At 36.9% G+C, this 144,179-nt stretch overlaps 3 protein-coding genes and 1 pseudogene across 5 annotated transcripts; 2 read left to right on the forward strand and 2 right to left on the reverse strand.

The window, feature by feature from the left end:
• Window positions 1-3,250: 3,250 nt before the first annotated feature.
• On the forward strand, window positions 3,251-66,508 carry LOC114265111 (serine/threonine-protein kinase TOR). 2 transcript variants are annotated; one of them, XM_028205853.2, is made up of 57 exons: window positions 3,251-3,573; window positions 4,574-4,912; window positions 5,101-5,175; window positions 5,686-5,858; window positions 6,937-7,035; window positions 10,711-10,870; window positions 10,953-11,096; window positions 11,283-11,452; window positions 11,559-11,763; window positions 11,840-12,025; window positions 14,171-14,323; window positions 17,252-17,373; window positions 17,515-17,614; window positions 17,692-17,787; window positions 18,510-18,640; window positions 21,796-21,898; window positions 21,980-22,162; window positions 22,227-22,319; window positions 22,430-22,465; window positions 23,344-23,442; window positions 23,543-23,641; window positions 23,765-23,927; window positions 24,029-24,153; window positions 24,485-24,537; window positions 28,489-28,612; window positions 28,718-28,903; window positions 30,937-31,089; window positions 31,157-31,309; window positions 32,372-32,443; window positions 32,532-32,666; window positions 33,023-33,084; window positions 33,232-33,329; window positions 48,021-48,130; window positions 48,212-48,385; window positions 48,475-48,540; window positions 50,659-50,727; window positions 50,817-50,927; window positions 51,347-51,487; window positions 51,579-51,707; window positions 51,858-52,017; window positions 52,125-52,339; window positions 53,241-53,447; window positions 56,382-56,495; window positions 56,572-56,775; window positions 57,195-57,275; window positions 61,074-61,148; window positions 61,230-61,296; window positions 61,383-61,543; window positions 62,628-62,801; window positions 62,886-63,014; window positions 63,102-63,185; window positions 63,787-63,848; window positions 63,930-64,002; window positions 64,104-64,238; window positions 64,587-64,760; window positions 64,892-65,157; window positions 66,034-66,508. In XM_028205853.2, exons 1-57 carry the CDS (start codon window positions 3,454-3,456, stop codon window positions 66,233-66,235), a joined length of 7,593 nt encoding a protein of 2,530 aa, XP_028061654.2. In that variant the 5' UTR covers window positions 3,251-3,453; the 3' UTR covers window positions 66,236-66,508. The 2 variants fall into 2 exon arrangements, with proteins under 2 accessions (XP_028061654.2, XP_028061655.2); XM_028205854.2 differs by having other exon boundaries at window positions 66,048-66,508.
• Window positions 66,509-73,149: 6,641 nt separating this feature from the next.
• On the forward strand, window positions 73,150-76,476 carry LOC114265109 (high mobility group B protein 13). The gene is given in 10 exon segments (XM_028205850.2): window positions 73,150-74,037; window positions 74,428-74,556; window positions 74,659-74,930; window positions 75,019-75,124; window positions 75,209-75,274; window positions 75,356-75,479; window positions 75,482-75,504; window positions 75,590-75,675; window positions 75,914-75,998; window positions 76,081-76,476. Coding segments are annotated over 10 exon segments (1,476 nt in total). The 5' UTR covers window positions 73,150-73,575; the 3' UTR covers window positions 76,204-76,476.
• A 14,332-nt stretch (window positions 76,477-90,808) lies between these two features.
• LOC114265108 (tubulin alpha chain-like) lies at window positions 90,809-98,513 on the reverse strand (annotated as a pseudogene). Its single transcript, XR_014347257.1, has 5 exons — window positions 96,783-98,513; window positions 95,232-96,703; window positions 92,471-92,705; window positions 91,981-92,351; window positions 90,809-91,696 (listed from the first exon to the last, which is right to left on the reverse strand). The product of XR_014347257.1 is annotated as a tubulin alpha chain-like (transcript).
• Window positions 98,514-98,941: 428 nt separating this feature from the next.
• On the reverse strand, window positions 98,942-100,782 carry LOC145804800 (F-box protein SKIP22-like). The gene has a single exon (XM_082899964.1). It carries the CDS (start codon window positions 100,680-100,682, stop codon window positions 99,183-99,185), a length of 1,500 nt encoding a protein of 499 aa, XP_082756090.1. The 5' UTR covers window positions 100,683-100,782; the 3' UTR covers window positions 98,942-99,182.
• Between the last annotated feature and the right edge of the window lie 43,397 nt (window positions 100,783-144,179).

A 144,179-nucleotide genomic window follows, 5' to 3' on the forward strand; every position in this document is an offset into this window, starting at 1 on the left:
ACCATGCATTTGGACCATCATTCTTGCATATTTTGGCTCAACTCAAATGAATTTTTAGTCATGTTTTGCCATCTTTAAGCTCTATTTGGTGTTGTTTTGATCATATATGCAATGCTTTGTATAGCTACCATGCATTCTAGCTTGTTAGCTTTAAGTGTCCAAGTCATTAGCATACATTACTTGGACCATTTTCATGATTTGGCATCATTCCATATGTGATTTCAGTCCATGTAGTGTAGCCATACACTTGCATTTGTCATCTTTTCCATGCATTGGGAGGTTGATGTTTTGTGCCTTAAGGTTGGGTCATTGTGCATGCCTCCATGATTAGGTCTTTGGGATGCCATCTAAGTGGGTTTTTAGGCCTATTTTGACATGCCATATCTCTGTTTTTCATTGGTCAAGTCATGCCATATTTGGTTTTGATAGGTGTACTACAATCGTTCTTATTGGCCTTGTATGCGTCATGTTTTGTGCTCACCATTCTAACATGTTCTGGCCTCATTCCATGCACGTTCTAACCTTGTTTTGGTCTGCCTTGGGACTATTTTTTAGTCACCTTGGCCCTTTGAGGCTTGCTTGTTATGGGCATGGTACAAGCTCCTTGGCTAGCCTTAAGCCTTGAGCTTTCTTGCATGTCATACTCGCTTTGATTCGTTGATTTGGCATCACTCCTCACATCATTTCAGAGCATGTAGTATTGTCATACATCCATGCTTGTCACTCTTTAGGTGTGCTTAAGAGTTGCATCTTTATGCTTTAGTTCTTGGGCCAATTGGCATGCATGTTTGCCATGCCTTTTTCATGCTTCATTTCCATCATTTCTTGGCATTTTGGCCACTGATTTTGGGCATGGTTGAAGTCTGTCCGTCTTTAGTTTAAGTCCATTTGCCATGTTGTTCAAAGTTGCTACTTTACATCATGCTTGTATGTTTGTCCATCTTTGCATGTTCGTAGGATTATGGTTGCATTTTGCATGCTTGTTAGCTTGCATTTTATCACATGCTTGTTTAGGTCGCATTGCATTTGGCATGCTTGTTACCTTAGCCTTGTGTACATGTTTGAGTCATATTGCATTTGGCATCTCAAACCAAACATGAGGAATGAGGGACGTTTTGTATTTGAAGTGACGAAACGTGCCTCAATCCTTAGTCGTCGGCATTCTTGATCCAACATGATAGAGTGCAAGGCATTAATTTGTTTTGGCATTCATTCTGTATTGATGGTTGCACACTTGGCTCCTTTGGCCATCATGCATCGAAATGCGTGATTGGTGGCCCGAGGGTCGATAACTATATACCTTTTTAGCCTTAAACATGATAAGGGGTGTAGTTGCAAACATTATCTTGTAAATGCATTGCCATGCTCTATTTGTCCTCTGTTGCAGCAAAGGAGCAGTCCACAGGAAGGAATAGCCGATCGACTATATTCAGTGCCGATCGACTAACAGTGTTTGGCCGATAGCCTTAGATTTGGTTGATGACCATTATCCACTGGTCGATGGCCACCCCTCTTGGCCGATGACCTCTCAGAGTGTCCATGAGGTGGTTCAGAAACATCACAGAAGTTGGCACAGTTTTCAGAGGTATATAATAGTGCAAACAGAGGCAACATGAGGCATGGCAATAGATTTTCGAGAGAAGCCAACCGAGCGCACATGCATCCCTCATCACGAGGCCATTTCAGTGCTTTTGATAGCTTATAATAGTTATTTGTTTCAGTTAAGGTTTTGTAATAATTAATTAGTTAGGGTAGTTAATTAATTAGTTGATTTGTATTATTTATTCGGACCCTCCGTTGAGAGGGCGGATTTTGTAATAAGTGTGCGTGAGTGTGTAAATGTCTTCCAACCTCACGTCTTTCTCCCTTTTACTTACCTGCTTTCAGTGGTTAGTTCTAGATCATATTTCAATTTAGCATCCTTATGCTATGCATGTTTGCATCATTCATCTGTATTGCATGCACCGGGCTCGGCGCATCATACTAATTGTATTGCATTTCAGTTCCTACTTGAATACATGATTATCAAGTTGCATCTCATATGACATCTTAGAATAGCTGAGCCTATTTCTAGTTGCATTAGCCATCTTAACATAAGTTAGGATCATGCATTGATTTCTAACTAGCTATTATTTTGACTCGGAGTACACTGTAAGTGTTTACGCTTTAGCATCTCGCATGTGTGTGAGTGTTAACATGACAGCATGCTTGCCATGAGGCTAATTGTTTATGTGATATAACTGCTTGAATGCCTGTGGGTGGAGGTTGGATTACTTGAATTGGAACGATTCATTGAAATCCATATTTTAGCCTACTTGCGAGTAGCAAATTTCGAACCATTTCCAAACAAACGGATATGCGATGCTTTGTTCCAAATTAGGCAATCTAGTATATTCTTGTGTGTTGTGCGCATCACATAGTTATTCTAACTAATTAATCAAAATAAGAACGCATGTGTTTTAAAAAATAAGATATCATGCTTAGTACAGGCCGATCTTTGATCGGGTGAGCGGGGGTGCTCATTACATGACCTTCCCCTCTCGTACCCAAGTTCCCGAGCCGAGACAACTTTGGTGATGATGGACATGTGGCCTTAGGCAACGAGTCAGGGTTTCCTAAATTTTTCCAAAAATAAAACATTTAGGTGGCAACTCTGTATCTGGCAAAGCAGTCCATGTTTTACACTTCTTTATAAAAAAATCAGTTTTTCAAAACGATTTGACGGATTTTGATTATTTGGTAATTTATCGGTCTTGCATTGCACTTTGCAAGATTAAATTCAGAACCGTGACATTGAGTTCGAACTGTAGCAGCCCAATGAACAAAACGGAATTTTCCCGATACGTCCGGGGGCGTGTTGGCTTAAGAAAATAGTGAGTAAATTATGTCAATTTTTTTATTTTACCAAGTGCACTTATTTATTTTAATATTTGTTTTAAAATTTTCTAATATTGAAATAATTTATTTATTTATTTTATATATAAATAATTTTATCTATCATACTATCATTAAAATAAATATATTTTTATTTAATTTATTCATTAATAATTTATTTATTAACCATTACCAATAATCTCGTATAAGGTAATTTATTTATTAATAATTTAATATTAACCGTTATCTTACTAATAAAGTAGGTAATTTATTTATTAATAATTTAATATTAACCGTTATCTTACTAATAAAGTAATTTATTTATTAATAATTTATTCATTAACCGTTATAATCTCATATAACGTAATCTGCCAACATGGTTAAAAAAATCCCAAAAAAAAAAAAAAAAAAGCCTACACAGACACAAGTAGAGAGAGAGAGACGGTGCCCCAGTGAGGTTTCTGCACCGAACTCCTGGTTACCGATCAACCTTCATCTATATCTATATACACTCACAGCTTTCAATAGCTCTGGAGCAATCGATGTGTGCGAGATTGGGCTAGGGTTTTGAGGGGTGACATGGCGAGCACATCGCAATCGATTCGTTTCAGCGGCCCGGGAACCGGTTCCGGCGCCGGAAACCTAGATGCGCTTAACCGGGTCCTCGCTGACCTATGCACCAGAACCAACTATCCCAAGGTTAGTATTGTTTTCCCCATTCTACTTTCGATTGCTGAGACGAAAAACAGCAAATGGAAATTATTGACCTCCGGAATCTTGTGAAACTTTCCTATTGTAATTGCTGAGTTGAGTTTTACGCTTTGTTTGGTTAAAAAGTTTAAATTCGGTTGGTTATATGTGTAGTTTTAGTAATTTCATTGGCAGTTGGGAATGAATTTCAATAGAATTGGGTGTTTGTTTTGATTATGCTGGAAGCTTAGTTATGGTCACCAAGTAGAATTTTGACAAAAGGTAATACCCGTTTTCTCATAAGCTAGAGTTTGATTTATTCTGGAAGCTTAGTTATGCTCACAAAGTAGAATTTAAATGAAAGATAAATACCCATTTTCTCATAAGTTGAGGGAAAGGTGAATTGACTGTTGTGCTTGCTAAGGTGGCAATTCAAATGCCTTTCAGTTCATTGAATTGAAGTCCAATCGGAAATATGACCTCTAGGAATTTTACCACATTCCATAAGCTGTAGTTAACCAAGTAAAACAAAAAAAAACCCCCAAAAAACTCAGTTGATATCCATAATAATGCATGCGGTTTTTCTCATTCACCGTTATTTGCAGATGACTAACTGTACCCCTTTTATGTAGATTTCAAATAGTTATGTTTTTATTCTTCCGTGCACATTTGACAAATAACCGAGATCATGACATACCAAGGACAATCTTAATTATTATGTTTGGATTTTTTTTTTTTTTGGGTTGCCAACTTTGTTATCTCGTCTGTCATCTTCAACTCTGCTCATGTATAAAATGACTTAAAATGTAATCGGCTGAGTTCCTCAAAGTATATTATTTTTCGTTTTTGATTTCGGGCGTCGTTATTGGGTGAATGTTGGTGGGGTGGGGGCCATATATGAAGGTGGAATTGGATGGTTCCATTCAAATCCTTTGAAACTGCTTGTTTGTTTGTACTTTTGGTTTGTTCCACACTTATGTAATTTGTTGTATTGCTGTCTGAATTGTAGGATGGTGCTGCATTAGCTTTAAAGAAACATGTGGACGAAGAAGCCCGAGATCTTAGTGGAGAAGCATTTTTTCGTTTTATGGATCAGTTATATGATCGTATTACCAGTCTGTTAGAGAGTAATGATGTTGCTGAAAATTTGGGAGCATTAAGGGCAATTGATGAGTTGACAGATCTGTCACTTGGTGAGAATTCCTCCAAGGTTTCAAGGTTCTCTAATTACATGCGAAGTGTGTTTGAGGTGAAGCGTGATCGTGACATTTTAATCCTTGCTAGTCAAGTTCTTGGCCATCTAGCCAGGTTTGGTGGGGCAATGACAGCAGATGAAGTGGAATGGCAGGTGTGTATTTTTTCCCCTTGAACTCTTTGTATCTTTTCCTTTTAATATTTAACGATTTTTTTCATGTTGCTGATCCAAAATATGATAAAAAAGAAAAAAAAAAAAAGTGCAGGTGTGTTGCATTATTCCTTCATTAATTGCATGGTAGTCTGGGATCTATGAGGATCTAATTTCTGCTGGTTTCCTAGGTGAAAAATGCACTGGAGTGGCTTCATGGTGAAAGAGTTGAGTATCGTCGTTTTGCTGCTGTCTTGATCTTGAAAGTAAGTGTAATGTTTTTGCTGTTATAGACAGTTATTTGCTTAGTATTTATCAAAGTTTAGAGGATTTACTTAAACAAACATAATAATAAATTGGTGAAATTGATTTAGTTTTTAGTTTGCTCATTCTTGTGTTAAATCCTGCTTCCATATCACGATGGTTGACTTATTTATACAGAGCAATGACCGTTCTTGACTTTCTTTGTTCCTTAATCAGCATTTGTTACTTTTAGCCTAATGCAAAACATACTCTCTTTTTTTATCTATTTGTTTGTCTATCCTGCCACCTTATTTCAACTAGAAGTTTGCATCGTAAGTAATTTTTGGTTGCTTCTTTTTTATTGCACAGTTTGTGTTTGAGACTTTTAAAGGCAGAATATTTGCTTAGACTCCCAACCCAAACTATATCAGTTTCATTTTCGATGTTAGTTGTCTTTAAGAAATATTCTTCATTCAGATTTTGATGAATCCCTTTTTACTGAGGATACTCTTCTATTTTTCGCTTTGTTGCAGGAAATGGCTGAAAATGCTTCAACTGTCTTCAATGTACATGTACCTGAATTTGTGGATGCTATATGGGTTGCATTGAGGGATCCAACACTAGCTGTTCGAGAGCAGGCTGTAGAGGCATTGCGTGCTTGCCTGCGTGTCATTGAGAAGCGTGAAACGCGTTGGCGTGTGCAATGGTTAGTTTGGATGCAAACCTTTTAAATTTAGTTGGTAAAAAATGATGAGAAAAATTGTCCGGTTGTAAGAATACTAGGGTGTCTTCCTAGGCCTTATTGATTAGGCAGGTTGTGGTCTTTTGTTGTTGAGTTCAGATGGTTTTTAATTTTAGTTTGTTATTTAACACTAATGCGGTGGCGAAGGTTTTAATTATTTATTGGATCCTTGGTTATTATGAATAAGGTAATTATTGGGCCTTGGTTCTAAATTGCCTTTGTTTGGTTTGCCCTGTATATAAAAATCAAATGAATATCAATATGATTTTTCAGTACTCTTCTAGTAATGCCCTTGCTATTGGATTTGTTATGGTATTTAGATATCTGTTTGTGATGAAATCAAATCTAGGAAACAAATTTCGTTAGAGAGAGTAATGTTCAAATTGGGACAAAGAGCACTAAGCTTAGAAAATATAATTTTAACATATCATAAAATTGACTACTACAGGCCCTAACCTCTTATTTATAGGCTAAAGGCCGACTAAGCTGCCCAAAACACAATAACCATTCTAAATCCTATTACATCAATTAGGGTCTGATACCAAATTGATGTTGCATGTAAGAGGGGAAGGAGAGAGGAAAGAAAGCACACAGAAGCCACAACCTTAAACACTCTCAATTTTATTAATCAACTTTGAATAATATAATGCAAAGCCTATTTATAGGCTATTAACCCTAATTAAAATACTAAACTAAATTATAACAATATTAGGAAATATAATCAAAAAATCCTAACAAAAAATTATATAAATTTTAAATAAATATTAATAATAATAAAAAATACTCATCACGTTTATTAGACCCTAAAGTCTTCATTTTACATGCAATGGACCCTTGGGCTGCACCTTAGGCTTCCAAAGCAGATGGTTATTATCGAACCAATTAAGGGCTGCCCATCAATTAGTTTTACCATTGTTTTTTAAAGTGGATCTACATAATTTTTCCCTAGCAGTTAAAAGTTTGTAATGCTTGTTGGGCATAGTTTTATTTTATTTAGTTAATTCATCTGGACCTTTTGCTTTTTCTCTTGTGCTTTTGACAGGTACTACCGTATGTTTGAGGCTACACAAGATGGGTTAGGTAGAAATGCCCCTATTCACAGCATACATGGTTCTCTACTTGCAGTTGGCGAGCTCTTGAGGTTGGTTGAGTTGTTGATTATTTTAATGTATAATGGTTTTACTGCTTGATTTTTCCTTAAATTCTTTCTTGCAAATATTTCAGATTACTTATATGTCTTATGCTATGTTACATGGACTCAGGTATGGGTGTCGGGTGTGGGTATGTATCTAAAGACTCATCAAACCATAAATTTAAGGTTACTCGGACTTAGCAAAAAAATGTCATATTTTTAATCAAAGTATGTGAGATAAAAAGGTGTTGTATGCAACTTACAGTGTCAAAAAGGTATTTATAGAAATTATACAACAATATGTATAATAATAGTGTTATATACAATTATATAAGAAGTATCCGTTGAAAAGTATCCGACACATATCCCATACCCTTGTCTGAGTGTCGGGTGTCCGACATGGGTATTTGATTTATTTTGAAGAGTCCGTGTAACATAGGTCTTATGAACCCCTTCCATGATTATTCCATTCATTGGTATTACTTCAAGTTAAACAGCTACGGGCCTACAATGCTTGCACATTTTATTTGAACATTTGTGACAGTTAGCACAAAGCTGAGTGAGATTCTTTTTGTAGTTGCTTTTAATGATTCTCCCTTGTAGGTTTTAAACTTGGTCTTGTACACAGAATGGATCTTTGTACTAAAGTTTGGATCATAACAAGCATGGGACCCAGAAGTTTGACTTAGGTTTAAGCTCTTGTTGGCTAGATGTGGAAACATTTTATGGAAGCTATAGAATTGTGTTACTGACATATGACCAAGATTAAGTTACCTGTTACTAGTTGCCTGTGGTGACAGATTTATCCTTGGTGAGAGTAAGGGGACCTGTGGATTTAATTAGCAAAGAGGGGGAGTCTACTAGAGGAGGAGACAAATAGGGCTAGGGGAAGTTGTAGGAGGAGAGGTGTTAGGGAGCTAAAAGGTTAATTATAAGTGACTTCAAAAGAAAGAAAGGGGCGGTGTTGTTTTTCAATGAAGATTTTAAGTTGGAATGTGAGGGGTTTGTGGTATTGGAAAAAAAGAGGGTAATAAAAGATTTCTTGTGAGTACATCAATCGGATATTTTCATGCTTCAAGAATCAAAAGTTAAGGAGTGTGATAGGTTGCTCATTAAGAGTATTTGGGGATCTAGGTTTAGGAGATGAGTGTCTCTTCCGTGTTGTTTTTTAATGAAGATTTTAAGTTGGAATGTGAGGGCTTTGTGGTACAGGAAAAAAAGAGGGGTAATAAAAGATTTCTTGTGAGTATATCAATCGGATATTTTCATGCTTCAAGAATCAAAAGTTAAGGAGTGTAATAGGTTGCTCATTAAGAGTATTTGGGGATCTAGGTTTAGGAGATGAGTGTCTCTTCCGTCTTGTGGCAGGTGCCCGGGGGGGGGGGGGGGCGGGACGGGGGTGAATTTTGATTATATGGGATGAGAGGGTATTTTAGAATGCAAGACAATTTTGGGGAAGTTTTCATTATCCATTAGGTTTAGGAACCTTCATAATGAGCGGTGGTTGATTGGAGTTTGTGTCCCAAATAGATCTGGTAGGAGGGAGGATTGATGGGAGGAATTAGCGAGTCTCTTTGGGATGTGTTCTCCAAATTGGTGTGTTAAGGAGTTGGGGGGGGGGGATTTTAATGTTGTTCGGTTAATGCCAGAAAAACTTAATGGGTTTGGAACAGACAAAGGCATGAGGAACTTTGATTCCTTTATTAGAGATTATTGTGTAGTTGATTTTAATATGTTTAACGCTAGATTCAAGTGGTCAAACCTTTAGGAAAATCGGGTATGTCTTAGATTGAATCTTTTTTTGTTCTCTCTAGGTTTGGGAGGAGATTTTCCCAAATGTGAGATGAGGCACTTCCAAGATTAGTTTCTGGTCATTGTCCAATTGTTAGCAAGAGTTTCCCTTTCAAGTGGGGTCCATCACCTTTTAGGTTTGAGAATATGTGGTTGGAGCATTATTTCTTTAGAGAAAGTTTCAGAGTGTGGTGGAGTAACTATCTTTGCCAAGGATGGGAGGGCTTTGTTTATGAAGAAATTGAAGCTGATTAAAGAGAAAGTGAAGGAGTGGAATGGGGTGCTTTTTGGCTACTTGAAGGAGGAAAAAAGTGAAATCATTCAAATGGTTAGCGGGTTTAGCTCTTACATTCTTTAGGGGAGTTCACATGCTAGTCCTTCAATAAAATCATTGATAATTCGAATTTGCCTTCTTTCCCCCTTCACAAAAATTTTGGAAATCTTTTGTGCCGCTTGAGGTGTGATTTTTATGTGGTTGTTAGCTCACGGAGGCATCTTGACGAATGCTATCTTTCAAAAGAGGAGACCTAAGCGCTCTCTTTGTCTTCAATGGTGTGTTGTGTGTAAGAAAGGTGAGGAGTCTTTGAATTGACTTTCCTTACATTGCCCTGTGGCGTTGAGATTATGGCATTGACTTTTCCGGTTGGTGGATTTATTGTGGGTGGCTGCGATTGGAAGTATTCATTCGCTTTTTATTGACTTTCGGGGATTTGATGGCCGGAAAAGAACAAAAGCATTGTGGCTCTGTGTGGTTTATGCAATATTTTGGATTATTTGGACGGAAAGGAACGCTAGGATTTTTGAAGATAAATATGGGAATGTGGGATAAAAATTTGCAGCTTGTCATCCTTTTCGGCCTTGGTGTCCCCTCCATGTAAAGGGGTTCCACTTTTTTTGATATCAAAAGATTGGAAGGCTGTGTGTGATTCATAGATCTTCTTTTCTGTTTTGTGGTTGATTCCAGATTATATTGTTTGTTATGTTTAATGTTAGAGGACCTCTTGTACTCTCTCTTTTTATTTTAATAAAATCCCTTTGTTGCTGAGCCAAGGGAAAAAAAAAAAAAAAAGAAGAAGAAAAGAAAGTAGTTTTGATAGATCTGTATAAGTAGCTAGTTCAAGGGGAGTTTTATTTTGACCTACCTTTTCTTGGTGTAGGTCCGCATGGAGTTGAGCTTGTTTTTGTTTAAATATTGGGTGTTTAGCATTTGACTCTAGGTCTTTATTCCTTGTCATGGTCAATTTTCCTTTGTTGTTCGTTTCCCCACTTTCCTAGAAATTTATGTGGTGCTTCCTGCTTGTTGGATGTCTAGTCATTTTATATGAAGCCCGTTTATTCAGGATTTATCTTCTCCATTTTAATATATTTTTAGTAGAGCAGTTACTTTTGAACGGATGAAATTAGTTTTTTTCATTTATTTTCTTCTTTCGAATATTTATTCAAAAAGTCCACCCATTGCTCCTATTGTTACTTTGTTCTTGTAAATACTAAAGAATAATAGGTATTAGTTACGGAGTTCCATCCTTCCATGTATAGTACTTGTATGGCAATGACTTTATTGACCTGCCATTGTGCCTTTACTTCTCTATCATATAGTTCCCTCTCTCGTCTGCTGTATTCTCAACCTGTTGAGGAAAGGCATCATGAGAAGTACCATGTGTTTCTGACGTAAAGTTACTGTGTGCTTCTTGGGTTTATGTTAGTGAAATTGTTTCATTTGATTGTACCAACAACAATAGTTCTACACACATAGGCACCTTTGTAAAATAGTTGATTTGAATATTCTAGTATATTGTGCATCTTTAAGTGTTTGGACCTTCCTGTCACTTGCTGTTCAGTGACTTCTGTTGATTTATAATTCGTATTGAGGATAATTGAGTTCCACATTGGCAGGAATACGGGTGAGTTCATGATGTCGAGGTACAGGGAAGTTGCAGAAATTGTTCTCAGATACCTAGAGCATAGGGATCGGCTTGTTCGCCTCAGCATAACTTCACTGTTACCTCGCATTGCTCATTTCTTGCGTGATCGTTTTGTTACAAACTATCTAGCGGTTTGTGAGCTTTGCTTTTGGTTTTACAATGCTATTGGCTGCTCCCATCTTATGCTAATGAAAAATGGTTTTTCTTGTACAGATATGCATGGATCATTTTTTCGCAGTTCTTAAAACACCTGCCGAACGTGCCAGTGGATTTGTTGCTCTTGGCGAGATGGCTGGTGCTTTGGATGGTGAACTTGTCCACTACTTGCCGACAATAACATCTCACTTGCGCGATGCGGTATGTTGTTTTTGCCATTAGTTAGCACTGGTCTTCTTGCCAAAATTGTGATCTCCTTCCTGAATCATCATGGTGCACTTTTTTTGTTTTGTTTTGTTTGTGTGTGTGTTTTATATATTTATTTCTATGCATTCATTTGCTAGGAAATAAAATTTCTGACAAATTGGCATGTTTTCTATTTTGTAGATTGCGCCTCGTAGAGGGAAACCCTCACTTGAGGCTTTGTCGTGTGTTGGAAGCATAGCAAAAGCCATGGGGTCTGCTATGGAACCTCATGTTCGTGGTCTTTTGGATGCTATGTTTTCTGCTGGTCTTTCCACTACTCTAGTAGAAGCTCTTGAGAAAATAACCGTCAGGTGGACTGAAATATTTAGAAACACTTCTGTTAGGCATTTCTGGAGGATTTTTATTTATTTATTATTATTACTTTTTGTTTCCCTATGATAATGGTGGATATTTCAGTACCCCTTCTTTGCTGCCTACTATTCAAGATCAGTTGCTGGATTGCATTTTGGGAGTTCTTTCAAAATCTTATGCCCAGGCAAGGCCACCTGTTGTTGCCCAGAATCGAGGAAATGTGACGAATACCCTTCAGCAAGTAGCAGAACTTAGTGGTTCTTCTCTAGTGCAACTTTCTTTGCAAACTCTTGCATGTTTTAATTTCAAGGTTTGTTTGCTTGTCCTTTGTAATATGCTGGCTGTTTTTTATAGTCATTATATTGTGAAGCTATTATTTGTTCTAGGGACACGATCTTCTTGAGTCTGCGAGGGATATTGTTGTAGTATATTTGGAAGATGAGGACGGAGCTATAAGAAAGGATGCTGCCTTGTGTTGCTGCGTATTGGTGGCAAATTCCTTCTCTGGCATGGCTTGTGCACGATTTAGGTCCAGTCGCACTGGGGGAAAGCGACAACGTCTTGTTGAAGAGGTGTGATTTTAAGTTATCTATTCTTTTGTAATAAAATTGCTGACAATTTTAGTTTCCTTTGGGTGGTGTTGGCTTTCTCTGAGTTACTAAAATGATGTTTTTAATAATATAAAAAACATTAATAATGTGGGGTGGAAACGATTTTTCAAATAGACATACTTTGGCTTACAATTATTTGTTGGCCCATAAACAACCTCTAGAACTGGGGTAAGGCTGCGTACATTTTGTCCTCCCTAGACCCCACTTTAGCGGGAGCCTCATGCACGAGGTTGCCTTTTGTTTATTAATTGAGTATTGCTGCTTTGAATGGACTAATCAAAGGAAGATGAAATGATATTTCTATTAAACATACTTCTGTTGTTGGTTGAAAGTTCTCATGCCAATTATGTGATGTTGGGATCACAATTTGACTGAGTGATGGTGTCTTTATGCTGTTTTCTTCCTACGGTGTTGGGCTTATTGGCCTTCTGATAGTGGAGAACTATATTAGCTAAGTTTACAGCTTGTGGTTCAATATGTTTTTGGAAGTGCTTACTAGCTCCTTTATTATTTGCTAGTGCAAATGACACAATGGTCAACTTCTCATCTGAGGTCATATGATTGAATTGTGGCTTGATGTTTCGTTTAGACGGCAAATTTTGGTTGGCCAAAACTGGGAATGGTTTTACAACCTCGTGGGAGCTGTGTGATTATATGAATTCTAAGAATCACTTGGAGATACCTAGAATAGTGATAAGGTTTTTATTTAGTGCATAATATCTCAAACTACGTATCCTCTCTTGAATCCTTGGTAAATGTTTGGGTATTGACTTAAGTGTAGATTGCTGGCAATAACAAAACATGTCATCAATTAATGATTCTTGCTTGCTACGAGTACCGTTCTGATGCTTCTTTGCTCAATGGAATTCCTTTTGGAAACCTTGATTACCAATCGTTCTCTATGCTTAGTTCATTAGCATTTGATAGCATTAATCTTGATTTGCCTTTGTTCTCTTTCACAACCCATACTACCATTAACTAATATATTCGTTCAAAATGCTCAACTCAATCATGCCTTGTCCCTACTATTTGAGGTTGGCTATGAATCCTATTTTGTCGTTCCCCTCAATTAATGGTTTTAAATAACGTCTTTCTTTATTATACCAACCCGTGTTAATTTTGGTCTCTCGTCTCTCAACATTACCCACAAAGTAGACAATGTTGCTCTTCCTAATTGTTGCAATTATTTGGGCTGGTTATTTGGCTTCGTTTTGGGCATTTGTGTCCCCTCCTTTTAAAGGAGTTCCTTTTTTCTTGATCTCTAGGGATTGGGCTGCTGTTTGCCATCTCTAGTGCTAGGAGTTTTGGGATTTTGTTTTGATTTTTCTTTTCTTCTTTGTATGAGGACTTCTTGTCCTCCTTCATTTTTATGGTTTTTTAATAAACTTTTTGTTGATGCTCAAAAAAAACAAAAAAAAAATTTATTGTTTTTGTAGCTCATAATCAAACCATCTTAATTGATTTTCCATCATTTTATCTTCAATGGATGCTATATCTACTCACGAATTCATTCATTCCTAATTTTTGTCTTCCTAGTTTTGCCACACCACATCTACCTCAACATTCTCATCTTGGCTATAGGCATTTTTGATTTGCCAACATTTTGATAATAAAGTGTGGTTAATTTCATAGGTGTCTTCTAGAATTGTCCTTTTAGTTTTATGGGTTTGTGTCAATCACACGAGACACCAAGCACCCCTGCACTTAGTCCATCTTGCCTTAAATATGAGTAATATTATCACAATCTCTCCATCGTTATGTATAATCAAGTGTTTCTCTGCCTTCAATGCCAACTACCCCTCTTTCGTCATCTTTTACTAAAGTCACATTCTCTATGTTCGTATTTTGGAATCTTTTTGATTAAGCTCATCCATGATCTGTATGACCGTCATGTTTTTGTTGTTGGCTAAATATGTGTTTATTTATTGAAATATCTGACACGTGTGTTTTTCTATATTTTATGTTACTTCCTTATTTGATGGCTTGTAAGGCTCATATGAATGTGTTCTTGAAACTCAGTTAGAAAATGATGTTGTGGTTCCAACTGAATTAATATGTGCAAACTACACTATGAAAAGATTGTTCATTGTTAGTTCTATTCCGCAGATTGTGGAAAAGCTTCTTATTACAGCTGTGGCAGATGCTGATGTTACTGTTCGGCATTCTATATTTTCCTCTCTGCATGAAAATGGAGGATTTGATGATTTCTTGGCACAGGCTGATAGTTTGAGTGCTATTTTTGCTGCATTAAATGATGAGGTATGATTTCACTTAAATTTTAAGTTTTAGGTAATCGGTAAGGCTGATGAGATATGGATCTTATTTTCTTTCATGTCTTTTTTGTTAGGTTTGTGTTTATGGAGTTTAGTAGTCTTCAGATTTGTCTTAGTAGCCAGTTCCAAATTCTGTACTCTTTTCTTGTTATATGAGGTTGGTCTGTGTAATATTTGTGTGTTCACTAGCCACTTCCAAATTCCATACTCTATTGTTGTAATATGAGGTTGGTTTGTGTAATATTTCTGTCTTCTTACAATTTAATGAAGAATAATGTACTTTTGAGTAGATGTAATGCCTAAGGCAATCTAGGAGTGATTCCTACGATATTTTCCCTTTTCTTGCCCTCCACTCCCTAGTCTTTTGCTTTTTAGGTCTTTAAATTTGGATGGCAAGCCTTGTTAACCTCCTTATTTTCATGATATTGTTATGATGGCAAAAGTTTCTCTTTTCTGGCCTAATTAAATTGCCAAATCCTCACCCTGTTTATAGACCGTTGCAAGTCCAAAAAATCCATCCTTCACTGACATGAAATTTCCCTAGTCATTCACTCTCCTTCCCATTTATTTTTTTTCAAAATTTTTCTGGTAGTGAAATTTTTGGCTAAATTATACTTGTGCATAAGACCTATGGTTGTATTTGTTTGCTTAAAATCTTGCTTGGAGAAAACTAGGGGTCACTAGTTTATTGGTTAAAAATCAGTCCAATAGCCTTGAGGTTGTGGTTCGAATTCGAGGGAAACCACTTTGTACATAATGTTCAAATGTTACGTAGGCCACCCTTCCAAGACCCCCATTAACAGGGACTAATCTGAGTATACTTTTATAATCTTCTTTGGAGAACCATTTAACCGTTTTAAATAGTTAAGTTCTATGCAGTTAAGTAGTAGGAGATCAGAAACTCTTCTATTATTTGTACAAAAGCTTGCCTATCCCAGAGGTTTTAACTGCTTTTAGTTCCCTTAGTATGTAAGGGAATGTGCTTTTTATAAACATAGGTGGGAAAGACGGAAATATATCAGCATTGTGGGAAAGTGCATGCTCTAAGGTAGTTTAGAAAAAAACAAGAACTCTCAGATTTTTCTTTATTTGAAGTGTGAAATAGTAAAATGGAAAAAGTGTAAATTTACATCTTGGTATTGATATGGGAACCATCAAGTATCTCTTAAACAGATAATGCTGTTTTAGCTTGTCCCCTCTGTAGAGAAGAGCATTTCAAGTCTAATAATAACATCTAAAAATTATTTGTAGTCTCTTTTATAGAGGAGGTGCGTCTGCATCCGATCCCAACTCTTTTTGGAGACTCCAAGATGTGTTGTGCACTTTTTGGATGGTTGCTAGTCATGTGTAGGACATTTCGTGGTATGTTTTAATCCAAAGTATGTTTCATAATTATAGATGGTTGGGCAACACCTCTCAGGCATGTGACAAACACTCAATAGTCGATGCAACCATTGGAAATGGAATGAGTACATCCCAAGGGTCTAACCAATTTTTTGTATAGAAAGGAAAGAAAAATTAACATTGTAAACATGGAAGCAACATGTGAAACATGCAATGAAGAATGTATTATATAGGTAAAGCAATTGAATTGGCAAGTAAAAAGTATATTCATGGAGGGGAGTAGTCCAGTGTTATCAAAAGCACATCAAGGCATGCACCTGGGTGCACTTTAGTAGGGACGAAGCCGGAAAATTTATTTTAGGGGCCCAAGTTAAGTGTAGAAAAATAGATAAAGTTAGCATTTTGAAAATAATAATTTCTTACATAAATGTTATGAAAAAAATTAGCAAAAGAAAATACATTTATATAAGCGATTTCTTAATGTTTATCTAAATTGTTTCATACAATTTTTGAACTATATAATGAGGATGTTAGTGTGTATTTTATTAGACTGTTATTTTATTGGTTAATATAATTTATAATAAATAAAAAAATATTCTTCTTTTTATTTTTATAACAAAAAATAATAAATGATGTTTACATATCAAATCAATATAATTGATGGTATTCGTAATATGTCAAATAGTTGGATATCATGTCATAAATATTGTAAAACTACTCATGAAATAAAAGATTAATGAAAGAATTTTTAAAAACTTAAGAGGGTCAGGTCATACTAAACTTATTCATAAATTTAAGGGCTAATAGAAGAATTCTACAAAAGTTAGGGGGGCATGGCCCCCTTTAGCCCCCCATTGCCTTTGTCCCTGCACTTGAGGTGCCTCATCGCCCTTGAGCCGAGCCGACTTTAATGATATAGATTAGGTTACGTACCATTTTTTTGTTTTACTCTTTTCCCTTCGCTCAGTAACAATGGTCAAACAGTATTTTGCAGTCTAAGTGTTTATTGTTAATGGCTAATTTGTTTAAATATTTAATTATTTAGTTAGTTAATTTTTTTAATTGCTTAACTTTTTTTATTGTTAATTTGATTTTTTGATGTGGTTCAAGTTATTAAATACAACATGTAATGTGTTGGTAATAATCTTATGTAAAAATACACGTCCTCAGTTAGTACTTAGTATATATGGTAGATAAATTGTTCAATAAAATTTCCCAACTCAAAAAAAAAAAAAAAAAAAAAAAAAAAACACTATGCAATATCTATAAGATGTACCTCTCTTTGATAAAACCTGTGCTTCGCCTCTGCCTTGCTCCTAGGTCCTAGGAGATCTTGGCGCTTCAGTGCGCCTCTTTTCTTAAATAACACTGGATTAGTCTATGAATTAAATTGTCGAGTTTTTGTTAGGTTTTTTTATTTATAAAAATGCAATTTGAAGTTTATGGGAGCTATATTTGTTCTTTTGTAATGTATTTGTCAGATTGGTTTTTACACTTTGCAAGAACCTTTGACATATTCCTTTTTACGACTCTGCTCGCCCTTTCCATATTTTGTTCTTTGTTGTTATAGGATTTTGAAGTACGGGAATATGCAATTTCTGTCACTGGGAGGTTATCTGAAAAGAATCCAGCATATGTTCTTCCTGCACTTCGTCGCCATCTTATTCAGTTGTTGACATATCTAAAGCAAAGGTAGAGTCAGAGTGTTTTTAGTAACTGATATTCATTCACAATTTTAAGTTACTAATTATTGCTGATATTGTATTGGTGGGTAACTTTTTCTTTCATACACATCTAAAAGGTTTGAAATATGCTACCATGATATGTTAGCAGTGTAGATAGCAAGTGTAGAGAAGAAAGTGCGAAATTGCTGGGTTGCTTAATTCGCAGCTGCGAACGGTTAATACTTCCATATATTGCTCCAATACACAAGGTTCATGTTATATTCTTTAAAATATTTGTCTAGTTTATTTACTTGCTCCATGCTCATCAAGTTCATATCTTATCCAGGCACTTGTGGCAAAACTCTGTGAGGGAACTGGGGTGAATGCTAATCATGGAATTATAAGTGGAGTTCTTGTGACTGTTGGGGATCTTGCTAGAGTGGTGGGTAAACTTCTCTTTGTAATGCAATATTTATTTTTGAAAATATTGTGTGGAGTTGTTAGGATATGCTTAGTGTATTATGCTTTATAGATGTTGTTTGCTAGAGAAGACATTTAACTAGTCGAATGGCAAATTACCCTTGAGCTGGGAAATGATGGTTCTTCCAACTTTGATTCCTCAACAAAGTGTTTCTGTGGTGCTCAAAATGTATTCAACAATTTTTTATTTTTTCTTCGAAGTGTGCCAAAGAGAAACTAAAGTTCTAATATTATTTTTCAATTTTTGTTTTGTATAATAAAGAAAAGGGTAAATTACTTCTCTTAAGGTTTGAGAATAATACAGTAAGCTCCACAAGTTTGACATAAATACACCATGCTCCCTTAAGGTTTAAATTCTTATAACACTTTGCTCTCTTACCATCACTCATCTGTTTTATAAATTTACACTAAAACGTATACTTTACCTTTGATTAGGCCTGTGTGTGCACCGACATTAGTCTTGCTTGCTTTACCGTTAGTAAAAGGGAGTTCACATAATTATGCTAACGTCATGTGGCTTATTGTATTTTTCCAAACCTCAAGGGGTCAGTGTAATTTACCCTAACGAAACATGTTTGGTGCTTTGATGATGTTTGTACTTTGGACGAATTTTTGTATTATTTTGCACACAACTAACAATAGGTTGCTTCTTCTTTTCCCCAAACTTATTCCTGCCTGGTTCAGGGTGGTTTTGCAATGAGACAATACATTCCCGAACTTATGCCGTTAATTGTTGAGGCCTTGTTGGATGGAGCTGCTGCCACCAAACGTGAGGTGGCTGTTGCCACTCTTGGTCAAGTTGTGCAGAGTACAGGGTATGCCATGTTTTTCTTCTTTTGTGTTTTCATTTGTTAAGTCTTTTTGTGATTTTATTTTGTTCACTCTTGTCTGGGTCAGTTCTAGATATGGGTGGTGATAATATCACTAGTTCAGCACCACCACTACTATTACTACTACTAAGTTATTTATTTTTTCTAAGTTACTAAATTCTGTTTGTTAGTTATTGAGGGTATGCAAGAAATTATGATGGCTCATTCTACAAGTTATTATAGAATGAGAAAATTGTTATATAGATTTCTATGGAGTGTGGTTCTTTATGGCAATCTGTCACTAAGAGGAAGTAACGGGGTTGAAGGTAATTATTGGGATTCTTATGTAGTTAACTGGGGAAATTTGCAATCTCCCCAGAAGTCAGGGTCTTTCTTTTTTGTCTCGGTTTCCTTGTTATTTGTGGCTAATGGGGAAATGAGCAAGTTTTGGGAGGATGTATAGAAGGGAGAAATCTCATTTGATCTTTTGTTTCCTTGTTTGTATCGTCTCTCTTGCTCTCATTACTCTTTTGTTGCTCCTTATGGCTTCTCCTTATTTACCTATGAATTCTTGAAATTTTAATTTATTTAGAAACCTTAACAATTGGAAAGCTATTGAATTATCTTCTTTATTGTCTATTCTTGAGGATGTTCGTTTGACGCCCAATGTTATTGATAAAAGATTGTGGGCTATTATTTCTTTTGTAGGATTATTAACAATCCTAATGCATCACTTTTTGTTTCTCAAAAGATGATTTGGAATGCAATTGTGCCTCTTAAAATTAAAATATTTGTATGGTTTATGGCTCATAAGAAACTCATTAATGTTACGTTTCAGAAAAGGGGATATCATTGTCATTTACTTCCATAGTGGTGTATTATGGGTAGGAGAGATGAGGAGAGCATAGGTAATTTGTTTTAGCGTTGTCCTATGGCTATGGCTATGTCTGTATAGCATAGACTACTGTAGCTCGTGGATATTGATTGAGTAGCACCATATACCTGTAATCAAATGATTTTGATTGATTATAGAGGTTTTGGTTTGAGGAAGAAAGCACAAGCACTTTGGGATGTGGTTTTTTTTTTTTTTTTTTTGGGTGTGTATGTAATTTGGTTGGAAAGAAATGTTAGGATTTTTTAGGATAAATCTGAAGATTTAGAAGAACTATGGGATAAATTTTTTTAGCGTCTTCTTTTTGGGCTTCAATATCATCTCCTTTTACTGGGATCCATTTGTTTTTTATTTATAGAGGTTGGCGAACTATGTGTGGTATGTTATTTTTTATTTTTGTTTTCTGTGGATTTCTTGTACTCCGTTGTGTCCTTTTTACTTATTCTATCCTTTAATAAAATTGTAGTGTCATTATCAAAATCATAGAATGAGAAATGTACATTTTGATATTACTTGTAATTAACTTTACTTTTCCAAGTTATGCTATAAAAAAAATATATTGCTTAGAACACCTTATCATTACTACCACAAGGTCTTTTGAAGTTTTTTTTTCTCTCGCTCCTGCCAACCATTTCATACAATTGTTCTTCAATCTGGATGACACAAACACTTAATTGAATACAAAAATTTTAAACCTTTTAGATAGAGAATGTGTGTTGAACCATTATGAATTTAATGGAAGCATCTTTGTCTTGCTAACAATCAGTACAAATTCTTTTGCTCATTTCATCAAAAAGTAAACCCATGAAACACAGAAACATTTTATGCATAGTTTCATGTCCTTCAGTCATCAAACCATAACAAACTTGTTAACCAATTCCTTCATCACATGCTTTAAGGTCAGGAACAGGTTGCTTGATTGGTTCATGCTAACAGTGAATCTAAGAAACTTTCCAAGCTGCATAATAAAACCATGAAATATTTCTAAATTATTCTCCAAAAATCAAAGGCAAGTTATTTCATGGTTTATTATGTAGTTTGGAAAGTATCTTCTGGATGTATCACTTGACTACTGAGAAAAACTTTATTTTCCAATTGGTAAATTGGAAGGAGGCCATGTAATTTGGAGGCCAAGATACAAACAAATCCACGTTGCTAGTTCTGTGTGGTTTGATATGAAAATTGATATTACTATTGTTACATTTCTTAGTAATGAGAGACCAACTATTTAATTAACTCCTTTCAGATCTACAGAAAATAAGTTTGTCAACAAGATCGATGTCTCTAATGCAATAAGCTGTGATAATCTCTATGTTCTGCATGGGTTTCAAGTATTAAAAACTTTCAGGGTTTAGTTGTATGTTCTGTTTATGATGTTGATGAAATTCTCTGTCTATTAGATGAATCATGGAAGTATAGTTGTGTTGATGGGGGCTCTTGCAATAGTGTATTGGTGTGTGCCATTGTGCACACTGATACTGCTGATATGGATCTTGTCAATATGTTGTCAGTAGGTGATAATGGAACGGAATTTTCATTCCTTAAGCTTTTGTATGAAATGATCATTCCCTTATAATGGTGAATGATGATTTCATTTGCTATGCATTTCCTATCATTTTATTTAGTGAACCAAACGTTGCAATGAGTATTTTGATGGAATAATCAGTCCATTCCTCTTAATTCTAATGAACCAATTAAAACATTAGTATAGAACCAGTGGAGGTGAGTTATTATTCCTATGTTTCCTTTGTCCAGAGGGCTGATTGGCCATTTATGACTCAAAGCCCGGCGTGGAAAGGCCATGCGGTGGAGAGGATATGGGATAGTGGATTATATTCCTATAGTTCTGGCATGAGTGATATCTTCAATATCCATCCCTCTATACCCTCTCACTCACCTATACTTATTTATAAAGGTGAAATCAAACTCGTGGGTTTAATGGGAGTTGGATCTTTTGATGATATTCCTGGTCTGGTTGTTAACAAGCCCTTGAGGGAAATATTTGGGGATATTTTTGCAAGGAGTTTGGCTGAAATCAAATTGATGGAGTTTTTTAGTAGTTGGATGCTGTTGATCTTTGTTCTTCAAGTGACGAAAATGTTACTTGTTCTTGGATTGTAAGACAAGTGTTATACTTCTTGCAAGCTTAAATTAAGGAAAGGAAATGGGATTTGGTGAACTAAAATTTATTGAAATGGTTGCTTTGGTTAATGTACGAATATTTTTAGTAATATGCATGTTAAAGTTTGTGGATGAATAATGTTGACAGGTACGTTATAACTCCATATAATGAATACCCACTATTGCTTGGTTTACTGTTGAAATTGCTGAATGGTGAGCTAGCATGGTCCACCAGACGAGAAGTTTTAAAGGTATGTGTGCACCAGCTAGACTACTTAAGTTATCTTTGAGATTTTACCTCGTATGCTGAAATTGTGCTGGGTGTCCCCCAGGTTCTCGGCATTATGGGTGCCTTGGATCCTCATTTACATAAGCGCAATCAGCAAAGGTTGTCAGGGTCACATGGTGAAGTTACCCATGCAGCCAGTGATTCAGGTCAACACATCCAGTCTATGGATGAATTGCCTATGGACCTCTGGCCATCTTTTGCAACATCAGAAGATTATTTTTCCACGGTAAAACTTAAACCTTAAATATGACATTTTCTATCTTGCTAAATCTTATATATTTTTACTTCAGGTTGCTATCAATTCTCTCGTGCGGATTCTTAGGGATGCTTCACTATCTAGTTACCACCAAAAAGTGGTTGGATCTCTCATGTTCATATTCAAGGTTTGTCTACTGACATGGAATATTTGTTTGTTTCTCCAAAATTTTTTTTTCCCTATTATTTATTTTGAATCCTAACATTATCTTTATTGATTTGTTTTTTGCGAGATTAGTCGATGGGTCTTGGCTGTGTCCCATACTTGCCAAAGGTTAGTTTACTCTTCCTGTTAAATTTGGATTCATACAAATCTGGATTTGTTGAACCCTAGGTAATTAACCAGAAGGAATTAGGTATCATGTGAAACTGTGGTACCCCTTTTGGGCATATCATGGCACTTCCCTCCTGTTGGTTTCTGAGAATTTTCATCATATGGAAAGTACATCATTTGACCCTTTGGAAATTGTGGCATTTTTGGTTGTTAGGGAAAGAGGAGAATCTTGTGAGCCCCCCCTAGTGAAAGTCTGAATGATGTTACATAAAAATATTTTATGTTGTAAATGGTTGCATCCTCTTGATTCCTTTTTTGAATAAACTTTTTCTTTAAAAAGAAATAAAAAATAATAATAATAATAAAGAAAAAAAGGTGATGTATCATTCGTCATAATTGATGTGTTGATTCTCAAAGTATTAAAAGGATGTGTAATTTTCTTTTTGGGGGTACGTAAGAAGATTCTATTACCAAAAAGGTGAGTTATTTCAATGAGCTCAGAATACATACCCTAAATTGCACTATCAAAGGCATGACCTGGCCTACACAAGAAATGAACATCCTCGCCTAACCCGCGAGGCTAGGAAATCCAAAATTGAAAAAGCACAGTTTGCCTCACACCATCCTTTTAACCCTAGCCTACTTTAAATTTTTTATCTTTCAATTCAAGAATTCATCTTCTTATCAACATGATCTCCATTTGATAAATAGCTAGCCTGATGCTTAGGCACATCTTGTCTCTTGTTGTCAAGAGTCAAGAACTTCAATATATAAGCATTCAATATGAATTGATAAATTCTGTGCTGACGTAATTTTTTAAATGGGTTGGATTTGGGTTGAACAAATTCTGGTTCTACCCAACCTTTTTTTATCTGTAGGTTTTGCCTGATCTTTTTCATACTATCAGTACATGTGACGATGGTCTGAAGGAATATATAACGTGGAAGCTTGGAACCCTGGTATCTATTGTGCGTCAGGTAAATTGTGATATTATGGAATTGCATGTTCTTTTCCGCATTGTATGATTGTTGTGATTATTTTGGGGAGCATTTATGGAATCTTGGTGGGCATTTGCAGCATATTAGGAAATATCTGCCAGAGTTACTCTCTCTGATAGCTGAATTATGGTCATCCTTTAGTTTGCCAGCTGCTAACCGTCCCGTGCATGGTTCCGCCGTAAGTTTGGCTTCTTTTGGGGAATTTTACCTGCATTTCATATTACAAATTGAATACCTTGCTCGCTCTTTCATTTCTGTATATGCAATTAGTGGTGCTATATTTTTTGGATTTTGTTCTTAGATTTTGCATCTACTGGAACAATTATGCTTGGCCCTCAATGACGAATTCAGAAAGCATCTTCCTGTTATTCTTCCGTGTTGTATTCAAGTCCTCAGCGATGCTGAACGCTTTAATGACTACACTTATGTCCTTGATATTCTCCACACAGTGGAAGTGTTTGGTGGTTAGTATTCGTTTTTATGATATTATGTGCAAGGCGTTATTTTACCGCTTAAGGACCAATCCACCTTCTGGAAACCCTTTTTGCATGAATTAATATTGTAGGGACACTGGATGAACATATGCATCTACTACTTCCTGCACTCATACGATTATTTAATGTGGATGCTTCTGTGGATATAAGACGCGCCGCTATCAAGACTCTTACAAGATTGATCCCTCGTGTGCAGGTAGGCAACTGAGCTATTCACTTTATAAGCTGGTGATATATGTGAATGTTGAATATAGCTCTTTTTCTTTTTCTTTTTTCCTTTCTTTTTTTTTTTAATTATTTAGAATTCTGGAATTTTGTGCGAGAATGTTTGGAGCAGCTTCTCCTTACTACTTATTATGGAAAAATGACTTAAATAAGTGAAAAAATAGCTGTTATTGGAAAGCGGAGGGAAGATGCTTTTTGATTAAGTGTTTAATTTATTTATTTTAACTTGCAACAATCTGCCGCGAATAGGGCTATTGCACTTACTATTTTTCCTCTGCCTCTTTGTCTTCTTCTTTCATCAGGTTATTGGTCACATATCAGCCCTTGTGCGTCACTTGAAGCTAGTCTTGGATGGGTCTGTTTCCTATTTCCTCAATTTCAAGTATTTACAATAATGCAATCATAAATATTTTTCTTAATGTGCATTTGTCTATACTTGATCAGTATGGTATTCTTGTTAACCTTTCGCTTTATATCCACGTGTATAGACATACATGCACCTTTTTCAAATTTCTTGGTAGTGATGTTGAAGTAAATATTTTCAAGGACATAGTTGCAACGTTGTACTCTGTTGTTGAACTCCTTTGCAATAAGAAATTCTTATTGGTGTGTGCGCTATATTTTTTTACATGTATTTGGGTTGGGGTATGGAGTATGGAGTATGGAGTTTACTAGTAATTCGATGTGTTTGGTTTTCCTATTGTGTGTGGACTAGGATTTCCAAGGTTTGCATATAAATAGAAAATTTGTGGGAATTCTAGGTGCGAGTGAGACTGAGAGAGTTTGTAGTGATGTTAGGGGAGATGGAAAAATACCAATGGGCGAGAAAGTGGGTGTGGCTTCGGGGCATGGGGACGGTGGGAGTAAGAAGGGATGCATGGGATTGGTTCAGGGCTCCAGTATTGTTAATGGGTTTGTGCCTTCGGGACTCAAGGACACCTGGAGTAAGATGGGAAGCAGGGGATTGCTTTAGGACTTTGTATGGTGTCGAGTTTCTGCGTATTTTTGAACTATTGATTTTAATATCTACAATTTATAGTTAATTTTTTTTTTCTTTTTCTCCTGGGTGTATTTGTGTTCACGTTCTTGTGATGTAAAAGCCCAACAAATGGCATCAAAGCACATGTAGTAAAATATATGATCTTGTTCGTACGGATCAAGATTTTTTTATTCACACATGAAAGCAGAAAAAATTACCATTGAAGGTGGCAGCATTTGGATTGATTTGCCGCAAGAACCAATGTGGTGAGTGTTACTTGCACTGACCAGTTATATCTTCTTTATTTTTGTTCATGCATATTTGAGGAAAGTAAAGAAGTGAAGCAATCTGGTGCAAAAACTTTTTTTCTTCTTTGTATACATACAAAGCACGAGACAAAAAGGAAGAAACCAAAGGCATAGCATGACAGGTTTCTTGGATCTTGGTTATGGAGTGATTTGGTGTTACAGGAGTATGTCTTTGCTCAGATAGGCAAGATATAATTTCTTTTTGTTAGGTCGGCGTATGTACATAGCAAAAATCTAAAGGCTAAGAAAAATCTTTATGAAGGGGGAAATGATTTTTAGCATAATAATCATATAGTCAACAATCAATGGAGGCCGTTGGAAGATGACAAAGGTCATTGGATGTCATAGACATGGGAGATAACCACCTTGTATAGTTGAGTTTTCAAAACTTGTTTTCTAATATTTTCAAAAAAAATGAAACTAATTCGGTTAAAAAAAAAATGAATTAAAAAAAACTCATCGTTTTCATATAGTTCTCTTTTTTGGGGGAAAAAAAAATAATTTTTGGTATTTAGTTTCATCAAATTAGTTTTTATTTTTTGGAAAGAAAAAAAAGAAGAAAACAAATTCTGATAACTCAATCGAACTAAGTAAACATTTCTAGTTTCTTCTTCCCGGTTCTTAATATTTTTGTTAGATCTAATAGTTGTCTGAAGGTAGTTTATTTTCCTTGTCTTCTCTTCATCTTGTGTATTCATTTAATTTTTAATTTTTTCTAAAATTGAGTTATGAAGCTGACCTCAACATGTCCCCATGTGTCCATAAACACTTTTTCACGTGTCTGATCGTACTTTTGTTTGTGCCTGACACTAATATGTAGGTCTGGGAGAGGTGTTTGTGCTTCCTAATGAGCTCTCAATTCACAAGATGACACTTACACACGTCTACGACACTCCATTAAAAATTCCATTGGAGTTTTAATCTGTTAGCCATTGAAGAATAGGGAATATTGACAAAGGGTTCTTTGTCTCAAAATTCGAATAATATGCATTACTTGATGAGAGTGAGTTTACCCTCCTACAATAAATATCATCTCTTCCACCTAGTCAACTTCCTTCCAAGACATTCCATATAACCGTTCCGGACTGGGAAGTAGGAAGGGTCCTGACTTTGAAACTTAGATCCGCCCCAAACCCTGGATGCTAGGCACTATGCACTTCTCTACTTGAATCAGTTATTGCCAGTGTTGCTTCCATTTGTGATTTGCCTGTACCCAAAGTTTTAAAGGACTTTATTGAGGCTTGCCTCGATGCTCGCCTTCAGGCGAGACTAAGGCAAGACGCCTCAAGGCTTTGATTTGTAGGCTTCGCTCCCTAAAGGTTTGCGCAGAGTCTTGAGACATGTCCCTTAGGTGCGCCTTGCACACTTGAACTTAGTCTAATAGATGGTTTAAACATAAAAAAGTAAAAAATAAAAATAATAAAAAAAACTCAATTTGCAATTATATTTTATAGGAAAATTTAAGGCTATGTTTGGTTATGTGTTTTAAACACATTTCCACCCACTGATTTAAGTGTGGTGTTTGTTTTGAGCTTTCAAACTATAATTCCACACTCACTTTTGAAAACTCCTTTTAGGCGGGAAAATTTGGCTACCCCGGTCGTCCTCCCCCCGGACGTTCGGCCGGTTGACTGGAGCAGTGCAAATTTTTTTTTTTTTGGCAATTGGCACCTGTTATTTTTTATATATTAAATAAAAAATATTTTTTGAATTTTTTAAAATTTTTTTATGAGTTTTGAATAGAATTTTGGGTTGTGTTTGGTTGGGAGTTGTAATTTTGAATCAAATATCATATGTCACATCAATTATTCAAAACTCAATTCAAAATTCTTTTCAAAACTCATAACCAAACAAATTTTCCACACTCAAATCATAATTCCAAAACTCACAAACTCAAAACACAACTATATTCTCAAATCATAATTCCAAAACTCTATCAAACACCACCTAAGTAAATGATGAAACAAGAAAAAAACACAAAGTTAATGCTTAGTGAGAAGCTCAATCACTAAAGTTGAAAATACCAATTTCACTTTCAATTAAGTAAAGCTTCCTTCTCTGCTATGAAAAAAAATATTTAAACTTTTATATTTAATTTTGATTTATTTATTTATTGTTTTAAAATATTTAAACTATTTACTAAATATAAAAATTTGAAATTTTAAATGCTTAAGTCTCAACGCTGTAAGGCTTATGCCTCGCCTCATGAGAGGTAAAACGTCTTACGTTACACATTTACCTTTAAAAACTTTGCCTGTACCATTAGTTACAGTTAGATATTGATGTCAGTGTCTCATCATAATGTTTGGTCTAGTATGGCTGTGAATATGATTATAAACTTGAGTTTCTCTTGTTATTTAAACCATTTTTTGAAAAACGGATTATAAGTAGTCTCCAATTTTTTGATTTGTTATGTTAATTTATTCTTTTAGTTGTCTGTTAGAACTTCTTTCCCCTTGTTTGCTGCTTCTTGTTAGGAAATTGACCCTTCCTAACCTAGATTGGTGAGACACGAAATAACAAACAAAGAAGAAAAACAAATCAAACAAATCACACACAAGAATTTACGTGGTTCACTCCAGAATAGGGCTACGTCCACGGCTGCTGCTTTTTTTCACTATGATCAGAAAAATACAACTCTCTTTTTAACCTAAAAGAGGCGACCTTCATCTATTTGTAAGTATAGAATTAAGGTTACACAGAAGCAAAATGGGAATTACAAAAGTACCCCAAAAATTTTGCCGGGGGGAGGGGGTAGACCCCCTCTGGACCCCCCCCTTGGGGGAGCCCCCCTCAAACCCAGTGTTTGGGTCCACCGACCCAACACTTCTAAAGTTATGGGTTAGAAGATGTGAAGATTCCCCCCCCCCCCCCCAATTTCCATCCTCTCCGTACAATAATATATCCATCTCTCTCATTTTCAATCACACACACTCAGACACTTTCTAGATTCACATTATTCATACATGGTTGTATGCATATGTTTTTGTTGGTTCAACCATACAATTTTAACTTGCAGGAAAAGTGATGGGCTCCGGAAAGATGCCGTTGATGCACTTTGTTGTCTAGCTCATGCTCTTGGGGAAGACTTCACTATTTTTATTCCATCAATTCACAAACTTCTGTTGAAACATCGCTTGCGTGTCCGTTTTTCTTCCTGATAATTTTCTTATTCGTTATGATCTTCCATTTGATGAATTTCCTCATGCATATAAACATTCTGAGTGTAACAATAATTTCATTTTCAGCACAAGGAATTTGAGGAAATTGAAGGGCGTTTGCAGAGGCGAGAACCTCTAATCCTGGGGTGCCCTGCTGCTGAAAGATTTAATCGACATCTTGCTGTTGAAGTTATTAGTGACCCTCTAAATGATGTGGAGAATGACCCTTATGATGATGGGATTGGTGTGCACAGACAACATAAAATCCATAAGGTAATTTTCATTTTTGATTTGGGTCGCAATGCTTTTTTTTGTTTCCTAGTAACTTGTTTCCTTGTATGCACCGTGGTTGTTAGCTTAATTAAGTAGGCCAATATTATTTTTCCTCCAGTTTCCCTTGGTTCTTACTATGGTGCTTAATCTGTTGTCTAGTGTTTTTGTCATAGATGACATCTTGAAAATAATGATATAGGTCAGTGGGATGGATTTGTTTTGAATCATAAGTAGTGCGGATTGGGAAAAATGGAAATGATTAAAGGGGTAAGAGAAGCATGAAGATGAGATGGAAGAAGGTGAAGACTTGAATGAAGTGACCATTTTTATTAGGTCTTTCCATCACAAGAGGATAAGGTATAGAAGAAAGGAAGGACGGAAGAAAAAGGAACATTGTGAAGTTCTTTCTAATGTGATTGAGATCTTCTTTTTGAAACTATGGTAATTGCTGAAATTCAAAGCAAGTTAAAAAAGGAAACCTGTAAGATCATATTTCTTGTCATTTGCAATAAGCTTTAATTACGTTTGTGTTGGATGGCTAGAGGGGATGTTCCAAGACAAATTGTCCTAGGACTAAGATATCATATCCCGGACTATTGTACACGGTAATTTGGCTTTATGTGGTGTATAATTAGCAAATAAGAATACACCTTGAGTGTCTATGTTGTTTCTCATCTATTTCACCTAACATAATGTTGTCATCTGCAAACAAGTGGGGCACAATCATTCTCTCTCTACCCTCCTTGCCCACTTGGAGCCCTAATAGCTTGCCTCCATGAATTGGCTGGTTAATCAACCAAGTGCCCCCATCAGAATGATGAAAAGAAAAGTGGAAAGGGGGAAAGGGGGGTTGCTTTGTCCTCAAGTAGGCGAAAAACCATAAAGGAAAACAATTCATCATAATCGAGAGCTATGAAACACTGACACTTCAAAACAAGTGCCCTATTTGTGCCAGACACACAGACACTTCGGGGACACACCATTATTTTATTAATTTATTTTCAGGGTACACTTCGGGATCATACTAGGGACATGCCAAGTTGTTTTTTCCCTCGTTTTATTTAGTGTTTTTAATGAACGTTGAATGTTTATTTTTTTATTTTTATACATTTAAATACTTAATAGATCATCCATAAAAAAAGATATAAACTGTACGTGTTAATTTAAAAGTGCTTTTTTTAAATACAAAAATAGAATTAAAGTTAGTTTTTGTTAATATTGATTGTTTGTGGATGTAATATTAATCTAGATAGCAAATAAAATTATATAAAAATATATTTTATCGTCGTGTCCCCGCCGTGTCCGTGTCCGTGTCCTCGTCCTCATTTTTTTGAAATCGCCGTGTCCCCATCCATATCCGTATCCGTGCTTCTTAGATCAATAGTTAAACTTTGGACATGCAGAATTGAATCCAAGGTTTTCACTTCTCGCCAAAAACTATCCTCTTCAGCAAGTACAGCAAGAAATTCTTACTGACATGATGACCATATGACTTCTGTGTGTCCAACTTATAGATTACCCCAGTAACACCACTGCGAACACGAGAGTTGAGCATGCCGTTTGCCACAAAAACTGCATCCAAGAATTGCCTACCTCCTAGCACCCACAAAGGCATTCAGCCAATTTATCCAATGCCTACCTTCTGTATTCTTCAATTACAATTTACAAGCATTACTTCTCAGTCAAGAAACACATAATTTTTTTTGTTCATACTAGGGAATTGCTTCAGAACCATGTTCAGGGGTTATGGTACAAGATTTGAAGGGTATTCCAATCTTGCCCATCTAGAGAGGCCTCTATCCATGGTGCTGTCATTTGGTGTTGTGGGAACATACACAATGCTGTAAGTGAGCTTGTCATGCTAAATGTGCACCTTACGAGCAACCATACTTGATTACATGGGTGTTGAGTTAGAGTCTTTAATGTGGCTTCAATTATGAATTATTTTGTGTAGCTTTTCTACTTGTCAAAGAAGATTATTATTATTACTACTACTATAATTTATTTTATTAATATCTACATGTTTCATGCAGGTCAATGATGTTAGACTTCGCTCTGCTGGGGAAGCTTCTCAGCGCAGTACAAAAGAAGATTGGGCAGAATGGATGAGGCATTTTAGCATTGAACTTCTGAAGGAATCACCTTCTCCAGCTTTACGAACCTGTGCTAGGCTTGCACAGTTGCAGGTGTGATTGTTGTTCTTTTTAACCTTTTCTTAACTGGATTAGGGATTCTGATTTTTTGCTCTTGCAGCCTTTTGTTGGGCGGGAACTGTTTGCAGCTGGATTTGTCAGCTGTTGGTCACAACTGTCTGAGACTATTCAAAAACAGCTAGTTCGGAGTTTAGAGATGGCATTTTCTTCTCCAAATATTCCTCCTGAAATTCTTGCGACACTTCTTAACTTGGTATGGTTTGCCCTTTCTCTTCATTATCCTTTTAATTCCATGTTTGTGTGTGTTGCATGTCTCTTTTATAAGACTGATGGTTTCTACTAATGATATTAACGATAGGGCTAACAATGGGATTTCTATTAGTTGAATGCATGCCTTCCCAAAATATTTTGTTGGGTGCACTTGTTTTAATAATCTTTTTTTTAAAAAAAAAAAAGAGTAAGATAAATACAAGATTTACATTGTTGTTAATGATAAGCAATATAAGTATTGAAATTAAAGTAAGTGTTGAGATGGAATTAATATATGAAAGTTGAAAGCTTTTTGCATAAGGAAAATGTTTGAGACCTCAAAAAATGCTCACTCAATTTGGCCCACAATGATGTGGTATCATATGTGTCAACTTTTGATTTGTCACAGTCTCAAGTACATGTGCCCAACTCCCTTACCACATCATTGTGGGTCTAAAATTTGGGGTTCTCTTTGCATGATGCTTGCAAACTGTCATTGTGAAACCTGATAAAAGATCTTTACTTCGATGAGCAAGCTAAATATTCTGGTTGCAATCATCCCAGCTGATTGGGAGGATACCCCTCTTTGATGTTATACTTCACTCCTTTCACCCATCCTATTGATTTTAATGCAATAGTCACTATGGAGATGTGCTCTGATGCAGTTTAGATTGTGTAGAAGGTAAAAGTGTTTCAGTATAATTCAACTTAATTTCTATAAATACAACTTCCAAATGTCCCTTGGGTGTTACATTCTGATTCTGTGAAATGTTGCATTGATTTTCTGTAATTCTTTTATAGGTCATCTTAATTTCTATTAATGGAAGCTCCATAAATCCTTGGGGTGTTGCATTCTGATTCCATGAATCGTACATGCTGATTTCCATCACACTTTTTGCAATCAGCAGAAATTGAATTCTTAGTTTACCTAGCTAAAGTATGTAATATCCCAATGAGAAACAAAATTGCAACATTATTGTGCAGCAATTTGTCTTTATTTATGAGGCTGCTATTATTTTTATGGATTCAACTCATTGTTACCTATGAATACATAATTATCTTTCAGGCGGAGTTCATGGAACATGATGAAAAACCTCTTCCTATAGACATCCGTCTACTTGGGGCTCTTGCAGATAAAGTATGCTGCTTGCTTCTGAAACCTTAAAAACTATCTTGGTTCATCTTGTGCATTCATGGTGTCCTTACTTTTCTACTCTTCATTTCAGTGTCGAGCATTTGCAAAGGCTTTGCATTATAAGGAGATGGAATTTGAAGGTGCACGCTCAAAAAAGATGGACGCAAATCCTGTTGCTGTCGTAGAAGCGCTCATACATATAAACAGTCAATTATATCAGCATGAGGTGTTTATTTGTCTCTCTTGAAAGATTAATTTTGCTGAGCTTGTAATATATGTTACTTACTCCATCCCATTTCAGGTGGCATGGTAGACCATGCACACAAGTTGAAAAAAGCATCTTGAATAAAAGATTTACAAAAATATCTTTTGTTCTGTTTGAATAACCTGTTTTGGAATTTGAAGCAGGGTAATTTGCGAGTGATGATTAAACTTTTGAATTTTTTAACTTCTGCCCATAACGGGACTATCAAAAAAGGATGGACTTGTAAACTTGGACGGATGGAGTTTTTATGACGCTTCTTTTTGTTCCTTGTAATATTTTCAAATATCTCAGTTAATTGATGTATGTTTGTTTTTTAGGCTGCAGTTGGAATATTGACCTATGCCCAGCAGCATTTGGATGTTCAGCTGAAGGAGTCATGGTATTATTGATCATTTAATTACTCCAGTTATTTATTTTAGCTACTCACAAATAAGTCGGTGAGAAATTCCCTAGATTGCTCCCATCATGATTGTCTTAGTTATAATGTTGTCTATTAGAATGCTCACATTAGCTCACACTATTCAAGGTATGAGAAATTGCAGCGGTGGGATGACGCTCTCAAAGCATATACTGCCAAAGCTTCACAATCATTGAGTCCACATCTTGTTTTGGATGCTACACTAGGTCTGTATTAAATGATGGCATTCATCATTCTGTTGTTGTTATCATTAGCATTTAATCGATTTACTTTGCAAATGAGTTTAGTTTAAACCATTTATTCATTGTAATGCATTGAGAAGTTCCTTTATAATACATGTGAAGCTTTGAATATAAACCATTTTCAAAGGCTTTGCATGACCGACATCGTTAATTATTATTATTATTATTATTATCATTTTAGGCACTTCTATATCTTGTAGACATTTTCTGATGTCATATCTCTAGATGAAAAGAACACATTTATGCTAAAAGTATGTGAACTGAAAGTTGAATGCTGTAGCACAATAATGTCAAATGGCATTGTCCCTTGGATCTTTCTTTGCGGTGGAGAGTTTTTTATGTGGTAGAGGTTGATTGGGTTATTCCTAAAAGTTTAGATAAGACAAAAGGTTAGGGAATGAGTTAGACTTTATTTCTTTTTATATTGATAATACTGAGTATAATATAAGGAAACACAATCACACAATCACTTATTTCCTATTCTACCTTAATTCCTATTTTAATATAATTCTTATTCTAACGCTCCTCCTCAAGCTGGTGTGAAGATATCTCTCATGTCAAGCTTGTTGAGAATGCCATGAAATGATTTGCTCCCTAGTCCCTTGGTGAGAACATCGGCTAGTTGGTCTCCAGTCTTCACAAATGGAATACATATGATACCACTAGTGAGTTTTTCCTTGATGAAGTGCCTATCAATCTCCACATGCTTAGTTCTATCATGTTGAACTGGATTATGAGCTATGTTGATTGCGGCTTTGTTGTCACAGTATAGTCGCATGGAGTCATTCAGATGGATTCCCAAGTCTCCCAACAATAGTTTTTTCCGTAGTAACTCACAGACACTTTAAGCCATAGCCCTGAATTCTGCCTCAACATTAGATCTATCAACCACACATTCTGTTTCTTACTTCGCCATGTGACTAGTTTGCCACCAACAAATGTGCAATATCCGAAAGTTGATTGTTTATCAGTGACGGATCCAGCCCAATCTGCATCAGTAAGTGCCTCCACATTGAGAGAGCCATGTTTTGAGAAATAGAGACTCTTTCCAGGAGAAGATTTCAGGTATCTCAAGATTTTCATAACGGCCTTTAAGTGGGAAGTTCTCGGAGCATGCATAAATTGACTCACCACATTCATGACAATGTCTGGACGTGAGTGGGATAAGTATATGAGCTTTTCCACTAGTCTCTGATATCTCCTCCTGTCCACAGGATCTCCCTCTTGATCTTCAATCAGTTTCTGACCCGGTTCTAGAGGTGTATCACATGGTCTACCTCCAAGCATTCCAGTTTCCTTTAACAAGTCAAGTACATACTTCCTCTGGCATATGAAGATGCCAGCCTTGGACCGAGCTACTTCAATGCCCAAAAAATACTTCAAATAACCTAAGTTTTTGATTTCAAACTCCTTGGCTAAGTATTCTTTCAAACGGGGAATCTCCTCAACATCATCTCCAGTCAAAACAACATCATCAATATAGACAATAAGAGCTGTGCTCTTACCATGTGAGGAGTATTTCACAAACAAGGTGTGATCAACATGACTTTGCTCGAACCCATATTTCAACATAATTTGAGCAAACCTTTCGAACCAAGCCTTAGGAGACTGCTTTAGCCCATAAAGTGACTTTCGGAGTTTGAAGTGGCCAATCCAAATTTGCAGCAAGAGAGAGTAAGATTCTTACAGAATTCTTCTTAGCAACCAGTGCGAATGTCTCCTAGTAATCCACCCCATAAGTCTGAGTGAAGCTCTTAGCAACCAGTCTTGCTTTGTACCGTTCTATGGACCCATCTGCTTTGTGTTTTACCGTGTACACCCACTTACACCCAATTGGATTTTTTTCTCAAGGTAACTCCACTGACTCCCAAGTACCACTCTTGCTGAGAGCTCTTATCTCTTCTATCATGGCATGCTTCCATTTAGGAATAGAGAGAGCATATTGAAAATTGGTAGGTAGACTCACAGAAGACACTTTGGACAGAAAAATTTTATATGATGTAAACAATAAATTGTAAACAATAAATTGATGTATATTATTGTTTGATGAATTGATTCCATTTCTGTCTATTACAAATGGTTCCTTATATAGATGTAGGTGTAGTGGATGGTGTGTAGTGGATGGTGATAGTGGTGTAGTGGGTTAGGTTTAGTGGAGTAGGTGAGGTGGTAGTGGTGTAGTGGGTTAGGTTTAGTGGAGTAGGTGAGGTGGTAGTGGTGGTAGGTGATGGTAAATTCTAACAGCCCCCCGCAAACTCAAGGAGGATAGAAACTAACCAACTTGAGTTTGAAGAGAGGAACAAAACAAGAAAATACATAAAAAAAGGATAGGAGACACTGTATGGTCGTGTCAGACCGTTGGTGAAGACACTGTATGGTGGTGTCATAACGTTGTAGAGGACACTGTATGGTGGTGTCATAACGTTGTAGATGACACTGTATGGGGGTGTCATACCGATGTAGAAGACAGTTTATGGGGTCATGTCGGACCGTTGTAGAAGACAGTTTATGGGGTCATGTCGGACCGTTGTAGCAGACAATGTTGTGACAGTTGTTGTGACAGTTTACGGAGTCTTGCTGGACCCTTGTAGAAACTAACCGGAATCAATGTCGGGACAGTTTACAGAGTCTTGTCGGACCCTTGTAGAAACTAACCGGAATCTATGTCGGGACAGTTTACAGAGTCTTGTCGGACCTATAAAAGAGCTAACCGGAATCAATGTCGGGACAGTTTACAGAGTCTTGTCGGACCCTTAAAAAGTCGCACCCTCAAAAGGTGTGCCCAATTTTTCAAAAGGCGTGCCATCAAAAGGCGTGCCCACTGCATCAAAAGACGAGCCATCAAAAGGTGTGCCGGACATGATGGCGAGGCACGTGAGTGCCTTGGTTGGCGTGCCCGTTTGTCGTCTGGCGGCAAGTGGCGCGCGATACGCGTGGCTGCCTCGGCTATTTAACCAAGACGAAGGCTGAGGCTGAGGCATACCATTCTGAAACCTCTGAAACCAACCCTTCTCTGAAAAACTCTGCCTCTTCGGAGAGAGAAACTGTGGAACACTTTGTAGCCCAGAAAAATGGCTTCGTCTTCCCGCGGGCTGCTCACCCTCTTTCCCGACCTCAACGAGTCAACGAGAGAGAGAACTGGTGCGGTGGCACTGGAAACTCAACCAAGCGCCCCGGAGTTTGCTCCGTTGAACTTTCCGATGCGGTCTGTGGAGCAAAGAATGGCAGTGCAGTCGGATGTGGAGGCCAATCAGTATACTTTGAAGGCATGTGTGGAAATGATGACGGCGGTCACAAACTTGTCGAACCGGCTGCAGAGTAGGACAAATGAGGTGCAGCATTTAAACGCCCAACTGGCTCTGCTCCAACGCATGTATAAGGATGCGCGAGCAGAGATAAGTGTGCTGAAAGCAGAAAATAAGGAGCTGAAGCGGAAGGCCACCGTGATGTTCCGATTTGGAGGGCCACCATATGCTGTAGTGGAGGAGCAGGGAGGAGGCAACTTGCTTGGTGGTCTAGGAAGCACGGAGGCAACACCGGCAAGGGCCGTCCAAGACGGAGGCAAGAAGAAGAGACCGGCTGCAGAGTAGAGAAGAAAAAAAAACTCGCCTGTGGATGTGGTTGTTTGGGTTTTTTTGTTTGGTTTTTTTCTTTTTTTATTTTATTTTTTTATTTTTTGTTTTGTTTTGTTTTGTTTTGTTTTGTTTTTTTTTTTTTTTTGTTGCGGTTGTGATGTAAAATTGGGATCAGGATTGAGCCCGGCATGAAAAAAAATGACAAGTTTGTGGAATGAAAACCGAGTTGGTGGTGAAGTGATTTTTTTGTTTTTTTTTTTTTGTTTTTGTTTTTTTTTTTGTGTGGTGAAAGGCAAAAATTGATTAAAAATAAATAAAGAAGTGGGAATAGGTTTAAAAGTGGACACTGCCAGTGGAAAACATAAGTGTATGGACTATTTGGTAGAAGAATACTAATAATAAAAAATAAAAAAGTGAGACCACTTGGGTAGGTTTTTTTTTTTTTTTTTTTTTTTAAACGTGATTGATTGAAAGCTGTGTGTGGCTGTCTGTCATGCATGTGTCAATGGTGTGGGTGTGGGTCTTTTTATTCTTTAAAAAGATATATGGCAGTGGAGTAACGTGGGTGCTTTGAGTAAAATATTATAAAAAACCATATATATATATATATATATTAAAATAAAAGAAAGTGCTTGAAGTGGAGCAGTGTGTGTGCTTGCAAGTTCCAACTTCTGCAATGCTTTGTAAGGCATACACTGGCTTGATTTGAAAGACAGAATGCAGTGGATGTAAATATTAAAAATAAAAAGAAAGGAAGAGAGAGGGTTTAAAGTGAGAGGATGTAGTGGTGTAGTCTATCTATCATCAGCAAGAGGAATAGCAAGAACACCATAAGAGAAGCTTCAAGCATGTGCCTGGCGAGGAAGAGGACTCCGGCGACGGTTTTGACGACGAGAGGGCCTGTGCCTTGCTTGAGGCGGTCCAACGCCATGATGACGAGCTTCCTGAGAGAGTCGATTGGACGGCTCTGGATCTAGGTGAGGTTGCCCTGTATCTTATGGAGGCAACAGCGGAACAACACCACCAGTAACAGCAGCAGTCTCCGATGGTGGCTTCCGATGGAATCAAATCGATCTCGCGAATACTAGTAGTAGACTGATACTTGGAACTACTACTACTTCTACTACTACTCTCTCCAACATGAAACTCCACTTCAACTTCCTTGCTCACCACCGAATCTGCAAACGAGTAATCTTCTTCTGGAAAATCAACTCCAGTGCTATCAGTTCTCGGAGTAGATCGAACCGATTCGACTAACGATTCGGCTTCAACAGGTCCAGTATGTGAAATCAGGATATTACGAAACTCGTCCTCGAGCCTAGCCATGGCGATCTGCATCGCACCATTGACCTTGTTCTGATCATCGGTCACGGTCACCGATTCCATCGATCGTTGAATCTCATCAACGGCTTGCAAGTATCGATCGATCTCTTGACGATCGGAATCGAAGATCATACGCTCTCTGGCTTCCTCCGACGCCGTGGAGTCCCACCGGAGGATGATTTTCTCGGCTGATTCGATTGCTCCGGCGGTGTTTTCCGGCGGCTCCATAGTCGGAAATTGGTTCGATGACTGTTGCTGGTGGTAATACATCTGCTGCTTAATCATCCATGACTGTTGTTGTTGTTGGTATTGAAGGTGGTTCTGCTGGTGTGGCTGAACTACGCTCGTTGCTGGTTGCATCATCGTGAAAACCCTAGCTTAGATGAGAGAGAGAAGGTATGTATAGAAAAACTCCAACGGGCAGCGAAGGCAAGGTTGCCGGCCGGCTGCCCGCCGGGGGAAAACAATATATAGGTCTAAATCTTATAGCTCTGATACCATGTAAACAATAAATTGATGTATATTATTGTTTGATGAATTGATTCCATTTCTGTCTATTACAAATGGTTCCTTATATAGATGTAGGTGCAGTGGATGGTGTGTAATGGATGGTGATAGTGGTGTAGTGGGTTAGGTTTAGTGGAGTAGGTGAGGTGGTAGTGGTGTAGTGGGTTAGGTTTAGTGGAGTAGGTGAGGTGGTAGTGGTGGTAGGTGATGGTAAATTCTAACATATGACGAAGACAAATTAGAATAAGAGATATGATTTGTAATAGGATACTGAGTACATAGCTTAACCCCCTTCCTATTAGCAATGGGAACATCAAGATTTGAAAAATCAGGAATAGGAGCACTAGAATCAGAATTACGTAGACTCTTAGGAGAAGGGGTTGACTCTGGACACTCATCCGGAGAAGAAGTTGTTGGCAGTAGAGGAAGGAAAGTAGTCTCTTGCATCCAGGTGACTTGCTGTCTGTCCTTGTCTCGGATATAAACTTTGCCTGTTTCTTTTTCTTTAACAACTGCTGGCTCACCATCCTCTATCTGTTCAACCACAGGCGGAAGTGGAACAAGAATCTCTTCACACCAAGGCTTCCCCTGAATGGATGATTGTGAGACTGAGGAGGTCGGAAAGTAAGGCTGAGACTCAAAGAAAGTGACATCCATGAAGAAACCATTTGCGAGTGGGAGGATGATAACACTTATAACCCTTTTTGGTGGCAGAATAACCCAGAAAAACACACTTAAGGGACCTAGGATCTAATTTACCACGAGTGGGTGAATGATTGTGGACAAAGTAAACACAGCCAAATGTCTTAGGAGAAATGGAGAACGCAGAAGAGGTAGACCTGAACAAAACTTGAAGAGGTGTTTGTTTTTGCAGGACTTGGGTAGGAAGACGATTAATCAAATAAGCGGCAGTGAGAACCGCTTCTCCCCAATAGGATCGAGGAACCCGCATCTCAAAGGATAGACAGCGGGCGACATCAAGGAGATAGCGATTTTTGCGTTCGGCAATACCATTATGCTGAGAGGTATTGGTGCAAGAAGTCGGTGAATAATGCCATGAGTGTGGCAAAGTAAGTGGCAATACTAGTGTCAATATATTTTCCCCCATTATCAGAACATAGAATTTGTACTACCGCCCCAAACTGAGTACAAATCATTTTATGGAAGTTTTGAAACAGAAAAAACACCTCACTTTTATCTTTCATCAGATAGACCCAAGTAGCCCTAGAACAATCATCTATGAAGGTGACAAACCATTTGTTACGAGTTAAAGACACAAAACGGGAGGGACCCCATACAACAGAATGGATCAAAGAAAAAGGAACTGAACTTTTATTAAGTGAAGGAGCAAAAGAGACTCTGTGTTGTTTTTCAAGTTGACAAGACTCACATTGAAAATCGGACACATTATTTTTCTCAAAAACAAAAGGAATAAATGCTTAAGTAATAAAAAGGAGGGGTGTCCTAAGCGACGGTGCCACAGTCAAATGTCTTCCTTGGTGGATGGTAACTGAATAGATGAATGAGCCAGCATGCCTGTTTGATTCAGAATGTAGAGCCCATGTTCCTCTCTACCATTGTAATCCTCTTCCCCGTGATAAGATCCTGAAAAAGACAATGATCAGGAAAAAACGTCACGCTACAATTTAAGTCAGGGGTAATATGACTCAAAGATAAAAGATTAACATTGAAATTGGGAACATGGAGGACAGAAGACAAAGGAAGGGAAGATGTGGCATAAGCAATACGCACTTTTTCCTAACTTGGGGTGGGGTTATACTCTGAAAATAAATTAGAGGAGCCAGACATATGGTCGGAAGCACCATAATCAATAATCCATGGTACATACGTATGAGATAGCAATGCACATGGGGATGAAGCCAAGTTGCCTGAATTGTCAAAGGAAGAAGAGAGTGCACTTGTAGTAGAAGGGGAGGCTCGATGGTCTAGCAAGTAGCGAAGAGCAATCTCAAAATCCGAGGTAGATAACCCCAAAACATTAGCAGCCGATGAGACAACTGGAGATGAAGGTGGTGGCTCAACAGTGTCGGAAAGATGAGCCCGTGCATTGGCCCCTCGGCCTCTCGACTGACCAGACTGACCCCCGCAAGTATCAGGACTGTTTCCTCGGCCACCAAAAGGGGTGCCATGCAGCTTCTAACAAGTTTCTCTGGTGTGGCGAGATTTACAATAATAGTCACAACAAAACTGATTCTTCTCAGAGGAGGGACGAGAACCATGAGGCACACCATCTCGAGGAGGGGAAACCAAGGCAGAACAATCACTAGTGACAGGAGGAAGCATAGCAGAGCGACGACTTTCCTCATTTTGTACAAAAGCAAAGGCTTCCTGGAGAGAGGGAAGAACATCCATGCCAAGGACTCGGCTCCGAACAGGATCATACTCTATATTCAGGCCTTCCAAGAACTTGAAGACCCGCTCTTGCGCTACAAATGTCCAGTAACAAGCAGAATCGGTGGGACATACAGGCTTGTAATCCTGAAAGTGATCAAGGTGCTTTCATCCATTGCTAAGGAAGATAAAATACTAGAGGATAGTCATCTCACCTTGCATCGACCTCTCAATGGAGCGACGTAACTCGAAAGCTTGTGAGAAGTTCCCTTTCCTAGAATAAGTTGTAGCTACGGCCTCCCAAATATCTTGGGCAGTGTCCATAGACAAGTAGCCCTCTCCAATCTTCGGAACCATAGAATGGATCAACCAACCCATAATTAGAGAATTGATGATCTCCCACTAGTCATAATGAGGGTCAGTAATACTGGTTGCCTGAACCCTCCCATCCACATATCCCGTCTTCCCTTAGCTCTTCAAAAAAATAGTCAGACACTGCGACCACGCGAGGAAATTCTGACCAATAAATAGAGATGTGATTTTTAAGGCCAGGGTTGAGGTTATCAGTCATAAGAGAAGGGATAATCGAACTCATGCCCTGAGATGGCTGAGAGGTAGTAGACTCACTAGTCAAATCTGTCATGGAGACTCTACTCACTAGTCCTCAATCACCTATGAAGCACGGGTACTCCAAAAATAGTGCCGTACGAGTACTGGGTACTTACCGGGTGTGGGTACGGGTACCGGTACGGCAAAAGAAGGTCCAGTACGTTTGGTTCATTCGGGTACGACATGGGTACGGCACAGGTACGCTATGGGTACGCCGTGGGTACGCCAGGGCCTCTTTTTTTTTTTTTTTTTTCTGCCCTTGCAGATCAGTAATTTTGATATTTCTCTGCTGTTCTGTCTGTCTGTATAAATTGTATAAACATATTAGCAAATGATTTTGATGTTTTTAAAAAGCAATTTGAACCAAAAAAAATAACAAGGCCTATAAAGGGTAGTTCTGTGTATGACTATGCATTATACTTTTGCTTCAGATCCTCTTAGAATTTCTTTATAAAATCTTTAATCATGACAAACTTTGAAGTTTATGCACAAAATATTAAAAATTGATACTGTATTAGTTGATTAGTAGTGGTTGGGAATGATGCAATTTTATGTATTATGCAAATTGCAATTGACAACCTGCCCCAATTGAGAATTTTTTTCCTTTTACTGTTGGCAATTAACTTTAAATCTTTCTTTAGTTTCCTGTTATTTCTTTGGTCGCACCCTATAAAAATAGCAAATTGATGAGCAAAAAGAAAGATTTTAAAAATAAATTATGATCACAAATTCACAGTGCATAACATGTCAAAGTGAGAGATTTCACAAATATTATTTTTAACGCTTAATGGTTTTAAATTATAGGAAAATGAGTAGTTCTTTTTTTAGTTTTGATATTTAATTTTAATTTGTAGGTTGGATCCTTTAATCATAATTATATTTCAAAAAAAAAAAAAAAATATCGACGTACCGCAGTTGTACCCGTATCGTACTTTTTTTTAGTTTTGCCGAATCGGCGTACCCGCACTCGTACCCGTACCATACTCGTACCCGCACCCGTGCTTCCTTGTCAATCACAAAGCCAATCACAAATCCGAGAGATGACAGTGGAGGAATCAGGACAAAAAGAACTATAAAAACATAAAGAATTTAAAAAGCTAGATTTTTTAAAATTTTATTTATTTATTTATTTATTTTTCTTCTGGTTGTGTTTTAAAAAAAATTAAAAGAGAAGGAAAGGGTGTTGACTTACCCAACCCAGACAGACAATCCAACCAAGACAGACAAAGACGAAGGCAGACGAAAACTCAGAGATGCCGATCGGAGTCACGTATACCAAAGACGCTGTCGACAAGGACCATGAAGGCCAAGGGGCTGCCGACAAGCCCCTAGACAGTTAGAGAAGCTGCCGATTAAGCCTAATAAGCTGTTGGGGAGCCCAGGTGAACTGTCAAAGGTTTGGGCAAGGCTGGCGGAGGTGCGGTTTGGGTTGTCAGAGGGTTGATGGTGGCTATCTGAGGGTCTACAGTGGCTGTCGGGTCTCCTGGACTCAAGACAGGACTGCCGATAGAGGTAAGGAGGGATGAGCTAGGGTTGTGGCTCTGATACCATGAAAGTTTAGAGAAGACAAAAGGTTAGGGAATGAGTTAGACTCTATTCCCTTTTATATTGATAATATTGAGTATAATATAAGGAAACACAATCACACAATCACTTATTTCCTATTCTACCTTAATTCCTATTCTAATATAATTCCTATTCTAACAATTCCATCCTCTTCTGATCATTTGCTTTGCATTGACTTCAAAGGTTTTGGATCAAATGGCAAGGTATGGGCTTTTTGGAGATGTATGGTTTGTGCAGTTCTTTGGGTTTTATGGCTAGAAGGAATGCTAGAATTTTGTAGGGCAAAGAAGATCTTGAAAGTATTTGGGAAGGGATTTGTTTTTTGGCCTCTTTTTGGGTGTCATGAGAAAGAATGGCACTAAACTCCAATGTGTTGTAATCTCACACAATGGAGCTGCCACTTAAACCTGTTGGAATATCTTCCAAGTGCATCCTATGAATGAACAACCATTCAACGAAAGGACCATACTGGAATCACCCAATTAACTAGAAAAAAATTGAAGAGCAACCTTCTTTAGCTCTTTGCAAGCTGTCAATAAAGAAAATTTTCCCACTTGGTGTCATATGTGCAAGTAAGTGGCGGTCCTAGATAGATGTGGCTGTTGGTTTTGATGTTTTTTGGAGTTTGTTGGGTTTTTCCTGAAATGGTGGCAGCTGTGTTGAAGAGTTGGAGTGGGGATTTGTTAATATATTTTATGTTAGTGTATATTAATGTATGCTTACTTTATGCTTACTTTAGTGCTAGTGCTGTTAGCCTTTCGGCTGTATGTAATAATAGTGTTTCGGCCACTCTCAGTCCCTCTCCTATATAAGGAGCCCCTCACCATTTGTAATATACACCATTCAATACATCAATATATACATAATTTATTCTCTCCCTTTCTCTATACAGTTATTCTAACATGGTATCAGAGCTAGGTTAAGAACCTAGTAATTCTACTTCACCGGCGGGCGGCAGTCTCGCCTTGGCCGCCCGCCGGACCTCTACACATACCTTGACTCCGCTGCCACTAAACCCAATTCAACATTCACCTTCAAGATCAGAGCATCATCACCATCATCCATCGTGGTCACCTCCACCAACACACATGGGCTAAGACCAAGGCCTCTCTCTCTCTGTCTTTTCTGCAGAAAGGGCCGACCCGTCGGAATCTCGCATTTTCGAAGCCGTGCAAGTCGTTCACTCTATTCAATGGCTGATGAAGCCACTACCTCCTTCTGGTTTGCCACCCATTGCTTAGCAACCAAACCAGCCTTCAATATCTCTGTTACCAGAAATGCATTCTTGGGTTGATCCGAGTGCATCGGCCAGGCCGCTATCGGCACTCCCGGGGTGTTGCTCTCCAGGCATGAATTCCATCTACAGTGACTCATGAACCAGCCTGTCGATGGTGCTTTTAGCTCTCTTGACATCGCCTGCGAAATCTCCTTACTGACATCTCTCTCCTGGGGCTTCTGAAACAAGCGTTTAGGCTCAAAAGAATGTGAGACAGAACACTGGAGTTCCATGAGATGACACTGCTGAAGAGGTATGTGCTACGGTTGTTCATATCATTAAGGTACATTACAGCCAATGTCGTAGACAGGAACAATGGTCGGATTGTTGCAACTTCATCAACAGTTGAACATGCTGTCAAGAGCACACTGGAGTGTGGTCGGACTTGCAATGCCAAGTCAGCAGCGGTTGTGGGAGAGGTGTTGGCAACGCGGCTAAAGGTGGAGGGTCTTGAGCAGGGACAGGGAAGAGGGATCCACGTCGATGTTAACAAAGAGATCGAGAAGAAAGGTTTCAAGAACCGTACTAAGATCTTTGCCATCGTGAATGCCCTCAAGAGCAATGGTGTCAAACTCATTCTTGATGATGACGACGACAATAGTACTCCACGGCGGCCAAGTTACTGATGAAGCCGTTCGTTTAATTTCATTTGATGCGTGTAATCACTCTCTCTATGTGCCTGAGACTATCCAAAGAACACGTGGTGTCCACCTCAACAAACTCCACTCATTCCCTTCGTCAAACAAGTGGTCTAAGAAAAAGTGCGATCAAGAACCTGCCGACACCAACAGGAAGCATGGGAGCCTCACCATATCTCTAGCAACTTTTTACTTATTTTATAATAATAATAATAATTATTATTATTTTCTCTCCTCTTTTTTGGCAGTTTGAAAACATACTTTTCACTCTCTCTCTCTCTCCACTCAAGGACACCCACCATTTTGTCAACTTTCCAACCTATCTTCCTTCACCTTTTGCACCCCACTCACCGACTCCCTCACCACCAAAAAAAAAAAAAGAATACCTTTATTTATTTATCTTATCTTTCTTGTGTTCCATTTTTCACAAAAAAAAAAAAAAAAAAACTCTTGCTGATTCACATTACCCCCACTTTCCTTTTATTTATTTTATTTTATCTTCCTTTTTTTCGTAATCAAAAAAAAAAAAAAAAAAAAAAAAAAAAAATCCATTCACAACCAACTCGGTTTTCATTCCACAAACTTGTCATTTTTTTCATGCCGGGATCAACCCCGATCACAATTTTACACCACAACCAAAAAAAAAAAAAAAAAAAAAAAATACAAAACAAACAAACAAACAAAAAAAATCTCATCCCAAACACCGGCCTTACTTTTTTGCCTCTTCCACTATTCTCTTCTTCTTACTTTTCTCTTGGGTGTCCCGTGACAGCCCGGTCTCAGTACTTCCTAATCCACTGAACACGTTCACTCCCCCCTGCTCCTCCACTGCAGCATATGGCGGACCTCCAAATCGGAACATCACGGTGGCCTTCCGCTTCAGCTCCTTGTTTTCCGCCTTTAGTACACATATTTCTGCTCGCGCATCCTTATACATTCGCTGGAGCAGAGCCAGTTGGGCGTTTAACTGCTGCACCTCATTTGTCCTACTCTGAAGCCGGTGCGACAAGTTTGTGACTGCAGTCATGGTCTCCACACATGACTTCAATGTATACTGATTGGCCTCAATATCCGATTGCGCTGCCATTATTTGCTCCACAGACCGTATAGGAAAGGTCAACGGAGCAAAACCAGGGGCGCTTGGTTGCGGTTCAAGGGCCACCGCACCGGTTATCTCTCTTATGGACTCGTTGAGGTCGGGAAAGAGAGTGAGCAGACCACGGGAAGAAGAGGCCATGTTCTGGGTAGCTGAACGGGAAGAAGAGGCCATGTTATGGGTTGCTAAGTGTTTCAGATGTTACAGAGTGTTTCAGGGTTTGCAGCTCTTAGAGAAAAGCTCTCAGAGAACGAAGAGGTTTCAACTGGTTTGTTCTGCTTCCAAGCCTCAGGCTTCGCTTTGGTTTATATAGACAATGCCGAAGCGGTCGACACGACACTCTGTCGGTCACGTGCATCGCCGCGTGTCCGGCACCCCTTTTGATGGCTCGCCGCTCGACGATTTCTGTTGGGCACGCCTTTTGATGGCACGCCTTTTGATAGATTGGGCACGACTTTTGAGGATGCGATATATATATCTATATATATATATATCTCTCTTTTGGGCTCCCACGGTCTGACACGACCGCACAGTGTCTGCTACATCGGTCCGGCATGACCCCATAAACTGTCCCGACATTGATTCCGGTTAGCTTTTACAACGGTCCGGCATGACCCCATAAACTATCCCGACATTGATTCCGGTTAGCTTTTACAACGGTCCGGCATGACCCCATAAACTGTCCCGACATTGATTCCGGTTAACTTCTACATCAGTCGGGCATGACCTCGTAAACTGTCCAGACATTATCTGCTACAACGGTCCGACACGACCATACAGTGTCTTCTCCAACGGTGTGACACGACCATACCGTGTCTTCAACAACGATTTGACACAACCATACAGTGTCTCCTATCCTATTTTATTTTATTTATCAGTTTATTTTCCTGTTTGTTACTCTCTCCAAACTCAAGTTGGTTTATGTTTCTCCTCCTTGAGTTTGAGGGGGGCTGTTAATATATTTTATGTTAGTGTATATTAATGTATGCTTACTTTATGCTTACTTTAGTGCTAGTGCTGTTAGCCTTTCGGCTGTATGTAATAATAGTGTTTCGGCCACTCTCAGTCCCTCTCCTATATAAGGAGCCCCTCATCATTTGTAATATACACCATTCAATACATCAATATATACATAATTTATTCTCTCCCTTTCTCTATACAGTTATTCTAACAGGATTCATGTTAAATCAAAATACGAAGGGCTGGAATGGTGCTCCTCTCTGTTTGATGTTATGTACATGGGGACAAAGGAATAGGCAATCCTTTGAAGAGAAGGAGGATTTTTTTGTTCTAGTGTAGTAGGCTTTGAATTTTTTGTTTTCTGGGGTGAAAGGAAGGGTGGATCTCACCTTGCTATTTTGGATTTTGTGAATAGTCAAGAGTACAACTGTAGAGGCCTTTGCTTTGTATATTCTAGTGTACACCCTTGATGCCTAATACAATTCAAGGATCCCCCCATCCTCTCTTTTCTAGAATATGAATGGTTATGATGGCCCTAAAGCAACAGATGTGAAAGCATACATTTGTGTTTTATCGTATTTTATGTTCTAACAGATTTTGCAGTATGCTTTTTTGCATATGACCATCTAGGGGAGCGGAAAATGGAAATTTTGTGATTTCAATTATTTTTGGAATTTTATTATTATATTTCTTATGTTAATTCTAATACTGTCTTGCATTTCATGTTTTTTCTTGTCATGTTTTTTTCATCAGGACGGATACGATGCCTGGCTGCATTGGCTCGTTGGGAAGAGCTTAATAACCTGTGCAAAGAATTTTGGACCTCAGCTGAGCCAGCTGCTCAACTGGAAATGGCTCCACTGGTTTGTTTTTACATTAGATTTGAGTGGCTGTTAAATATATTCTTACTGGTTTTACTAAAGTATCTTATGCGTTTGTACCAGGCTGCTAGTGCTGCATGGAACATGGGAGAATGGGATCAGATGGCAGAGTATGTATCTCGACTGGATGATGGTGATGAAACCAAACTACGGGTTTTGGGCAACACTAGTGCTACTGGTGATGGAAGTAGTAATGGTGCATTTTTTAGGGCTGTTTTATTAGTTCGTAAGGGGAAGGTGCTCTATTTGATCTTAGTTTGACTATTGTTGTTATTGATCTTAGTTTGGTCTATTTATTACTTATCAGTCTGGTATAATGTCTTCAGTATGGTGAAGCACGTAAATTTGTTGAGAGAGCAAGGGAATGTTTAGCTACTGAGCTTGCTGCTTTGGTTAGTTTCTTATTCCTTCTCATATGTTTGCATTCTGTCTTTCTATTATTCTTAAGTAGACCTTTTTTGTATAAGTTTCTTGGTTGTTGAACATTTTATCCTTGTAAAAATATTAATTTCTGGTCATTGACCTCAGAATTGATTGATTGCATTGAAAAGTAAAAATGATGATATCTAGGTTTTTGAGTGATGTATGTAGCTAATGGATGTATTAGATCATGGGGTCCCATTATTTGTTTTGATTCTAAAGTAGAAAGATAGGTAATTTTATCCTTTTTAAGGCATATCAAGATTACGACAATGGTTTTTACTATTTTTTTTAACCAAACATACAAGGTATCGGCTTAATTGGATACATTCAAACCATTATTCAAGATTGTTCTACTCTTTCTCTGTGAGCATTATTGAGAATTTAATAAAACATGATTAAATTGATATGCTGACATCATCAATGTAGATGACTTTAGATGCACATTTCAGTGGTGTTTGATAAAATTGAAACTGAATACTAAAAATTAAGTACTGAAAGCTTAAAGCTGAATTTTTTAAACTGAAAAGTTCTTTGATAAAAATTTAAGTGTTGAATTAAAACAAGTTATAATATTAAATTTGAAAATTATTATTTTTAAATTTTATATTGTGATAGTGAGTTGATGATGGTGGTGATGGAGGCAACAATGGTGCCTATAACGCTAATGACAATGGTGGTATCAATCGTCAAAATATGGCCTAACATTGCTGTCCACACAAAGAAAGTGACTTTGGACAGACAACCCACCACCCAAACATTCTTCCATGGAAATGTCACCCCAGCCCCACCCGTAAGCCCATGGTAAAAAGAAGATACAGAAAATACCCCTTTGGACTTCTGGCACTCCCACCTAAGAGTATCCTCACCCACCCCTCCAAACTTAAGCCCATACAAAAAGCCCAGCAAATCCAACAACTGACCTACCTCCCAATCTTGCACTTCCCGACGCAACTCAACTTGCCACCATTTTTTTTATTATTTATAGTTGTTAATCGATGGCTCCTGATATATTTTCCTATGCTGACATTTTGGGATTATTTTTGTGCCATTGAAATGCACAGCAAACAGTAGTGCACAAAGAATGTTTTTAAAGCCCTTAGGTTAGAATGGGAAATTTAAGTTGTCTATTTGTTTGGTTATACTGACAATTTGATAGTTGAGGGGGGCAAAGTGTAACTTAAAGTGCCCCAAATCTGAGACAACTGTGGTTTTTGCAATATACCCCTTACAATGTGAGTGTGTAAAATGAGAGGGGTACTTGTAAAACTTTGTTGACATAGGAGTGAGAGATTTTCCTGGACTCCTGCCATTGATTTGACATTTGAAAAAGGGACATTGATATTGGCTGAGATTGAGACCTCAGAATGTAGACTTGTTCATGATTAATATTGATCTCGTTTTGGCTGTCATTTATAAGTTTTTTCAAATTGTAAGAATTTCGGTTAAGTTTCAGAAAATGTACATTAGCAATGACTTGGAATCAGATCTCAAACATGGAAGAATGAATCTTCTGCTATAACTCACATGCACTATGCTGGAGGTTTTCTCTACATCAGCTATTGAAGCATCAAGCAAATATTTACTAGTTTAGTGCATGGTGCTAGTGTAATTTTAAATTTTAGTTATGGGTAAAGTTTTGTAAGTGAAACTAATATTGAACATGATATTTTAAAACTTTTTCTTGATAGCCTTTGAATACTAAGTAGTTCGTGTTATAGTGTTTTGTACCTATTACCCCAATATAAGCTGAAATGGTATTAGGATGTATTACAGGAAGGACAGGAGATCCTTCACCGAGACAAAGCATGCTAATTTTGAGAACAGGGCGCCCCCCCGCGGGGGGGGGGGGGGGGGGGGGGGGGCTGTTTAAATTTGTGGAAGACCTAAATGATGTATGCTCTAAAATTTTGTAGAAGGCTGGGTGCAAATTTGTGGCAGTATGCTTGTTGAACTGTTTGTTTTAATCTGAGTATCTGCTTATCCCACCTGTGCTTCTTGTTTAGTTTGCTGAGAAATCGGGGCAATGTAGAGAATTCAATTGTGCAATAATATATGATGTGTCAATCTTTAGTATTTTTGTTCTTCAGGTTCTAGAGAGCTATGATCGTGCATACAGCAATATGGTTCGTGTTCAACAGCTGTCAGAATTAGAGGAGGTTTGCTCTATTTATTTTCTGAATACACTTTTCTTTTTAGCAAGTATGCTCCACTCGGATCACAATGGAGAAAATTTGTGTTTCAACAGGTCATTGATTACTGTACTCTTCCTGTGGGAAACACTGTCGCTGACGGGCGACGTGCACTCATACGTAATATGTGGAATGAGCGCATACAAGGTGCAAAACGAAATGTAGAGGTAAATATGCTTCTGATCTTTACTCTGTTCAAAGCACCAATGCATAAGTACACATTGAAAAAGCAATAATAGAGGGAGAACCACATGTGCACATGGTTTAAGTGGACAAAGAAGCTGGACACCCATCTGTTGATTTAGTGGGATTTAATTTGCATTTTGTACATAGCTTTCACTCTTGTAGTCAGGTCTAATGGGTGATATGAAAATTTGCTTTGACAATATGGTGCTAAAAAAACTAAAATTGTATATAGCTAGTGAGTTTGAATAAGAATGTATGACTAAAACCATGTGCTTTGTAAGAGCTGTCGTATCTTTAGTGTTTCTTCACAATTTTTTTTATTGAATTTTAGCTGTCTATGCTTCATGTGTGGGATTCTTATGTTTGTGCCATCATAATAATTGACATCTTGAAAGCACAGGTTTGGCAAGCACTTTTGGCAGTTAGGGCACTTGTACTGCCACCTAAAGAAGACATTGATACTTGGATTAAGTTTGCTTCTCTTTGCCAAAAAAGTGGCCGAATTAGTCAGGCTAAATCTACATTAATTAAACTTCTACGGGTCAGTCTTTGAAAACTAATGTGGATGCTCTTTCGGTGTTCAGTTTACTTTTCTGCCTGTGTGACTGTTGACTTTGCTCTTTATCATTCAGTTTGACCCTGAAACATGCCTTGAAAATATACGGTATCATGGTCCTCCGCAAGTGATGCTAGCATACTTAAAATACCAATGGTCACTTGGAGAGGACCATAAGCGCAGGGAAGCCTTCGCTAAACTGCAGGTATGCTATGATTTTTTCCATTTAGGTTTGCATCACTGTTTCTTATTGGAAATAATGAATACTTGAAAGTGTGTATTTATCCTAGTATTTTTCAGTATTGATGTGCTTTATTATAATAATTCCTTCCTCCTACTTTGTTGTATGCTGCAGGATCTAGCCATAGAGATTTCAACCTCACCTAACATTGAACCAGTTACATCAACTGGTTTATTGGGTGTGTCAAATGTTCCGCTTATTGCCCAAGTATATCTCGAACTTGGAACTTGGCAGTGGGCACTTTCTCCTTTACTGGATGATGATTCTATAGAAGGCAATCATCTTGATGAATTTTCTTTGTTCTTTTCCATCTCTTCTCTTCAGCCGATGATTTTTCCTCGTGTGACTATCTTTGTGATCATTAATTTGCAATCTTTGCAGAAATCTTGAATGCATTCAGAAATGCCACTCACTACGCATCAAAGTGGGCAGAAGCATGGCATTCATGGGCTCTATTTAATACTGCAGTGATGTCTATTTATACTGTAAGAGGTTTTCCTACTATTGCAGCACAGTTTGTTGTTGCGGCAGTCACTGGATACTTTCACTCCATAGCATGTGCTGCTAATGCAAAGGGTGTGGATGACAGTTTACAGGTAACCATGTCCCTTGATCTACATGTTCAATGCGATATAAAAGTCATCCTAGTTGTGTGGACTACTAGTTATAAACTCATCACATTATGCATCGGCTGAGTCCATTTTCCTTTGTTTCTCTGTGAGAAATCCAAGTCATCTTCTTGCACTTTTTCCTCTTAAACTCCTCACATTTTCCATTGGCTGAGTCCATTTTCCTTTGTTTCTCTGTGAGAAATCCAAGTCATCTTCTTGCACTTTTTCCCCTTCTATCAAGTATCCACTGGAGTTTGTTTGTGTTACTGCCTTCAGGTGCATTTGTGGATAAGAGTAGATGCAGAGGTTGAGAATCTGTAAGATGGAAGGCATAACCTTAATTAGCAGTAGCATGTCACAGCCAAATTCTGGCCTCTCTACTTTTGTAGGGTTGCACTCGTAAAGTTTATGACCTGGGACGAGACAAATACAATGCACTTCTTCTCCAGCAACTTGTGTTTTATTCGATGAAATATGGTTGACACTATATCATTCATCTCACTCTACTGCATTGATCACTAACCAATTTCATTAAATGAGAACTCTTTTAAATCAAGTAGGAGGTTATGCATCTGTAGATACTATATCCATTTGAACAAAATATATGGGGGGGTCTTGATTTTGAAGTCAATTGACCCTGGCAAACCTCAGGTTACTTCTTGCAAACACATAAATATGTTCATGTATATTAATTTAATTGATATGGACATACACAACACATACTTTTCAAGGTGCATCTCTCTACTTCTCAGAGATCCATTGAATTCTGTCTTGAATCACAACTGACATGTGAATTACATCTGGAGCATGTTCTGTTTATTTAGTTCATTAAGTACAATCCTCTTATTTTAATTGACCTTTCTCCTTTTGTTCTTTTGGGTTTCAGGATATACTTCGTCTTCTCACATTGTGGTTCAACCATGGAGCTACAGCAGAGGTTCAAATGGCATTGCAAAAGGGATTTGAACATGTTAATATCAACACTTGGTTGGCTGTTTTGCCTCAGATAATTGCTAGGATACATTCAAACAACCATGCTGTGAGAGAACTTATACAATCACTTTTAGTGCGAATTGGCCAGAGCCATCCACAGGTTTGTCATTTTTCCTCAATTCATAATTTCAGAATCATAATATTCTTGTGTTACCTTTGGCAATTTGTCCTTACTAGATTTTGTTTTATGAATTTTGTTTTTTCTAATAGAGATTTATAGTATGCATCTATCTAAATAATTAATGGAAAAGAAAGTACTATGTTTCTTTGACTTGGTTTTGTCTCTTGATTGTTATTGTTGTTAAATGTTTTTTGTTTTCTCTTGAGCAATAAAATTTCATGATCAAGACATTGCATTCTTAGATTTCTGTTTTGAATTGCATCCTGGCTCTCTCTCTCTCTCTGTGGGTCACCACTGAAGCTTTTGGGTGATTTACTTGATGGGTGAAATTATTCAAGGTTGAAGTATGAACCATCCCCTAAGAATTCATACTAAGATTATACTAGCTAATGTTAAATTAGTAACTAGTCTAGGATTGTTTCATAAAGCTAAAAGTTAAGTACTAAAGATTTTAGTATTGAATTTTAAATGCTGAAATATTTTAGTGCTTAAATTTTAATTTAAAAAAAAAGAAAGATTTTTTAAATTAATTTGAAAACTACCTTCAACTGAGCACTTTAAGCATTCAATAATAGTTTGAGTCTCTCTGCTATCCTTTTTAACTGAATTTCCATATTTATCTTCCATATTTATCTTCCACGTGATTGGGCATTATGAAAGCAGTGATTATTGTTATCACACCCATGTAATGACTGTTGCACTGAATGATATAATTTGATGCCTAATTGTGTCATCAAACATAGGTGGTTGTTGATGGAAAACGGGTTTGTGGCGAGTTTAGGTTAGGAATAGATTCTAGGATTGGGGTTTTAAAAGGTAGAATACAAGTCCTACGATTTGTAGAAGAGCTAAAATTGGTTATGTTCCACAAGTGTTAGCTTGCTGGATTTCAAAATTTGAGGCTATTTGAGGCCTAGATGACAAGTAATTTAAGCTTTTAGTGGTTAAATGAAAGATTAATAGGTAGTAAAGTGGTTAAGTTGATTAGGAATTAATTGGCTAGCGTTTTTTTGGGATGAAAGACTCTCCTTTAGGGGACTGTGAACAGTATCCTGGGAATAGTGCATTGTGAATAGGAACAGAACAACCGCCTAAGGTAAAACTGCACAAAGCATCACATAACTTCACACAAAATCTCAAAAACTTTACTCTGATGAACAACAAGACTACATATATATATATATATATATATATTTGTAGGTTGCTGTCTCTCTTAATTTATGACTATGAATTAATACCTGGTGTCGGGTGCAAGTTTGTGTCCGAGTGTCATACTCATCAAGTTCACATGTTAAGAACCTTGGCATTTATAGAGCGACAAATAACAGCTAGTCTAATAGCTTCTCTCCTTTTCTTTTCTTTTTTTCTTTTTTTAACCTCACCTTTATCAGCTGACACACTGCATGTGATGGTCTGCCCACAGACACATGGATCTTAAGTAGAGAAGTCATTGTGGGTCAGTCCATTTCCTTTTCAGGTTGGTCTGTAGCCTACTGCAGAGGAATACCTTGCTCTAGACTTCTCAATGGCCGTCCCATGCTTCTGCATGCTCAACCCTATGTAGGTTGTAACTAAAGCCTAAGAACCTGGTTTCAACCAAGTCAACCAACCTATTTGGCTGGTTCCAATGGCCTAAGACACCTGGTCAACCAATCTTCATTATTGGTCAACCAAGATGGCATCATTGTCCACTCCTTAAGATCTTCCTGGCTCCATCTTTTTTCAAAGAAATCTCTGCATTGATTAAGCTTTCCCATAGCTTCTTCTGTGTTGAAGAAGAACACTTATAGTCCAATGTGCTCTCCAAAGAGGTAGTGGCTTGGGCTCTACCTAAGGTGCGCATTACAGTCATGAAATTTCCAACCTATGCTAGTCATAGTACTAACATAAACAAGTCAAGTTTGAACATATTTTGAAGCTCATTAGTTTTATGAGCTTGGCTCGAACTCGGCTCAATAAGCTTATATACACTATAAAAAACCAAGCTACTCGAGCTAGGCCTGATTAAAGCTCATTTGAATTGTTTCCTAGAGTCTTCTTGGCAACAAGTACAAACTGGAGGAAAGAAAAAAGAGAAGAACATAGAATTCTTTCTTAGAGCATTGGGCTTTATTCTTGCAGCTGTTAAGTTTTGTCACACAAAAACAATCTCAAATTCTTTAAACTGAGGTCTAATTAAATAGAAAATTTACATCTACAAAAATACATGCATATATAATATAATATGTAAGCAGTTGTACTACTACTACTACTACTACTACTACTCTCCTACTAAAACGAAAATTTCAAAATAGAATATTTGTTACTAAGACTAGAACTAATACTAGTCTACACCTACTAAAGATCAATATAAAAAAGTATTAAATATCTCAAGCCCATTACTGAAATTCTGTTGGCTTCTAAAAGGTGACAAAACATTCTACATTGACCAGTGGCAGATTGACTTAGAGCTAATATAAATTCAGACTTGGCTCACCGGCATGGATGTTTTTCTTTGGATTGACAAGGATTCCTGATTGTCGCTAGGCCCCCAGCCTTTTTTGGGATATCCAGATCTTATGATATTTGTTATCACTCAAAAAACATGGCGTGGCATCAATAAACCACCTTTAAATTTATGTGGCAAATTTGCTTGCTATGCCCCATCATCAGCTTTTTCACTTAATTCTTGTATAAGGTTTCTTAAAATTGTGTCCTAACTCGACATCTTCTTGTGAAAATACTTATATTATTGTTATTGAAGTGCGTTAACTTTCTCTTATGCAATTTGTGCAATATTATTTCCGAAGTTTCTAACAAAATGATGTTAATTGATGCACTGCTCTTCTTCTGCATTAGATGTTCCCATGGTTGTCTCTGAATAATGTTTGTTAACGTTTAGATGTTTCAAAAGTAATTCAATTTCTTTCACAGGCGCTTATGTACCCTCTTCTTGTGGCATGTAAATCAATAAGCAATACACGTAAAGCTGCAGCTCAAGAAGTGGTTGACAAAGTTCGGCAGCATAGTGGTGTACTTGTGGATCAGGTGGAACAATAGCTATAGTAAGTTGTTTGTTTTTGCCGTATTTTATTGGTCTGACAATTAGGTTCTTGTTTTGAAGGCACAACTGGTATCGAATGAGTTAATCAGGGTCGCAATACTTTGGCATGAGATGTGGCATGAGGCACTGGAAGAAGCCAGTCGTTTATATTTCGGTGAACATAACATTGAGGGTATGCTGAAGGTGTTAGAGCCATTGCATGAAGTCCTCGAGGAAGGGGCAATGAGAAACAACACAACCATGAAAGAGAAGGCTTTCATCCAGGTATTTTTCTAACTATCGTAAAATCCACCCAAATTTTATTCTATACAAGTTGAAATATATATATATATATATATGCGTGTGTGTGTGTGTGTTTGGTCTATAGTCTTACTGTGCAACATTTTTTTTGTTATATAGTCCAATCTACATTTTTAAATGCAATTTTAGATCCTGTGGGGCTTGCTAATTGCTTCTATGTCTGTTCAACCTCGAGAGTAATTTATATAGCATCAGACACACTAGCATTATTAAAGAGCAAGAAGTGCCGTGCATGCTATGCTTCCTTTCTTGCCTGCCCTGAATCAAGAAATGGAGATTTTTTTTTTTTTAAATGCTGAAACCTTTTAATATACAGACCCCTTCATTGAAGAAACTGTTTATCAACTTGATCATTTTATATTGCATCTTCATATGAATTTCAGGCATACCACCATGAATTATTGGAAGCCTACGAATGCTGCATGAAATATAAGAAAACTGGAAAAGATGCAGAACTTACTCAGGTAGAAACGATCTGTCTACTTGAAGAATAAAACTTCAGTTATCAGTCTTACTTGAATTGTTATTTATTTATTTTCTTCAAATTTGCGTGTTTGTCATATTGTTTCTACTTGTGGCACTGCATTTCTTAATTAGTAGTGATCATGATATAGCTATCATTACTGCTCGAGATTCTCATGAATGGTATAAGGTCAGCCATACGTAATCTTTTTAATGTTTCTATTTTGTATTCTTTTCCCTCTTCAAGTTTTTGCATTTTTGCCTTCACTCCTTCATCTATACCCTTTCCTTACATTTCTACTGGTCATCCTGGTGTCATTAAAACTTCCATTGCACCTGGAAAAGTTTTATGCTGGGCATGGACCTAAACCTACTTTCCTTGGTCGATGCTCTTGATTTGGAGCCTTTTGCTTCTCTTTTGATTTTGTTAGAATTTCCCATCTTTACCTTCACCTACTCCACTACACACTCCACTTCACCTACCTCCACTTCACCACACACTCCACTTCACCTAACCCACTATCACCTCCACTACACCTACTACCACATTTTCTTCTATATATAGATTGTATAGGAATTGTAATTAATCAATCTTGTAATACATCAATCAATAATAATACATCAGTTATTTTTACATGGTATCAGAGCAAGGTTAATACCTTAGTATTTCTCGCTTCACCGGCGGGCGGCAACCTCGCCTTGGCCGCCCGCCGGACCTCAACCTAGTCCACTCTTTCCATCATTCACCTGAACAGGTATATTTCCACCACCAACCGAAGCACGATGGGGATTTTACTCATAAATCCATGGATGAAGGCTACTCTGCCAGTTTACAGTACCATTCTTAACCACTGCTATTACATCTGCATTCTTGATTGTGGACAATCTATGTGCCACCACCACCGTAGTCCTGTTCACCATGACTCTGTCCAATGCATCTTGAACCACTCTCTCTTCTTCTCTCTCTAAACAACAACAACAAGAAGAAGAAAAGATGAGGAAATCTTACACATTCAGGGGGGTCAATGCGGTAACCAAATCGGCTCCAAGTTCTGGAATTGATCTGCGACGAGCATGGCGTTCAACACGACGGCACGTACAAGGCCCCCGAAGGAGGAGAACCGTCCGATCTCCAACTCGAGAGGATCAACGTCTATTTCACTGAAGCCGCCGCCGGACGATACGTCCCTCGTGCTGTCCTCATGGATCTCGAGCCTGGCACTATGGACAGTATCAGATCCGTTCCCTACGGTCAGATCTTTCGTCCTGACAACTTCGTCTTCTGTCAGTCCGGCGCCGGCAACAACTGAGCCAGTGTCTCAGAAGGTTTCCACTTCTCCGTCTCCGATTCCAGCAGCACCACCGGTTCGCCTCCGGTATATTGACGATTCGACTCTGCTCCGCCACCGCCGAGTCAACTAGCCCCGACGATGACGTTTCCTGCTCGGGCCAAAGCACCAGAGCCTTGAGCACCAAAGATTCTCCGAAATACCCTAGGTGGGACGATCCTGACTTCCGAAAGTGGAAAGACAAAAAAAAAAAAAAAAAAAGATGAGATCATGAGAGACATCGAACCCATCACTTTCCTCACCAAAGAAATTCTACACTCCGGCATGGGCACCCTCTTGATCTTGAAGATCAGGGAGGAATACCCAGACAGAATAATGCTCACATTCTCTGTTTTCCCTACAATGCCACCCATGTGGGCTTGTCTCCTATTATTATTATTATTATTATTATTATTAAAAAAAAAAAAAAAAAAAAAAAAAAAGAAAAAAAAAAGGGCAGACGACGAACTTGCACAATACACTCATTTTATTCAATTCGGGATCAACCCCGATCACCATTTTACAACATCAAAAAAAAAAAAAAAAAAAAAAAAAAAAAACAACAACAAAAGCTTTGTTTTCTTTTCTGCAGCGGCCATACATCGACCTCACTTCTTCTCTACTCTGCCGCCGGTCTTTTCTTCTTGCCTCCGTCCTGAGCGGGCCTTGACGGTGTTGCCTCCGTGTTTCCTCTTCCACTGGGCACGATCACTACTCCCTGCTCCTCCACTGCAGCATATGGCGGCCCTCCAAATCGGAACATCACGGTGGCCTTCCGCTTCAGCTCCTTGTTTTCTGCCCTAAGCACGCTTATCTCTGCTCGCGCATCCTTATACATGCGTTGGAGCAGAGCCAGCTGGGAGTTTAATTGCTGCACCTCATTTGTCCTACTCTGCAGCCGGTTCGACAGGTTTGTGACCGCCGTCATGCTTTCCACACATACCTTCAAAGTATACTGATTGGCCTCCACATCCGAGAGCACTGCCATTCTTTGCTCCACAGACCGCATCGGAAAGTTCAACGGAGTATACCCAGCGGTGTTTGGTTGAGGTTCCAGTGCCACCGCACCAGTTCTCTCTCTCGTTGACTCGTTGAGGTCGGGAAAGAGGGTGAGCAGTCCACGGGAAGACGAGGACGAGGCCATTTTTCTGGGCAACAGAGTGTTACAGCGTATTACAGAGTTTCTCTCTCAGCACAACAGTGTTACAGCCTCTCTCTCTCAGCACAACGAAGAGTTTTACAGAGGATTTCGCAGTTTTTTGTTTTTGCTTCTGCCTCGGCCTCAGGCTCTGTCATGGTTAAATAGCCGAGGCAGCCACGCGCATCGCGCGCCTCTTACCACCAGCCGACAAACGGGCACGCAAGCCAAGGCGCCCACGTGCCTCGCCATCATGTCCGGCACACCTTTTGATGAATTGGGCACGCCTTTTGATGGCACGCCTTTTGACAAAATTGGGCACACCTTTTGAGGGTGCCACTTTTACAAGGGTCCGACAAGACTCTGTAAACTGTCCCGACATTGATTCCGGTTAGCTCCTTTATGGGTCCGACAAGACTCTGTAAACTGTCCCGACATTGATTCCGGTTAGCTCCTTTATGGGTCCGACAAGACTCTGTAAACTGTCCCGACATTGATTCCGGTTAGCTCCTTTATGGGTCCGACAAGACTCTGTAAACTGTCCCGACATTGATTCCGGTTAGTTTCTACAAGGGTCCAGCAAGACTCCGTAAACTGTCACAACATTGTCTTCTACAACGGTCCGACATGACCCCATAAACTGTCTTCTACATCGGTCTGACACCACCATACAGTGTCCTCTACAACGTTATGACACCCCATACAGTGTCTTCACCAACGGTCTGACACGACCATACAGTGTCTCCTATCCTTTTTTATTTTTATGTATTTTCTTGTTTTGTTACTCTCTCCAAACTCAAGTTGGTTAATTTCTCTCCTCCTTGAGTTTGCGGGGGGCTGTTAGAATTTCCCATCTTTACCTTCACCTACTCCACTACACACTCCACTTCACCTACCTCCACTTCACCACACACTCCACTTCACCTAACCCACTATCACCTCCACTACACCTACTACCACATTTTCTTCTATATATAGATTGTATAGGAATTGTAATTAATCAATCTTGTAATACATCAATCAATAATAATACATCAGTTATTTTCAGATTTCTTTTAAGAAGTCTTTGTTTCTGCAGCATCCATTTTTTATGTTATCTGTAGTTTGGGAAATAAGTTGATTCATACACTAGTTATTTAATTTGGAATAAAAGTAAACATATATAAGTAAAAGAGCAGAAATACAATGTCCTTCATATTGGTATGTAAATGCAATAGAATTTTTTGTTAATGTTCTGTGTTTGAACTTGCGTGCATGGCACACCTAGTTACCTAGGGAACTACTTATTTTTTTAATCTGTTTCCTTGACAATTTGAAGTTTATTTTTCAACCAGGCATGGGATCTGTATTATCATGTCTTCAGACGGATAGAAAAGCAGCTTCAAACTCTCACTAGCCTGGACCTGCAGGCAAGAATCATATCTGTCTTCATGTTTGATTCACATATGTTGCTACTCTGACACTAACCTCTTATCCTTTTGCATAACCAGTCTGTTTCCCCTGAATTGGTAGAGTGCCAAAATTTGGAGCTTGCTGTTCCTGGCACTTACCGAGCAGGTAAAATCTGGGTTATGGTTTGATTAGACTTAAATCGGGTTCTGTCTCTTCAATGCATTGATGTGCACTATTTTTCGATACTTCAGATTCTCCACTGGTTACAATTGCATCATTTGCACCTGAGCTTGTTATCATAACATCTAAACAGCGACCACGGAAATTGACAATTCATGGGAGTGATGGAGAAGATTATGCCTTCCTCCTTAAGGGGCATGAAGATTTACGCCAAGATGAACGAGTCATGCAGGTTTTTCCTCTTTTCTGATAGACTGCCTGCTATACTATGTGCTAGTGGGTGGTGGTGTTCTCCATGTTGCGAGGATTCTAAGGCACAGAATGTTGTTAAAATCGGGATCCTACGTTGGATCGTTAGAGGTGTTTATAGGATCGGATCGTAGAATCGGATCGAGGATCGTAAGATCCTACCGAAAAAGACAAATTACATAATAATTTAATTTAAATAAATATTTCTTATAAAGTATACACAAAATGAACCTATATTCTATTAAAAAGAAGTGAATATATTGTGAAAAATATAATACTCTATGTAAAATGTACATATAATATTATGCAATAGAAAACTTGATGGTAAAAGTTTTGTATTTTATCAAAAAAGAAGGTGAAGAAGAAGAAGAATTTTATAACAAAATACTTTACAGTGTACAATAATGCATAAAAAGTGAAGAAAAAATATTTAACAAAATTGGAAATGAAAATAGATTAAGAATTCAAAAGAGTAGCTTAGTCGAATGATAAGGTTTGTCGTTAGCATCCCTGGTGGAGCGGATTCGAGTCACAAAAATAATTTCTCTAGAAATTGGGATAAAGTTGCAATCATCTTACCCTTCTTATACTCCGCTAAAGCTAAGTTTGTTTTTCCGACTATTTAATTTTCTTAAATTACCGCAATATTTGAATGCTTGTTTCCTAGTTTGTTTTTCTTAGTCTATTTGATTCAATACTACTTAATTTTTATTATTTATTTTGACGACATAAATTGGTATTTAGACAACAAACATAAAATTTACAACAAAATATGTCTTACAATACAAAACAAGGCTTATAAATTGGATCGGATATTATCGGATTCGGATCGGGATTCCACAATCCTATAAGATCCCACTACTAGGATCGAAAGATCCTACCTATAGGGAGCTTTTTACATGATTCGGATCAATTGTACTCAAATGGATCGTAAGATCGTAGGATCGTAAGATCCAGATTGAGATTTTGATAACTATGCTTATGTTTACAAAATTGGTATTGCACGTGGTGTTTTTGTATTATTTTTGTTACTCTATCACTGACATTTTATTTTACATGTTGGCCAGCTCTTTGGTTTGGTGAACACACTTCTGGAAAATTCCAGAAACACTGCAGAGAAGGATCTTTCTATTCAAAGATATGCTGTCATTCCATTGTCTCCAAACAGTGGATTAATAGGATGGGTACCGAATTGTGACACCCTGCACCAGCTCATTCGGGAGTATAGAGATGCTAGAAAGGTCCACTAAGTTTCATTTGATGCTTTGTGTGTGTGTGTGTGTGTGCATTTCTTCTAATTTTTTGTGCATGTTTCTGGTATATAGATCACCTTAAATCTAGAGCACAAACACATGCTTAATTTTGCTCAAGATTATGACCATTTGCCACTTATAGCTAAAGTGGAGGTGTTTGAGTATGCTCTGCAAAATACTGAAGGAAATGACCTGGCACGGGTATGTTTTCTTCAAGAAATATGTGGCATCTTTGGCTCTCTCTCCTGGGAATTCTTTTCTCAAGTTAGTTACATTGCCTCTTGATAGGTGCTTTGGTTAAAAAGTCGCACTTCTGAGAATTGGCTGGACAGGAGGACAAATTATACTAGAAGCTTGGCTGTCATGAGCATGGTATCATTTTTCTTCTCGTATTACTTAGATCATTTTCTTAAAACGAGCAGGATCCAGATGTATATGTTTCCACAAAATCAACACAATATGGCTCCCATGAATGATCTTATTTGTCAGCCTTTTATGCCTTAGAAATGTTTTGATAAGAGAATATTTCGAAGTAAATGTATGTTATTTGATTATACTTTTCTTTCTTTGGTTAGATGGTCCCCCTCATAGCATATTTTAGGCCAACAATTGGCAGAGACGATTTTGGGCATTTGACTTTTTCTGTTTTTTCTAAATCATATTATTTTACTTTAGTAGGTGGGTCCTTGGTGCATATTTGGACTCTAAATCAGCTAGTTGGGTGATTATGAATAATTTGTTGTGTTTATGTAGTGCTCAACAAAAAGTAAAGAGTAAATAAAATTCAGAGTCTCTTACCGTAATCTAGAAACTCAAAATTACTTGAGGTCAACAAATGTATCTGAACTACTTGCAAGTGTGCCCTGACCATGCTTGATTTTGCCGACAACTTCAAATGAATATGATCTATGCAGTTCTTTTCATTTGTTTTTGTTTCAAAATTGTATTTTAAGATATCTGGGTAATGTTTCAGGTTGGTTACCTTCTTGGCTTAGGTGATCGACACCCTAGCAACATAATGTTGCATCGTTACAGGTATTTTATGATTGGAAGAGAACAAGTAGTTGTATTTATGATTAAGGTTTTGAAAGTATTCATATGATATGTTGTTTTCAGTGGGAAGATATTGCACATTGATTTTGGAGACTGTTTTGAAGCTTCAATGAACCGGGAGAAGTTCCCTGAAAAGGTATGCTATTCTAGATTTACTGCCTTCAAAACCTTACACATGTATGGCCTCTTATGGTGTTGGTTTATGTTAGGACCTCTGACATGAAGGTGATAATGTAGGTTCCATTCCGACTAACTAGAATGCTTGTGAAAGCTATGGAGGTTAGCGGTATTGAAGGCAACTTCCGTTCAACGTGCGAAAATGTGATGCAGGTTCTCAGAGCAAATAAGGATAGTGTCATGGCTATGATGGAGGTATAGACACCATAAATTTCCTGTGTTCTGTATCTGTTTCAATAAGCTTTTTCTGGCTTAGTCTGGCTCAAATCAATTAAATTAACTTCGATCCCTCAAACTGTGGGAAATTCCTTAGAACACAGGCAGTAAATTTTTACTATCCCACCTATTTGTTAAAGGTATAACTATGAGGAAATAGAATCGTTAATGTAAACAATTTGTTTTTATTTCACTCACATTCCTTCTTTTTATGTCTTTTTCCTTCCACATGAAAATTGGCACCGTCATTGATGGTAAAATCATTTTAAAGTAGCTAATATTCCACTATATAACATGGAAGCTAATTTTAGTTCGACCTGTTTTCAGGCCTTCGTTCATGATCCTCTGATAAACTGGCGTCTTTTCAACTGCAATGAAGTCCCTCAAATATCAACTATTGTGGGTGCTCATGTGCCCCCAGTTGTGAACAGTGAAGAAATTGCTCCAAACGGAGAGCTGCTTCAACCTCAACGGGGTGCTCGGGAGAGGGAACAACTTCAGGTATTGATAAATTCTGAATGTCAAGAAGTTCTGCCAGTGTGCTGGTGAATCATGCTTACAGTTTATGCTTAACCAAAAAATAAAAACAAAGACAAAATATCATACTTAATAGTTTAAATGAGTATGTGCAGGCTGTCAATCAACTAGGTGATGCTAATGGGGTCTTGATTGAGCGTGCTGTGGTTGTTATGGCTCGGATGAGTAATAAGCTTACAGGTCGTGATTTTTCAACTTCTTCTTCGGTATCAACCAACTCTATCTATCATGCAGTAGACCACGATACCTTGATTTCTGGAGATACTCGCGAAGTTGAACATGGTTTATCTGTTAAATTACAAGTTCAAAAGCTGATACTGCAAGCTTCATCTCATGAAAATTTGTGCCAAAATTATGTCGGGTATGATTTCACACGGCTTCTTCATTGTCCTTTTATATGCATCTGATCCATTGGGTGTTTTTTTTAACATCATATATGAGCTTTATATTTTATTCAAGTGCTTGGCAAGCAACAATTTTATGGGCAGAGACTTGCACTCTTTAAGTTTACCATATTTTACTCACGTAAAATCCTCGTCTTGTTCATAGGGTCTCTGGCCCTCAATTTTATTTTTATCCATTCCCTTGTGTCTTTAATTTTTTGGTCTCATGATAGAATGAAATTCTACCATATAGATTATATTAAATTCCTGCCATGCCTTCTCTAGTTTTGTGAATCCATATGTCATTAGATTCTGATCTATCTGTTCATTGGGCTCTTTTGTTTTGCAATGCTGGGTGTGTACTTTGGATTTTAGTTGATATATCACCCTGAATTTGGGCCTTCAAGATAGATTATTCGGGTTGGATTCAATTCCAGAGTTGTTACATAATTGATATCATATATGTATGAACCCATCTATATTATCGTATATATGTGTACATGTACATGTAAAAAAATGTGGACTAGTACTACCCTTGCGTTCGAATTTGATGTGCCCATTATTAGAGTTACGAGACTCAGGAAGTGATCAAATATTTGTTAATGCTATTTGATGCTAGATGGTACAGTACAACATTGTCATATCTTAAACAGCAATGATATGTGCACAAAAGCTTAAGCCCACATGCAAACTTTTTGTGAGACATCTGTGCATTCTGGGCACCTAGGGCTTTTGTATCTGAAATGGCATTTGAACTCATCCCTAGATTAATCACATACATTCTCAACGGAGTTCATGTAAAAGCTGAAATTGCTTAGTTACTGAAGTCATCCGATTTCTGACAAATGTTATAGTTTACTTGTTACAGGTGGTGTCCTTTTTGGTAACTGGAAGACTCAACCAGATTGTAGATATCATGTACATAGCTGTGAGGGTCATTTCTTTTTTCTTTTACCATTTTTCCTATTTATTAAACGTGTATATATCTGCTCCCTACAAATGAGAGGTTATGTTTGGATCTTAGGCTTAAGCAGGGATTTGTGGAAGGAAAGGTAAAAAGAAGGGAAAAGTGAAAGAAATATAAACTAATTTTTTGTCATTTTTCTTTTGCTTTTTCCTTCCTTTCTACAATTTCCTCCTTAAATCTCAAATTCAATGCACAACCATGGGATTTTTTAGATTATGCCCACGATGGCAATTGATGGATTTTGAGTGGTGAGGAGGATATTGTATTCCAAGGATATCTTTGGATCATGAATTTGTGAAGGATTTATCAAGGAAAGGAAAATGATAGGGATACCAACTAAATGAATTTAGTTTCTTCCTTAATTTTTCTTCTTGTATTGTCTTTTACTTTTTCTTTCTCTACCTGAATTCCTTCACAAATCCATCAGTCCAAGAGAGGAATGACAGGTACATAACCTAGCTGACTGACAAAAGTGCCATTCATGCTGACATTCAAAAATGTACATGCTTTGTGTCATGGATTCAGTGTTATCATAGAGCTATGTGAATCATGTACCAATCAATTTGTTTTGCAAAGCAATTTGATAATCATTGTCTATGTATTGGTTTACAATAAAGTTACACACTGATTGAATTTGGATATTAAATTTTAAATTTCTTATAATGCATTGGTTTAATGGGCTCAAATTTCATGTCTTATTGGACAATATTCAACGTCCATGGGTTGTGATATAGTTTGTCTTGTATTTGAAGAGAATCATTGTACGATTTTGATCAGATGCATATCTAGTTTTTGGAAAAGTCTAGGAACCAGAAAAGTTGTCTATTTCAATTGTAAAAGAATCATTGTACAATCTGTCAGATGCATCATAATTTGAAAATAATGTGTACATAGCAAAGTAATAAGTGTGATATTAAATTGCCATGTGAGCATACGCAATGACACAATCTTCAAGTGAAAGTTATATTTAAAAGAAAAATGCGTGAGTGCTCGAACGCCCGAATGCCAAACGGCGTCGTTTTGGCAATGTTTTTTTTTTTTTTTTCTTGTTTATATCTGAACACATAGGGGGAGGGCAAGAGAGAGGGAGAAAGAGAGGAGGAGAGAAGAGAGACAGAGAGAGAGAGAGGCGACGGTGATGGCAGGGCAGGGCGACGGTGGTGTGACGGTGATGGTGGGGCGGGGCGACGGTGATGGAGGGTGCAATTTCAAACTTTTTTTTTTTTTTTTTTTGGCTTTGAAGACGAAGATGATGTGTTGATGATGGTGATGTTGATGATGATTTGTTGATGAAGATTTTGTTGTTGAATTTTTTTTTTTTTTTTTTTTTTTTCTAGTAGATCCAGATCTGATGGTGAAAGGGGGAAGAAAAAAAAAAATATTGGCTGATGATGATGTGATGAAGAAGATGATGTTGATGATGATTTGTTTTTTTCTTCTTCTTCAGACTCTTCTTCTTCTTTAGACAAATGAGAAGGAAAAAAGAAAAAAGAAAAAAGAAAAAAAATTTCCAAAACGACGTCGTTTTGGATTTCGGGCCATTCGAGCCGTTAATAATTCGAGCTATGTAGCGGAGTTGTATTTAAAATCTCTTGTTTGAACAAAAAATCAAGGGATTTGTTTGAGATCCACACTCGAGAAGTGAAAAAGTAGGATCTTGGTTTTATACAATTTTTTGCAAATTTAAAATTTAAAATTTAAAATTTTTTGCAATTTTTTACAATGTTTGAACAATTTTTTACCATTAATTTTTCCAAATTTCAATGCATATTTTGAAAAGGGAGGTTAAAAGATTATTATTTTTTAAATATGAAAAAAAATAAAGAGGCAATATACTATTCAAAAAAATAAAAAAACGGACTTCTAACCATGTTCCACCGAAACTGGCAGTTATGATAGTTTAAAGGTCTTAATCTATGAATTCATTTTATCTTTTATTTTTAATATAAGGATCCTGTTGTTAAAGAAATTGATGCCTTACACAATTTTTTATTATTGAGAAAAGTCAGGTGGGGATTAGTTTTTTTTTTTTTTTTTTTTTTTTTTTTTTTTTTTACAACTTTAGTGACATTTTTTGATTTACATTCTAGACTAAAAAATTCTAAAAGTAGTAGTAGTAATAATAATAATGTTAATATATATATATATATATATATATATATTTATGGTATATATTCCTAAATATATTAACAAATAATAATCCAAGGAAAAAATTATATGAAAAAAATGACTTTTTTGTTAAACATGCCTTTTGTATTTGATAACAACAACAATAAAAGCCAAGAAACTTTTCTCATCTACATCTCTGTCTTTTTTCTCAAGAAACAAACAAACAATGGATTAGAAAGTTTTTCAATCAGAAACCCAAAACAATCACTTTTGTTTTCATTTGAAAGATAAAAAAACATGTTCAACCGATAATTTAACATTCATTCATTGATTTTTAAGGCACATTTATATTACATCTTCAATATCAACTAGTCTACAAATTGACAAAATTATTTGATTTTATTTATTTATCTTACGAGTGAAGAAAGGGTAGAGGGGGGGCTAGTGTATGACAACCTACCTAGGCATAGGAAAGGTGAGGAGGGGCTGGGAATGGAGGAAGTGGGTGGTGGAGGAGGAGGGTAGAAAAGTGGTGGGGATGGCAAGGTCTGAGTGAGACAGTCATTTTTGGGGCCATTTCCCAATATAAGCCATTTTTGTATCGTATTTCCAAAACTAGGCCAACTTCTGACGGAATTCCAAAACTAAGTTAAAACGCTATTACTATTCGCGCTTTCACTGTTAGGAGCGGAAAAGTAGGTGAACAGTAAAATCGCTATTACAAATAGCGACTTTGATTAATAAGTCGCTATTACAAATAGCGCTTCTAGGGTTATTTTTTTCCCAATAAAAAACGCTGTTCTTAACAGCGCTTTTCACACAAATTTTTGTTGCAAAAAAACGCTATTATCAATAGCGATTTTAACAAAAACAAATTCCCCAAAAAACGCTGTTTATAGTAGCGATTTTAACATAATTTTTTTTGCAGAAAAAACGCTATTCATAATAGCGATTTCAGTTAAAATTTTGTTCCAAAAAACGCTATTCCTAATAGCGATTTTAACAGAAATTTTTTTTTTACCATAAACTTTGTTGGAATAAAACGCTATTTTCAAGATAAAACAAAAGGAAAAAACATAAAGCAATTATCATGTTAAAATATGTTTTTTTTTTTCTTTTTTTTGTTTAGAATGTGTAATTCATAAATTTTACATAATATGAAAAAAAACCTCTTCTCATATATTAATTTTACATACTATTTTTCATATATATAATTTCAAAATCATATTCATGTAGATTATTGAATTTTTTTTGGGAAAATTTTACATAGCGATTTAGCTATTATAAAAAATGTAATTAAAGCTCATTTAGCTATTATCAATAGTATATTAATTTTACATAGCGATTTTTCATTATTTCATAGCGAATTGTTTCAAGTTAAATGAGCTTTAATTACATTTTTTTAATTACATTTTTTTGGGAAAATTTTTTTTGTTAAAATCGCTATTGTTTTACAAAATGTAATTAAAAAAAAAATTTCGTCTTCACTAAAGTTGTTTTCATGTAAAATATTTTTTTGCTTATTGTTTTGTGTAATTAATTATTTTTTTTTCGCTTTACTAAAGTCGTTTTCATGTAAATTTTTTTTTTCTTTTGTCTTTATTTTGGGTTGGAATGTGTTATTTTGAAAATTATTTTGGCTTTACGAAAGCCGTTTTCATTTAAACATAAATATATATTTATTCTTTTGTTTTGGGTTAGAAGGTGAGAATGTAATTCAGAAAATCAGTTTAGTAAACCAGTTTAGTAAAACCGTTTTGTACCCGTTTTCATTTAAATTTATTTTGTTATGGGTTAGAATGTGATATGCATGCTGTACAGTTCGAAGCACACCCACACATTGTGCAACTCGACGAGCAACGACGAAGGGTGAGACGCGAAGACCACCGCGGAGTAGGCCAAGAAGACAAAGGCCACAGCGAGAGCTCCTAAAATAAATTTTCTCAACATTTTTGTAATAATACTTAATACATAATATACGAAGTCAGTACTTTACAAAATACTCTTACGGGTATGAAAACAACATAACTGAAGTTGCAAATGTAATAGTTTTCAGTTACGTAGGTAGTACAGACATAATTCTCCCACAAAAATACATTATGGACACCATGAACTGAACACACATTACATACATCCTGGACACTCTTAACTGAACACACAATACATAAACATAACAGTTAGATAGAGAAACACCTAATTCATGACCTAATATTGCATATTAGTAGCCGTAACATTTGACAGACACAATACATATACATAAACATAAACTTAAACATAAACATAACATAACATAACAGTTATACTTACTCTAACACAGACATTACATATTAATGGAAGTTGTTATATTGCCGAAGTGTAGACATTAACACCTAATTCGCGCTTAAATCGGCAGGTGGCTCAGAATCTGAACAATCCGAAAGCTCAGCGTCAGAGACAAGTTCAGGATCCTCCATGATAGCCTTGATAGCCGCAACATTTGGTTCTGTTTTGTTCTTCTGGTCTCGAGTCTTGACCTCTACAATTTCTCCCAAATTAATGACATTTACATGCTTTGATTTCTATTTTAACTATCTTCATTTGTATAGGAGAATGTAAAACATAAATAGAAATAAATATGATGAAACTTAGATATTTTTGTACATAGACAAAAATGTTCTCACATTTGAAATAATGAAATTAACTAATTTATAAAAAAAAACATAACAAAATAAAATGATAGTATCCTCTTGAATAAAAAAACAAAAAACATTAATATTTCATTATAAATAAAATATAAATTTATAAATCATTTAAATAATATTACTTTCTTTATTTGGAAGCTCATTTAACTTGAAACAATTCTTTGAAATAGATTGTTGAATTTCACTTACAATTAGATTTTAATCTATTAATTTTATAATATTAGAACCAAAAGAAAATAAAATCCATTCATGCTATAATATTACAAAAAAAATAAAGCATTTCAATTTATTCCAAAAAATAAAAAACCAAATAAATAAAAATACTTTATTTACAAATTATATAATGACAGTATATGTTTCAAATTAAAAATACTTTATTTTGATAAACCAATAAAAATTTCAGAAAAATTCAAAAACTAACCATGATTCCAAAAAATTCAATTTCATTTCAAAACCCTAACATTGACAGAAAAACCCTAACCCGTATGCCAAAAAATTCCAAACCCTAATTTCATAACCACAATGATAAAAACCCTAACACATTTAATAATTCACAAGTAAAACCCTAACATTGACAAAAAAATACAACACAAAACAAACACAAAAAGTAAATACATAAAATTAGGGTTAATGTCATACCACGGAGAGAGACAGACAGCAGAGACAGAGAGCGAGAGCGAGCTGAGATGGAGCGAGAGCAGAGAGAGAGAGAGCGAGCGAGAGCAGAGAGAGGGAGAGCGAGCGAGAGCAGAGAGCAGAGAGAGCCAAAAACCTAAGTCGTATGCAAATGAGGGGGGGGTGAGGGGGGGGGTTTGTTCGTATATATGAGGAGTTTGAAAACGCTGATACAAAAAGCGATTTCATTTAAATGAAATCGCTATTACAAATAGCGTTTTTTGGCAAAAAAAATTTGTACTGAAATCGCTATTAGAGATAGCGTTTTTTCCGGGGAAAATTTTTTCTTAAAATCGCTATTACGAATAGCGTTTTTATTTTAAAAAAAGCGCTGTTAGGAAAAGCGTTTTTAACAAACCCTAGAAGCGCTATTTGTAATAGCGACTTATTAATCAAAGTCGCTATTTGTAAACGCGATTTTACTGTTCACCTACTTTTACGCTCCTAACAGTGAAAGCGCGAATAGTAATAGCGTTTTAACCTAGTTTTGGAATTCCGTCAGAAGTTGGCCTAGTTTTGGAAATACGATACAAAAATGGCTTATATTGGGAAATGGCCCGTCATTTTTGTCCCTTTATTTGAGATTCAATTTTTTTTTTTTTTTTTTTTTTTTTTTTATAATTTTTGTCATCTCTTTTGCAATTTTAAAATTTAACCACTGAATTATAAATAGTTATCCTATATCTCTCTAAATTGTTATTCTCTCCTAATTTTGTAGTTTTTTTTTAATTAAAATCTGGTACAATATTCATTTTGATAAGAGTAATGTTATATAAATTATCAAATCTCACACACACACACAAAAAAAAAAAAATTTCTCATTTATGTGATATCTTGTTTTAAATTTCATTTTTTTTTTATTGCATTACACCCCAACTAAGAAAAAAAATAAATATTTAATTTTTGGGTAAATTACAAACACATCCTTTGAAATTTATGTAAATTACAAATTACTTCCTGTGATTTTAAAAATTACATTATGCCTCTTAAGATTTCTAATTTCATAACAAATAGGACATTTTATTAATAAATCATCAAGTTAATTAACAGTTTTTAATAATGTTAAAATTTTATTTTAAATAATAATTCAAAAAAATTTATTATAGTAGAGGTGAACAGTTAGAAGTTTTACTTTTTTAATTAATTCTGGCTCTGTTTGGCAAGAGCTAAACAGGGCTTTTTTGGCTATTTTAGCCACAAAAGACAAAATAGGCTATTTTAGCCACAAAAAACAAAATATCACATCCAACCCATAATCATTACACTCTTCTCTCACAAAAAAAGTCAAAAAAGCTAAAAAGTCAAAAAACCCTTCCCAAACCAAACTTTTTAGCCCAGGCTAATATAGCTAAAAAAGTCAAAAAGCTAATTCACTTCCCAAACGGAAGCTCTATTAAATAAAAAATTTAGAAAGTGATATTTATAATTTTTTAAATTACAAAAAACAACTCATATTTTAAGCAAATCTTAAAAGGAAATTCTATTTCCACATCTAGGATACACTATTGCTCTCTGTTTTTATATTACAATTTTGTCCCATGGAAAAAATACCTTATTGGACAAACTTCTAAACCCTTATCTCTCAACACACACCATCATCATCACCAGCCTCCGCCACCTTCGGCTGCCGTCCTCAACCACCACCACCACCACCACCACAACTCCCCTTTCCGACTACCATCGCAGCCCAATCTCCACCGCCGTCCATCACCAGCCTAACCTTAATTTTATTACTTTGTATAATATTTTGGTTGTGGTAACATATTAACTGAGGCAAGTGACTATCCACTTTCATCCCCACCAACGGTCGAAAACAACATAGAAAAACTCTCAGCACTCCTCACAATCTCAACAATTTATTTGAATTCGAAAAATATAACCGTTAACCCTCCCATCTCCCTGTGTATAAAACCCGCTCTCCCTTAACAAACAACATTTCAGAACTAAATCTCTCTCTCTCTCTCATGGCAACCATTGCAGCAGAACCAGTTCCTACAAAGAAAAGCAGGTCCAGAAAGGCATTGAAGCAAACAAACTCATCATCAAATGAGGCCAACATTTTGGCCTCAGTGATCTCTCAACCCTCTCCGACTCAGAATGCGCCGCCATTGGAGGACTCTGCTGGGAAAGAAAACCATGAGAGCCTCTCACAGCCTCAATCCGCCAAGAAAACTAAGAAAGCAGGTACGAAAGCGAAACAACAACAACAACAACAAAATCAATCTGTTGAGAAGGAGTTGCAAGAAATGCAAGAAAAGCTTCAACAGTTGAGGATCGAGAAGGAGCAAACTGAGGAGCTATTGAAGGCACGAGAGGAGACTTTGAAGATGAAGGAAGAGGAGCTTGAAACAAGGGGGAAAGAGCAAGAAAAGCTTCAGACGGAGCTCAAGAAGTTGCAGAAAATGAAAGAGTTCAAACCCACCATGGTTCGTTTTCTTGATTTCCTTTCTTTTTTTTCCCACATCAATACGATGTTTGGTTGCTTGGTTGCTGAGAAAATGTGGGGAAAATGAAGGAACTTTAGAAAGGGTAATTTTCCTACATTTTCTCAGAAACTGAACAGAGTTGATGTGATTCTTGATTTCTGTTTTCCTAATTTTTTAAACGCTGTTTGGTTTCTGAGGGAATGTTGAAAAGTTTATAGAGTTTAGAAAGGGAAACTGAAAAGAACCCAGATTGATGGTTCAGAGTTGATGATTCTTGGTTTAGTTTTCCCACTAAATTTTCCTACATTTTCTCAAAAACAGAACAGAGTTGATGATTCTTGATTTCTGGTTCTAGTGTTTGATGGTTTTTTTTTTTTTTTCCTTCTCTAGACATTCCCTATTGTTCAATCTCTGAGAGAGAAAGAACTAGAAAAGAAAGACAAGAAGAAGAAGGGTTGCCCTCAAATAAAAAGGCCATCTCCACCTTATATCCTATGGTGCAAAGATCAATGGAATGAGGTAATAATATACATAAAACATTTTGTCCCTCTTTGATTAGTCTAGTATTCTAAACTACATTGATCTGATTCCAAGTCACTGAATGGGTTTTGGTGTTTTTAGATCAAGAAAGTGAACCCAGAAGCCGAATTCAAGGAGACCTCAATCATTTTGGGAACAAAATGGAAGATGGTCAGCGCGGAAGAGAAGAAGCCTTATGAGGAAAAGTATCAAGCTGAGAAGGAAGCTTATTTGATGGTTGTTGGGAACGAAAAGCGCGAGAACGAAGCCATGAAGCTGTTGGAGGAAGAGCAGAAACAGAGAACTGCCATGGAGTTGCTTGACCAGTATCTTCAGTTCAAACAGGAAGCCGAAAAGGATAACAAGAAAACAAAGTAAATTCAGTAATTTTCTCTATATTTCTCTCTCCCCCTTCTTCTTCTTCTCTCTCTCTAATCTTTATGTCTCATTGAATTTCTACAGGAAAGAAAAGGATCCATTGAAACCAAAGCAACCAATGTCTGCGTTTTTCGTGTTCACAAATGAGCGAAGAGCAGCTCTGCTTGCAGAGAGCAAGAGTGTCTTGGAGGTAATTGAAGAGGTCTCACTTTCAGTTTCTTGAATTCTTGTTATTGATCATATGCTAATTTGTAAAATTGGCATCGTTTGACAGGTTGCGAAGATCACAGGTGAAGAATGGAAGAACATGACAGAGAAACAGAAGAAGCCTTATGAAAAGGTTGAATTAATTGTCTTTCTCTCTCGATCTATTTCTCTCTCTGTCTCTGCAACAGCAATTTCATATTTTGGGAACTTGCAGATTGCAAAGCAAAACAAGGAAAAGTATTTGGAAGAAATGGAGGCTTACAAGCAGAGGAAGGAGGAAGAGTCTGCCAATCTCAAAAAAGAAGAGAATGAGATGATGAAAATTCACAAGCAAGAAGCCTTGCAACCGATAACATAATCAAGGTTTGGCCTTATAACAATGAATTTGTAGATACCTTCTTGTGAGCTTGGCTTTTGCAACCGCTAATTGTGTGTGCTCTTGTAACAGAAAATGAAAGAGAATTGCCAGAAGAAGAAGAAGATTCTTGATCCCAACAAACCGAAGAAGCCCGCATCCTCATTCCTTCTATTCAGGTCAGTCATTTTAAAATACGTTATAAGCACCTATATATATATACCTAGCAAGATTTTAGTAAATGTCTAAAATTTTGGTCATTTTATTTTTATTCACAATGATGCTAGAATTGCTAGTAGTTGTGGATTAGCCATATATGGAGGTGAATCAAAGAATTAGCAGACAATAACAGTAACAAACTGTAATGAAATTTGCTTTATATTTTCTTATGCTATGTTATTTTTGTTGATAATATAGCAAAGAGGCAAGGAAGAACTTGTTGGAAGAAAGGCCGGGAATTAATAACTCTACCCTTAATGCCCTCATTTCAGTGAAATGGAAGGTGTGAAATTTAACTGTTTGGATAATTCTTTTTTTGAAAATCTAAAAAGAAGTACTAACAATTTTGGTTTTTGTACTTGTAGGAATTGAGTGAAGTAGATAAGCAAACCTGGAATGAAAAAGCTGCAGAAGCCAAGGAGGCATACAAGAAGGAATTGGAAGAGTACAACAGATCTGCAGCAATGAAGGAGGAAAAGCAAGCTTGAATATTGATGGAGGCGACTCTACTTTTGTCAATGTGTTCAAAACTATTTCTTTTTGTGTTAACATCTGTTAACTACTACTGATCCCCTGGACATGTTTTACTTTTTTTTGGCCATTTGAATGTTGAATTTGTAGTTTGAGATTAGTATGATGATTCAAAGTAGTTTGCAAAATCAACGAAGTTGTGTTTTCCAAAGATTCCAACTTGTGTGTTGAGTTAATTTGATGATTCAGATTGAAATAGTTCCCAAATCAGTGAAATTGTTTTTCAAACATTCCAACTTGTAAAAGAATCTTCCAAGGAATGTTCCAAGAATATTTTACACGTCACTAGGTCTTAAAAATAGGTCTAAAAAGATGGCTTATATATCATTTTTCTTAGTCTGATATTGAATTGGTGGTGGACAAGTGATTGTGACTTCATTAGTGGTACTGTCATGGATTGACTATTTAGCTTGTACTGAAGTATCAATTGACATGTGGCCATCTTTCTTGGTTCTAAACAAGATTAAAAAAAATAATAATGAGAAGAAAAAAAAACAATAAGGTAGTCTTATATTTCCTTTGCTTTTCAGGTGAAGAACCTACTGTGAGTCATTGTTTATGAAAGAATTAAAGAAACGATTGCTCGAGTGAGGAAAGCAATAGGAGTATCTATGGTGATGAGGAGATAAAATTTATGGAAGAAGAGGGAGGGTCCTCAAAAAGAAATGCAGTGTCAACAGATTATGAGAAAAGCTTATCTAATCAAAGGGAACGTTCTGTGGTACTGAACAGTGAAGGACTTGAGTTTGGCATTTTTTTTCTCTATAGTTCACTCAGTTGCTTAGCTCAATGTTCTACATCCCTTATTTGCATCTATTATTTCATTGCTTTGTAAAATCATTTTCTGCTGATAAATTTGCTCCTTTTTTTTTGGTTGGCCCCTGATAAAAATGCATTACAATATTTATTTTTCTTCTAGCAGTCATATTTTTTCTTTTTAAATAAATATCCTTTAAAACTTCAATGCCTTTATATGCTATTATATTAGTTATCTATGCATATAAATACAGATATACTCATAAACCAAATGCATCTAATGCCAAGAAATTGAACCAGAACAAACCAGTAAGAATTCATATAAACTAAAGGTGAAGACAGAGGAAACTAAGCTTCTGAAATATGAAGACAAAATTCTTGGAATGCTGCCCAAGTGAACCTAATTGAAGTAATTATGTGAAAGAGAATGATGACTCTGTAAGCGTTGCTTTGATATAATAATCAAAATTACCTCATGTTATTATGCATCAAAGTCACCAGGCCTATGGAGTATTCAAAGGCATATGTATGCTTGAATAAGCTTATATTATGGGTTGTGATCATCTATCATTCTCTTTTAATGTGAATAAAATTAGTTGTTAAGGTCCATTTGTTATGTGTTCAGTATAGCTTGGAATTTTTTATTTAAAAAAATAGTGCTTATTTATCATGTAGTTCAAGCCAACAAAGATGATTCTTAGATGCTGTCACTGACAATGATTATATAAATTTGATGAAGTTCACCTGTTTCATATTTCTGCAATTTTGTCAGAGGTAATAATTACTTGCATGGAAGGTTTAATTTATTAGATTTATTATCTTCCGTATTTGAGCATGCTATCGATTTGACTTGTTAATTATTAGAATATGTGGAGCTTCGGCACTCCAGGTGGTACTCAATGTACTGTTTGAGTATAGGAATTTGATGTAATTTATCATGCAATGACTTTTACTTTTTTGCAATGCATATGTTTTGCAACAGTAAATTAATTCTAAAATTTTATTTGGAATTCCTCTATGCAGCAAATTAAAGTAAAATATTGGATAATTGATTAAAAGCGGTGCAGAGCATGAGTTTTATTGAATACGTTTTGCTTATTGGAAAAGATTTCTTTTTTGTTTTGGGACTTTTCTTTTTCCGCGCATGTGTGAATGCATTTAGCATTTATGCATGTATGTAAGGAAGAAGACATCAATTTTCTTCTGTTTTTTTTATTTCGGGGTTTGATTCCATGGGCTAAACTTTTACTATCCATTGGTGGAACTTTCTTCTTTGGATTTTGGCCATTGATCCTTGTAACAATACCTTGTAAGCTTCTTCTGTTTGATCTTTGGTGTGTTTCATGACTTGCTTTGGTTCGATAATTCCACTGCCCAGATATGCTTAATATTTTTGCATTAGTTTTCTGATGCATTGTGAATCTATTGTAAACATGCCATTGACTTCTTTTCTATCATGAAATGGGGTTCATACGAAGTTTGAAATTTTGGAAGTTCTTTCAAGAAGCAGCTGGTAGGAAGTGTATTTCTATTGGAGTTTAACCTTGATACTGGCGTCATATTTTTGTGTTCGAGTATATATCTTGAGTGATTGTCATTGTTGTGACTACAAACAAAAAGTTACCATACATGAAGTAAAGAGGAACATATGAATAATTTTTCGGCAAATTTTATGAGTCCAGATTTGTTAGTTGCTGGAGTAAGAGCAAACCTATTGACCCATTTTTAGAAATCAGATTAATAGAAAGAATAGTCTGAAAAAGAAATGTATAGTTACTACCTTAGCTCAAATTGATTTTAGGTGGGTCTATTCAGACCAAACTTTGTCATACAGAAAACTGACGGTACATTTGGAACTAATTTCTCAATCCAAGCATTGAAAACAGGAAAAAACTCGAACTTCGACTGATCTTGTTGGTTTTTCCTGGCTCATATATTATATTAATCGGTTAAAGTTCAGTCGGTTTTCTGACTTTAAATTTACTTCCTTTGATATTAGTATTAAACTTGGGTTTTCTTTGAAAAGTTTTCAACATTGTGAATATGTTGATGGCAAAATCTTCATGTGGCCTCCTAGTGTTTTCACAATTCTAGAAGTGGTCTTGCTATTATGTTTGTCTAAGCCGTTTTAGTTTTAGTTGGAGTGAGGAAGTTGCAGGGAGTATGTTATCCCCTTTATATGTAATCTTCTGAGCAATGACACAAACATCTTCAGACGCTGGCTTCTTCAAGCTTCCGTTACAGGTTTCTGCTATCTATTTTGCTTTGGTGTCTTCGTTCTATTATTTCTCTGTAAAAATCCTATAATCAGGAAGAACAAGAACTTGACTTATCATTATTTGTTTTATTCTGTCATTTATTCAGTTGAAATGCCCATTAGAATCATCATATTTGATGTCTTCAAGACTTCATCATGTATTAACACTGGTATTTTCTTTCATTGGATGTTACATTGAATTTGTAATGAAAGGAAGAGAGCTTGAATATATTTTTCTATTAAAATCTAGCACATGGTGAAATTAATTCTAATAGTTTATTTATCAAAAAAAAAAATAATAATTCTAATAGTTATTGATGCAAGAAAGATTGTAAAAAAGTGAAGTTGTGCAACAAAGATGAATATGTTCAATACAGAAAGAACTCTTCTCTAAAATCATATATATATATATATATATATTATTAAAAGTAATGTTTTTTTCGTACTTAGGTGACACATTATAAGGGTTTATTTTTTTTAAGAGAGTCACGTCAGTATGTATTTTCTTAATTACATATAAAGTTTTGCACAAATCCAAACTTAATTTAAATTATATGAACTTCACCTATTTTATATGTACTCTATTTGATAAATATTTCTTTCAACAATAATAGAGAATTCTAATTTTGAAACTCTAAAAAAGAGTTCTAGTGAGAGTAAGAGAATATATATATATATATATATATATATATATAAATACACATATCACATCACATGTAGGCCCCACTCCTTGCCACATCACTAGAGTTTTTTTTAGAGTTCCAAAATTAGAGCTCTTAATGTTTATTTTATTTATTTTTCATATATTTTTCATGGTAAATTGAGATAATTTATAAACCCAATACTAATTTTGCATTTCATGTTTTTCTTCTTAATTCTTTCAAAGGTATTAGGATATTTTTATGCTAAATTGCCTCTCTCTCTCTTTTTTTTTTTTTTTCCTTTTTTTTTTCTTATTATTATTTTCGTGTGCATTATTCTATATTATGAATTTATCGTTTAAATTTTATAGTGATTTTTACATATGGAAATTGTACTTTATTTTCTACATTATTTTATTTAATCACAGCTCACAGGAGGAAAAACTTACTCTCGATAAACCTCTAAAGTTTGGGTTTAGATGATGTTATGTGATTGTTTATTGGTTAGTCGTTGTTGAATTTTTTTTATATAGTTGATATTTTAATTTAATTAAGATTGTTTATTTTACAATATTATAATATATATATCATATAAAATTATTATATGTCCAATTATAACATATTTATGTTTAATTTTTTTAATAAATTTGATATAATTTCTATTTCTACATATTTTTATTTTCCAAATGAACATAAAAGAAAATTAAATAGTTAGAATTATTTTTAATTTTGTATTATTATTTTTAATATCAAAATGAGTATTTATTTTAATATTTTATAGTTTGATATATATCATACACAATTATTATATGATAATTACACTTTTATAATACGATAGAACTAAAATTATCAAAATACACTAATAATTTAACTAAAATTAATATATATAACTATTCAAGTAACAATTTTATAGAACGATAGCACCAATATTATCAAAATAAGTAATTAAAATCATACTTTAATTTTATTTTTTTATAACACACCTATACCATCAAATATTTTTTTGAAAAAAAAAAAAAAAAAACACGTGCAATGTCAACCGCTAGGTATTATTAAAAGTAGTGTTTGCTCTTAATTTTTCTCTCTCTTATGTGGCACATCTCTCCTTTTTTTCTTTTTTATTAAAATGCCACATCAATATATCATTTTGCCAAAATTCTTTCTAAAATTTAATATATTTAATATTTAAAAGATTTCTACTTAATCTTACTCATAAACAAAACCTAATATTAAAATTATTTCTACTTAATCTAAATTATTCATAAACGAAACCTGCTTAATCTTAATTTTATTATCCTTTGTTTATTTTTTTAATAAAATATTAAAATTATTTCTTATTTTTATGTCTATCTTATTTATAATATTAATTATATTGAATTTCTTAAATAATTAGAATCACTTTTAATTTTATAACAATTATTTCTAATATCAAGTTATAATTTAATAACATATAAATTTATTATATATATATTTATATTTATGTAAGTTACATTTTTATTATATATGTTGATTTGAATAACACTTTTATAAAATGATAGGACTAAAAAAAGACTATTTATATATATCGCATCTCCCCTTTTTTCTTTTTCTTTTTTTATTTATTAAAATTCCGGATCTTCTACTTAATCCCATAAACAAAACTTAATAGAATTATATATACTAAAAATATTTTACCAATTAATTTTATTCTATATTTTCACTTTTTTAAAAAATTAAATAGGAAAAATTACAAAAAAAAAAAAAAAAAAAACTTAGGATTTAGCGCCTTTTTTAAATTAAACCCCAGGTTTCTAATTGTGACAATTTGTATTCCATTATTCCACTTGTGTTTCAACCCGATCCTTCCATCCATCTCCGTATCTACCAGTTAACGGAAGACTGATTTGGGTGCCCAAATTGCCCTAAATCTGATTTAGGGCAAAAGACACCCCTCTATTTTCCAAATTCGAATTTTCGGATGGAACAGAGAATTGGGATTAGAGGACTCAAACTTGCCATCCACAACAAACCCTTGAGCTCCTTATGAACAATAGAGTAGAGATTGAAGAGAAGATAATCAGGTGTATCAGAATCGTTAAACCCATCGTAAATTCCAACGAAAACCTATCCATGTTCCTCCGAAACAATGACATGAACTAGATCCTCATCGGCCTTTCCTTGTGCCCATTGAAGATTCTGACTACCTATTGAATCATCATCATCATCTAAACTACTGCCAGTGTTGAGATTCACATGTCAACTTATTTTGCTTCTCACACCCAACAATCCAATCCTGTTCTTTCACAGAAACAACCCCTATAATCGACGCTCAAGAAAATTCCACGATTGAGAGGTCCTGACAAAACCTGACATGAACCCCCTTTCCATCGGGCTTGAACCCGAAATTTCCCAAGAATTTGGTGGCAAAAGACTTGAGCTTATGGAATTCCGGGGAATAGGTTGGAGAGGAATGGAAGCGAAAGAGGTAGAGCTCTTGAAAGCGGAGGCTCGATCGATGGAGTTGTAGTTGTAGAGATCGACCAAGGTTGTGGAGAGAGGGGTGGAAGCGTTGGCATTGACAGAGGTGCTGGAGATCCGATTGAAAAGTGGAGGTGGTGTCTTCGAAGTGGACTTTGGAGAAAGAGAGAGGCAGGCTGGAAAATGGAGGGGTGTCTTTTGCCCTAAATCGTGAAAGATTAGGGCAATTTTGGTGCCCAAATTAGTTTTCCATTAACTGATAGAGATAGAGATGGACAGGGGGATCAGATTGAAACACGGGTGGAATGGTGGGGTACAAATTGTCACAATTGGAAACCTGGGGTTTAATTTGAAAAAGATGCTAAACCCTGTGTTTTTTTTTTGGGGATTTGGTGATAGACAGAAACTGTCTAATTTGTCTTTCAGAAGGACAAGAATTATATAGATACTTTCAAAACCCCATAATATTTTAAAAATTATTTATTTTATTATATTACCAGCTCTCCTATTAAGTCTCCTCATAGTGTATTTCAGAGTAAAATTTGACTTTGAATGATGGTAAAGTTTACTCTGATTCAGAGTTTTTACTCTTAATCAAAGTAAACTTTACCATCATTTAAAGTAAAATTTTATATCGTTAAGCAAATCAACATGTTTTTTACTCGAGTAAAATTTTATATCGTTAAGCAAATCAACATGTTTTTTACTCGAGTAAAATTTTATATCGTTAAGCAAATCAACATGTTTTTTACTCGAGTAAAATTTTACTTTGAATGATAGTAAACTTTACACTGATTCAAAATAAAATTTTACTCTGAAAGTACAATTTACTATCATATGTAATTCAAATCTGCAATGAATTGATAGTAAAATTTTAGTGTCACTAGGAGTCCAAAAACAAATTAGAGAAGTACACAATAACAGAGTAAAAGTTTACCATCATTGTATAAAAAAAATAAAAAACAGAACAGATAACACTAAAATAAAAGTTTACTCTTATTTTATTAAACAAAAATATAGCACATACCAGAGTAAAATTTTACTCTCATTTTATCAAACAAAAACAGAGCACAAACAAGAGTAAAATTTTACTCTCATTCTGTCAAACAAAAACTAGAGCACACACCTGATTGAACTCGGCAAATCAACAAAAATAAATCAAAAACAAAAATAAAAAAAAACTCATCAACATATGTCGAAGATCAAATAGTTATTGCGTCTTCTATCATTATTGTGTCTTCTCTCTCTCTCTCTCTCTCTCTCTCTCTCTCTCACACACACACACACACACACACAAACACACACACACACACACACACATACACACACAGGTCTCTCCCACAAATCTTCACCATATCCGTATATCATCTCTCATACCTCCACCATTTCCATCGTCAATTGGTGTTGCTTATTGTCATAATCATCCGAAGAGAAAGTTACGAGTGATGATTTTTTCAGATCTTGAGATAGAGAGTTTATTCCTTAGGTGCAAACAATGAAGCCATTGATTGAGGATGAACTTTTACTATTTTGATCTTCTTATCATTTCTATGGAGGCATTTGCTACCAGATCTGGTCACTCCGACCAGATCTCTTTTGAAACCTTAGCTATGGGGTCATCGTCTATGTATAAGCAATAGTTGTTATAGCGATTCTGGTATTCCCTGTTGTTGTTTAACTGCAATCCGGACTCGGTTCCGTAGATTTGCTGTTGTCTTATCCTTATTTCTATCCCTTACTCTTTGTTTTAGAGTTTTGGGTTGTGTTGGGCAAGTTGGGAATAAGTTGGTTGTGTTTTAAAACTTAGAATTCTACCCAGGTTTTGGTCTCTCCGCTCGAGCGTCTCTTTGACGCTTGAGTGGGAATTTGTTGTTGCCTCTCCGCTCGAGTGGCAGTTTAGACGCTTGAGCGTGAATTTCCTTCCCTCAGCATTTTGGTCATTTGCAGAAAATTCTAGGAGGGTACATCCGGTGCTCGAGCGGATCTTTGGACGCTCGAGCGTGAACTTGTGTCTGACGCTCGAGCGGGGTGTTGTACGCTCGAGCGGACATGTTTTATATCAGTCCGTGAAATCAACTTTTTGAATCACTTTTCGCTTTTCTTTTCTCTCTTTTACTGTCCCAAAACTAATTTTTGAGAGCTCCTCACTCTAAAACCTAACTTCTCTCTAGGGTTTGATCTAGTAGGAGTGCTTTCCTCACCTTGGGCCTTTGTAAGAAGTGTGTTGATCGTCGAGGGTTTCGTTTTGATCCAAGAAATTTAGGATTTAGAGCACTTCCGAGTTTTGCTCTTCTTCTCCTTGGGTTCTACATTTGAGGTAGGGAATTCCTTGTTCTTTTTCAATACTCCGTCTATAGATAGACATGTGATAATTTTGTATTGCATGAAAATCATATCCATGTTGGATTTGTTTGAAATCATGAGAAGGAACCTAGGGCTGGTTGTTTGAAAATGGTTGTATTATCATTTATGGTTGTTTTGGGCTAATTGGAGTGTAAATTAGCATGTTATAGTTGAAAGAAGAAAAAAAAGCCCTAAATTGTATTTTGATTTGGTAAATTAAAATGGAGGGTAGTTAACCTATGCTGTAAATCTCTATTGTTAATGTGAGTTGGGTGAAGGTGTTAATGCCTAAGGGGTTAACGTTGGCTTTGGGATGGTTTTGAAATGAATGTAGTGGGCTAATGTGAGTTATGGCTTATTTATCATCGGAATTGGTTTTGTGGAAACAAAAGGGATGGAGCTGGTTTTGTGAAAACAAAAGGAAATGGAAATTGTTTTGTGAAATGAGAAAAGTATCTCCGACACAAGTATGAAAATTGGATTGTTATTTCTTGAGTGTTAAATACATACACGTGGGGGTTGTATCTTTAACTACCGTGTTAGTGCTGTTGTTGGGTTTGTGGCCTCATAGTAATTGAGTCTTTAATAGATGTACTAAATACTTGCATCTAGAGGTTTTTTTGTCCTTGGTCATCGGTGAAGAATGACATGGTTGTGTTGAATTGCCGTGTATGCATTATACCATTGTTGATTGAACATTGTATGTAAGGAAGTGCTGAGATACATTATATATGTATACTTGCTTGGGGGGAATTAATTATGTGTTCATATACTTTAGCACATTGCTTGTATCTTGATGGTTTATGTATATGTGTTATGCATGTTAGTTATGCCCTGTTGTGTTTTGGTTGGTGGTGTTATACCTTGCGCTAAAAATCAGAGGTACCGTGACCTTCCAGCTAGCGCTTGGAGAACTGACTGCGCTGAGAATCTAAGGTACCACACCCTTCCAGCTAGCGCCTGGTAAATTGGTATGTTGTTGTGAGAGGTGTATCTTTGGCTTACTACGCATATAGCTGGTAGAGCAAAGTTTTGTTGTTGTTGTTCCATTGTATCTGAGGATATCCTGAATTTGGTTGGTTACAGTCTCGGAGGGCCAAGTTACCGCATTGGTTGATTGTATACATGTTAGTGAGTTGTTATCTTCCTTTGTATGTATAGTTATGATTGTATTGGGAACGAACCAAAATGTCAATTTGTCATTTGGAAAATGGAAGAGAGTAATGGGCTTAGTGAGATTATTTCTTAAGTAATTGTTAATGTTACGAAGGATTGGAGTTAATGAAAGAAAAAGGAAAGATGAATCGCTTATAGCGTTGAATGAAATGGCTGTTTTCGAGAAAGTTCATACTTATGTATATTTTGTATAAACTGTCACATTACCATTCTAGTATGAGATTGGACATTCATGATCATAGCTATCTGTAAGTTGTTATTATTGATGGCCATGTTGAGATCCCTACTAGACTGTATGTTCATCCTACGTTGTTAAATCTTTTTTTCAGGTGTTGAACTGAATGTGTTGCAAGATTTGGATCTTCTTATTTGTTGGCCACGGGGCCTCCCCTGTATTGGCAGAATGCCATATGTGTTGCACCTTTCTTCTTGATTTGTTAATGATGTAAGCCCAAGAGCAATTTATTTATTATACTCATGTTGTATTTACTTGCATACGAATGAGAGCAATGTTATTCACTTCTACGAGTTGAATATACGAGTTTATTTCCGTATGTTATCTCTGAAATGGAATTAAGTAAATGAAATTGGTAATACTTCGAGTAATAAAAAGTGGGGCGTGACAGTTGTATCAGACGAAACTTGAGAGATTGAGATAGTGATTAGGGAAAATTTAGTTAAGAGTATAATAGCCTGATAAAATATTTAAGCAATAAATTTTGTCCTTTATACAAGACTTTATAATTATGAGGGAATTTTAAAGGGATTTTTATTGATAAGTCCAATTTAGAAGTGTTTTAACCCAAGAAGTTCATGAAAGAATTTTTTAACCCATTTAGTCCCATGTATGTATAGTTTTATTCCATAAAGTCCATTTTCTTGATTTACACTATTTTCTTGGACACTTATGCCCTTATATTCAATTTTGATACATTTATAAATATTTTTTGAACGATTAGCAATTTAATGATGTGAATATTCATATTTTAAAATTCACATTGGTAGGAATGTAAAATTGGCACGTGGGCGGCCCGAAACCCGCCCGCGAGCCGGGGCGGGCCCGACCCGTTGACAATGTGAATATTCACATTGGCATATTAACATTCACATTAATAGAAGTGTAAAATTGGCCTGCGTCCCGTGGCGGCGCGAAACCCGCTCGCCGCCCATGGGCGGCCCGAGCGGGCCCGATCCGGCCCATTGACAATGTGAATATTCACATTGACATGTTAACATTCACATTGATAAGAGTATAAAATTGGCTCGTGGTCCATGGGCGGCCAAAAGCCCGCCCGCGGCTCGGGAAGGGTTCGGCCCGACCCGTTGACAATGTGAATATTCACACCGACATGTTAACATTCATATTGATAGGGGTGTAAAATTAGCTCGCACCTCGTGGCTGCCCGAAACCCGCCCACGGCCCGGGGCGGGCCCGGCTCGGCCTGTTGACAATGTGAATATTCACATTAACATGTTAACATTCACATTGATAAGAGTATAAAATTGGCCAGCAGCCCAGGGCAAGCCCGACCCGGCCCGGCCCGTTGACAATGTGAATATTCACATTGACATGTTAACATTCACATTAATGAGAGTGTAAAATTGGCCCCCGTCCCGTGGCGGCGCGAAACCCGCTCGCGGCCCATGGGCAGGCCGGGGCGGGCCCAGTTCGGCCCGTTGACAATATGAATATTCACATTGACATGTTAACATTCACATTAATAAGAATATAAAATTGGCCTGCGGCCCATGGGCGGCCAAAAGCCCGTCCCAGGCCCGGGACAGGCCCGGCCCGGCCCGTTGACAATGTGAATATTCACATTGACATGTTAACATTCACATTGATAAGAGTGTAAAATTGGCTCGCAGCCCGTGGGCGGCCCGAAGCCCGATCGAAGCCCGAGGCGGGCTTGGCCCGACCCGTGACAATGTGAATATTCATATTGACATGTTAACATTCACATTGATAGGAGTGTAAAATTAGCTCGCGCCCTGTGGCTGCCCGAAACCCGCCCACGGCCTGTGGGCGGCTCGGGGCGGGCCCGACCTGTTGACAATGTGAATATTCACATTGACATGTTAACATTTACATTGATAAGAGTGTAAAATTGGCCCGTGACCCGTCGGCAGCCCGAAGCCCGACCACGGACCGGAGCAGGCCCGGCCCGTTGGCAATGTGAATATTCACATTGACATGTTAACATTCACATTGATAGGAGTGTAAAATTGGCCCACAGCCCGTGGGTGGCCCGAAGCCAGATCGCAGCTCGAGGCGGGCTTGGCCCGACCTGTGACGATGTGAATATTCATATTGACATGTTAACATTAACATTGATAGGAGTGTAAAATTTGTCCGCTGCCCGAAGCTCGCTTGCGGCCCGGGGTAAGCCCGGCCCCAAACCCGGGCCGCCTTGGGCCGCCCATAGGACGCGAGTCAATTTTACACTCTTATCAATGTGAATGTTAACATGTCAATGTGAATATTCACATTGTCAACAGGCCGGGCCGGGCCCGTCTCGGGCCGCCTACCGGCCGTGGGCGGGTTTCGGGCAGCCACGGGACACGAGTTAAAGTTATACTTTTATCAATGTGAATGTTAACATGTCAATGTGAATATTCACGTTGTCAACGGGCCGGGCTTCGGGCTGCCCACGGGTCACGGGCCAATTTTACACTGTTATCAATGTTAATGTTAATATGTCAATGTGAATATTCACATTATCAACGGGCCGGGCCGGGCCTGCCCTGGGCAGCAGGCGGGCTTCGGGCAGCCCACGGGCCACGGGCAGCCCACGGGCCACGGGCCAATTTTACACTTCTATCAATGTGAATGCTAATATGTCAATGTGAATATTCACATTGTCAACGGGCCGGGCCAGGCTCGCCCCGGGCCGCCCATGTGTTTCGGGCTACCCATGGGACGCGAGTCAATTTTACACTCTTAGCAATGTGAATGTTAACATGTCAATGTGAATATTCACATTGTCAACAGGCCGGGTCGGGCCCGCTCCGGGCCGCCCACGCGCCGTGGGCTGATTTCGGGCAGTCACGGGGTGTGGGCTAATTTTATACTCTTATCAATGTGAATGTTAGCATGTCAATGTGAATATTCACATTATCAACGGGTCGGGCCGGGCCCGCCCACGAGCCAGGGGCGGGTTTCGGGCCGACCACAGGCCGCAGGCTAATTTTACACTCCTATCAATGTGAATGTTAACATGTCAATGTGAATATTCACATTGTCAACGGGCCGGGCCTGGTTCGACCCGGCCTGGGGCAGAGCTCGGGCTTCGGGCTGCCCACGGGTCACGGGCTAATTTTACACTCTTATCAATGTTAATATTAATATGTCAATGTGAATATTCACATTATGAACGGGCTGGCCCGAGCGCGACCCGGGCGGCGGGCTGGCCATGAGCCACCCACGGGCCACGGGCCAATTTTACACTCCTATCAATATGAATGTTAACTTGTCAATGTGAATATTCACATTATCAACGAGCCGGGCCGAGCCTATTTTTTTGGCCTGTGGGCCGGCCTGGCCCGACTCGAATTTTTCCGGACACCCACAAGGATCGACATGGGCCGTGCCCCTACACATTGACGATATGAACATTCACATTGACGGTGTGAACATTCACATTGGGGGTATTTTGGTAATTATGCCACCCATAGGACTTATTGAAATATAAGAAAATAGTGTGAACTAAATGGAACATAAGTAGATGAAAAGGGTATTTTGGTCTTCTTATCTCAAATTGGACCTAATGGAATAGTCAAAAAGAATATGGGTTGGATGGAATAAAGCTCTTAGAAAATGGATTTATCAAAAAAGCTCCTGATTTTAAAAGTATAATTTTTTTCTTAATCCTTTTAACAATAACAGGAAAATAAGAGGGGTTTATAGCTAAATTTCCCCTTCTTCTTTTTTTTTTGTAATTTCCCCAATCAAATATTAAAAATATTTATTTTTATGAAATTTATTATATATCTTTATGTAAGTTGCATTTTTATAACATGATAGAGTTGAAATTACTAAAATACACAAAAATAATTTATTTAAAATTAGTATATGTATTGATTTAAATAACACTTTTATGGAACGGTACAACTAAAATTATTAAAAATAAATAATTAGAATTATTATTTAAATTTTAAATTATTGCTTCTTTTTTTTTTTTTTCTTCCAATTTAATGATTATTTTAAATATTTCTATACATCCAAAAATATAAATAATTTAACTAAATTTTATATAAAAAAATATTTTAAAACAAATATGTTTGGCCCGTGGCACAGGTTAACTTCTCGTTTTATTATATAATCAATCAAAAGTTGCTTTGACCTATAAGCCCCTATTCTGAATAAGAAACAACTAATTATGCTAATTCCTTGCTAACCAAAAGCATAATAAAAAATTTTGAACAAAAATGAGTTAGTCTCAAATTTGAACTCTATCACAAAGAAACATACCGGAAAAAGGCTAGTCAAAATCTGAATAATTGCTAAAACAAAAAAAAAAAAAAAATTTAAAAACAGAAAAAACACAAAATTGATTAGCCAAAATGATGAAATTTGCTCCAAATGTAGCATATATCGTGAGTACTGATCATTGCTTTTTTGATGGATTTGATTTGACCAAACTAAGCCAAATTAAGTCTTGTATCCCAATTAAGTGAAATCGGTTACATGAATCCGTTTTTATCATTATACCCTGTCAATAATTATATGCTCATTTAATTTATTTTTTTGCCTACCATATCCTATGTCAGCCTAGATCTTCTGTTTCCTAAAACATTTTCATTTATGATGATCATATTTTATAATGACCAAACCATCAAGCTTACTCCATGACGTCTTGCATTAACAAGAATTTTAAACACTTTTGCCCAGACTGATTGAAGTGAGCCGCCACAATTAATAGGCTCCATGGGTTTTCATGTTCTGAATTTGGATTTTTTTTTTTTTTTTTTTTCATTTCCAAAAAGTTGCAAAACAACCCACATTTTAGCATTAAAAATCACGGAGGATAATAGAGAATCAACATTGAAGTTCCAAAGAGAGCCTTGCAAACCATATGCAACACAAGAAGCTACTCATAATATGATATACCAATATCGTAGACTCATAGGAGAAACCACAACAAAATCCACAACCAGGTATAACCCCCCCTCAGTACTCATCCCCTTCATCACCATCCTCTCCCCCAGCTAACTCAGCACCAACCTCCTCATAATCCTCCTCCAGAGCAGCAAGATCCTCCGGAGCCTCGGAGAACTCCCCTTCCTCCATTCCCTCACCCACATACCAATGCACAAAAGCACGCTTCGCATACATGAGGTTGAACTTGTGATCAATGCGTGAGAACACCTCGGCCATGCTGGTAGAGTTCGAGATCATGCAGACCGCCCTCTGCACCATGGCAAAATCGCCTCCCGGAACACTGTAGGTGGTTGGTAGTTGATACCACACTTGAATCCGGTGGGGCACCAGTCCACAAACTGGATTGTGCGCTTGGTCATGATCGTGGCAACAGCTGCGCTCACGTCCTTGGGCACAACATCGCCACGGTACACCAGGCAGCAAGGCATGTACTTGCTGTGGCAGGGATCACACTTGGCCATCATGTATGAGGGCTCAAATGCAGTGTTGGTGATTTCTGCAACTGAGAGCTGCTCGTGATATGCCTTCTCGGCTGAGATGACAGGAGCGCATTGCATGAAGTGGATCCTCGGATAGGGGACCAAGTTTGTTTGGAATTCGGTCACATCCACATTCAAGGCACCATCAAACCTGAATGAGGCAGTCAAGGAAGGAATCACCTGACACCAATGGAAACTATTTTAGGGAATTCCCTCAGGACAACTGAGACAGAATCATTTGGGTTTTGAATCAGTTGTTACATATTAAGATTTTAGACTTCCGAAGCTATTATCTATAGATTATAGACAGTTGTTACGTATTAAGATTTTAGACTTCCAATGCTATTATCTATAGATCATAGATATATCGATTAATAATATTCAATATATGACCGGATCACCAATTCCAACACATATGCCGATAAATAATCCAAATTAACATAAGCCAAGTGAGCATATGTTACCAGGTAAACAAGTTGGTTCAAGTTGGTGTAGGTGGGCCACCAAATGTCGAGAGAGCGCCTGCAGATGTCATAAATAGCCTCATTGTCAAGAAGCACAGCAACGTCAGTGTGCTCTAGGAGGGAATGGGTTGAGAGGACACTGTTGTAGGGCTTGACAACAGATATGGAGACCTGTGGAGAGGGATAGACTGTGAAACCAAGCTTTGATTTCTTGCCGTAATCAACTGAGAGACGCTCCAAAAGAAGGGAGCCAAGACCAGATCCGGTGCCCCCTCCAATGGCATTGAAAACAAGGTAACCTTGGAGACCAGTGCAATTGTCAGCAAGTTTTCGGATACGATCCAAGCAGAGGTCAACAATCTCCTTCCCAACTGAGATAATTTAAGAGCTTTAGCAACTACTCCGGAATTGATATAAGTAAAACAAGCACCTGATTTTCCCTAGAAACCCAAAAAAGAATGAAATGGAAAATAGTAAGACAAATACATACTTGTGTAGTGACCACGAGCAAAGTTGTTGGCAGCATCTTCCTTGCTACTGATCAGTTGCTCTGGGTGGAACAGCTGGCGGTAGGTTCCAGTCCTCACTTCATCTATGAAGGTGGGTTCAAGATCTACAAAGACAGCACGGGGGACGTGCTTTCCTGGGCCAGTTTCACTGAAAAAGGTGTTGAAGGCATCATCACCTCCACCAATAGTCTTGTCACTCGGCATCTGGCCATCAGGCTGAAAACAAGATGGCAAAATATTGTGATCTGTTAATCATGCTAAAAGAATATGGAGGACAACCTAACTTGATTAAAAATTAGAAGTGACATAAATACAAAGTGCAGAAGATAATATCCTTATCTCTATAGGTCTTTCTGGGCTAACTATTTCAAAGATGAACTCTTTCCCCTGGTGGGGGCTTTAGCTTTCTTCTCTCTTAATGGCAGACCAAGCAGACGAAGCCCCATGATTTCAAAATCCTTTTTTTTTAACTTAAACCAACATTTACAAAATGCTACAAACCCCTAAATCTGCTTTTGCTCAAAATCCCACCATAAAGGAAGAATACAACATCTACAATTCCGTAATGTGTTCCCAGAATAATGTAAAGATAGAAAATTAACAGTGTTTGGAACCAAATCCATTTGAAAATTGAATGTGAACTTGATAAAGAAAAGGATCTGAAGGAAATCCCAGTCTGTTGGAAAGGAAACTACCAGTAGTTTAAGGGGAATGGCTTCTCTTTTCTATTTGGATTAGATGATGAATTAGAAAGAAACAAAACTTGTAGATGTCCCTACTGGATTGATAGTAAAAAACTTATAAAGAGGGCAATTTGGGTAGGTGCATAACATGAGGTTTATGTAATTTCAATTCTATTTTTAAAAAGATGTTCATTTGTAAAGCGATTTCAAAATGGGTTCTTTCTTTTTTTTTTTATCCTTTGAAATGCATCCAAATCAAATTGGATTTTAAGTTTCCTTCATTCCCAACATTGAAAATTGAAGTACCCAAGCAAATGTAAACAGAATCAAACAGGCAAATTCTTATAAAAACCATGAATTCTTAAGAGAACCCCATACTTTAGGATTCGAATTAACAGATCTAGCGAACTACATTAGCTTACATCTTTGTATTGAATTATCAAAATTGAATATTAGACATTCAATAATTTCCATTTTGTTCGCATTGAATGCATCAGAAGTTGCACATCCCGTGAAATTTCAAACAATATCTAAAACAAAAGACAGTCAATAAGAACTAATGTTCAACAGATCTGACAAACATCATACATTGGAGAGAGAGAGAGAGAGAGAGGGTACTTGGATGCCATGTTCGAGGCAGTAAAGTTCCCAGCAGGCATTGCCAACCTGAATACCGGCCTGACTTATGTGGACGGAAATGCACTCTCATTTTCGCTGTTTGGTTGGAGAGAAAAAAATGCGATTACAGAGAAAGAAAATGAGGGAAAGCAAAGGAAACAAAACAAACAAGCAAAGGCATTTATGAAGATGCCTTGTAATGATTGATGCTCTCTCTTCTCTCTCTCTCTGATCTTAGGACCAACGACTCTCTGCTCTCCATATTTATAGCTGCATCTACAATCACATTTTGACTACTAGCTCGGCCAGTCCTGGTAACCTCAGGCTAAAACATTAATCATTACTGATTAGTTTATTCAAGGTTTAAATATTAACCATTAAGCATCTTTATCAAGTGCAATGCAATACTATTAGCATTTTCTGATTAGTTCATTCAAGGATTAGAAAATGGGAGTCTATTGAGCTCTGTGCCACTTCAAAACCAGAGTCTAGCTTGAATGCTCATATTTTCTGAATCAGGTCATAGGCCAAATATATATGAGAAGAATGTCGAGTTGTGTCATTTCTTAACTTTAAATGGCAGAACAACCACCCTGAGAAGATTAGTGCAATTAAATAAATTTTTCCAGTGAAGACTAAAACACCATGGTTTTCTACTAACATTACCTACCATGTATGCATACATGCGTGCTATAGTTAATAAAGACTGAGTATTTCCTACATTACACTAGAACTAATATAGCAATTAAATTACATGGATGAAGGAACTATATGCATGATCAGACATGGTCATTTAGTATAAACAAGCACCCTTTGATGTAGCACCAAGAAGAAGATAATTGAAAGTGGGAATTCACAATCCCAAAATCAAATATCTCAATAATCAATATTCAAATCGTAGCATAGCTAGATGCTAAGTATGTGCTCCAGATCCAGTCAACAATACAAATCAAGCGTAGTCACGGAAACTGAACTCATATGGTTTTCCTTTTTTCTTTTTTGTATTGATTTTGAACATAATACATCCCATCCTTTTTAAGATGGACAAGATGGGTATTGAAAATTAATAAAGCCAAATGTAGAAGTGGATTATTCGTATGCTAGGGCGAGTTTTCAGCTCCAAACCAATTTAATCTACCCAAAACACAGAAGGAGCAACAGATCCAGAATAAAAAGATTCAAAAGTACTCAAGTTTAGTACGGTATGCCATATGCGCTTGAGACATATAATTTCTATCAAATACATGTCCGACAGAAACTAAGTACGTGTACCAAACACAAGGGTTCAACCGATCCTGTAACTGAGGCAAAAGTCAACCTAGAATGCAATACATTTGCCATCCACTGAGACATGACATCAAAATGGTATAAAGTGACAATCATAACTGGTCATGCATCTAAATATAGACAACTATATATTTATGCATATATTTATATTTACCTCAAGGAATGCCTTCAAAACCCACAAAAATGTCAGCATTATCAATCCATTGACAGAAAACCCAACTACATTAAACAAAAAATAGACCATTAGTCAATGACTACCAGAGGCTTATATCTAGTAGAAAGCATCTAGTATGGCATAAAGCATCCGGGAACAGAATTCCATGTTACTAAACCACAGTAGAAATTTAAGGTGTCAATCTTTCAAAACAAAGAAAAGAAAATTTTGAATCATCATTTCTAATGTATCTGAAAATGTTGCTCGTAATGGAATGTTCAATACCAAAGTTGTATTTATTATGATGCCTGAATTATCATAAAAAGAAATGAAATGAAAAGGAGAAATCATTGTAAACTTTCCTGCCTTATGCCATTTTTGCTTGTCATGAACCCTTCACAATCAGAAGACTGAAATAAATACGTCTATAGTCCATGCGTATTGTGTGCCATATAGAGTACCAAAATAGTAATTTTTAAATTAAAAAAATCATAAGCAGACAGAAAAGAAAACCAAACTAATTCTGATTATTCTTCAATTTTTTTAATTATTTATCAGAGATAAAGAACTCCCGATGAACTTCCAAAATCAAGTGAAGCCCAAGCAAGCAAGCTGGTTCGTAGAAGCCTATGCTTGAGGTTCACTTCAAAATCAATAATTGTTTTTTGGTAAATGACTTCAAAATCAATGATTGTTTTTTGGTAAATGACTTCAAAATCAATGTTGGTTCAAGGTATTCACAGAGTGAACATGGTGGCAGTGCTGAAGTGGCTAACAGAACCACAAATGAATTGTTATAGCAACTATTGTAGGCCCCAAGGACAAGTTGCTATACTACATCATTTCAAGAGCCTTCCCGCCTTGGGTAGAATTGTATAACATATTGGTATTTTGAATTGTGTTAAAAGATCACTCAAGTGCTGGTGCTAACAATTCCTGGGCCATCGGACTGGGGGAAAAGCCTTGAATTAACCGTGGTGTGGTACACTTGTAGAAAACTCCTTGGCGAGGGCCTGTGCACCCTAGGATTAGTCGGGCTTTGTGCCAATCCAAAAAAAAAAGAGTAATTATTAGTAATAATTCTTACCCCCAATTACCCAATTCATATATCAACTAACCATGGAACGAGAACACAATCTTTCTGATTATCATCGAAAGAAATTAAAACAATTTTCAATCATCCATAACCTAGACTGAAAAAAGTTCATAGCCATGAGTTGTGACTTATACCAATTTGGTGGATACGGTGATAGGCAGAATAGATCGAACAGCCTTCCTCGCTTTCCTCGAGATTTTCTTAAACACATTCTGAACAAACTTGACCAGAAGATCCAAACTCCGATCCTCATCTTCCTCCTCATCATCATCATCATCATCTTCATTTCATCTTCATGATCATCGTGATAGTCTTCCATGGCGAGTCCTTGTTTGTGATTCCAATTGCGTGGATCATCTACCAAGCCACTACATTCCTGAATACAACACCAATTTTAACACAACATATAATTAAACTATATATGTAGAGGGAGAGATAGAGAGAATAAATAGAACCTGAGGGAAATTGGAGATTCGTCTGGAAGCTTGGATTCAGCAATAGGTTCGATGAAGGTGGAATTGGAGGAGGAGGATGTGGCGATGGGGCCTAGTAGAGAGAGAGAGATTGATTCTGGGAAGGAAGAGGAAGAGTAAAAGTAAAACAGAGAGCGACGAAAGAGAGTGACCGACGACGCCATTATTGTTGTTGTTAAATGAGAGAGAGAGAGAGAGAGAGAGAGAGAGAGAGAGAGAGAGAAATTGCTGGCGGCGACTCACGGTTTTACAGGTGATTTTAGGCAGAGGGAGGGAGAAGTGAATCGAGAGTAGTTAATTAGAGCATCTCCCACTTGTATTCAAATTTTTCATCACCAAAAATTTGAGTGAAAGTTTAATTTGATACATTGTGGTCTAATTGTTTCCTCAAATTTGGTCAGTCGTCCAATTGGTCATTTCCAAGAAAATAAAATAAAATTTTCAGAAATGTTTTCTAGGGGAAGAAGAAGTATAAGAAGAAGATCAAATAAACAAATGATTGATCACCAATGACATGCTGTCCCAATGGTATAAGGTTGAGCTTAAGACATTTTTGTATTTATGAATTTGAAATACATAGATTTGGCATTATTCATTAAATAAGAAAGTAAGAAGAATAACTCAAATTTAGCTCTAATAATTTAGCTAACTATTTGAAGTTTAAATTAAAGAGCTTTATTACAATATATTTAAAATACTTATGCAAAAATAATTATATGAAATCATGATGAAGATATTCCTACTAGGCACAAAATGCTATTAAATTGCATCTTTTTAGTTTTTCTATCCACCTATAATAAGTCGCTCTCTAATATTTTATAAAATCCAACCTCAAATCCCTTTGACTTCAAATCCACATCTATCCAAACGAAGGAATTTCTACTCATTGGAAGGCAAAAGAAAAGGTTAGCAATTGATCAATAATCAAAACATATATTAGAAATGATCCTGTTTCAAACTTCATAAATTTTTAACCACACTACCATACCAGAATCAGGGCATTCACATATATCAACCCCAATCTCTTAGCATAGGATATTTCTAGCAAGCTTTTTTAAAAAAGGAGCTCAACCTGACCTCTTTTACCTGTATACTGTAAAGCATTCAAAATACTAATAATATTAAAAGGGTGAAACAAAAAGATTGTGATAAACATCTTAAGAGTTGCATCAAGTTTCAAATTTACACAGATGCATTGTGATCACTCTATGATATGTCATCCTAGGTAGCTATCACTTTAAGAGAAATTTTTAAAGATAATAAGCATTTTGTCCACAGAGAATTTATAGCATATATATATAACAACACTGAATCTCCTCAAAAGATGTCAGGGGGATGCATTTGAACCTAGTTCAATTTATGTTATCCTTACAGGTAATGAAAGAGGCCATACCAATGACTTTACCCTGGGGCCAGCTTTGCAAAGTCAGTTTCAAAGTGGTTTGATAATTGTATGAAACTAAAAAGGTCTAAAACATAGATCATAATTCTGAAACTTGACATACAAAACAATTACATAGCCTTACAAATGTATCACAGTATTTAAAACCATATTTGGTTTTTATGTAATATTAAGGCAGTCGTCTCGAAACAAATCACCATATTTCCAACACAAATGGAGGAGTCTCAGAAATGCCAGTGACTACCAAATTGTGAGGTCAGCTGTCTTGCAGAACCATGTATCTCCAGTGAAACTTATTGGACGTAAACTTGAAGGCAAAGTCAATCAACATTCAAATACTATATATTAGTAACTGTTTTTAGGCAATCCCCACTGTCAACTACTTATTAATGTAATGAAATTGTTCAAACCATTAATGAATCCATAAAACCATCTATCTATGTCTATACTATTATTAAGTGAAGACTAAACTTGGTGTCCAAGCCCACACGTCACGTGGCAGTTTTTTCTAGCCTAAAATAAAAAAGTTTTAGACAGAGGAGGAGAAGGTTTGAATCCAAAATCTTGAGTTTCATTAAAAACACTCTTACCACTTTGACAACATTCATATTATGATACTAATTTCTTTATTATTTGTTTTTATTCTTACTTATTTGAATTGCACACACATCGCGTGTGTCACCCACTAGTGTACTACAATTACAAAAGAATTAGGTATCAGATCATCACACCATATCCATTGTCAATCAAATTATTGCATAGACGATATAGCAACACAACAAAACCAAAACTTAAGCCTGTCAAATGGGCACGACAAACAGTATTCATATAAACATTACCAAGTCACTGATAAATACTTTTATTTACAAACTTCTAGGAGATCTACCAAAGCACTCACAGATAAATGCATAAGCTTATTATACCCATAAAAACTACCTCCAACAAGACAAGGATAGCCAACGAGAAACTAAAGTTGCTGACTAGGTGCGACGTCCAAACAGACTACCGTGAGGCATGACATTCCGACGAGCATTTCTTCGAAGAGACGGCCCAAATGGGAAATCTGGCCCTATGTCATGATCTCCACCTATGATTCTTGGAACCCTGAGAGGATGAGGGTCTCTGATGATTCTTGGTACCCCAACTCGAAATGGCCAAGGCTCTCCTCTCACACGGGGCCTCTCCCACATAGCTTTCTTCCTCCTCTTTCTAGTCTCCCAAGACTTCACAAACTTCTCTTTCCAGTGGCTCCCTCCCTGAGATCCCTCCACGTTGCCAAACTGCTCCACAAACTTACGCTTCCATAAATCATCATTAGATGACAAATAGCGCAATTCAGAACAAACAGATCCCACTTTAGCAACATCAACACCACAAAGAGACTCCAAAATCTTAAGTTTCAGGTCGGTTGGGAGGCGCATAAAGCACGGTGGAGGAGCCAAACCAGCCCTCTCACATAAATCTATTAAGAGAGGCAATGCAAGCTTATCCTTTACAGTCTTCCAAAATTCAAAAACTTCCCTCGCAGCTTGAAAATTAGAGAAGCTGTCTTTTCCATTCATCTCATCAATCGAATCACAATTCGCCCATATAAGGTTCAAGAAGAAATCCAAATGGTCCTCATCCAAGCGCACCCCGTACGGCCCGGAACCATTCTTAGCTAAAGATCCATACACATTAACAAACTTTCCCAAACTCTGAAACTTCAATTTCACTGTTTCAACCCCATTAATTGTAATAGGACCCTGCTTAATGATCTCAGGAAGAGTGTACTGCAGAGACATAGTGAATTGCAATGAAGGCCATTCATCTGGAAGATGAAACCCTTCAACCTTCCTCCTCGAAACGGAGTCAAACCCAACAAAGCCAGACTCTATCAGAACAGCATGGACAGCAATAACCAACAGCTTGTGATCACCACCATCCCCTTCACCCACCTCCTTCCAGAACACTTTCCTCAGAAAACCAGGCACAGAAAACGACTTCCCCACATCTACCATAGACTCATCACCACCATCATCCATCTGGGTATCTAAACCTTGCGTTTTTTCTTCTTTGTGGGTATCTAATTCTCGAGTTACAGTCTTCACAGATTCAGAGTCTAGGGTTTCTTCCTTCTGGGTATCCAAATTTCGTTCTTTCTGAGAACTGGGTTCTAGGGTTAGGGCATTTTGACAATTCTGAGATTGTGAACTATTAGATTGGACAATTAGGGTTTCGGAGGAAAAACAATTAGGATCGAGAGTGAAGAAGATGAGATCACCTGAGGTAATACCTAGTGCTTGGAGAGAGTCCTGAGGCGAAGAACCAAGAATCTCATCCTTGCGATTGAGAGAGAGGTGTACAGAAGCTGCCGCAGAAGAAGATGAAGAAGTGAGTCTCTGAGCGACAATTTCTTTGAGGTGTTGAATCGAGCATGGTGTGGATACTTCGATTTTTAGGGTTTCTTTGGTTTCAGAAGATCTGAGTCTCAATTTCATGGCGTGAATCGTAGATGAAAAGTTAACGTAGATTTGTAAATTCGCAGCAGGCAAAGGTCCGTTTCGCAGAGCTATGGGAAAGTGTTGTCTATCGGAAAGTGTTGGTAAGGCTTCGTTTGTGGATAGATTAATTTAGTAATTTTATGATTATTTGGTTAAAATATGAGTTAAAAAAATTAGTATGTTTGGAATGATTTTTTAATTTTTTATGAAAAAATGTGTAAAAAGTAGAGAAAAAAAAGAATCTTTGACTTTTTAGTATGAATTGTTGATTTTTTTAGTAACTTTTTGATTTTTTGACTAAATGAACTGGTTTCCAAATGAGGCCTTAATATTGGGGGCATTTGGTCTGGTTTAGGGGTGGGCGCGAGTGGCTTCCAGTCACGGAATTTCTAATTTGTCATTCGTTTGTCAGATTGACGGATTGAAGAAAATCAATCTACATTCGTCTGCCAATTCGGCAAATATGGATTGAGCAGATTGGCGGATAGATGCAAATCGATTTGACGATTTAAAATTTTATAAATTTTCAACATAATTTAACTTGTGCACTTCCTAAAAAAAAGTATTACCGTCAAAGACTTAAAAAAGTATTACAATCACTGCATGTATGCCTCTGTATTGTTACATCTATATCTGTTTTTAAAAACAAAAATCAATTAGCATATCCTCTTTTTTGTTTATTATTTTTAGAGTTAAATTTAAAAATAAAAAAATTATAAATAAATAATACATTTATTTTTTTCAATTCAAAAAATATATTCAAGTTGAAATTTTTTTTCAACAGAATATTTAAACTTTTTTTCAATTGAAAACACAAAGTTTTACAAATTACTAGGGGTGCTCGCGGTTTGGCAGTTCGATTACAGTCAAAAGAACCTCAAATTCACCATCCGTCCAAAACTAGACGGATTGAAAAAAATCAATCCGCAACCGTCCGCTCATCATTACGCGTCCGTCCAAAATGCGGCGGATCAGTTCAGTTCGGTCGATTTAGGCGAATCGGTATATCCGCTGCTCACCCCTAATCTAGTTTAATTTGAACCGATTATAACTTATGGCTTCTAAAAAGTCATTACAGAGTATTTGATTAAGTTTAACGCCAACGGCTTCACTTTTTATAGATTTTTTTTTTTTACATAAATTCGTCCAAAATCAGAAGCGATTGGCAGCCGCTTTCGCAAGTGGATTATACGAAGGGAGTGTCAAAATTGCTTAAATGCCTTTCACTAATTTGAAGTATTATCAAATTGCAATTATATAAACTACAAAAATCATTATTCATTCTCTGAGGGAGCGAGAGAGTGTGGCAATTTCCAGCGTGAGAGAGGCGATTTCTGGCGTTATGAACCAGAGCGCTCTCTCTCTCTCTCTCTCTTCAGCATTGTTTTCTGGCTGTGCTGTGAAAACCCATCACGATGTGAAACCCTAGCGTGACGATGGACGGCGTGGCGATCGATGGCGTGACAATGCGAAACCCTAACTGTGATACCCCTGTTCCATGGATGCTAATTGGTCATTAATTTGAGTATGAATATGTGATTAATATGATTTTGTGTGCCATTATGTGAATATATGTGGTTTTGAATTTCTATCTGTTCACCGTAGGAATATTTGTTTGACTATTTGCTTTAGAAATTAAATTGAGGACCTTATCGGTCACAGAACCCGAAATTGATTGCGCCATTGTGATTGGCATAATTTTTAGAGCCTACGGTGAAGTTTAATTGAAAAATTGATTCGGACCAGATTAAGTTGATTAAGGCCAAGTTTGGCATGATTGAAAAAAGACAAAAAGTCAAAAAGTCACTATCCTATTTAAGTCACATCATCTTATTTAAGTCACATCACCTCTCTAACATATCACTTCAAACCCAACCCAAACCCAACCCATATTTCATAAAAAGTCAAAAAGTGCACTTATTTAGTCTTCCCAAACTAGGCCTAAATTTGTGAATTAGTGCCTAACTATTTAAAATTATTAATTGTAGCTAGTGAGATTTGTTGTATTTGAGCACTATACCCTCATTTCTCTCATTTAGCTTCACTTGGGCTGATCAAACTCTAAGAAAAAGAGAGAGGCCGGCTGTTAGAGAGAGAGAGAGAGAGAATTGTGTAATTTTTGACTCAAGCTTGGGAATTTGAAGTCTAGTTCAAGAATTAACCATAGATTGGGCTTCTAGGTAAGCACTGATTCTTGAATTCATGAGTTTAAGGTGTAATCTTGTGTGTTCAAAGTTAATTTATGGTCAAGAGCATGTTTTGAATTTGTTTTGTTGAATTGAAAGACCATATATGCATGCATGTATGTAATTAGTTGGAATTTGCATAATTGAGCTTGAATTACATGATTCATGTTGCAATTTGGTTGAAATCCATGTAAATTTGTAGTTGAAGCTCATGGGTAATCACCATTGGTATCATCTAAGTTGAGAATGGGAGCTAGACATCACATGCATGTACAATCTATGAAGATAAGAGCTTTGAATGCATAAATGTGTATGTTAGAATTGAGTTTGGTGTCAATTTGAGCCATGGATGTGTTAAATCTTTGAAATTGAGCTCCATGATGATGTGTTTTGGTGTTTATACCATGTTAGTACAAGTATGTGTGGAATTTGAGCTATAAAATGCATGAGTTGTTGGTTGAGAGTCGAATTTGAACTCAAGAACACAATCTGGGAAACCTAGAATTTTGATGTCCGCTCGAGCGGGAAATACGTGCTCCCAGTACTTTTTGCAGACTTGGTGTCCGCTCGAGCGGGATATTTCACGCTTGAGCGTGGAGCTTTGTAGACAGGCCTTTCGCTCGAGCTCCCTATTTCACGCTCGAGCTTATTTTTTATGCAACTAGTACTTTTGCAGGCCTTAAAGGTCCGCTCGAGCGAGGTAGTCCACGCTCGAGCGGGGACCCTTTCTTCTGAGATTTTGTTTTTGCACTCTGTGTTTTGTTTTCCGTTCTCTTTTACTCGCAAGCACTCTTAGGCATATGTTAAACATTGTAAATGAGTTAAAGAGATAAGAATAAAGCCTAAAGACGACAATGTGAATTTAGAACAGATTGGATTGTTAGTGACCCTTTTGTGTTCATGGAATGTGTAGGGTCGAGCTCCAGGGCAAATCCGCAAACCGATCACTGTGAGTAATATTTGAAATACATATTGTTGTCCAATTGCTTACTTCTATGTAAGTTTTGTAAAGTTCATTAATTTTGAATGGTGGACAAAGTTTGAAAGGCTTAAATGCCAGTCTGATATGACAAGTTTGAAAGGCTTAAATGCCAATCTGATATGACAAGTTTGAAAGGCTTAAATGCCAGTTTGATATGACAAGTTTGAAAGGCTTAAATGCCAGTTCGATATGACAAGTTTGGAATGGCTGAAAGGCCAATCTGATATGAAAGTTTGATAAGGTCAAAAAGGCCAGTCTGATATAAACATTCGACAAAGGCCAAAGACCAGTTTGACATGAATGAATTGAGCCAAAGGTCGTCTGTTGTATAATGTTCCAATGTATTTTCTTTATTTGATATTATTCACTGGGCTTCTGCTCACGCTCATTCATGTGTTTGTAGGTGAGCCAAGAGAGGTCCAGACCCAGCCCCAGTGAAGTCGGTATGGAACAACCAAGTTTTGGAAAGTCAGCCTATGTGTCTCACGCATGAGACTCGCCTTCGCCTTTGTTATTTCGTTTTATGTTGTCATGTTGGTGGAGCCTTTGTATATGTCTGTGTATAGTTCATGGGTTGACTTAGTTTTGGATGATCCTATCTGTACAGAACTTTTTGATACTTTAATTCTGTTGTGAGTTATTAATGTTTATATGTATAACTTGTTTGACGTGCCATGTAAGCACAGCTCTAATGACAAAGTTTTTAAATTGCTTTCATTTGGCCCCCATTAATTCTGTTAAAATACGTTTGGTTTGGTTTGAGGCCGTAGGTAATCTCACGATTACTGGCCGGTTATGTCTTTAACCCACGGGGGCGGGTTCGGGCCATGACAGAGTGGTATCAGAGCATGAGTTAATAACTCACACACATGGCCAAAAGAGCAATAAGCGTCTAGAAAAGATCTAGGATGCATTCATATGATAAGTCTGAATTTGAAAGCATTAAGTATATGCTTAAATGTTTCGATATGAACAATTATGTGTTATAAATCTATGATTTGCTTGCATTGCAAATTATTTGAAGATGTATGCTCCCTGTTACATGCATGCTTGTATATCTTTCTCATGAAGCATAATGCAAGTTTAATCAGATGGTGAGAACAAGAGGTGATGAGATAGAGGAATCTTCTACTGCCAGACTGGACAGAATGGAAATACTGATACAGGAAATGACAGAAACTTTGAGACAGCAACAGGAGTGGCAACAACAGTGGCAGTAACCACATCCGCCACCTCCACCTCCGGCACCACCCGTGCCAGATAATCAAAATGATGACCGAATCATAGCTCTCACCAAAGAGTTCAAGAAAATGAAACCACCACAGTTCCATGGCGGACTAGATCCTTTGAAAGCTGAAGCTTGGGTCCTTGGGATCAAAAAACTATTTGAAGTGTTCCCGTGTTCGGAGACACAAAAAGTGCTTCTAGCCACCTTTATGCTAGAAGACGAAGCAAGAAGATGGTGGGTGTTAATGCGTGAGAGTTACAAAGACGCTGACTGGGCAAAATTTCTGAAAATTTTCTACGACAAGTATTTCCCGCAGTGTGTTCGGGATAGGAAAATGGCAGAAATTATGGAATTAAAGCAAAACAGTATGACAGTGGCTGAGTATGAGGCCAAATTCACAGAATTGGCCAGGTTTGCGCCACATGCGATTGATACAGACTATAAGAAGGTGAGACATTTTGAAGGTGGGCTTCGAAGTGACATCCTTGAAAGAGTGAATGTCTTAAAGCTAGAAACCTACATTGGAGTGCTAGACAGGGCCATCATATCAGAGGCCAACATAGCTAGACAAGCCAAGCCAACAACAGAATGGAAAGGTAACAAGAGACAAGGCTTCTTTTCAAAGAAGAAGTTTCTGAAAAAGCAAAACACGGGCTCCTCAAATACCTCGAATTCTTCCCAAGACAGATCTCCCATGTGCAACATTTGCAGCAAAAGGCACCGTGGGGTTTGTTACCGTGTGTTAGGGGACTGTTTCAAGTGTGGTAAACAAGGGCACATGGCCCGAGATTGTAATCAAAATGGAGGAAAGAAAGATGCTAGTTCCACTGCATCGATCCCAAAGCCAAGAAATACTTTGAGATCCACTACCACCGGGGATACTGTGAGACAGGGGAGAGTTTTTGCGCTTGTTCCGGGCGATACACGGAATGCCAACGCAGTTGTCTCAAGTACTATTTCTATATGTAATCAGGATGCTTTTGTGTTAATTGACTCTGGATCCACACACTCTTTTGTGACATATGCATTTGTATCTAGACTGAATAGACCCTTAGAATTATTGTCATATCTGCTATGTGTATCTGCTCCATCCGGAGAATCTGTGTTATGTGAATCTATATATCGATTTTGTGAGATGTGTGTTGAGGATGCTATCCTATATGTAGATTTGCTGCCCTTGAACTTTAGACATTTTGATGTAATTTTGGGCATGGATTGGTTGACCAAATATTGTGCCACCATAGATTGTGTGACAAAACGGGTTGTGTTTAAATCGCCAGAACGGAATGAGATTGTGTTTGTGGGAAATGAGGTAGTGCCTCCACCTTATTTGATAGCTGCAATGAAAGCATGTAAACTAATCAGGAAAGGGTGCCAGGGTTATTTGTGTTATGTGTTGACTGAACAATCTGTGAATGTTGAATTGAATGATATCCCTATTGTTAGAGAATTTCTGGATGTGTTTCCAAATGAATTGCCAGGGGGATTGGTAAACAGGGAGATAGAGTTTACAATTGAGACTATGCTACGCACCCAGCCTATTTCTAAAACTCCCCACAGAATGGTTACTACCGAAATGAAAGAATTGAAAGAACAGTTACAAGAACTGCTTGACAAGGGGTTCATCCGACCTAGTACCTTGCCTTGGGGTGTACCAGTATTATTTGTGAAAAAGAAGGATGGAACTTTGCGTTTGTGCATCGATTACCGGGAACTGAATAAGGTAACGATAAAGAACAAGTACCCCCTACCCCGTATTGATGATTTATTTGACCAGTTGCAGGGATCACAGGTGTTTTCCAAGATTGATTTGAGGTCCGGGTACCATCAGTTGAAAGTAAAGGCAGAAGATGTTGAAAAAACAGCGTTTAGAACAAGGTATGGTCATTTTGAGTTTCTTGTTATGCCATTTGGAGTGACTAATGCTTCGATAACATTTATGGACTTAATGAACCGTATTTTTAAGACCTACCTTGATGAATTTGTCGTAGTCTTTATTGATGACATTTTGATATACTCTAAAGATAGATTTGCACATGAACAACATTTGAGAATTGTCCTGCAAATACTTAGGGAAAGGAAATTGTTTGCTAAACTAAAGAAATGTGAGTTTTGGTTGGATGAAGTTGTTTTCTTAGGGCATGTGATCAACAGAGAAGGGATTTCAGTGGACCCACAGAAAATAGAGACAATTGTGAATTGGCCTACACCAACCAATGTAACAGGAGTTCGCAATTTTATGGGTTTAGCTGGGTACTACAAGAGGTTTGTGAAGGATTTTTCAAAAATAGTTGTGCCTCTTACCCAACTGACACGTAAATGGCAACCGTTTGAATGGAACGACGAAAAAGAAGCTGATTTTCATGAATTGAAAACGAGATTAACCACGACATCAATTTTGGCACTACCCTCAGGTACGAAATTTTTTGTGATTTTCAGTGATGCATCTTATAAAGGTTTGGGCTGTGTGTTAATGCAGAACGGAAAGGTTATTGCTTACGCCTCCTGACAGTTGAGGCCACACGAGAAGAGTTATCCAACACATGACCTAGAACTGTCTGCAGTTGTTTTTGCTTTGAAAATCTGGCGACATTATTTATATGAGGCAAAGTGTGAAGTCTTCACGGATCATAAAAGTTTGAAATACTTTTTTACACAGAAAGAGTTGAATATGCGGCAGAGGAGATGGCTGGAATTGATAAACGAATACGATCTAGAGATTCAGTATCACCCCGGAAAAGCTAATACAGTTGCTGATGCCTTGAGTAGAAAATCAACGGGGAGTATGGCTTGTTTGCTTACTGAACAGAAAGAGATCTTGTAAGATTTTGAGAGGTCTGAAATCGAAGTGGTAATGTGCGAACAGGACGGATTGATAGCCACTATTATAGCCGAGTCGGCAATTATTGATGAAATCAAGTAGAAATAGAAGGAGGATGAATTCCTCAAGAAAGTGATTGATGAATTTAAGACAAATCCGGAGGCAGAGTTTAGCATTGAGAATGAAGTGTTGAGATTTCGGAACAGAATGTGTGTCCCAGATATTCCGGAACTAAAGAAGAGGATTTTAGATGAAGCTCACAAATCCGTATTTGCTATGCATCCGGGTAACAATAAAATGTACCGGGATTTGAAACAGACCTATTGGTGGCCTAAAATAAAGAAAGAAATTGCAGAATATGTGTCCAAGTGTCTCCAATGTCAGCAAGTCAAGGCTGAACATCAGAAACCAGGCGGTCTACTGCAACCTCTCCTTATTCCTGAATAGAAGTGGGAGTATGTGACTATGGATTTCGTTGTTGGCCTACCTCGGACTTCGCGAGGTATGGATTCTATTTGAGTTGTAGTTGATAGACTGACTAAATCTGCACATTTTTTGCCAGTTAAAACCACGTTTAATGCTTCTAGATTGGCTACTATTTATGTTGATGAGATTGTCTGTTTATACGGAGTTCCGGTATCCATTATGTCGGATAGATATCTGAAATTTGTATCTAGATTGTGGAAGAGTTTGCAGGAAGCTATAAGAACAGAATTGAGGTTTAGTACTGCATTCTACCCACAAACAGATGGGCAATCGGAACGAACAATACAGACTTTGGAAGATATGCTTCGGATGTGTGCTTTGGATTTTCAAGGGAGTTGGGAAGACTATTTGCCACTTGCAGAATTTGTTTATAATAACAGCTTTCACTCCAGCATCGGTATGGCACCATACGAAGCTTTGTATGGTAGGAGGTGTAGATCACCTATTTGTTGGATAGAGGTCGGGGATAGAGCTTTTCTTGGGCCTGAAATTGTGCAAGACACCTCTGAGAAAATCAAGACTATCCGTCAAAGGCTCAAGACAGCTCAGGACCGACAAAAGAACTATTCGGATGTTCAAAGAAGACCTCTTAAGTATGAGGTTAATGACCATGTGTTCATTCGTGTGTCTCCAATGAAAGGCAAAGTCAGGTTTGGAAAGAAGGGCAAGTTGTCGCTCTGTTACATTGGGCCGTTTCAAATTTTGGAAATACTTGGTCTAGTTGCTTATAGAGTTGCTTTGCCACCGGGATTTGAACAAATCCATAATGTGTTCCATGTGTCGATGTTGAGGGGTTACCTCCGAGACCTGCTTCATGTGATTGACTATCACCGGGTAGCTTTGGATGAAAATATAGAGTACGCTGAATGGCCGAACGAGTTGTTGACCGACAAGTGAAACAACTGAGAAACAAGTTCATCCCAATGGTGAAAGTTGAATGGAAAGAACACTATGGGACGGATGCCACGTGGGAAAAAGAGGAGGAAATGCGACTACGCTATCCACATTTGTTTCTCGACGAAGGTAAACTAAGTTTGGAGGACTAAACTTCCTAAAGGGGGGAAGACTGTGATATCCCTGTTCCATGGTATGCTAATTGGTCATTAATTTGAGTATGAATATGTGATTAATATGATTTTGTGTGCCATTATGTGAATATATGTGGTTTTGAATTTCTATCTGTTCACCGTAGGAATATCTGTTTGACTATTTGCTTTGGAAATTAAATTGAGAACCTTATCGGCCACAGAACCCAAAATTGATTGCGCCATTGTGATTGGCATAATTTTTAGAGCCTACGGTGAAGTTTAATTGAAAAATTGATTCGGACCAGATTAAGTTGATTAAATTTGTGAATTAGTGCCTAACTATTTAAAATTATTAATTGTGGCTAGTGGGATTTGTTGTATTTGAGCACTATACCCTCATTTCTCTCATTTAGCTTCACTTGGGCTGATCAAACTCTAAGAAAAAGAGAGGGGCCGGCTGTTAGAGAGAGAGAGGGAGAGAATTGTGTAATTTTTGACTCAAGCTTGGGAATTTGAAGTCTAGTTCAAGAATTAACCATAGATTGGGCTTCTAGGTAAGCACTGATTCTTGAATTCATGAGTTTAAGGTGTAATCTTGTGTGTTCAAAGTTAATTTATGGTCAAGAGCATGTTTTGAATTTGTTTTGTTGAATTAGAAGACCATATATGCATGCATGTATGTAATTAGTTGGAATTTGCATAATTGAGCTTGAATTACATGATTCATGTTGCAATTTGGTTGAAATCCTATAAATTTGTAGTTGAAGCTCATGTGTAATCACCATTGGTATCATCTAAGTTGAGAATGGGAGCTAGACATCACATGCATGTACAATCTATGAAGATAAGAGCTTTGAATGCATAAATGTATATGTTAGAATTGAGTTTGGTGTCAATTTGAGCCATGCATGTGTTAAATCTTTGAAATTGAGCTCTATGATGATGTGTTTTGGTGTTTATACCATGTTGGTACAAGTATGTGTGGAATTGGAGCTATAAAATGCATGAGTTGGTGGTTGAGAGTCGAATTTGAACTCAAGAACACAATCTGGGAAACCTAGAATTTTGATGTCCGCTCGAGCGGGAAATACGTGCTCCCAATACTTTTTGTAGACTTGGTGTCCACTCGAGCGGGATATTTCACGCTCGAGCGTGGAGCTTTGTAGACAGGCCTTCTGCTCGAGCTCCCTATTTCATGCTCGAGCTTATTTTTCATGCAACCAGTACTTTTGCAGGCCTTAAAGGTTCGCTCGAGCGGGGTAGTCCACGCTCGAGCGGGGACCTTGTCTTCTGATATTTTGTTTTCGCATTCTGTATTTCGTTTTCCGTTCTCTTTTACTCGCAAGCACTCTTAGGCATGTGTTAAACATTGTAAATGAGTTAAAGAGATAAGAATAAAGCCTAAAGAGGAAAATGTGAATTTAGAACGGATTGGATTGTTAGTGACCTTTTTGTGTTCATGGAATGTGTAGGGTCGAGCTCCAGGGCAAATCTGCAAACCGATTACTGTGAGTAATATCTGAAATACATATTGTTGTCCAATTGCTTACTTCTATGTAAGTTTTGTAAAGTTCATTAATTTTGAATGGTGGACAAAGTTTGAAAGGCTTAAATGCCAGTTTGATATGACAAGTTTGAAAGGCTTTAATGCCAGTCTGATATGACAAGTTTGAAAGGCTTAAATGCCAGTTTGATATGACAAGTTTTAAAGGCTTAAATGCCAGTTCGATATGACAAGTTTGGAATGGCCGAAAGGCCAGTCTGATACGAAAGTTTGATAAGGCCAAAAAGGCCAATCTGATATAAACATTTGAAAAAGGCCAAAGGCCAGTTTGACATGAATGAATTGGACCAAAGGCCGTCTGGTGTATAATGTTCCAATGTATTTTCTTTATTTGATATTATTCACTGGGCTTCCGCTCACGCTCATTCATGTGTTTGTAGGTGAGCCAAGAGAGGTCCAGACCCAGTCCCAGTGAAGTCGGTATGGAACAACCGAGTTTTGGAAAGTCAGCCTATGTGTCTTATGCATGAGACTCGCCTTCGCCTTTGTTATTTCGTTTTATGTTGTCACGTTGGCGGAGCCTTTGTATATGTCTGTGTATAGTTCATGGGTTGACTTAGTTTTGGATGATCCTGTCTGTACAGAACCTTTTGATACTTTAATTCTGTTGTGAGTTATTAATGTTTATATGTATGACTTGTTTGACGTGCCATGTAAGCACAGCTCTAAGGACAAAGTTTTTAAATTGCTTCCGTTTGGCCTCCATTAACTCTGTTAAAATACGTTTGGTTTGGTTTGAGGCCATAGGTAATCTCACGATTACTGGCCGGTTATGTCCTTAACCCACGGGGGTGGGTTCGGGTCAGGACACTAACCCTTCTTCTTTTCCCTAGCGTCATGATGCGAAACCCTAAGGGTGTGTTTGGTAACGTTTACGTTTTTAGTTTATATTTACAAAAATTTTATAAACTGGTTTTTGTTTATTTTTTTTTTAAAAAAAATATAAACTACAAACGCGTTTGGTAATTTACAAAATGTTTCAAAAATGTTAAAAATATAAAAAAGAGTGAGAAATGGCAAGTGGTGGCAGAAGACGGTAGTGGAAAGTGGTGACGGTGGGTGGTGGGTAGTTGGTGGTAGCGGGTGGTGGTGGGTGGGTGGGTGACGGTGGTGGGCCGTAGCGAGTGGGTGACGGTGGCGGGTGGGTGGTTGACGATGGCAGGTGGTCGGTGGTAGCGAGTGAGTGGTGGTGGTGGCGGCTGGTGATGGCAGGTGGGTGGCGGATGGCGGGTGGTGGTGGGTGGTGGCAGGTGGGTGGTGGTGGCGGGTGGTAGTGGTGGGTGGATGGTTGACAGTGGCGGGTGGTAGAGAGTGGGTGGTGGTGGTGGTAGTGGCGGGTGGTGATGGAAGGTAGGTGGCGAATGATGGGTGGTGGTGGGAGGTGCTGGTGGGTGGGTGGGTGACGATGGCGGGTGGCGGGTGGTAGCGAGTGGGTGGTGGTGGTGGGTGGTGGTGGGAGGTGGGTGGCGGATGACGGGTGGTGGTGGGAGTGGGTGACGGTAGCGGGTGGTAAGTGGTAGAGAGTGGGTGGTGGTGGCAGGTGGGTGGTGGTTGGGCAGTGGGTGATGGTAGTGATGGTGGTGGGTGGTGGATGGTGATGACGGGTGGGTGGCAGGTGGCTAGTGGTGGCAGGTGGTGGATGGTGGTGTCAGGTGGGTGGTGAGTGGTGATGACAAGTAGGTGGCGGATGGTGGTGGCGGGCGATGGATGGTAGTAGCGGGTGGTAGGTGGTGGCGGGTTGATGGCAGGTGGGTGGTGGTAATGGTGTCGAGAGGTGGGTGGTGGTGGTGAGTGGGTGGCAGATGGGTGGTAGTTGGTGGGTGGGTGGTGGCAGGTGGTGGCTGGTGGGTGGTGAGTGGTGGTGGCAGGTGGTGGTGGAGGGTGGGTGGTGGTGGCGGAAGACGGTGGTGGAAAATGGTGGCGGGTGGTGGCTAGTGTTGGGTGGTAAAAAAAAAAAAAACTTAAAACTCAAACCGGAAACACATTTTTTGTGTTTTTATTTTTTAGCCAAATTTATAAACTGAGACCACTGATTTATAAATCAAAAATTTTACCAAATAAGTTTTTATTTGAGTTTTTAAAAGTTTTATACATATAAATAAAAAATTGAAAACGTAAGTGTTACCAAACGGCACCTAACCCTTCTTCTCCTCTCAGGCGTCGCATTTGCGATCAACCCTAGCTCTCTCTCTCTCTCTCTCTTCGTGATCGTGATCAATCCTTGCTTTCTCTCTCTTCACGATTGCGATCAACGACAAGCTTCTCCCCTTCTCTCTTTCTCTTTCTCTCTCTCTCTCTGCGATCAACCCTAGCTCTCTTCGTGTTCACTCCAGTTTTTGCAGAGGGCTGCTGTCGGTGGGATAAGGAGAAGGAAAAGAAGGGGGGTCGGCAATGACTAGGGTTGCCGACGGTAGCTAGGGTTTGGTATTTGTAATGAATTAATAAGTGAAAAAAATTTATCAATTTTTATATTATTAATTTGTATTATAATGAAAAAATAATAATTACAATTTTTAATAAATTGATATTGTGCATAATGAAAAAATAAATCACAATTTTTATATTAATTGGCATGTAATAAAAAAAATTGAAGAAAGGAAATAGGTTAACAATTTTTATAAAAAGGACATTAGACAATAAAAAACTATTTTACGGCTTATATCAAACACTACTTAGCAATTTAAATTTATAATCTAACAGTTATATCAAACAGGTTAACAACTTTTAATTAAATCTATAATCTATTAAGTTATAAGTTATAATTTGCTTTAACAGCCGCACCAAACGCCCCCCATTGTAAGTTAAAAGTTGATAATCAAAAAGTATAAATCAAAAGTATCCCTTCCTCAGTTTTTAAATAATCATTTTTTCTCAACTTATTTAAGTTATTTTTACCTAAAAAGTTGTAAGTAGAAGTTGCACTAAACAGTCTGGTATAAATTTTCAAATTAAAATAAGCTATAATCACCCCTATAATCCACAACAAACAGCCCCAATGACAGATAATACAAGTGGATCAGCATTAACTAGTAGTCACCCATGCGATGTGCGGGATTTTAAAAAGCCAATAATTACTTTAAAAAAAATTTACTATTTAATTGTATTTTTTAAATATTTTTATTTAATTTGTGTAGATAAATCTCACTTTACAATATTAAATTTTTTTTATATTTTACATTATTGAAATTTTTTAAAAACTATCATATATTAAATAAATCATCACATAATCAAAAGTAGAGCAATAAAGGTATAATATAATTAATCATAATAACTAATATTAAATAAAAGTAATACTAATTTTGTTTAATCAATAGTAGATATTACATTAATCATCCCATATACTATAATGAATTAAAATAAAATTAATTTTAATTCTCATTATATTTAGTTAGTGGTTAAAATCTTTTTACATGCTATTTGTTTTTTGGTTATATCTATTCATTAAACATAAATAGGTTTGGAATGATTATTAAAAAAAAAAAGAAGTTTGGAAATGCATTAAAGTTGAATTGACAAACATAAAGAATATAAATATTTAAATTATTCAAAAAAAATTAACATTTTAAATATGAAATCTCTTCCATTTGCTCAAACTCTGAATCTCAATAAATAAATAAAAAAAATTAAAAAAGAAGAAATTTGCGGTTTAATTCTCAAAGGAAATGAGTTTTTGAAAATAAATTTAATTATGAGTTATTTCAACAAAATAATCAACAATAAAAAATCAACTGATAAATACATTTAAAGTATAACCCCATATCCAATAAATTTTGATGTGTTCTTCATTTTCAATCTAATATCTGCACACACACACACAAAATTAAACACAAATAATGAATAAATGAAAGAGTTACAAATTGATAATAGTAGTGCTTTTAAAAATAAAAATAAAAAATAGAATAAAATCCCAATTAAATGACACATTATTGGCAAAAAGAAAGAAATAAAAAAAAAACATTTTGTAACAAAAAAAATTTAAAAATAAAATAATAATATCGATTTACATAAACTCACTTTTTCACAAGTGCAAAAACTCATGCAAGTACACATTTCAAATGTAAAATAAGTGCTTGTTTGGCATGCATTAAAAAAGTGCATTTTTTTTTGCATACATAGGCCACGTCAATTAATATCTATCAACATCTCCTCTCTACTTTTCTACCCACTTTCTCTACTTTTCTACAAATTTTTTTTTATTATAAAAAGTCAAAAATTATACTTATTTAGAATATTGCAAACATCAGTATTTTAGATTTTTAGGCACTGAAAAGGGATTAGAAATGGCTCAATGTTGATTGTTCCCCCCCTCCCCCAAAATCTTTTGATCATGGTTCTTTTTGCAGGAACTTGTTTTATATTGAAAAGATTATACTTATACAAAAGATATATATAGAATTCTATCACATTTAAAATTTACATGTTTAATTAATTGATGATTTTAAAAGATAAAATATTAAGTTTAACTTAAAAATAAACTTTAAAAAGATTAAGGTAAAATATATGGGAATTCAATGACAAACTAACAAAAGATAAATATATGTCGTTAAAAAAATTATCATCTTTTTGGGATATTTATATCCCAATCTTAATATTTTTTATTTAAATATTTTGTTATCTTTTATTTGAATTTTCATTTTGCGGTTCAAAACTAAATAGTTATATTTTTATTTTTGTATATTTTTTTATCTATATTTTTTTGTTATTCATACATAAATAGTTATCTTTTTTATTTTTAAAATTATTTGACTCGTCATCTTTTTTATTTGAATATTAATCTTTTATTTGAATTTTTATCAATTTACAGTATGGAATTGCATTAAATTTAAATTTTATATGGATAATTAATTGATGATTTTAAAAGGTAAGATAATAAGTTCAACTTGAAAATAAAATTTAAAAAGATTAAGCTAAAATATATGAAAATTCTACAACAAACTCATAGAAGGTAAATATAGATCGTTAAAAAATTTATCATCATTCTGGGATTTATATCTCAATCTTAATATTTTTTATTTGAATGTTTTTTTATTTGTTATTTGCATTTTTATTTATGTAATTTTATTATATTTAAAATTTATATGGATAATTAATTAATGATTTTAAAAGATAAAATATTGAGTTCAACTTGAAGATAAACTTTAAAATGATTAAGCCAAAATATATGAGAATTCTGCAACAAACTCACATAAGGTAAATATTAATCGTTAAAAAATGAATCATGTTATGCACAGATAAGTAAAAAAAAATTATAAATAATGTTGGACATGCTAAAAATTAATAACTAAATACTATGATATTAATTTAGATGGGTATATTTGAGTGATCTCACTATATTTATATAGGTATGCATCACTAATTCAATTTTTTTGAAACATACTCAATCGGATAAACTCAATTGAAAATGAAGAGCAATAGTGGAATTCTATTAATATAAGTTTAAATTTGAAAATAAACTATACGAATATAGAAATTGAAAATTAAACAAATTTTAGAAAAAGAAAAAAAAATTCAACTGAAAATCAAGAGTAAGAGTGGATTTTGTAAATATAAGATAAAGATAAAAACAAATTAAGTTTAAATTTGAAGATGAACTATAAAAATATAGAAAAGAAAATTAGATAAATCCTACAAAAATGAGGTAGAGAGAGATTCAGTAATTGAAAAAAAAAAAAAAAACCAAGTTGAAATTTAAAAATTAAAAAATAAGGTAAGGTAAACTTGAAAAAAAAAATCTAATATAACTCTAATAACAAAAGAATTAGGGAGGGTAATAGTTAAAAAATTAGATAAGAGTCAAATGCCACCTATAATTTTTTAAACTTTTAAAATTTGTAAAAAAAAAAATAATTTTTTTTTTGAGGTAGTAGTAGGTTAAAAACTAGGTAAGATTTAAGCGCCACATATAATTTTTTAAAATTTAAATTTTGTGTAGTTAAAAAATAAGCAATTATGTTATCATATTTTACAAATTTTAACTCTATTTTGTGTCTACTACCTATAATTTTAAACAGTTTTTGTATTCTAAAACTATTTAATTAAAATAAAAAGAATCAAAGGATTACCTTTTTTATTTTTTTTAATTTTTTTTGTGTGTATAACTTATAAATTTTAGTAATTTTTATATGTTGAAGCTACCAAATAAAAAAATAGCATCACTTTTCTTTTTAAAATATTAATTAATTTTATCTTTACTTTGTGTGATATGGTAATAAAATTGTTCATTTTAAATAATATTGTCTTATACATAGAATGCGCATGACTTGAATATTTCTCTGATAGTGACACGTGTTATGCATGTGAATATAAAATTCAACAACCATAGAAAAAAAATTCTTACCTATGATTTTTGTTTAAATACATAAAATATATTTTTCTAAATTAAGTTTTAAAATTTTGATTATGAGTATGTGATTGTTTCTAATTTCAACACAACATAGTTGAATCATAATTTTGTTTATAAGAAATTAACCAAACTTTTATTGAAATATCCACCTATTGAATCCAATCTGTTTAAAAATTACATGACATTCAATAACATAATTGAAATTAACTGTTAAATAATAATTAAGTAAAAAATTTGATTTGATTTTTTTTTTGTTTCTATATGTAAAAGAAAACTGGGTATATGAGACGGAACTATTTGCGACGGCACACTTGCCGTCTTAAAAAGTCACTTTTTTGAGACGGCAGAAAATGCCGTCTCAAAAAAGCAGAGTATTTGCGACGGCACCATTTGCCGTCTCAAAAAAGCAGAGCATTTGCGACGGCACTATTTGCCGTCTCAAAAAATGAGAGTATTAGCGACGGTATTTTCTGCCGTCGCAAATACTCTCATTTTTTGAGACGGCAAGTAGTGCCGTCGCAAATGCTCTACTTTTTTTAGACGGCAAATGGTGCCGTCGCAAATACTCTGCTTTTTTGAGACGGCATTTTCTGCCGTCACAAAAAGTGGCTTTCGTGTTTTTTTTTAGTGAATATTTTTAAAATTTTAAATATTTTTTTTAGATGTACCTTACTTAGATGTATCTAAAAAATAAAAAATTTATGAAAAAATATTTTTAAAAATTAATAAATACATAAAAATACAAAAAAAAATGAATTTAATTATGGTATTTTTTTTTGTCTGCCTGTTTCTCTCTATCTCTATCTCTCTCTCTCTTTCTATGTCTGCCTGTTTCTCTCTCTCTCATTTTCTCTCTGTGTCTCTCGCCTATCTCTCTTCTCTCTATCTCTCTCATATGTTTTCTCTCTCTGTCTCTCTCGCTCATCTCTCTTATCTCTATCTCTCTCATTTCTTTTTTTTCTCTCTCTCTTTCTATCTCTCTCTATCTCTCTCGCTCATTTTTCTTCTCCTTTTGTCTCTCTCTTTTTCTGTGTCTCTCTCTCGCTCATCTCTTTTCGCTCTATTTCTCTCTTTTTTTGTCTATCTCTCGCTCATCTCTTGTTTCTCTCTCTTTTTCTATCTTTCCATCTCTTTCTTTCTTTCTCTCTCTATTTCTTTTTCTGTCTATCTCTCTCCCTGCCTCTCTCTCACTCATCACTCTTTTCTCTCTGTGTGTCTACTTGTCTATTTGTCTATTTCTCCCTCACTATGTTCGACTTGCTCACTCTCTTACTCCTATCTTCTCTATTTATCGAGCTCCTTCTCGATTTATCGATCCACTATAAGAAAATACACTTTTGGCAACCACTTTGTCTATCTCTCTCTCGCTCATCATTCTATCTCTATGTCTCTCTCTCTCTCTCTCTTTTTTATCTGTCTCTCACAAAATTAAAATATTTTTAAAATATTTAAATATTTAAAATATTTAAAAAATTGATTTGAATTAAGTTTTGAACAGAGTTTTGAATTATCTGTCTTCTTTATTTATTGAGCTCCCTATCGATTTATCGATCCACTATAAGAAAATGCACTTTTAGCGACCACTTTGTCTCTTTCTCGCTCATCACTCTGTCTCTCTATCTCTTTTCTCTATTTGTCTCTCACTCATCTTTCTCTCTCACTACCCATCTTCTCTACCACATTTACCACTACTGCAAATGTCATTCAACTACCACCACTCTTCTCTTTCTCTCTTTCACTCATCACTCTTATTTCTCTGTCTGTTTGTCTATCTATCTGTTTGTCTGTTTGTCTGTGTGTCTTTCGTTCATCTTTCTTCTCTCTATCTCTCTCATTTGTCTTCTCTCTATGTCTCCCTCGCTCATCTCTCTTCTCTCTATCTCTCTCTTCTCTTTTCTCTCTCTATCTCTCTCGCTCATCTCTTTTCTCTCTATCTCTCTATTTTTCTATTATCTTTATCGTTCATCTCTTTTCGCTCTCTTTCTATATGTCTCTCTCATCTATTGTTTATCTCTGTTTTTCTATATGTCTCTCTTTATCGATTTCTCTCTCTGCCTCTCTATCTCTCTCTATATCTCTTTCTCTCTTTATCTCTCTCTCGCTCATCACTCTGTCTTTCTCTCTCTTCTCTATCTGTCTCTCACTCATTTATCTCTCTCACCACCCATCTCCTCTATCACCTTCACCACTACTGCAAACACCATTTCACTACCACCATTACTTCTACTGTAGCCACTTCACCTCTACGACTACCATTACTACTACTATCGCCACCACTCCACTACCACCACTACCACTACTACTACCATTACCTCTCTTTCACCCCTGTCACTCCATTTACACTACCACTACCACAACTTCACCACTAATCTGTTTCGCCATCACCATCACCGCCGCCACCACCATCATCTCTTATCCACCACCTTCACTACTGCTGCCGCTCCTTTTCCTCTACTACAAAAAATTAGTTCATGATTTTTAGTAATAAAAAAAAATAGACCGCAGAAAAATATTTTTCATTGAGTACAAAAAATTAATTTTTATTTTAGTGAAAATATTTTTCATTGAAATATATATGAAACAAATCAACTTTAATAACGGAAAGAAAATAAAAATTATTATTTATTTATTTTTATTATTTAAATATTTATTTATGATGATTTTTTTTTATTTTATTTTATTTTCACCCCGCCCGCTCGGCTCTCTCATTTTTTCCATTCCCGCGCCCCAAAATCCCCAATCTCTTTAGAACCAAAAAAAACCCTAAATCTAATCGTCTCCCTCACATCACTCTCTCAGTCGCCTCTCTCTCTCTCTCTCACCCTCTCGTTTATCTCTGCACCGATCACTCTCTTAGTCGCCTCTCTCTCTCTCTCTCACCCTCTCGTTTATCTCTGCACTGATCTCGTTCATCTCTGCACCGATCACTCTCTTACTCTCTCGTTGCTCATCTCATCGATTCGCACCGATCATCGTACCGCCGATCTACTCACAGGTAAACTCTCTCTCTCTCTCGGCCCGATGGTTGTTTTATATATATATATATATCAGATATATCTCTGATTTATAGTCATTAGTTGCGATGTATGTGTAAAAATTGTGTAGAAGTATGTGAATAGTGTACGAAAATATCTCTAAAAATTGTAAATATTGTATGAAATATGTGAAAATGCATTAGGTTTCTAATTATTGGGAAGATTCCACAAAGAAATATAAAAAAGAAGAAATCTATAATATTTTGGTTGCTTTGAAAGTTGAAAGAACGAAAAATCCATAGTATTATGCTCTGATGAGTAGAGATTCATTTTTTTTGGTTGTCATATACCAAATAATGAGAAATCGAAGATTCAGGGTCTATTTAGATCTTGTTGTGAATCTATGATTGACTGAAAAGGGGAAATGACAAAATTATTTTTCAAGTGGAATCATTTCTGTTATAGAAATGTGAATGGTGTATGAAACTATCTAAAAATTGTGAAAACATCTCTAAAAATTGTGAATATTGTATGCAATATGTGGAAAATGCATTAGGATTCAAGTTATGAGGAAGCTGCCACAAATATATATATTTAAAAGAAGAAATCTTGAATATTTCTGTCGCTTTGGAAGTTGAAAAAACTAAGATCTCATTGTGAATCTGTCATGGACAGAAAGTGGAAAAATGACTCAAAATGCTTTTCCAAGTTGCTTCATTTCCGTTATAGAAAGATTGTGCCATTTCTTGACCATTTGTTTCTAAACATAATTCTCTTTGTTGTTCAATGGAGCTTTAAAATTAAATTCATGTATTGTTATTTATTTTTAGAATCAATTGTATACTCTAAAATAGTGTTTTTGTGGATATAATTGTTTAACATTGCTACTGGTTTTGTACCAGGGGGAAAAGATTGCCGTCGTTGTTGGTACCATTACTGATGACATTAGGGCCCATGAAGTTCCTGCCTTGAAGGTGACTGCACTGAGGTTCACAGAGACAGCGAGAGCAAGGATTGAGAAGGCCGGTGGTGAGTGCCTGACATTTCATCAGCTGGCCCTCAGAGCTCCACTTGGGCAGAACACGGTATGCAATTTAATTATACTTGTTTTATGCTTGCGCAATTTGGATTAGATCATTTATTTTGATTAGATAATGTGTTTAGAATGGATTTTCTTATCAACTCACACAGCTATTTGTGAATGGATTTAGAATGGATTAGATCATGTATTTTGATTATATATGTGGTGCATTTATGACTTTCGTTGTGGTCCAAAAGAGCCTTCACGTTTATAATAGACCAACACAGGTGATGTTTGGCAACAAATATATAAGGTACAGTAGGACCTTTAGCCCACAAATTTGTATGAAACAAAAGTATGATTTCATACTTGATGATGCAGAGCCCAAATTCAACTTTGTTTTGTTTTCGTCAAGTAGTATTAACCCAAGATGTGGTTTGGACTTTCTTTTCTTTTCTTTTCTTTTCTCTCTAATTTTCTTGTTTAAGTTAACAAAATGAACATGATGGAGTTGTTGTGATGCTTCTTCCATGGCTTTGACTCAATTGGTAAACAGTGTTTAATTAAATAATCATAAGTGGACCTTTTTCTTCTATTAAATAATCTAATGGAATTCTGAATCTTGTGATCCTTTTTTTTTTTAATCCCGCTAACAATCTTGTATTTCATAAATTTTTCCTGTTAGGTCCCTGTGTTGTCAAATCCGGAGACAAAATCTTGTGTTGATTCAAAACTATGTTTTTCTGTTTTTGTACTGTCCGCTCGAGCGGAGAATCTTGAGCTCGAGCGTAGATTAGCAGGTCACAGTAGTTTGACAGGGCAAGCACAGATACTGGAAGGTGTAATTTGACGCTCGAGCGGAAACTCCTACGCTCGAGCGCATCTCTGTTTCTTCGTATGCAGTTTTTGTTCAGTCCGCTCGAGCGGGCTATGGTGAGCTCGAGCGGAGATCGCGATTCAGATTCCTATTTAAAGCTGCTAACGTTGTTTTGTTTGGGACGTTTTTTCTAGATCTGAGAAAAACAAACTAGGGTTGTGTTTAAAGTCTTCTTGGGAGATTTTTGAGAGTTTTTCTTGATGTCTTGAGAAGAGTTCTTCACTCAGGATCAAAAAAATACATACATCAAGGAGTTGGTTTCTTTAAATTCAAGAGAGAGTTCTCTTCGGTGGATTCCGAAGATTCAAGCATATAGTTTCGAAAGGTGTTTGATTCTATATGTGAGTGAGGTTGTGGAATCAACTTCAAGATTGATCAGTTCCGAGATGAAGTCGTAAAAAAGAGTTACAGAAGATTCGAAGACAGATTGACTAAGTTGGGTAATTTGTAAGATATCTTTGTAATCTTTTTACTTCAGTAGTGGATTGATTTATGGCGTTTCGCCCGTGGTTTTTTAATCACAGTTGGAGGTGTCCAATTGTGGTTTTTTCCACGTAAAAATCTTTTGTGTCGATTTATTATTTAATCTGTCAAAAACAAACAATCTAAATCACTTTCGTAAGTGCTTGTTGATTTAGATTGTGTGTTTTGGTTCTTTTTGGGATTTGGAATATTTTAATCTTGATATAATCACGAATCACTTAGATTTTCAATTGGTATCAGAGCGGGTCACTCTTTGTTTTTTCAAAACTATAGGAGTGTGATTTTGTGTGATTAGTATCATGGATTCTATTCGTGAAGGTAACTCCACTCATAGACCCCCTTTACTTGACGGTACAAACTATTCTTATTGGAAAGCTCGTATGAGAGCATTTTTAAAATCCATCGATGAGAAAGTTTGGCACTCCGTAATCTTTGGGTGGAGTGAACCTACAATCACCATTGATGGGAGTGATATTCCTAAACCCCTGGATAAATGGGACACAATCGATTACCAGAATTCGAGTTGGAACAGCAAAGCTCTCAACTCCCTCTTCTGCTCTGTCACACCTGAAGAATTCCGTCGAATTTGCACGTGTGAAATAGCAAAAGAGGCGTGGGATATTCTTGAAACAATTCACGAAGGTACCACCTCTGTTAAAAGGGCAAAACTTCAACGTCTCACGTCCGCCTTTGAAACCCTTTTTATGCGCGACGATGAGACGTTCGATGAATTTTATGCAAAACTCAGTGATATCGTGAATTCCTGTTTCACTCTCGGTGAGAAAATCCCGGAAGCAAAAGTTGTTGGAAAAATTTTGAGGTCCCTTCCCGAGAGGTTCCAACCAAAGGTGACAGCCATTGAGGAGGCTCAGAATGTTGATACCCTCAAGCTCGATCAATTGGTTGGAAATTTGCAGACTTATGAAGCCCACCAAATTTCTAAGAAAAAGCAAAAAGAAAATATGGCTTTCACGAGTGCCCATGAGACTGCAAAACCTCCGGAGACTGAATTTGATTTAGAGTCTGAGATGACGGCTATGCTTACAAAACAGTTTAAAAAATTTTTGAAAAAGAAGCCGAATTTCAGAGCCCCTATTTCAAAAGATAAGAGTAATGACAAACCCAAAAATGTTCCACCAAAATTTGCTCAAACTACTGAAAAAACGATTCTTAGGGGACCAGGGGTCAAGTGTTATGAGTGTCAAGGCTTTGGCCACATTGCCCTTGAATGCCCTTCGAAAAAGAATCGAAAGAAAGTCTACACTGTAACTTGGGATGATGAAAGCGGGTCGGAGCAAGAACCCGAAGAACCTGAATCTGGAGAAGACGGGGATAGTGCTTTTATGGCTTTTTGGTCCACTTTCACTCAAACTCTTCCAAAGCCAGCGGAGTTAGCTCGTGGTCAGAACTTGCATCATGCTCCTACTTTTGATGGGAGTAACTACCTGTTTTGGAAAATCAGAATGAGGGCTTTTCTGAGAGCCTTTGATCCAGAAGGCTGGCAGGCCATTGAAGAAGATACAGAAAGTGTTGACAGTCCGAGCAATCTGAGAGCCCTTAGCACTATTCGTAGAGCAATTTCTGCTGAAGAACAACAACGGGTTGTTCGTTGCACAAAGGCTAAAGAGGCATGGGAAATTTTGAGCCAATTCCATGAAAGAGGAAACTCACATTCACCACCATCCAGCGACTTTTCAGTCTTAGTTGCAAGATTGGAGGAGGCAAAGGAGAATGAAGAACAAAAAGAGGATGATGAGACATCTGAGGATAATGAGGAGATCAATGGCGATGAACTACAACAAGCCTACGAAAAGCTGTACGAGGAGTCTTTGAATTTGTCCAAACTCAACGACAGACTCTCTCTCAAGCTCAAGACATGTGAGGGTGAGAATGTCAGGCTGAAAGAAGAACTTGTAGCAGCAAAGCAGAATATTGTCAAGATCTCGAGTGACAGGCAAGACTTATGTGGAAAATTACTATCCTCTGAAACTGAAAGGAATGAACTTCTGAAGGTGTATTCCACATATGAAGAAAAGCTTGAAAGTCTTGAGCTGTCACAAGCCAGATTGGAAGAGATAATCTGTCAAAAGGATGAAGAGCTTCGGGTTGCTAGAACCACTATTGCCATGTGGAACAAAGGTTCAAAATCCTTAGAAGACATCCTCGGGTCTCAACAAATGGGTTGCGACAAAAGCGGGTTAGGCTATGATGCAACAGCACACAAGGGACAGGCCTCTACTTCACATGACAAGAAGACTCAAGCAAAGGGAAAATTGAAGGTAGACCAGGCTGATCTCTCTCTCCGTCTACCGAAAGCTGGTAAAATCAACAAAAAGGAGGTAAAACCTGTTTTTATTTGTCATCACTGTGGTAGGTATGGCCACATTCGTCCTTACTGTTTTGAACTCTTTGGTAAGGTGTCTCAAAAAGGTAGAAATTCTAATTCTAATACTTTTTGGGTTAGGAGACAACCTTACATGTCTAGGCTGAACACCAAGACTAAAAAGATTTGGATTAGAAAAGAGGACTTGACTTGTTTTGTTGCTCACACTGCTCTAAAAGCACGTGATTCACACATGTGGTATCTTGATAGTGGGTGTTCTCGTCATATGTCCGGTAACAAATCCTACTTCACCTCCCTTGAAAAATATGAAGGAGGAATTGTTACCTTTGGAGACGGTGGCACTTCGAGAGTCATTGGTAAGGGCTCTATTAGTGTTGCTGGTCTTCCCAAGCTAGATAATGTTTTACTAGTTGATGGTCTTAAAGCAAATCTTTTAAGCATTAGTCAAATGTGTGATTCCCATCATGAAGTATTGTTTTCTAAAAATAAATGTGAAATTTTGGATAAAAAAGGAAATACTGTCTTACATGGGGTTCGCACATCTGATAACTGCTATGGGATTGTTACAACTAATGATCTCACTTGTCACTCTGCCATCATTAGTAACATTGATTTGTGGCATCAAAGATTAGGTCACATGAATTTCAATGACCTAACTAAGATTGCCAACAAAGAGCTTGTGAGGGGAATACCTAAACTAGGTAAGAATTTGAGCCATGTGTGTGGACCATGTCAGCTTGGAAAGCAAACCCGTGCTCCTCATAAAAAAGTGAACAGCTTTACAACCAAACGTCCTCTTGAATTAGTTCACATGGATTTAATGGGTCCTACTCGCACTGAAAGCATCGGAGGTAAAAGATACATTTTTTTAACTGTTGATGATTTTACTCGATTTTCGTGGGTAAATTTTTTAAGGGAAAAATCTGATACGTTTGATGCTTTCCAGGCCTTAGTCCCTAAAATCCAAAATGAACAGGGTGTTTCCATTGGGCGTATCATAAGAATCCGAACTGATCATGGTCGTGAATTTGAAAATAGTTCGTTTTCGGATTTTTGTGATATGCATGGAATCAAGCATGAATTTTCTGCTCCTATTACTCCACAACAAAATGGAGTTGTTGAGAGGAAGAACAGGGTTGTTCAAGAAATGGCTAGGGTCATGCTCCTTAGTAAGAAACTTCCTCCTAAGTTTTGGGCTGAAGCCTTAAATACTGCTGTTTATGTCATAAATCGCGTGTATTTAAGGCCCGGCACTTTACAAACTCCATATGAATTGTGGAAGGGGTTGAAACCTAATGTAAAATACTTCAAAACTTTTGGGAGTAAGTGTTACATCTTCAAAGATAGAGAGCCTTTGGGCAAATTTGACTCCCGAAGTGATGAAGGTATTTTTCTAGGGTATTCAACCACTAGTAGGGCCTTTAGAGTCTATAACCTGCGAACTTCATCTTTAATGGAATCTATCAATGTGGTTATAGATGACACAGGTGCACCTACTCCAGCAACAAATGAGGATGATAATGATGAGTCTCCAATCTTGGACACGGAATCACAAAATCAAGAAGAAGGTGTGGACCCATCACAAGAAATGGTTACAGAACCATCTTCACAGGTAAGGTCAAGTCCAAAGAGTGCTCCAAGGGACATAACTCCTGTTGCCCCTGTCACTGCGAGTCCTGAGCTTAAACCATCAGCTAGGGTGAAACTAAATCATCCAGCTCAACAGGTGATTGGAAGTGTCTCGGATCGAATGAAAACCCGAAGACAGATTCGGGATGAGGTATCACATATGTGTTATGTTTCTTTAATTGAACCTAAAAATTTTAAAGAGGCCTTGCTAGATGATAGTTGGGTCAATGCTATGCATGAAGAATTAGGTCAATTTGAACGTAACAAGGTTTGGACTCTAGTTCCCAGACCTAGAGACATGAATGTGATAGGTACCAAGTGGATCTTTAAAAATAAATCTGATGAGAATGGTACAGTTGTTAGGAACAAAGCTAGGTTGGTTGCTCAAGGCTACACACAAGTAGAGGGTGTTGACTATGACGAGACGTTTGCCCCAGTTGCACGTCTCGAATCTATTCGTATTTTGCTTGGTGTTGCATGTTTTCTTGGCTTTAAATTGTTTCAAATGGATGTGAAAAGTGCCTTTTTGAATGGGTACTTGAGAGAAGAGGCATATGTTGAGCAACCAAAAGGGTTTGAGGACCCTAAATGTCCTAATCATGTCTACAAGTTAGACAAGGCTTTGTATGGGTTGAAACAAGCCCCTCGAGCTTGGTATGATAGACTTACTACATTTCTTCTTGACAATGATTTTCAAAGGGGTAGTGTGGATAAGACCTTGTTTGTGAAACATACTAAGTCTCATATACTTGTTGCTCAGATTTATGTTGATGATATTGTGTTTGGATCCACTGCTGAACATCTTGTGAAATATTTTTCGGATTGTATGACACATGAGTTTGAGATGAGCATGATGGGAGAGTTGTCTTATTTTTTGGGTCTTCAGATTAAACAGTCTCCTTCAGGTATATTTGTGTCTCAGTCTAAGTATGCGAAAAATCTTGTGTCTAAGTTTGGTCTTGAGTCTCCCAAGCATGCATGCACTCCCATGAGCACCAGTCTTCACCTCTCCAAAGATTCCTCTGGTATTGATGTTGATCCTACCCTTTATAGGAGTATGATAGGGAGTCTTTTGTATCTTACAGCCAGTCGTCCTGATATTTCTTTCAGTGTCGGTGTCTGTGCTCGTTACCAAGCCAGTCCTAAAGAGTCTCACCTTCTTGCGGTAAAACGCATCATCAAGTATGTTAATGGGACTTTGGGGTATGGGGTTTGGTTTTCCACTGACACTACAGCCGATATTACTGGTTTTTCTGATGCCGACTGGGCAGGATGTGCTGATGATAGGAAAAGTACATCCGGGGGGTGTTTTTACCTTGGGAACAATCTGGTTTCTTGGCATAGTAAAAAGCAGAATGCCATCTCTCTTTCCACTGCTGAGGCTGAGTACATTGCTGCAGGGAGTTGTTGTGCTCAAATGTTGTGGATGAAGCAAATGCTTCATGATTATGGGATAGAACAGAACACTCTTACTCTTTTCTGTGATAACACAAGTGCCATAAACATTTCAAAAAATCCTGTCCAACACTCTCGCACCAAACACATTGACATTCGTCATCATTTTATTCGAGAGTTAGTGGAAGAGGGCCTTGTTGTTATTGAGCATATTCCCACTGAGCATCAAAAAGCTGATATTTTTACAAAACCCCTTGATCTTCTTCGGTTTGAGTTCCTTAGAAAGACCTTGGGTGTCATGCTCGATCACTAGAGTGTTACCTGTTTCTTGAGTAGGTGTAAATGTTTGTGCCTTATGAATGCTTGGATGTGATAATCTCATTATCATTGATTTCTGTTTACTTGCATCCAATTTTTATACACTACTCATGCTGCTTACAAGATCTCATTGTTCATTGGTCATAGCTCATTTTGAATGCCCATGCTCATTAACCTCATGATCTCATTCTGTACACATCCTTGAGATTAATTGTTGCAGGGGTTTCCGCACATGTGATCAAAGTTCTCTATGGACCACTAACAGTGTTTCTTGTACTTTTACTGTGGAATTGACCGATACTAGCATATCATGGGTGATGTTGAGTCTCTTAACCATCCACCATCTGTTTTCACTTCCACGGTTTCTCCCTCAGTTCCTTGAAGTCCGGACATTAGGAAAAGGCTACCTCAGAGGCACCAACCAGGCCATCCTTTATGATTTCATTCTTCTCTGGTTTGGTTTCCATACTCTTGAGAGTGAAAGCCACCAGTGAGTGCCCACAAGAAAAAAAAAAAAAAAAAAAAGGGACTCTTTGACTGAGGGGGAGCCTCCGCATTTACTCAACAAATACCCCGTGATTCCTAGTGGTTTGACTTTTTACTGTATTGTTGAGTTACTCTTGATGGAGGTCCAGCCATCCGATCACTACTAGGATTAACTCTAGCTCAGTGACCTCTCATGGATTGCACACACACACTTTTTTATGTGAGCTCTCATATTGGATTTTGAGTTGTACATTCTCATGTAGCTTATGATCATGGATGATATTTTTTTTTGCTATGCTCATGATTTCCAGTGTCGTTTTTTTTTAAAAAATAAAAAGGTGCAAGTTCACACGATTCATGAATTGTGGATTATTTCATCTTAGTTTCATTTGGCTCAGTCTGATCATCTATTTTTGTTTCAGGTCTCACCTCGTGATTTTGCATATTGGATTGTTTTAAAAAAAAAAAAAAAAAAAAAAATTTTTTTTGTTTTGTTTTGTTCCGCTCGAGCGGCATGTTTTACGCTCGAGCGTGTTTTTCACTCTTGCAGCAGTTTGTTCGTGTTTTGTCAGTTCTGAGAGATGGTTTTTTGAGCTCGAGCGGCCCTTGACACGCTCGAGCGGGAGTCTGCTTGCAAGTTTGTACGCTCGAGCGGTACTCAGTACGCTCGAGCGGACCTGTTTCATACTTAACTCCCTCTCTTGACTCTTTGAGGTATTTTTTCTCTTCCTGTTTCATTCTCTCGATCTAGGGTTGGTCGTGTGGCTGCATTGTGGTCGATTCTCCTCCCATTCATCATCCTTCTCACTGATTTGCTCTTTGGTAAGTTTTATCCTCTCATTTTTTCCCGTTTTCTTGTTCTATTTTGGTTCGATTGGTTGTCGGGTTTGTAGCTTTGTGGGGTGTTGTGTGTCGTGTCTGTGGTTCTCTCTCTCCCATTTTTTTCTTTGTCTGATTGTTTTTTTTGTATTTTTCTGTGTTATGTCTGTGGTATTTGACGTTATCTGTGTTCCTCCTGTCATGGACTGTTGAGGTCTCCTTGCGTGGGTATCAATTTGGGCTTAGATACATTGCTGTGATTTACTCATGATTCATACTTATTCTGTGCAATTTCTCTCACATTTTGTGTATTCATTATGAGTTCTTCAATACCATGCTTTCATGCCCTGTTTTTTGTTCTGCTCTATTTTTGATTTGATTCTTGCACTAATGTTTTGTTTTGGTTTGTTTTGGTTTGGGCTTGGGTTTTGGGTTTGCTGTTTTGTTGGGTGTCTTAGTGTCTTCTTCGGTATGTCTGCTCCTGCCCCAAAACGCCGAAAGGCCACCGTTTCTCGCCCTACCTATAATCCTGAAAGGTTTCAGTCAGCCTCTCAATCCAAGTCATTCCATAAATCGTTTGTGGCTCGAACCGTTCATTTAGAACGTAATGTTCAACCCGATACTTTTGAGTCCATCAAAATTCGTCCATTGTTCGACCCTCTAGGTGGTGACCGTGTTTTATTATTCTCGGGGCGTCAGAATCTCGATTGGGTTCGAGAATTCTACTGTAATATGGAGGGTATTCGGGATTATGAGCCATCTTTCACCACTTGGGTTAGGTCCAAATCCATTTCTGTCACCCCTGCTTTAATTCGCCAACTTCTACAGATTGAGCAAGGTTTTCCTCAATACTATCCGTTTCCTGTACCTGATCGTCCTACTTGTGACTTTGATGAGGTGTCTTTGGAACTTTGTGGTGTTGCCCGTCATTGGCCTAAAGGCGGTTTGATTAAACAGTTTGAACTTCTTCCGGAGTTCAGACTGCTTAATTTGATTGTCTGCGCCAACATCATTGTCACCACACATTCTTCCGAGGTCAAACAAGACCAAGGATTCATTTTGTCTTGTATTGCCAATCACCGCTCTATTGATCTTGCCTCTCTTATTGTCACCAAGATGATCAGTGCTCATGGCCATTCCAAGCTTGGCCTTCCTTACGGTTGCTTGATCAACCGCCTTTTGTCTGACCTTGGGGCTCCTACCCTCGATGATGATGAGTTTGCCTCTCCCTCTCGCCCTTTCACTAAGAAAACTGTCTCACAGAGTCGGGCTCATGTTAAGGGGGAGTCCTCTCGGGCTGGTCCTTCTACAGGAACCACTGCTGGTTTTGCTGAGGAGGCTGAATATGATGATGCTGCCGCCGGGGGTGAGGAGGATCCTACTCCACCTGTTCCACCTAGCTCGTTTCCTGATCAGTTTCGGCATTTTGAGGAGGCTATGACTCGGAGGTTAGACTTTCTTGATGCTCGCTTTGACGCTTTTGATGGTCGTCTTGGTCAGCTGGAGCAGACTGCTGTGCACAATACTTCGCAGCTGGATCACATCATTTCCTTACTGACGCTTCAGCCGCCCCCTCCTTCGTCTGGTGCTTGATTTGTAGCTTTCTTCATTCCCGGTCAAAAAGGGGGAGAGTTTGGTTCATGCTGGATTGGACATGGGTATATTTTGTTGATGGTACATGGATATTGTTGGTATATTTTGTTTTGTATGGATATTTTGATATTGTGTTTCGTTGGTTCTATTGAATGGATACATTTTGCTATATTCTTATACAGTTCCACAAGTTTTGGTTTTTCTGGTATGTTGCTCGTTTTTTTTACAGGTGAATGGTGGATGATGAATTGGATTGATGGCTTGATATATGGCAAGATTGGAAAGCTTGTTTATTCATAGAGTTGTTTTGAGTTGTTTTGATTCATAGAGTTGTTTTGAGTGTTTTAGTATTGGTTTTTGTTTTTTGTCTAGTGCTTGTGTTTAAGGACTTTTGTTTAGAAAAGTTTTGTCCGGGAATTGACAAAGGGGGAGATTGTTAGGTCCCTGTGTTGTCAAATCCGGAGACAAAATCTTGTGTTGATTCAAAACTATGTTTTTCTGTTTTTGTACTGTCCGCTCGAGCGGAGAATCTTGAGCTCGAGCGTAGATTAGCAGGTCACAGTAGTTTGACAGGGCAAGCACAGATACTGGAAGGTGTAATTTGACGCTCGAGCGGAAACTCCTACACTCGAGCGCATCTCTGTTTCTTCGTATGCAGTTTTTGTTCAGTCCGCTCGAGCGGGCTATGGTGAGCTCGAGCGGAGATCGCGATTCAGATTCCTATTTAAAGCTGCTAACGTTGTTTTGTTTGGGACGTTTTTTCTAGATCTGAGAAAAACAAACTAGGGTTGTGTTTAAAGTCTTCTTGGGAGATTTTTGAGAGTTTTTCTTGATGTCTTGAGAAGAGTTCTTCACTCAGGATCAAAAAAATACATACATCAAGGAGTTGGTTTCTTTAAATTCAAGAGAGAGTTCTCTTCGGTGGATTCCGAAGATTCAAGCATATAGTTTCGAAAGGTGTTTGATTCTATATGTGAGTGAGGTTGTGGAATCAACTTCAAGATTGATCAGTTCCGAGATGAAGTCGTAAAAAAGAGTTACAGAAGATTCGAAGACAGATTGACTAAGTTGGGTAATTTGTAAGATATCTTTGTAATCTTTTTACTTCAGTAGTGGATTGATTTATGGCGTTTCGCCCGTGGTTTTTTAATCACAGTTGGAGGTGTCCAATTGTGGTTTTTTCCACGTAAAAATCTTTTGTGTCGATTTATTATTTAATCTGTCAAAAACAAACAATCTAAATCACTTTCGTAAGTGCTTGTTGATTTAGATTGTGTGTTTTGGTTCTTTTTGGGATTTGGAATATTTTAATCTTGATATAATCACGAATCACTTAGATTTTCATTTCCATTATGCTTTAATGTATGATCTAATAAGAATCTATAAAATATGTGAATTTTAAGGCACGATAGTACAATTAGTAATAACAGAAGAACATAAACTTTAACGATAGAAGATATTATGCCGTTCTTATTCCATCAAACCTTGTATATAGCTAGTTGGTCAACAAAATAGCAATTGCGTTTCCATCAATTTCTTTTGTTTTTTTATTTTGATTTTGATAATTAAAATGATACAAAATAGAGAGAAGTTGGGAATTAGTTAACTGATTGGTGTGTGCATTAACTCTAGTACTAATTAAGTGTACCCATTTGCATTTTTAAGCAGAATTTACCATGGAAGGACTCAAGGACTTCAGTTCATCAATATTGATATACCATTTTTTTGATGATGCTAACTTGTTAAGTGCTTATCTCACCAGGCAATTTTGAAAATGGTCATTTCAGTGATGCTGCATGCATGTGTTATTTGTTTTGTCCTGGTTAAATAGCTAACCAAATTGACGGTGTTAAATTTGAGAAAGAGGGCATGAATGATCTAATCTGGTACAATTGCAGACCTTATAAATGTTGAGATCTGCATTGCAAGTCATGAAACTTGGTCATTATGGACTTATGACAAAAGGAAATTTGTTTTGTCTGGTTTAGTCATCTACAGCCAAGAACTACTAGATTTTGAGGTCTGATGGATTAAAGTTATCAGGACTGAAAACATCCTGCTATGATTTTTGTCTAGCAATGTTAGAGCACTTCATCACATCAAATGCTTCATCTTTTATGTTCTCTTCTCGTCTTCTTTGTAGCAAATGCAGCAAACTGTTATCTACTACATTATCATGTTCTTTTTCATCCTATTGCTAACCCATATGCTAACCCTCTAAGGCTCTAGTTGATTGCTGAGAAGACACAGTAAGAGGAAACTTGTTCTGAATCTTAATGAAAATGATAATGAAAGGCTCATAGAAAGGTTCCATGCTGCGCTTTGCCTTCCTTCCCAACAAATGGTCCAAATAACCTCAAGATCAAAAGAAAAGGGAAAGAAATCTGTCAACTAATGAACAGAGGACACAACAACCTATTGTTTCTTATTCATCTTTAGGAGGTAGGCTCAGGAACTATTCTGCAGACCTTATGCAGAAACCTTCTCTCCCTCTCTCTCTCTCTCTCTCTCTCTCTCTTGTTTTGTTTTGTTTTTGTTTTTGTTTTTGAATGGGTTTAGGAAAATCATTTCTACGTTCTCAAGAAATGGGATCAGTGAGGTTTCATAAATGAAATTTGCAACATGGTCTGTCATATGGGATTTAGTAAATTGTAAATATTTTGTTTGTTGAATTGATTTCCTTTGGCCTGTGTGTGGAGTCATGCACCAAGGAAGTAGTCTATTACTGAGATAAATCTGCACTTGTCTGACCTTATGCTACATTCAGTGGCGAAGAAATGGTGAAGACACCATGGATCCTTCTTTCTCTCTTTCTTTTCTAATTGTTACTAGAACACATGTATCCTCATAGCAACCATTCCTACCCCTAGTGTCTCCTATATCCTCTTTTTTTTTTTTCTTTTTCTTTTTTTTTTCCCCTTTGCTTTAAGTGCAACCGAACTGATCATGGATTTAATGATACATAATTTCATAAGTCAGTAATTTGTAGCCTCATGCATAGTTTTGTTTGAAAAAGATTCAACTTGCAGGTAGAGTTTCCAACTGAATTTATTATTGTTCAAGTGTGATACTACTATAGTAGAGGTCGTTTAAGGAAAGAGTTGTAGAAGACTTTCATATCAACTTACTCATATGGCATATCAATTTCATAAACCAGCCTCAGCAGAGTTCTTAAAGTGAGTTGCATCTTCTTTGTTCATTTTCTTATTTCTTTCAATAAACTCTTGTCACTTAAAGAGGTCTGAAAATGGAAACGGGCAGTGGTAGCCCTGGAACACTGGCTTGGTTAACAGGACGGATGAACTAAAACTATTCTCTCTCCCCCTCCCTCCCTCTCTCTCTCTTTCTCTCAAATCTTGTAGCAGAAATCATTAGGAAGTCCGACATTTTATGCTTACAGTGAAGTTGCAGCTGATGGTAGTAAAGTGGCATTATATTTCAGAATAGTATGGTTGTAAATTTTTATGTCCTGCTATAGAAATACTTGCCTTTAGCCATAGAACATACCTTAATGGTGAATCACTTTCTATGTTGGCCTATTGTAGGTAAGAGCATGCCTTTATACTTTGTTTAGTTTCCCTCCATATCAGTTCTTTATTACTCATTATAGTCTACGTCTGTTTTTTTCCCCATTATGATTCGCATTGTGATTCACTGGTTGTGATGTGGGGCTGACCTCTTATGCGTTCTTCGTTTCTTGCAAATCATCTCTGAATTATGAATAACCCGTGGTTTTCTCTGAAGACAGTTGTAAACTAAATTTTTTGGTAATACGGGTCATTGCTGATCTGGCTAGAAAGTTGGGATCGGTAGGAGACAAATTCGGAAGGTTGAATGTTTAGCATAGGAGTAGGAGTAACAAAAATGCTTGTCACCTACTTTCCTACGCTTTCACTCATCCAATCATCCATTTTCCTATTCAACTCTTTTCTCATTGTCTCTTGGCTTATGATTCATCCCTCTAAAATTAGAGTTCTAATTGAACTCTAGTAAAGTGAAAAATAGAGTAATGAAACATAACTCTAATTTAAGAGCTCTAAATGGAGCTTTAGTGAGGTGGAAAAAAGAGAGTAGAGAGAAATAAAGAGAGTGTGAGCCCCACCTTCACATGAGTACTCTCCACATCATTAGAGTTGTATTAGAGCTCTCAAATATTATTGATAAAAAAAATAAGACTAAAATATTATATCAGAGTAGAACCCACTTTCCATTAGAGCTATTAGAACTCCAATATTAGAGCTCTAAAGCATTTATATCGTCTCCCTTTCATCTTTCCTAACAACCATAGATCATAAATTATTGCACAAAAAATACAGAAAATAAAAAAAAAATTAATTTTTAGTGGACACCCTGTTTTTTTTTATTTTTTCGTAAATTTTTTTTTGTTACACCTGATTAACTACCATATATAGAGTTAATTGTAATCACATATTAGTATTCTTCTCACAATTCTTTATGATGGACCCTCTGCATGTGAGTTCCTACAAAATAAATTTATGTATTCTACAATCCAAGACAGGTAGGAACTCTTTAAGTCCAACCCTTCCCACTCCCATCAGACATGAAAAAATTCCCCAGGTATATTACAATAAGAGTTTATTACACTATTTTGGACTACATTGAATTCCATTATTATTATTATTATTATTTTTTGTGAGCAGGGAAAGCTTTGGTTTCTCCAATTGAGAGATATGCAGTTGTTCCTGATGACAACGTAAGTGTTCTTTCCAGTCTTCATTGTCTTCATTACTGGTGTTTAAATAGTTGGTTTTTCCAAAAGATTATAATTTGCAACTGTTATCTATTTATTTGTAGGTCAAAAGGATAAATTTTGCCGAGGGGAAGATCTGATTCTAGAAGTAAGGAATTTGCAGCTTGATTTTTGAAATAGGCTCAAACTTGAGATCTTGTTGGAAATTTTTTAATTTTTGTAAGAGCATTTAAATATCTAATGTGTTGATTGGTGAATTTTAGATTTTATTTTATTATTTTATTTTTTTTTAGGATTTGGGTGAATTTTATAATTTAAATATGCTTTTATGAACATGTACAGTTTAATTATTCTTTGTAAAATATTGAATTTGATGGTTTGATCAATTTTTATTTTTATTTTCTGTTATGATGTTTTTGTGAATGGAATGTAAATAATCAGCCCTTAGAGAGAGATGGCACCACCGTCAGAAAAAATAGAAAATTTTAATATTTTTATTAATTTTGTTACAGGTTTTACTTTTTGCGACGATATTATACTGTCGCAAAAAATAGAAATTATATTATTTAAAATAGAAATATTATTATTTTTTAATATTTTTTGCGACGGCATTACACTGTCGCAAAAAATAGAAAATTTCATATTTTTTTTATACTTTCTGCGACGGTATCATACCGTCGCAAAAAAGAGTGTTTTTTTTAAAAAAAAGACTATTGGCGACGGTGTTTTTTGCCGTCTCAAATAACATTTTTAGCGACGGTAAAATAGGGCCGTCGCAAAAAAGTTAAGAAATTTTAAACGTTGTTAGCGACTGCACGGTACCGTCGCAAAAAGGCAAAAAATGCCGTCGCAAAACATTAGCGACGGCACTTACCGTCGCAAAAACTCTTTTGCAACCCCTGCAGTTGCGACCCCCCTCTTGCCGTCGCAAAAAGTCATTTTGCCGTCGCAAAAAGTATTAGCGACGGCATTAGGAGTATTAGCGACGGTATTTTACCGTCGCAAAAAGTCAATTTTTTTGTAGTGAGACTATTATAAGTTGAAAATAAAATAGTTTTTTTGCATATTTATTAAGGAATTTGCAATTCAAATGTTCTTTTCTGCAAAAGACTTTTTACTGCAAAAGAGAAACTCGCCATTTAAAAATCTAATTATACTTAATCAATGTACTCGCTACATATATGCAAAGAAATAGATTTACTCAAATTATTAAAAAATAAAAATGTAAGCAAAAATATAGTAGAGTTACATAATTAATAGTATCAAAAATGATAAATAATGATGAACATGCTAAAAATTAATAATTAAATACTATGATGAACATTCAAAAACTTCCCTCCCAGCTTGTAAATTAAAGAAGCTGTCTATTCCATTCATCTCATCAATCGAATCACAATTCGCCCATATAAGGTTCAAGAAGAAAACCAAATGGTCCTCATCTAAGTGCACCCCATACGGCCTGGAACCATTCTTAGCTAAAGATCCATATGCATTAACAAACTTTCCCAGACTCTAAAACTTCAATTTCATTGTTTCAACCCCATTAATTGTAATAGGACTCTGCTTAATGATCTTAGGAAGAGTGTACTGTAGAGACATAGTGAATTGCAATGATGGCCATTCATCTGGAAGATGAAACCGTTCAACCTTCCTCCTCGAAACAGAGTCAAACCCAATAAAGCTAGACTCTATAAGAACATCATGGACACCAATAACCAACAGCTTGTGATCACCACCATCCCCTTCACCCACCTCCTTCCGGAACACTTTCCTTAGAAAACTAGGCACAGAAAATGACTTCCCCACATCTACCATAGACTCATCACCACCATCCATCTGGGCATCTAAACCTAGCGTTTTTTTCTTCTTTGTGGGTATCTAATTCTCGAGTTTCATTCTTCACAGATTCAGAATCTAGGGTTTCTTCCTTCTAGGTATCCAAATTTCGTTCTTTCTAAGAACTGGGTTCTAGGGTTAGGGCTTTTTGTGAATTCTGAGATTGTGAACTATTAGATTGGACAATTAGGGTTTCGAAGGAAAAACAATTAGGATCAAGAGTGAAGAAGATGAGATCACCTGAGGTAATACCTAGTGCTTGGAGAGAGTGCTGAGGCGAAGAACCAGGAAGCTCATCCTTGCGATTGAGAGAGAGGTGTATAGAAGTTGGCGTAGAAAAAGATGAGCGACGATTTCTTTGAGGTGTTGAATCGAGCATGGTGTGGGTACTTCAATTTTTAGGGTTTCTTTGGTTTCAGAAGATCTGAGTGTCAATTTCATGGTGTGAATCATAGATGAAAAGTTAATGTAGATTTGTTAATTTCCAACAGACAAATCAAGAGAGAAGAGAGAATACAAGTGGATCAGCCTTAGGTTGTTTGGAATGTGTTATATAAGTGTACTTTTTGATTAAAAAAGTAGAAAAATCTATATAACAATTGAACGTTGTTTTTGAATTCAAGGCTAAAAATGTTTACGTGTCAAAATGAGGATCATTAGATAACTTCAATCCAAGGGCTGAAAATGTCTCACTTTCATTTGTCTTACAAGGACATTTCAATGGTTGAGATCAATATTGTTATTCACTTTGGATGGTCCAGATTTAGCCCTTTGCTCTTTCTCTCTCCTCTTTCATCTCTGCCAAAATCCTCTCCTTTTCTCATTTCAGAGAAATCCCTTCTCTTTCATATGCTCTTCTCTATCCCCTTCTCTTCTCGTGATGACACCGCCACTTACTGAATACTGACCACCTCTCATCTCTTCTTGCTGTCCTCTATTCTCTCGACCACCGACCACTGACCACTGACTCTCTTCTCTCATCCTTCTATTTCGCCTCTCTCATCTTGCGACGACATCGCAACCATTCAGAGGTAAACTACAACTTACAAATTTGCAAGTGATATTTTTGTGGGTTTCTCTCCTCTTAGAAGTTTCACTTGATTTTTTCCTTTATAGGGGTTATGTGTATTTTGATTTATGAAGGCTTTATATGTATGCTTTGCTTTACAAAGTTTCTCTCATCTTGCAAAGGTTCCTGGCGTGAGTTTACTCTCTCTGTCAGGTTGGGGTTTTCTATTGGTTTTCTCACTCCTTGATCTTTTGCGGGTTTTCTATTGGGGTTTATTGGGGTTTTCTATCTGTGTACAATGTGATATGATCGAAAAAATTTTATTGGATTTATTGGGGTCTTTAGGCTGAATTTGGTATAGCGATCCCAGGATTTAACCCCTTTATGTCAGTGTTCAGGTACTTAGGTTCCGTAGTATTGACTGTTGTTATGTCTTGTTGTCATCCTTTGATTTCTTATATTTGAGTTTTAGGATGTATTGGGCAGAGTTATTATGGGTTGGTTGAGCTTTGGTCCCATTCCTTGTTGCCTAGATTTTTGGTGGTACGCTCGAGCGGGTACTTTTGCGCTCGAGCGGAGTTTGATTTTTGGTGGTACGCTCGAGCGGGTACTTTTGCGCTCGAGCGGAGTTTGATTTTTGGTTGTCCGCTCGAGCGGGTATATTTGTGCTCGAGCGGAGTTTGCACACTTCCAGTATATGTGCCTCTGCAAGAGTACTGCAGGGTTATTTTTCACGCTCGAGTGGATTTCTTCACGCTCGAGCGGGTCGCGCTCGAGCGGGTGTTCTGTGTCTGTGAAAGTACTGGAGGTGGTGAATCTACACTCGAGCAGACCTTTTTTCGTGCTCAAGCAGGTGTGCTTTGCAGTTGTGTCTTGGTGCTCGAGCGGGTCCAGTTTTTGTGCTTGACGCTCGAGCGTCCTATTTTCCGCTCGAGCGGACCTGTTTGTATATCACTTCGGGACTTCACCTTTTTGGATCACTTTTTGATTTCCTTTCTCTCTCTTACTTTTTCAAAACTCCATTGGAGAGCTCATCTCTCTAAAAACTCACATTCTCTCTAGGGATTGATCTCGTAGGAGTGATCCTTTACCCTCCGGCCTTTGTAAAAAGTGTAGAGCTTAGCTTGGGCTACATTTTTATCTGAAAATCTTGGGATTTGGAACACTTGAGTTTTCATCATCTTCTCCCTTTGAGCTCCGAGTTTGAGGTAGGGATAACTACTCATTTCTCTGGTCTTTAACATAAACTATTGGTTATTTTGATGTAATGTTGAGTTGGGTGATTTTGGGCGTTAGGGTTTCAAAATGTGTAAAGAGGGGTTTTGTATTTTGATGCCTATACATGTGTGTTTGGGCCTAGAAATGTGTTTATTGATGTTGTTGTTGATATTTGAGCCCTTGGGTTAAAGTTGAGAAAAAGGAGAGAAAGCTCTAAATTGTTATGACAAATTAATCCGTGTAATTATTTTTGGGAAATTATGGGAACATGAAATTGAGGTGGAAATACTAAAATTGGTAAAATTTGAGATAGAATGGTGGAGTTGGATTTATTAATCACTCACTTTTAAAAATGTCAATTATATATCTGTTGAAACATTTATTATCTGTTTAGAAATAACTGTTTTGGGCTATCGGTAGAGGATAGTCTTGATTGTTGTAGACATTGCATGATGATTAGGCGAATTGGAATTACTCAATTTGGGTACGTCATTGACTATGACAGTTGGAATAATACAGCGAATTTGTATATTGGTTGGTCATCATATATGATGAGTATATTTATACATGGGTGCCGAGTCCTGCGGACGCAATTTCTGTGAAATGGCAATTCAAATATATTTATACATGGGTGCCGAGTCCTGCGGACGCAATTTCCGTAAAATGGTAATCCGAAAACATCTATACATGGGTGCCGAGTCCCGCAGACGCAATTTCCGTAAAATGGCAGTTGAAGTATTGTTGGCATGAGTTATAGTCCCACTTAAGTTGTTTGGCCAGGTTCTGAGCCATGTTTATCAGTTAAGTTTTATAGCGATCCTGGTTCTTTCTCCTTTGATTGTAGTATCCGGACTTAGTTCCGTGGATTCCGGTTGTTGTTTTGAACTTGTTTCTGTCCTTCAATTCTTTAAATTTGAGTTATAGAATGTTTTGGACTTGTTCGTTCTAGGTTGGGTGTGATTGGGAGCAGGTGGTTGCTGCCCTGGTTTTTAGTCCTTCGCTCGAGCGAGCGTGGAGTTTTGTGTCTGGTGGGTCGAGCCAGGGTGGCTTCGCTCGAGCGAGCGTTGCGTCTGGTACTAGGACCTGAACACTGGAATTCTTGGCTCGAGCGAGCTTCTGGTTTGTTTGCCCGCGCGTGAGTTTTCTGTGTCTGGTCGCTCGAGCAACCAGGTCTTCGCTCGAGCGAGTCTATCGTATTTCAGTAGGCAGCAGCGGAGAAAAAGATCATTTTTCTCCCTCTTTCATTCTTGAAACCCTAGCAGCCGAGAGTCTCTCTCTCTAAACTTATTATCTCTCTAGATTTCATCTCCTTCTAGTATGAATCCATCCTAGGTCCTTTGTTAAAAAGGTAGAGGGTGTCGAGGGCTTCGTCTTAATCAGAAAAATTGTGGATTTGGAGCACTTTGATTTCGGGTCATCATCTCCTTTTGAGTTCTCCTTTGAGGTGGGGATTCTCCTTGTTCTTTTTCAATACTACGTCTATAGATAGACATGTGGTAATTTTTGTATTGCATGAAAACCATTTTATGTTGGATTTTTGTATAAATTCATGAGGTTGAACTTTGGGTTAGTTGTTGGATTTAGATCTATTATCATTAGATGTGTTTTGGGGCTAATTGGGTGTTAATTAGCATGTTGTTGTTGTAAGGAGAGGAAACCCTAATATTTATTTGGTTTAATAACTCAATAGAGGGGTTTTGATCATTGGGTAAATACTTGGGTATTTTGGGTTTTGAATGAAGCCATTGTTGTTTGTTGTAGATGATTGAACCTTTTTATCAATATTGGGAGAAGGGGAGGGAAATCCTATTTTAGTGATTATGATTTAACTTGTATAATTAAATTGGAATGGCTTGGAGATGAATGTAGTAGATTAAAATGAGCTGTGGCTTTATTGTCCTTGGATTTGATTTTGTGAAAAACAAAAGGAATAAAACCGGTTTTGAAAAATAAAGAGAGTTGGTTTTGTGAAATGGGAAAGGTACTTTGAAATGAGTATGAATGTTGGATTGCTGTATCTTATACTACTATGTTAGTATTAGTGATAAGTTGATGATCTCATGATATTTGAGTCTGTTAATAGATGTACAATATACATGCATCTAGAGGTTTTGTCCTTGGTCATCGGTGGAGGATGACATGGTTGTGTTGAATTGTTGTGGATACATTACACCTATGTGTTTATCTACTTTAACTCGTTATTAGATTCTTGTTGGTTATGTACATGCATTATACATGTTGGATATGCCTTGTTGCATGGTTGTTGTTGGCGTTATATGCCGCGCTTATAATCAAAGGTACCGTTACCTTCCAGCTAGCGCCTGGAGAACTGTATGCGCTAATAATAGAAGGCACCATACCCTTCCAGCTAGCGCCTGGTAAACTGGTATTTTGGCTTACTACGCACATAGCTAGTAGAGCCAAGTTGGTTATAGTTATTTCAGTATATCTTTGGCTTACTAAGCACATAGCTAGTTGAGCAGGGTGGAATTGTTGTTGTTTAGTGTAACTGAAAATATCATAGATTTGATTGGTTCCAGTTCGGAGAACCGAGTTACACCATTGATTGATTGTATACATGTGGGTGGGTTGTAAATTTATATTTTTACAAGGTTATGCATGTATAGGCATGATAGTAGTGGAAATGAACCAAAATGTTTTTTTTTTTTGTCTTTTGGAAAGTGTGAAGGAGAATGAATGTTTTAACGATAAACATGTTTTGAAAAGGTACATCTGTGTATGTATAGGAAGTGGAAGAGAGTATCGGGCTTAGTGAGATTATTTTCCTAAGTAATTGTTAATGTTATGAAAGAATGGGAATGGGGATTAATGAAAGGAATAAGGAAAGATGAATCGCTTATAGCGTTGAATGAAACGGTTGTTTTCAAGAAAAGTTTATATATATATATATATATATATTTTGTATAAACTGTCATATTACTATTCTAGTACGAGAATGAGTGTGCATGATCATAGCTATCTGTAAGTTGTTATTGTTGAGGATCATGTTGAGATCCCTACTGGACTTTATGTTCATCCCACGTTGTTGAATCTTTTTCAGGTGTTTAGCAGGTTGTGCTACAGGATTTGGATCTTCTTATTTGTTGGCCACGGGGCCTCTTTGTTGTTGGCGGAACACCATATGTGTAAAAGGGTTACATCCCTTCATTTGTTTATTTAAAGGTTGTAAGCCCAAGGGCAATTTATTGAGTATGTTCATGTAACATTTACTTTGCATACGAATGAGAGTATTTATATTCATTTCTATGAATTGAATGTATGAGTTTATTTTCGCATGTTATCTCTGAAATTGAATTAAGTTAATGAATTTGGTAATGGCTTCGAGTAATAAAAAGTGGGGCGTGACAAGTTTTGTAAAGGGTTATGGAACTGGATAGTACTGTATGCTGGTTTATTTGAGTTAAACGTTTATCAGATGCTAATGTTTTAGTCATTGCTCATATTATGTTTAGCATATCTCTACTGGGCGTTGGCTCACCCTATATGGGACATCTTTTTCAGGTACAGGTGTTATGCCACCTCCAAGGACGTAGCTTGGGAGGTTTGAGGCTGTCAGACTCTTTGTGTTGTTTTTGTTGTATTACATGTATATCATGCCAAGGGCTTATTTGTATAGAGTTAGTACTTTTTTTTTTATAACCAAGTATTGACTTGGAAAGATGTAAGCCTGCAGGGCATTCTATTAATTTTGTGAACATTTATAATTAATATGAAATACACTTTTGTAATATTAACTCTGATGTTTATATGACAACGTAAACTATCTATCATGTTTATGGAAGGATCGGATGTGGGAATTATGTATTATTTTGAGGGCATTACAGCTTGGTATCAGAGCGTACTGGGTTCGAATACTTTGGGTACGCGGGAAGTGGTTAGTACCACAATGGGTTCGTCTCGCTTATTAGATGTAGTGTTATATGCTTATGTGATAACATGTTTATGTGACTATATAAGCATGGGGTTTAGTTTCTGGGATGTTGATTGGATCCTTGGGTTTTTGGAGTCCTTTTAGAAAAACATTTAATCAATGCTGTTTCTAACCGGAACTCTAGCAATGCCTTGGGACTGTCATTATCCGGAAATGAAATTCGTAAGTGCTTATGTGATTATGTGCTTAC

This window comes from Camellia sinensis, chromosome 12 (assembly GCF_055761805.1).
Source record: "Camellia sinensis isolate YWXY chromosome 12, ASM5576180v1, whole genome shotgun sequence".
NCBI lineage: Eukaryota > Viridiplantae > Streptophyta > Magnoliopsida > Ericales > Theaceae > Camellia > Camellia sinensis.

Excerpts from the sequence above, each read along its gene's own strand:
- LOC145804800 (XM_082899964.1), bottom strand. The coding sequence starts at position 100,682 with ATGAAATTGAGACTCAGATCTTCTGAAACCAAAGAAACCCTAAAAATC.
- LOC114265111 (XM_028205853.2), top strand. The coding sequence starts at position 3,454 with ATGGCGAGCACATCGCAATCGATTCGTTTCAGCGGCCCGGGAACCGGT. Across the intron at positions 5,176-5,685 it reads CTGCTGTCTTGATCTTGAAA|GAAATGGCTGAAAATGCTTC; the intron begins GTAAGTGTAATG and ends GCTTTGTTGCAG. Across the intron at positions 50,728-50,816 it reads AGCTGTCAGAATTAGAGGAG|GTCATTGATTACTGTACTCT; the intron begins GTTTGCTCTATT and ends GTGTTTCAACAG.